At 44.0% G+C, this 144,179-nt stretch overlaps 3 protein-coding genes and 1 long non-coding RNA gene across 12 annotated transcripts; 2 read left to right on the top strand and 2 right to left on the bottom strand.

Annotated features, from left to right (window-relative positions):
- Positions 1-6,601: 6,601 nt before the first annotated feature.
- On the bottom strand, positions 6,602-46,746 carry LOC132403917 (plexin-D1-like). 4 transcript variants are annotated; one of them, XR_009515390.1, is made up of 7 exons: positions 45,432-46,746; positions 35,541-35,657; positions 29,496-29,630; positions 19,438-19,596; positions 14,002-14,057; positions 11,409-11,509; positions 8,414-8,449 (listed from the first exon to the last, which is right to left on the bottom strand). XR_009515390.1 is itself a non-coding variant. In XM_059987741.1 (5 exons), the coding sequence occupies exons 1-5, from the start codon at positions 46,404-46,406 to the stop codon at positions 8,377-8,379; spliced, it is 1,401 nt and encodes a 466-aa protein (XP_059843724.1). In that variant the 5' UTR covers positions 46,407-46,710; the 3' UTR covers positions 6,602-8,376. The 4 variants fall into 4 exon arrangements, 1 of the variants encoding a protein (XP_059843724.1); XR_009515389.1 differs by lacking the exon at positions 14,002-14,057 and having other exon boundaries at positions 8,413-8,449; XR_009515391.1 differs by lacking the exon at positions 14,002-14,057 and having other exon boundaries at positions 8,415-8,449; positions 19,362-19,596.
- Positions 46,747-59,832: 13,086 nt separating this feature from the next.
- On the bottom strand, positions 59,833-120,768 carry cradd (CASP2 and RIPK1 domain containing adaptor with death domain). Of its 6 annotated transcripts, none has more exons than XM_059987746.1 (3): positions 120,228-120,766; positions 72,334-72,430; positions 67,442-69,773 (listed from the first exon to the last, which is right to left on the bottom strand). In XM_059987746.1, exons 1-3 carry the CDS (start codon positions 120,529-120,531, stop codon positions 69,722-69,724), a joined length of 453 nt encoding a protein of 150 aa, XP_059843729.1. In that variant the 5' UTR covers positions 120,532-120,766; the 3' UTR covers positions 67,442-69,721. The 6 variants fall into 6 exon arrangements, 5 of the variants coding, with proteins under 5 accessions (XP_059843730.1, XP_059843731.1, XP_059843729.1 ...); XR_009515396.1 differs by having other exon boundaries at positions 69,723-69,773; positions 72,334-72,501; positions 120,228-120,762; XM_059987747.1 differs by lacking the exons at positions 67,442-69,773; positions 72,334-72,430 and adding an exon at positions 59,833-60,743 and having other exon boundaries at positions 120,228-120,768.
- On the top strand, positions 63,675-67,360 carry LOC132403920 (kelch repeat and BTB domain-containing protein 4-like). The gene has a single exon (XM_059987743.1). The coding sequence runs from the start codon at positions 66,113-66,115 to the stop codon at positions 67,136-67,138; it is 1,026 nt and encodes a 341-aa protein (XP_059843726.1). The 5' UTR covers positions 63,675-66,112; the 3' UTR covers positions 67,139-67,360.
- LOC132403924 (uncharacterized) lies at positions 110,458-112,631 on the top strand. Its single transcript, XR_009515397.1, has 3 exons — positions 110,458-110,621; positions 112,023-112,235; positions 112,324-112,631. It is a non-coding gene; the product is annotated as an uncharacterized LOC132403924 (long non-coding RNA).
- Positions 120,769-144,179: the final 23,411 nt, after the last annotated feature.

Genomic DNA, 144,179 nt, shown 5'->3' with positions numbered 1-144,179 from the left:
CTGCCCAGGGTTCTGTGTCTTTCCAGGGCCTCTGTGTTCCTGCCTGGGAGGCAGCCCTGGCCAGGAGTTATGTGCCTGCCCCAGGGGGCTCTTCTGCCCTACTTGAACTCTGGAATCCTCCTGCCTTGCTGGAATTCTGGGATCCTGGCCTGCCTGCATTACCCCTTGCATGCCATGGCATCCCCATCCTATCTTACTCCTAGTACTTCAGTGCCTGTGTCCTGTACTTGGGTCCATTCCATGTCTGCTTGTGACACTTCAGTGTACTTCAACATCAGTTGTGCTCCTGAAGTAATTCACTTGTGCAAACACAAGAAAATCTGCAGATGCTGGAAATTCAAACAACACAAAATGCTGGTGGAACACAGTAGGCCAGACAGCATCTATAAGGAGAAGTGCTGTTGATGTTTTGGGCCAAGACCCTTTGTCAGGACTAACTGAAAGAAAAGATAGTAAGATTTGAAAGTAGGAAGGGAGGGAAAATGTGAAATGATAGGAGAAGACTGGAGGGGGTGGAGTGAAGCTGAGAGCCAGAAAGGTGATTGGCAAAAGGGATACAGTGCTGGAGAAGGGAAAGGATCATGGGATGGAGGCCTAGGGAGAAAGAAAGGGAGAGGGGAGCACCAGAGGGAGATGGAGAGCAGGCAGAGTGATGGGCAGAGGGAAAGAGGGGGTAACTAAATATATCAGGGATGGGGTAAGAAGGGGAGGAGTGTGGCTTTATCTTGACAGTAGAGGAGGCTCAATGTTCATGCCATCAGGTTGGAAGCTACCCAGCTGGTATATAAGGTGTATAAGGTACATAAGCCACACTCAGGTTGGAGGAACAACACCTTGTATACTGGCTGGGTAGCCTCCAACCTGATGGCATGAACATTGATTTCTTTAACTTCTGTTAATGCCCCTCCTCCCCTTCTTACCCCATCCCTGATATATTTAGTTTTATCCCCCTCTTTTCTCTCTCTGCCTGTTCTCCATCTCCCTCTGGTGCTCCCCTCTCCCTTTCTTTCTCCCTAGGCCTCCAGTCCCATGATGCTTTCCCTTCTCCAGCTCTGTATCCCTTTTGCCAATCACCTTTCTGGCTCTCAGCTTCACCCCACCTCCTCTGGTCTTCTATCATTTTGCATTTTCCCCTCCTCCTCCTACTTTCAAATCTCTTACTATCTTTTCTTTCAGTTAGTCCTGACCAAGGGTTTTGGCCTGAAATGTCGACAGTGCTTCTCCTTGTAGATGCTGCCTGGCCTGCTGAGTTCCACCAGCATTTTGGATAATTCACTTGTGCACAGCTGCCTATATCTGACATATACCTCCTTTCAAGGTACAGAGGAGATGTCAGAGGCAAGTTTTTTTATGGAGAGTGTGAGTGCATGGAATGGGCTGCCAGTGACAGTAGTGGAGGTGGATACAACAGAGTCTTAAGAGACTCCCGGATAGCTACATGGAACTTAGAAACATAGAGGGCTAGGGAATTTCTAAAGTAAGCAGATGTTCAGCACAGCATTGTGAGCTGAAGGGCCTGTATTGTGCTGCAGGTTTTCTATGTTACTATATACCTCCTTTTTTCCCTGACCAGTGTTTCAATATCCTTCATCTGGGGATTCCAAATACTTTGAATGTTTCAGGCGCTGTGATCATTTGCTCATTCCCAGTCTGTCTTCCTCAGAATCTGGCTCCTGGATTTTACTAGAATTTAGATCATCTTCAGACTCTCATTACCCCAAATCAGGCCAACAGATTGCAGCCTTGTGCCTCTTATAAACCCAGATTTACGACAGAATCAGAACAGGAGGAGCCCATGTTATGCCAGCTGCTTCCAAAGAGCAATCTAATGAGTTCTATTCTGTAACCCAATTCTTTTCTCAGAGCCCTGAAATGTTAGTTATTTTATTATGTATGGAAGGCCCCTACTGTAAATATTCACTAACCCAACACTCCTCAAATGCAGAATCATATGAACTTTTACCCTCATGGTGACCGCAAAATATTCTGCCAATACTGGAAATCCATTTGGAAACCCATGGCCTAAATATGGAGCACTATCATGGGTTTGTACATGGCAGGCTGTGTCTTACCAACTTAACTGGGTTTCCTGACAAGGTGACGAGAGATTGATGAAGGTAGGATAGTGGACGTTGTCTACAAGGATTTTAGTAAGTCATTTGACAAAGTCCCTCATTGGAGGCTTAAGAAATGCTTGCTTTTATTAACATTGAAGGAATGTTGCTGAGCAGAGATCTTGGAGTCCAAGTTCATAGATCCTTGAAAGTGACTATTCGGGTCAATAAAGTGGTTAAGCAGGTTTAAGGAATGATCGTTTTTATTAATTGAAGCATTGAGTTGAAAAGTCAAGAGGTTATGTTACAACTTTATAAAACTCCAGTTACTCCACATCTGGAGTATTGCATACAGTTCTGCTGTCCCATTATAAGAAAGATGTTGAGGCTTTGGAGAGGGTGCAGAAGAGATTTATCAGAAAACTGCCTGGTTTAGAGGGCATGTGAAGCTAGCCAAATTTGGTTTGTTTTCTGTGGAGTAGCAGAGCTGAGGGAGATCTGATAGAGGTTTATAAGAATGTGAGTAGAATAGATAGACAATAGATAGAGTACTCTCCTAGCCTTCATCAGGATAGTGACCTGGGAACCTTTATACCCACTTAAGAAAACAGATGGATTCAACATTTAACATCACACTGAGTTATAGAGCACTACAGCACAGAATAGGCTCTTCTGCCCATTTAATCCATGAAAATCTATTATTCTGCCTAGTACCATTGACCCACAGCTGGACCATATCCCAAAGACTGTAGAGCAGTATATATGAATACCAACACCTTTCTTGCACTGGAATGCCAGCCTAGATTATATCATCAAGTCTCCAAAATGGGATTTGAATCTGCTGACTCAATTTCATCAATTGGTGGCTTTGTGGCCAGGTTTGTGGATAATACAAAGATGGGTGAAAAGGCAGGGCTTGGACTGATTAGCAGAATGTGTAAAAGGAGTGGCAGATGGAAGTGTATGGTCATGTATTTTTGTTGAGGGAATAATGATGTAGGTTATTTTCTAAGTGGGGTGAAAATTCAGAAAATGGATCTGTAAAGGTACTTGGGACAAGATTATATAAGCATTCACTTGCTGGTGGTAAGGAAAACAACTGCAATGTCAGCATTCATTTCCAGGGGACTGGAATATAAAAGAAAATATGTAATGCTGAGGCTTTATAAGGCATAAGTCAGACTACATTTGGGGTATTATGAGGAGTTTTGGGCTTCTCAACCAAGAAAGGATGTGATGACATTGGAGAGGGTCCAGATGAGGTTCATGAATTATTTTGGGAATGAAAGGGTTAATGTATGTGGAATGTTTAATGGCCCTGGACCTGTACTTGCTGGAGTTTAGAAGAATGAGGGGGTGATCTCATTGAAACCTATTGAATATTCAAAGACCTAGATCTTGAAGGTGTGTAGAGGTTGTGTCCTTTGGGGGAGTCTAGAACCAGAGAGCACAGTGTCAGAACACAAGGACATGCCTTTAGAACAGATGAGGAGAAACCTCTTTAGCTAGAGAGTGGTGAATCTGTGGAATTCATTGCCACATATCTCTCGGAGGGGAAGTCATTGGCTATATATAAAGCAGAGTTTGATAGTCTCCTGATTAGTAAGGGTACCAAAGGTTAATGGGAGAAGGCAGGAGAATGAGTTGAAAGAGATCATCCATAATCAAGTTGCTGGGCAGACCCAGTGGGCCAAATGAACTAACTCTGCTCCTATAACTTATGATCTAATAACGTTGATGACTGTTACCTGATTTGTATGTTGTTTACAAAATGGAGAGCACCTATGTTCCAATGCACACCAATGACAGCCAGAATTAACACATTCAGTACATCTGGTGAACAAAGGGAGAAAAGGAACCTTTTGTTATCACGCATTATGATGGAGAAGCTCAGCAGGTCAGGCGGTATCTACAGAAAGGAGTAAAGAGGGAGATGATATGCAGGGGAGGAGAAGAGAAAAGGTAAATGTGTTAAAATCTTTTCCCTGTGGAATTTTAAGGTCCGATTTAACTCAGAATTTACATGCTGTGGAATGGGCAGGAATCCCCAGGAAAGAGCACTGCCTTGGGAACTACTGCCTGTTTAACTCTGAGCTTCAATTGCAGTTCCCTGCTTGAGTCTGGTGGGAATGATGGGAGGACCAATGGGATGTGAAGGGAGCAGCCCCCACCCCACCTCTGGAGAAGTGGGGGTTTTCTTACAACCAGGGATATTTGGAGCAGGAGACAAGCACTCAGCCCACCTGGAACCCTCTGTATATCAGAGTTCTGCAATCTCGCACAAAGGAGAATAAACAGGCAGGAGACCAGAACCATTCATAGTGAAAATGGGAGTGAATACTGGAGCTGAAGTGGAGAACAAAGTATTGCTGTCTGCCTTGGTTCAGAGAGAAAGCTGGTCCAGAAGGTGACACAAGACACAGGAATGGCTGTACATAAGGAGAATCTGAGAGCAAATGATAAGGTAGTGGTGCTGGTGGGGTGTGGTGAGGTGAGTTAGTGGGTGGAGGTGTTGATCAGCTTTACTGCTTGTGGAAAGTAATTGTTTTCAAGTCTGGTGGTCCTGACGTGGATACTGTGTAGCCTCCTCCCTGATAGGAGTGGAACAAAAAGTCCATGAACAGGGTAGGTGGTCTGGACACTATTGGTCTTTATCCAGAAACAAACCATTCCTTGTTGGTGAGTAGACTGGTGCTGGTGATGCGTTGGGCAGTTTTGACCACCCATTGCAAAGCCTCTCTCTCCAGCAAGTGCAGTTTTCGTATCAGGCAGTGACGCAATGTTCAGAGTTCAAAGCAAGTTTATTATCAAAGTACATACATGTCACCATATGCAACTCTGAGACCCATTTCCCGTGGGCACATTCAGTAACTCCAAGAACCATAACAGAATCAATGAAAGACAAACAATGTGCAAATGAAAAGAAACTCTGCTAATACAAAAATGAAATAATAATAATAAAGACCTTGAAAGTGAGTCCACACATTGTGGGAACAATTCAGTGATGGGGCAAATGAAGTTGAATGAATCTGTCCCCACTGGTTCAAGAGCCTGATGGTTGAAGGATAATAACTGTTCCTGAATCTGGTGGTGTGAGTCCTGAGGCTTTGCTACATAAGAACATAAGAGCAGGAGTAGACCATCTGGCCCGTGAAGACCGACACAAAATAGTCATTCCAAGCCTCAGCCATTTCTTCATCACCCAGTATCAATTTCCCTTCTCATCCTCCAAGGGGCCTATGTTCACTTTAGCCACCCTTTTCCACTTCATATAATTATAAAAACTTTTACTATTTTGATATCTTGTCATAGTTTATTTTCATACTCTATCTTGCCTTTCTTTATTGCTCACTTTGTGGTCATTTGTTGCTTTTTATAAAGTCCTCCCAATCTTCCAGTTTCCCATTACTCTTGGTGATTTTGTATGCACGAGCTTTTAGTTTGATGCCTTCTTTTATTTCCTTAGCTATCCAAGACTGGTTCTCCCCACCCTTATTGTCCTTGCCTCGAACTGGAATTTACTTTTGTTGAGCACCGTGAAAAATCTCTGAGAGCCTTCCACTGTTCCTCAACCATCCCACCATATAGCCTGTGTTCCCAGGTGCATTCCATGAAGTCCTGAAGACTGCCTTGACCAACCTGATTCACCCAATCTACATGCAAGTTCAAGTCTGCCACGATAACTGCTGTTACATTCTTACATGCCTCAGATGTTTGTATGTACCACCTTCCTGATGGCAAGAGCGAGAAGAGAGCATGGCCTGGGTGGTGAGAGTCCCTGATGATGGCTGCTGCTTACCTACAACAATGTTCCATGCATCCACTACTTTTTGTAGGATCTTTTCTTCAAGGGTATTTGTTTCCATACCAGGCTCTGATGCAATCAGTCAATAACTCTCCACCACACATTTATAGAAGATTGGCAATGTATTTGTATATTAGGATGCTCTCTACTGCGCATCTATAGAAGGTTGGGAGTATTGATGTGCATAGTCCTGCTCTCCTCAGAAAGTAAAGGCATTGGTGAGCTGTCTTGTTTGTGTAGGATGGCTTCAGGGAGCATGAGAGGTTGTACAAGGTGTGCACGTCCAGAAGTTTGAAACTCTCACAGTTTGCAGAGGAGTGTGAGTGGTGCAAGTTCTCCTGAGATCAATAACCACCTCCTTTGTCTTGCTGATATTGAGGAAGAGCCAATTTGCTTGGTACTAAGCCTAGAATTGTTCCACTTCCTCTTTGTAGGCCACCTTATTATTATTGGTGAGAGCCCCACCACTGTATATCATCAGTGAACTTGACAATGTGATTACTCAGGTGTTTGGCTGTGTAATTGTATGGAAATATCCTGAAGTAAAACAGTACAGATGGTTTTTATCAGGAAACCGAAGGGAATGAAGGAAGTGGTGGGTGACAAAGTTTAAATGGTACCACGACCAGATAGCCCACGTGAGCCCCTTCCATTTTCTCTTCACGTCACTGTTCCTTTCTGCTTCAGATGGTCAAGTACCTTTTCTCTACACCTTATAACAAACAACAAATAACTCAGCGTATCAATCAGAAGCAAGTTTAATTTACTTGTTGCAAGGGAAGACCATCACCACAGATGAGCCAGTCATTAGCTTAAAAGAAACAGACTGCATAATCCTCTTCTATTTCCAAGTGTTAGATTCAGTTCAAGAACATTCTGTACATCTGCTTAATCAACTCTACTTAACATTCTTCCAGTAATGCATCTGCTTGTCTTTCTGCAGTTTGTCAGATATTCAAAGTCCAATACCATAATGTTGCTCAGACACTATTAGCAAGGCACTCTGGTACAATACAGGCTCCATTTTGTTATAGATAAATTGACATGTTATTATTACACATACATATCCACAACACCTTTAGTGACATTTTCCTTGAAATAATCTGTTGTTTAATTAATTTACTCCTTGTAATTGAGTGAAATACATTCTAATCTTTGGACAAAAAATGTTTCTCCCTGAATTCCTATTACATTATAAACATGCCATTTTGCACGTGCTGGAAATTCAGAGTAATGAACATAAAATGCTGGAGGAACTCAGCAGGTCAGACAACATCCATAAACAGTCAATGATTTGGATCGAAACACTTCATCGCGACTGAATCAGGACCCTATTACATTTATTATGAACCAAACTCAAAATCCTAAGGTTCTGTACTTTCCTCAAAAAGGGCTCATTTGTATCTTAACTTTTTCTTTTCCCAGGAAGATTGCCTAATTCATCTAGTCCTCTCTGATGATTGTAAATCATCCTATTTTCTGATGCTTGAGTAACCTTTAGATGAGAGTAGGACAAAATTTTCTGTGCTCTGTGGCTAGATCATATGTGGAGTGTTCTATTCAATTCTGGTTGCCTTTTTATAGGAAGGATGTAGAAGCTTCAGAAGAGGTGCAGAGGCAATTTATCAGGATACTGCCTTGATTAGAGAGCATATCTTATAAAGATAGGATGAACAAGTGAAGACTTCTGGCTCTGGAGTAAAAGAGGATGAAAAGCAACTTGATTAAGGTGTATAAGATGATAAGAGGCATAGATTGAGTGGACAGACATAGACTTTTCCCCCAGGGTGGAAATGGCTGATTAGAGGGAAGTATACAGGGGATATCAGAAGCATTTTTTTTTATATACAGTGTGTGGAACGGCCTGTCAGGGGTGGTAGTAGAGGCAGATACATTAAGGACATTTAAGCAAATTTTTAGCCACATGTATGATTTAAAAAATGGAGGGCTATGTAGCAGGAAGTATTAAATTTATCTTAGAGTAGGTTACAAATTTTGCACAATATCATGTGATGAAAGGCCTGTACTGTGGTATTCTGTTGTATGTTTTATCACCCCAGGTTACAATGAGGCTCTGTTCTTTAAGACTGTTCCTAACTCACACATATCATCAATATGAAAACAATATAAATGATGTGTGGAAGAGAATCGTAGTAACATCTGTGTGTGAGGACAAATCAGGCGCAGGAGGAGCATGTACCAACTGGAGTAAGTGAATGTGTGAGTCTACAGCACCTCCTGTTCTGCTCAGCTTGGCCAGGCCTGGACGGGGTGAGGGAGACACATGGAAATGTCCCGTTCTCATCCTGCAGCCCCACAGCAAGTCCATCCTAGCAGACTCCCAAACACTCACTCACATATCGTCTATTTATTAATGTTTGTAACCTGGAGTGGACCTGCATGCACAAAATTAACATACTGAAACAATCCATGAGGCAATTTCTAAAATTTGTGCTAATCTTGTATTACCAGCTCTTCCTTCAAAGTACGATCTATTGCCACAGGTTTAAGGGTAACTTATGGGCAGCTGTCGGCTTGTTTTGCAATGTTGATCCAATTTGCTTCTTGACATTCACTCCTAAAGGAGCACCTACATATTAGAAAAAGGGCACTTGTTACAAATTGTGTTGAGTGGTATAAGATCATTTATATATAGTTTTAATATATAAAATGTAGTCATTATCTTACACTCCTGATGATATAACATTACAGTACATAGTAATAATTTAACATTTGCACATTGCAAAAAGCTTTACTCTTTCATGGTTATTATTTGACTATGGCAGTAATACAGTCAATAGTCATATTATTAGTTACCTCTTCTCCCTAATAAAATGGCAATTGAGTGTTTGTTCATGGTTTTCTGCTACTGTAGCCCATCCACTTCAAGATCTGAGGTGGTGTGCATTCAGAGATGCTCTTCTGCACACCACTATAGTGAGTTACACCATTATTGTAAGTTACACTATTATAGTGAGTTACACCATTATTGTAAGTTATTGTCACCACCTTCTCAGCTTGAACCAGTCTGGCGATTCTCCTCTGACTTCTCTCATTCACGAGGTGTTTTCACCCACAGAATTGCCACTCACTAGATGATTTTTGTTTTTCACACCATTCTCTGTAAACTTCAGGAACTGCTGTGTATGAAAATTCCAGGAGTTTCTGAGACACTCAAACCACACTGTCAGGCTACAATAATCATTCCACAGTCAAAGTCAATTAGATCACATTTCTTCCCCATTCTGTTACTTGGTCTGAATCGTGAATGAAGCTCTTGAATATATCTGCATGCCTTTATGCATTGAATTACTGCCAAATGATTGGCTGATTAGATATTTGCACTAACAAGCAGTTGTACAGGTGTACCTAATAAAGTGGCCACTGAGTGCAAGTGACTTCACCAAAAGGCTTTACAAGATGCCAACCTTGGAACTGGTTTCTCCAGCAATGCAAGTAATTTCAAAATGGATAACACAAACATTGGCCAGGAAATCCATCTGGCTCACAAGAACAAGCACCATCCAAATCCTGACATGAGGGTCATTGAATATTGGCCCCTGGGCCTTAGCAGCAAACACATCTACATGTGTCTCAGCCAACAGTGTGACACAGGAAGTATGACAGTAAGTGAAAACAGATTTATCTGCTCAACACATTACCGGAACAATGTGATTGCACTGGAGAAGGGGCAGAGGAGATTTACTAGGACTGGAAAATGCATTCATGAGGAAAGATTGAATAAGCTGAGGTTGTTTGCTTTTGTGGTGAACTACATATACCTATCTGGACACGCCCCCCCCCCCCCCCCCCGCTGACTGCTCCTGTGGCTCCTCCCACAGACCCCTGTATAAAGGCGATTGGAGACACAGCCCCGGCCTCAGTCTCCAGGATGTTGTGCGGTGGTCAATTGCTGCTTGTTCTTTCTTCCAGCCAATAAAAGCCTATATCTTACCTCACATCTCCGAGAGTTATTGATGGTGCATCAGCTTTGAAACAGAGAAGGCTAAGGGAAACTTAATTAAGTGTATAATATTACATGGAGTAAATAGAAAGACCTTGTACACTCTCCAGAGGGGGTCAGAAACTAGACATAGACTAAAAATCATTTGTTCAAGGATTAGGGAGAGCATAGGGACATTTTCCCCACTTTGAAGACGTTCAGTGAAATACTCAGTATCTGAAAGAATCGTGAAGATAGAAATCTTAATCCATTCTTACAGTACTTTGAGCTATACTGTGACCTGAAGGCCAGAACATTCTCTGTTATTAAAGTGGGATTAAGAGACTGGGGAGTACCACTTTGACCAGCACTGACATGATAGCTAAATGACCTCCTCAGTGTTACATATTTTCTATATTCAATTATGTCAGCTTTGAGAACGAACCAACACAAAAGGAGGGTTCAACATAATTACATTATGGGAAAAATGAAACTGGATGGAAATACGCTTCAGAAAAAGGGAACTTGGTATCATGCCCAGACCATGTGTAATCATTTCCCACACTAATGGCTGATTACTAAGAAATTCGTACATCACCGACTTACCATTCAGAACACAAGTATAACTTTATTTATTTAATAATAATAATACTGCTTTATTGATCCCAAGTGGGAAATTCTTTTGTTACAGCAACAACATTTAAAAACACACTTAGCAATCTGCAGACTTAATAATAAAGTACAGAGTAACATTATACACAATAATAATTCACCAATTTGCAATAATATTGTACAGTAATAAAACAGAGGCTATTGTACTATGATGTGTGTTCTCCTGGCGCACAGAGATGAAGTGTTGTAAATGCTTTTTTGCATTCGGTAGGAAGGATTTTCTCTAATGACTCTTGTTACAGCGGAGCTGAATGAGATACTGTTTAGAGATATAGTATTGCCCTTCCAGCCCAGTGAGCCTCACCTCCCAGCACCCCACCTATTCACAGGACAATTTGCAATGACCAATTAACCTGTAATCTGGTTAGTCTTTGAATGTGGGAGGAAACCACAGCCTCCAGAGGAAACCCACACATTCACAGGGAGGACATAATAACTCCTCACAGAGGATACCAGAAACAATCTCTGGCTTGTTTCTTGGCAGAAACTCCCAAGCCCTGAGCAGTAATACTAACTGCTAACTGAACTCTAACTGCTACAGAGGCACATTGTTCACATCCGCATAATCAAAACAATTTAAAAGACAAAATAAAAGAGAGAAAGCTAATTAAAAGCAAAATATCTAAAATAAACTTTTTAAAATGTGTAGAATCTTAAAGAAAATCTGGGGTCAGAATATTTTTAAATGAAATTCACTTAATTTCAGCTGTGGATATATGCTAGCAAAATTGTTTTGAATTCGAACCAGTTGTGGCGAAATAGCACAGCTGGTAGTGCTACTGCCTCACAGCCTCAAGGTTTAGGTTCAATCCTGGTTTTCGGTCCTCTCTTTGCTCTGTCCTGATTTTGATACAGAACAGATTAATAGCAGTTCTCTCTTATGGTGTAAGTGTGAACAGTTTAGCTGCTACTCATCTGTTTTACACAAACTGACCTTCCCTTGAGAATACACCAACCACAGTACGGATCCTGTGCAGCCAAACAACATTCACACGAGCTGTACTGCATGCAGGATGCCACCTTCAGCCTTCTCACCTACAGAAACAAGAGAAAGAGACTTTAGGAATCTCGTCACACACAAAGAAGGGAATTGTAATCCACAAATGCGGAATGGTTTGGTGGGAAATTTGAAAAAAAAAACAAGAGCCTGGGCGGAAGGAGAGGTGGCCAAAGCAGAACATAGATGGACAGGGCCCAAAGATTTGTGAGTGCTTCTTTGATAGTTGAAGGGAAGATTCACTACATTTTTCTCTGGATACAGAAGATAATCAAGTTGATAATGAATGGTGTTGACTCCTCCTACTGGCATTCCGTGAAGTAGACGTGTTTCTTGAACAGCTCTGTTTTTTAAAATTACTGAATCCAATCTGCTTTGAAAACTTACTTTTGAAGTATTATGATGTCTCATGCTAAATCTTCTAAAAAAAGAGGATCCTTCTGTGATGATGGAAGCTATTGCAGAGCTAATTCTGAAAGCTCAGAGCAAAACATCTGAACAACTTTCGGATGTGTGTTTAAAAGTTACCACAGAGCTTAAATGAATGGAGATTCTGCTGCAGACTATTCAAAAAACTTTACAGGAACACACTACTCAGATTCAACAACACGAAAATGTTTTAACAAGGTTCGATGCTAAGACGGATGAGTTGGAAAAGTTTGGAGATAAACAATGGAAAATCATTGCATCTTTAAGATGAAAGATTGTTGCTTTGGAGAATAGTTCAAGAAGGAACAATATACAAATTTTGGGTCTTCCTGAGTTGGTCGAAGGAAATCGACCTTCAGAATTTTTTGCAAAGCTGTTGGCTCGTTTGTTTTCTGATGTTTTGGATACTCCACCTAGAATGGACTGGGCACACCGAGCCCCAGTGTTTAAATCCTCTTCTCAACAAAAACCTCAACCTGTAATAATTGCTTTTCATGATTTCTAAACAAATTTAATATAATTCACCAAGCTCGTGGGTTAGGTATGATTAGCTTTGAAGATTATTCACACCAGGTATTAAGTGAACGTTTTAAGTATAAAGAAGCCATAGTTGAGTTATATAACAAAGGCTATAAACCTTCACTAAATTACCCCACTCGCTTCAGGATCATTTTGAAAAATGGATCTCCTGACAGGTTTCTTTCGATTGAGGAAGTGCACGATCTTCGTCAGGCCAAATCAAGTCCAGAAAATTAATTGTTTAATACTGTATTATGTAAACTATGCTTACTTAGCTTGACCGATTCTTTGTTGTTGGAAGTTTGCAGTCTAAAGGTTTAGTACGTCTTTCTTATGAACAATTCTCTCTTCTATTCTCATATATTCTTATAATTAGTTTCTGTTCTTATCATATTTTAACATGATGTTTTGAATTCTTCTTTAGCTCTTTTGAATAATATTTAGTCTATCAACTCCAGAAGTTTAACTGTTTACTTTTGCTTTTTATAACCTTGTCCCCTCAGTTTGACTGATCAATTCATTGCATTTTTGTAGCTTATTTGTTTAGTACTTCGTTCTTTGAATAATTCTTTTTTTCGATATATTTTCATAAATAACTCTTCTTTTTCTTCTCGTTTTTTATTTTTTCTGTTTAGAAAATTAATAGACTTAACTTCAGTAAGCTTTCTTTGTAATTATTCTTTGCAGGCACTATGTTTTGAATTTTTTTCAGTTCACCTGATGGTTATTTAGTCTTTGTTGGATTTCATTTTGTACGAATCTTTTCTTCTCTTGGAGCTCTGCCAGTAGATGTTGGGGGTAGGATTTATCACTAGATTAGCTTTCTTGGGTGATTTTTTTCTTTGGGAAGGGGGTGTTTTTTTTTCTTTTCCCTTTTTATCAGCTGTTTGGTTATCCCCACCTCATCTATTGCTTGGTTAAGTATTTTAAATTTTAAGGTTTGGATTTTTGGTATATTTCAGTGGTTCATATGTTTAACCTCTGTTTTAAACATATGTAACTGGTATACAATATTAATTTACTTTGTTTAAATGTGAAAGGTTTAAACCACCCTGTGAAACAGAGTAAGGTTTTTACCTATATTAAGAAACTGAATGCCTCAATTTTTTTTTACAAGAAACACATGTTCGCAGATCCGACTGTGGATGTTTGTTTAAACGTTGGAATGGTCTAGCTTTTCATTCTTCCTTTCAAGCCAACCCAAATGTACTTCCATTTTAATTGACAATTCAGTTGCCTTTGTTCAACATGATGTAATGTCTGACCCCAATTCATTATAGTCTCAGTGAAATTAGATAACAAACTAATGGTTTTTGCTAATCTCTATGCTCTGAATATAGCCGATCCCGGCTTTTCTGAACTTTTTTTTCTTTTTTACCAAACTTAAATTTGTACTCTTTAACTTCGGGAGGTGATTTTATTTGCTGTCTTGACCCTGTTTTAAACTGTTCATCTTTAAAATGATTGAATATTAGTACATCTGCCTCCTATATTTTCTAATGAAATGTAACATTATTGATGTTTGGCATTTTTTACATCCAACAGGTAGAGAATATTCCATTTTTTCTCATATTCATCATACCTATTCCAAGATTGATTTTTTTTTGTTGATAGTCATTTGATACCCTCTGTTCAATCCTGTGAATATAAAGAAATTTCTGTTTTAGATCATGCCCCTATCTTTTTATCTGTATATCTTTCAAGTGTTTCTCAATCAAACAGATTTTGGCATTTTAATCCAATTTTACTATCAGATAAGGCTGTTTAAATATTTTTTAGAGAGTCAAATTACTTTTTACTTTGAAGAGAATATGCTAGATGGCACTTCTAGCCTTATTATTTGGGATGCTTTCGAGGCTTATATTAGAGGCCAAATTATTTCCTATACAGCAAGTATTAAGAATAAAGCTAATAAGGAGAGAACTGATTTAGCCAATCAGCTGAAACATTTAGATCAAAAATATGCTTCTGATCTGGATCCCATCTTACATAAAAGACATGTTGAAGTTAAAATGAAATATGATCTGTTCTTAACTTACCCCGTTGAAACTCAACTTCTAAAAGATAAAAGTCAATTTTATGTTCATGGTGATAAAACGGGCAAACTTTTGGCTAATCAACTTAAAACTTTAATAGTTAAACATCAAATTAAGGAAATCTCCAAAGTGAATGGTGATATAACTTCTGATCAATTAGAAATAAATGATACTTTTAGAGAATTTTACTCTAAACTGTATAGCTCCGATTCTCCTAAAGCCATTTTTTCTATGAATAATTTTCTAGATTGTTTAAATATTCCCAAACTTTCTGAGGTTAATTGAAAATGGTTAGATCAACCTTTATCTTCTGAGGAAATTACCCAGGTTGTCCATTCTCTGAGTTCAGGGAATGCTCCTGGTCCTGATCGATTTTCTGGAGAGTTCTATAACACTTTTGCTCCTTTGCTTATTCCTCATTTACTTTCTGTCATTTCTGACTCTTTTAAATTAGGCAGTTTGCCACGATCTTTTTATGACATCTCTATTTCACTTATTCTCAAAAAGAATAAAGACCCAACTGATTGCTCTTCTTACAGACCTATTTCTTTACTTAATGCTGATGCTAACATTTTATCTAAACTTTTGGCTCATAGAATGGAAAACATTCTGCCTTCTATTATCTCTGATGACCAGACTGGATTTATTAAAAATCGTTATTCTCATTTTAACATTCGTCGATAACTGAATGTTATTTACTCTCCCTCTAAAGAAATATTAGAATGCGTGATTTCTTTAGATGCTGAGAAAGCCTTTGATCGGGTTGAATGGAATTACTTATTTAAAATATCAGAAAAAAAATTAAGTTTAGGTCCAATTTCATTCAATGGATTAAATTACTTTATTTATCTCCCACTGCACAGGTTCTTATTAACTCTGAGTTCTAAACCATTTAATCTCCAATGTGGTACCAGACAAGGACGTCCTTTGAGTCCTTTGCTTTTTGATTTGGTTTTAGAGCCTTTAGCCATCACGTTTCATGAATAACATTGACATCTCGGGTATTTTAAGGAGGGGTATCACTCATAAATTGTCACTTTATGCTGATGACCTTTTGCTCTACATCTCTAAATGTGGAGTCCTCTCTACCCTCAGGACTTTCTTTACTTTCTGAATTTAGTCAGTTCTCAGGAAAGAAAACTTTATCACTCTTCCAGAATATGTTAAGAAGGTACTATCAAACTGGCCTCCCCTTTCTTTATTGCTGATTGGACGTATCAATTCAATTAAAATGAATGTTTTGCTTAAATTTTTATTCCTGTTTTCATTCCTAAATCCTTTTTTGACTCTTTAGACTCGATTATATCTTCTTATTTAAGGAAGAATAAAACCTCCCGATTAAACAAAGTTCATATTCAGGAAACTAAAGAAAATGGGGGATTAGCCCTACTCAATTTTAGGTTTTGCTATTGAGCAGTCAACATATGCTACCTTACGTTTTGGTTATATTAATCATGCTGACTGTCTGGTTTGGGTCTCTTCAGAAGTTAATTCAGTTAATAAATTTTCTATTATTTATCATCTTGGTTCTTCAATTCCTCTATCCTTAAGTAATTTAACTGATAATTATGTAGTTAAACATTCTTTGAGGATTTGGTTACAATTTAGAAAATTCTTTGGGATATTTGGTTTTTCACTCTCTAGTCCCATTTTTTCTAATTTTTTTAAACCTTCTTTGACTGATGTACAAACGTTTGTAGTTTTTAAAGAGTGGAATAGACTAGAATAAAATAGAATAGAGTAGAATAAACGTTTTCAGGATCTGTTTGTTGGAGATAGTCTTTCCTCATTTGATCAACTATCTATTAAATATAATCTTCGTAAAGCTCACTTTTTTAGATATTTACAAATTAGAGACCTCTTGCATTCTCAACCACACATTTCCTAAATGTCCAGATAAGAATTTAATTGATACAATTTTTACTCTGAAACCTTTTCATAATGGATCTATTTCTAATATTTACAGTATGTTGTTGGCAATGAGAAACATTCCGTTAGACAAAAATTAAAAATCTCTGGGAACAAAACCTACAGATTTCAATTGATGAGGATACTTGGAATGAAATTTTTAAACCTGTTCTGTGCGCGTCACTCTCTTTTACAATTTAAAGTGGTTCATAGAGCCTAAATGACTAAAGGTAAGCTCTCTCATTTTTACTTAGATTTTTCTCCCTACTGTAATAGGTGTAATGTCAAAGAGGCCTCTCTAATTCATATGTTTAGGTCCTGCTCGCAGCTTGATAAATTTTGGAAAGAAGTAGTTCAAACTTTCTCAGAGCTTTTAAAAATAAATTTTCAACCCAATCCTCTGACTGCCTTGTTTGGCAATATCAGAAGAAATTATTTTACTCTTAAGCCGAATGATCTGCATATTTTGGCTTTTATTTCTCTTTTAACCAGAAGAGTTTTGTTGCTTAAATGGAAAGATGCTGCTCTACCTACTCATGCCCATTGGTTGATTGATGTTATGTCATGTTTAAATCTAGAGAAGATTAGGTGTTCTATTTCTATACCTAGACAAGATTTTTTCACATTATGGGGACTTTTTTGGAACTACTTTCACAATCTTCGACTTGTTCAACAATGATGGCTACTATTTGTTTGAATTTATGACTATATGTCCAAGATTCTTTTCTTTTAACCAAACAGCTGTTTTTTCTCTTTTTTTTTGTTATGAGGTTTTGATTTCACTTTAAATTAGAATAGTATATACCTTTTCAAAATTATGGGAGGCCTAGGGAGAAAGGGGGAGCGGAGCACCAGAGGGAGATGGAGAGCAGGCAAGCAGTGATTATGAGAGGGGCAGAGAAAGAAAAAAAAGAGTAAAAAGAGAAAAATAAATGAATAATAAATAAAGGTTGGGGTAAGAAGGGGATCTCCCAGTGGCCACACATTTTAAATGCACATCCCATTCCCATTCTGATACGTCTATTCATGGCCTCCTCTACTGTCAAGATGAAGCCACATTCAGGTTGGAGGAACAACACCTTATATTCATTCCATCTAGGTAGCTTCCAACCTGATGGCATGAACATTGCTTTCTCTAACTTCTGTTAATGCCCCCCTCCCCTTTTTTTCTCCTTTCTTTTTTTCTCTCTCTGCACCTCTCATAATCACTCCTTCCCTGTTCTCCATCTCCCTCTGGTGCTCCCCTCCCCCTTTCTTTCTCCCTAGGCCTCCCGTCCCATGATCCTCTCCCTTCTCTAGCCTTGTATCCCTTTTGCCAATCAACTTTCCAATCCTAGCTTCATCCTTCCCCCTCCTGTCTTCTCCTATCATTTCGGATCCCCCCTCCCCTCCCACTTTAAAATCTCTTACTAATTCTTCTTTCAGTTAGTCCTGACACAAGGTCTCGTCCTGAAATGTTGACTGTGCTTCTTCCTATAGATGCTTCCTGGCCTGCTGCATTCTACCAGCATTTTGTGTGTGTTGAATGGAATTACCTATTTAAAACCTTGGAAAATTTTAATTTTGGGCATAATTTTATTCATTGGATTAAATTACTTTACTTATCTCCCTCTGCTCAGGTCCTTACTAATTTTCAGATTTCTAAACCAATTAAACTCTAACGTGGAACCAGACAAGGATCTGTTGAGTCCTTTGCTTTTCGATTTGGTATTAGAACCTTTAGCAATTACCTTTCGAGAGTCTAAAGATATCACTGGTATCTTAAGGAAAGGTACTATTCACAAAGTCTCACTTTATGCTGATGACCTATTGCTTTTTATATCTAATGTTACAACTTCTTTACCCTCTATGTTTCTTTTACTGACTAATTTTAGTCAGTTTTCAGGATATAAATTGAATTTACATAAGAGTGAATTGTTTCCTTTAAATAATTTGATACCAACCGAAATTAACCTTCCTTTTAAAATTGTTAAGAAATCAATTTACATATTTGGATGTAAGAAGTATAAAGATCTATTCAAAGAAAATTTTCTAGCCTTAATGAATTATGTGAAAAAGATACTTACTAATTGGTCGCCTCTCTCTTTATCACAGATTTGTTGAATCAATTCTATTAAAATGTATATTTTACCTAAATTTATATACCTTTTTCAAGCGTACTTGTTTTTATTCCTAAGTCTTTTTTTGATTGGGTGAAATTGGGAGGAAGAGGGGTGAAGTAAAGAGCTGGGAAGTTGATTGGTGAAAGAGATAAAGGGCTGGAGAAGGGGGAATTTGACAGCTTTTTTTATTTAGCTTTTTGTACTACTTATTTAATTATTCTGGTTTATTGGGCTATTGGTTATTCAGGGCAGCCACTTAAGACAACTCATAAAGAACAAAAACTCATTTAGAAAATAGCCAGGATTCCCTTCAAATATTTCAAACTCCACACCGTTAACTGGGGCAGAAGACTGTAGAGAAACAATTTCTAAACAGTGTCAGCTGCGTGTGCTTGTGTTCAAAATGTCACAGAATGTTGTAGAATTCAGAAAACTTGAAAGCCTGCCTTAACAAAGAAAGGCTCTATTAGACTTAATTAGAGTTAAGACAGATGAAACAGCAATGGACAATCAAATACTGGACATAAATTTCAAAACTTTAAATTAAAAATTCAGAAATTGAGAATCCAAAAGAAATTGACTCTAAATTAAAAAAAATATTTCGGAAGATGGAATTTAGTACGTGGTTCAGGATCTCACTACATGACGCTCTATTCTCATGGCACAACGATCACAAGGAGAAAGTAATTAGAATCAGAAATACAACTTTCCTCAAAGTACTTGTATGTCACTGTACACTACCTTAAGAGTAATTTTCTTATGGGCATTTACAGGAAAAATGAAAATCTATATACTACTAAAACTCTCATGCTCTGTTTGTGACCTCCAATTAGCCCGAATGGTGCATTACAGCCGCACTTTTTGGGACTAAATTGACTTAAGATGCGCTAACTCACAGAATGCAGGCAAAGTTCAGGGTTATATATTCATATAAAATTGCTCAATCGCCAAAATCAACAGTCCCACTTTCACCTGAGAGTCAAGCCGCCATCATGGAAATCGGGACACGACGCATGCGCACGGCCAGCCTCAGCAGCGACACCAACCGGAGCAAAAGGGCAGGGCAGCTCAATTTCGGGCAGTCGCGTACGCTGATCACCATCAGTACGTGCAGGACTGGGACAGATCTAACTACCACCCATCAATAAGAGATCATTAAATCTTATTGTAATTACGTACTTCTCTTTCAATATTCTTATTAGTTTCTGCATAAAGGAATACAGAGTACAAGAAGATATATATTATAAGTTAAAATATAGTATCAAATTTAGTATATATAGTATAGTATTTGTGCACTTTATGCAGTCCTGTGTAGGTCTGTAGTCTAGTGTAGCTTTCTTGGTGTTGTTTTTTATGTAGTTCAGTCTAGTTTTTGTAATGTGTCATGTAACACCATGGTCCTGAAAAACATTGTCTCATTTTTACTATGTACTGTACCAGCAGTTATGGTTGAAATGACAATAAAAGTGATGTGACTTGACTTGACAAATACATTGTATTAAAAATACAGTTATAATCACAAAACCCTGTATTCATAAAAACTAAATTAAATCATAATATTGAGATATAATAATTTGGTATACAGGAAAAATTGTAAACCCACTACCAAAGTCAGAGCTGTTAGGAAAAGCAAGAAAAAAAAGGGGGGAAAACCCTTATCACATAATAAAATATATTATTAACCACCATCTGTACTTCTACAACAAATCAAAGGTTTTGAAAATAACTCACAAATGGTCCCCACAACGTATGAAAGTCTTGACGAGATTCAAAAACTGAACATCGGATCTTCTCTAAATTTAAGCATGACATAACATCCTGTAACCCATAATGACGTACTTCGAGACACCCATTAAATCCTTTGCTGCAGTCAAAGGACAGCAGTGACTATATTGCGTCCATTTAGGAGAGCGCCAACCACATCATCAAGAATAATCAGCTTCCTTTAGTATTACTGCTTCCTATCTTCTATCCAGCATTAGGGTAAAAAAAATATGGTCAGCCTAATTATGCTGTGTGGAAAGTGAAGGGGCATGCCAAACATTGTCCGGAAACGGCAAGGAGAGAGAGAGAACAAGAATCGGATGAGGCCAGGGCTGCACGACTCCAGGATCAAAGAGTCAGGACAAAAAAGATGAGAGAAGAAGAGACAGAGGGGGAGAGGCATGCACGTCTCCAGAATGACAACAACAGGCACAGGCGGAGGAGAGAGAAAGAGACAAAGGAGCTGAGAAATGCACGTCTCCAAGATCAGAGACAAAGAACAAACAGCAGAAGAGATGAAGAGACGGCGCATGAAAGGACTGCTCGTCTCCAGAATGACAACAAGAGGCACAAGGGTGGCAGATCAACCAGAAATGTTGCCATCAGAAGTGTCCTTCGTTAAACGAGGAGGAGCTGTATTTCCCTTGCTACGCGTCTTTCTTCTTTAATAAACTGGTTTTTCTTCTTCAATTTCCAAAGCAAAGCAATACAAATAGCATTAAGGAAAATTTAATGTTCATTCTGGTCACATCAGACTGCACTACCTTTCTCCCAATGGGTCACCGCGTTGTCTAGTAGTGAAATAAAATTAAACACAAAAGACTGACAAACAACCAAAGTGTGGAAGAAGACAAACTGTGCAATTAAAATAAACTTGCACATGCAGCCAGAAACAAAAATACTGCATCAGATGATGTGTGGAGTCAGAACAGGAACAATAGCGTGGCTTACCAAGGTCAACACTACACCAAACAGAATGATTTTACTCAGACATTATTCAGAGAATAGAGGAAGCTGAATAATGATGGAATCTAGTGAAGTTTTTTTTAATCAATGAAGTAGAGAAACTCACTGGAAATCACCCAACCGCCTTCATTCTAGTGTAGTAACTATTTGAGAAGCCATTAAAAATCAAATCCTATGAAGATTTGACAATGGCAAAATATCCATTTTATGTAAGGACTTTAACCTAAAATAAACTTTTTACTTTCTTTGTTTTCTCAGTTCCGAAGAGAATCAAAATATATTTTTTTAGAAAGCTGGGATTTTTTTTCCATATTGCAAGATCCCTACCAGTTCCTCAAAGAGATTCAGGAAAGAAACCCTGCAGAGTTCCCCAACCCTTCCTGGAGTTTCTGTGACTCCAGGCCTATTATTTTAAATTTTGGAGCTCTGGCCAGCGACCAGTCAGAAGATGGAGGAAAGGGATTTCACTCGGGTCCACTGACTGAGTGGAAAAAGGCAGTGGAGCTGATAGCAGTTTACTTGGAGCTCTGACCAGCAACCCAATGGCGTTGGGATTGAACAGCAAGAGCAAATTAAAAGATGGCAGGGAAAGTGCAGCAGCCATTGTTGGAGTGGACACTATAGCTCTTTGAGACTGAAGGCAGGAAGATGATTCCCGGATGGTACGTTGCCTCTGGATGCCAGGGTCTGGGATATCTCAGATTGAATCCTCAGCATTCTTAAATAGGAGGGTGAATATCCAGAGGTCGTAGTCCATGTAGGTACCAATGACATGGAAGATAAGTGCTAAGTAAAAGGGTAGTGCCTCCAGGGTTGTGATCTCGGGACTGTGACCCATGTCACGTGCTAGTGAGGCCAGAACTAGGAGGACTATGCAGTTTAACACGTGGCTAAGGAGTTGGTGTAGGAGGGAGGGCATAAGATTTTTGGATCATTGGGCTCTCTTCCAGGAGGGACCTGTACAGAAGGGACTAGTATCTTTGCAGGAAGGTTTGTGAATGCTGCATGGTGGGGTTTAAAATAGAGTTGCAGGGGATGGGGACCAGAACAGAGTGGAGAGGTAGTGGAGAAATATGTTGGTGAGACCTCAGAGTCAGGAATTCAAAGGTTGCGCACGGTGCCACTAGTGTCCTGAGCTCTGAATATTTCAATGCAAGAACTATCGTAGGAAAGGCAGATGAGCTCAAGGCATGGATCAACACTTAAAATTATGATATTGTAGCCATTAGTGAGAGATGCAGGAGAGACAGGACTCCATTCGGGGGTTCCGTTGTTTTAGATGTGACAGAGTGGGAGGGATCAAATGAGGAGGGGTGGTGTTACTGTGGTGAACTACGTGAGCCTGTCTGGACATGCCCCCTGCTGACTGCTCCTGTGGCTTCTCCCACAGGCCCCTGTATAAAGGCGATCTGAGGCCTATGCTCGGCCTCATTCTCCAGGACGTAGTATGATGGTCACTCACTCCTGGTTCCTTCTTCCAGTCAATAAAAGCCGATATCTCGCCTTACGTCTCAGAGTGAGTTATTGATGTGCATCAATTTTATTGGCTGGAAGTTTTAAAACATGGAAACCGTTTTACGTCCGGAAAGGTTGGATTTGGACCCTCAAGACCCTGAAGCAGCTCTTGCTTTTGAACTCTGGCTTGCATGCTTCCAATCATACTTGGAGGAGGTTCGTGCAACTGAACCCGCTGTTATGCACAGAATTCTCCTCTCGAGGGTCACCCCAAAAGTTTATTCCATTATCTGGGACCTGCCGACCTACGAAGGGGCACTGGACGCCCTCAAAGGACAGTACCTGTGGCCGGTGAACACCGTCTACGCAAGACATCGTTTAGCTACCCGGCGACAGCAGCCTGGCGAATTGTGCGCTGAGTTTCTCCGAGCACTACAGACACTCGTCCGAACTTGTGACTGCAAGACGCTCACGGCAGAACAGCATGCGGAGCTGCTGGTGCAAGACGCCTTTGTGATGGGACTGAGGTCAGTGTACATGCGCCAGCGGCTGCTGGAAAACGCCGATCTGACCTTACGCTTGGCGATCGAGATGGCCAATGCTCTGGAAGCTGCTCTGCACAATGCTGATGCTGTCCAGTTGCGCGATTCCCCGCCGGTTCCGTGGACACCTCAGACCCCGCCACCGGCGGCTCCCGGGAGCGAATTCGCCAACGCCACTGCCAGTCGCGATTCCACGAGCTCCCCGAACCTGACCACGGCTGCGGCCCGTCAGAAGCCAGTGCTTTGTTATTTCTGTGGACTCAAAAAGCACTCCCGACAACACTGTCCAGCGCGAGAAGCGATCTGCTCTAGCTGCGGAAAGCGGGGCCATTTTGCCAAGGTCTGTAAGTCTAAACTACGAGCGGAGTGCAGCGCTGCGGGTGAAACGTGGGGGCCGCCATCTTGCATGCCCAGATGTGGGCGGCCATCTTTGTCGGCGTCAGCATGACCCGCCCCCGACCCTCCGATGCGTACCGGGTACCCCGGATGTGGGCGGCCATCTTTGTCGGCGTCAGCACGCCCCGCCCCCGACCCTCTGATGCTTACCGGGTACCCTGACGGCTCAACTCTGGCCACTGTAACCCTCGACCAAAGTGCCCCACACCAGCTTGCAGGGTCCATGATGGACATCCGGGTGGAGGGGCACAGGACTAGATGCCTGTTTGACACAGGCAGCACTCGCAACATGGCCGGTAAGTTGGAGGATCAATTTGGCTTCTGAGTCGCATTCCGCAGACATCCGGGCGGGTTGTGTAGCGACTTTGGTGGTGCAAGGCACAGAATATCGGAACTTTGCGCTACTGGTCATGCCTAAACTGTGCGCACCTGTGCTATTGGGGCTGGACTTCCAGAGCCATCTCGAAAGTGTGACTATGGTATATGACGGGCCCCTCCCACCACTCACTGTCCGGAATCCTCAGTTCTGTGGGTCTTCATCACTACTGACCCCACACACACACACGGGCCCACACATCCCATCCAGAACCAGGCCGACAGTTGCGCTACCGACACCACTTGCAGTCTCTCCACCCTCAAGGTCCCTCCCCCACCGCTGTTCGCCAACCTGCCCCTGACTGTAAGCCTGTGGCAACTAAAAGCAGGAGGTACAGCGCGGGGGACAGGGCCTTCATTCAGTCGGAGGTGCAGAGGCTGCTCAGGGAGGGGATCATTGAGCCAAGCACAAGCCCTTGGAGGGCCCAGGTGGTTGTTGTTCAGACTGGGCAGAAAAATAGGATGGTCGTGGACTACAGTCAAACCATCAATAGGTTTACACAGCTTGACACATAACCCCTACCCCGCATCATGGATATGGTCAACCAGATAGCTCAGTACAAGGTGTACTCGACAATAGATCTGAAATCCGCTTATCACCAGCTCCCCATCCGCCCAGAGGACCGCCCCTACACCGCCTTTGAGGCGGGCGGCAGGCTCTATCACTTCCTGCGCGAACCTTTCAGTGTCACGAATGGTGTCTCTGTCTTCCAGAGGGAAATGGACCGGATAGTGGACCAGTACCAACTGCAGGCCACATTTCCCTATCTGGATAACATCACCATCTGTGGTCACGACTGGCCAGATCACGATGCCAACCTCCAACGATTTCTCCAAGTGACCGCAGCTCTGAACCTTACTTATAACAGGGACAAGTGTGTGTTCGGAACCACCCGCCTTGCTATCCTTGGGTATGTCGTGGAAAACGGGGTTATTGGCCCTGATCCCGACCGTATGCGCCCCCTGTTAGAACTCCCTCTTCCCACCACTCTCAAAGCCCTCAGACGGTGCCTGGGTTTTTTTCCCTATTACGCCCAATGGGTCCCCCATTACGCAGACAAGGCACGCCCCCTGGTCAAGTCTACCACGTTTCCCCTCTCTGCTGAGGCCCGTGCGGCCTTCAGCTGCATTAAAGGGGACATTGCCAAAGCTACGATGCATGCGGTAGACGAGACCGTTCCCTTCCAAGTAGAGAGTGACGCCTCCGATTTCGCTCTGGCTGCTACCCTCAATCAGGAAGGCAGGCCAGTAGCATTCTTTTCTCGCACCCTCCAAGGCTCTGAAATTCAGCACTCCGCGGTGGAGAAAGAAGCCCAGGCCATAGTGGAGGCTGTTAGGCACTGGAGGCACTATCTTGCTGGCAAAAGGTTCACCTTGCTGACCGACCAGCGCTCAGTTGCGTTCATGTTCAGCAACCAACAGAGGGGCAAAATCAAAAATGATAAGATTTTGCGGTGGAGAATAGAACTCTCCACCTACAACTATGATATCCTGTACCGGCCTGGCAGCCTCAATGAGCCCCCTGATGCCCTATCCCGGGGAACATGTGCTAGCGCACAGCTCATCCAGCCATACGCCCTCCATGCACAACTTTGCCATCCGGGGGTCACCCGATTTTAACATTTCGTGAAAGCCCGGAACCTGCCGTATTCCCTGGAGGACATCAGGACGATGACCAGGGACTGCCAAATTTGCGCTGAGTGCAAACCACACTTCTACCGTCCTGACACGGCGCAACTTGTCAAGGCCACCCGCCCTTTTGAGCGACTGAGTGTTGACTTTAAGGGCCCCCTTCCCTCCGCTGACCGTAATGTCTATTTTCTCAATGTTATCGATGAGTACTCACGGTTCCCCTTAGCCATCCCCTGCCCCGACACCACTGCCACGTCCGTCATAAAAGCCCTGCGCCAGCTCTTCACTCTGTTCGGGTATCCCTGCTATATCCACAGCGATAGAGGGTCCTCCTTTATGAGTGACGAGCTGCGCCAGTACCTGCTAGCTAGGGGCATTGCTACTAGTCGGACCACGAGTTATAATCCCCGGGGTAATGGACAGGTGGAGCGGGAGAATGCCACGGTGTAGAAGGCCACACTTTTAGCCCTTAAGTCAAAAGGGTTGCCGGTCTCTCGATGGCAGGAGGTCCTCCCTAAGGCACTCCACTCTATCCGCTCTCTGTTGTATACATCCACCAATCCATCCTCACGAACGCCTATTCTCTTTTCCCAGGAAGTCTGTCACTGGGACCACCCTACCAATTTGGCTGACGTCCCCGGGGCCAGTGCTGCTCCGGAAACATGGGAGGAGTACTAAATACTCCCCGCTGGTCGAGAGGGTTCACCTTCTACATGCGAACCCCCAGTATGCCTACGTGGTCTTACCTGATGGGCGGGAGGACACGGTCTCCATCCGCGACCTGGCACCCGCAGGTGCAGCAGACCACTACCCTGAAGACTCTCCAGTAACTATGAACCCTGCACCTGAGGTGACACCGTGCTCACCAGGCCCTACACAGACTCCTCACGACACTTATATACCGGGCGTATCGTACGCATTTATACCAGGCGCCTCGCACATGCGTGAGGGATCACTGGCGCCTAGTGGGCTGGAACAAGCACAACCTCTGTCTCCTGTGCAATCACCAATGTCGCCGGCATCCGTGCAATCACAGCCGGTGCTACGTAGATCACAGCGACAGATTCGACCACCTGATAGACTTGACTTGTAAGAAACTTCGCCACATGGGGACTCTTTTAAACAAAGGTGGGGTGAATGTGGTGAACTACGTGTGCATGTCTGGACACGCCCCCTGCTGACTGCTCCTGTGGCTCCTCCCACAGGCCCCTGTATAAAGGCGATCTGAGGCCTGACGCTCGGCCTCAGTCTCCAGGACGTAGTATGATGCACTCACTTCTGGTTCCTTCTTCCAGTCAATAAAAGCCGATATCTCGCCTTACGTCTCAGAGTGAGTTATTGATGTGCATCAGTTACTAGTCAGGGAAAATGTCACGGCAGTGCCCAGTCAGGACAGACAGGAGAACTCAACTGGTGAGGTGTTACGGGTGGATCTGAGAAATAAGAAGGGTATGGCTACAACAATGGGGCTCTATTACAGACCACCGAGCAGTCCGAAGGATTTAGAGGATCAGATTTGTAAAGAGATTGCAGACTGTTGCAATCTGTTACAATAGGTGACTTTAACTTTCCACAAATTGGCTGGGAATTCCATACTGTAAAAGGACTGGATGGGATAGAGTTTGTCAAATGTGTCCTGGAGAGTTTCCTTCATCAGTATGTAGAAGCCCCACTGAAAGAGTGTGTGATACTGGATCTGCTGTTAGCGAATGAGACAGGACAGGTGCCTGAAGTTTGTGTAGGGGAATACTTTGCATCCAGTGACCCCCAATGCCATTAGTTTCAAAGTAAGTAGGCAAAGAGGTACCTCTGGTCCACGGGTTGAGATACTAAATTGGAAAAAGGCCTGCTTTAATGGTATCAGAAATGATTTGGCAAGTGTGGATGGGACAGGCTGTTTTCCGATAAAGGTGTACTTGGCAAGTGGGAGGACTTCGAAAACAAAATTTTGAGAGTACAAAACTTGTATGTGCCTGTCAGAATAAAAGGCAAAGATAACAAGTGTAGGGAACCTTGGTTTTCAAGAGATATTGAGGCTCTGGTTAAGAGATAAAAGGAGGTGTATAGGCAAGAAGGAACAAATGAGGTGCTTATGGAGTACAAGAAATGCAGGAGAACAGGCATGAAAGAAATCAAGAAGGCATGGAGTTGGTCAGCAATCCATGTGTGGAGCCGGAACAGATGGGACAGACCTTAAATGAATTCTTTGTACCGGTATTTACTCAGGAAACGACACAGAGTGGCATGAGGTTCATGGACCCTCTACAGATTACAGAGGAGGAGGTGTTTGCTACCCTGAGGCAATTCAGGGTGGATAAATCCCCAGGGCCTGACAAGGTGTTCCAGGCAAGCGCAGAATTGATGGGGCCCTAGCAGAGATTTTTAAATCACCCTTAGTGGCAGGGGAGGTACTGGAGGATTGAAGTATAGCCAATGTTGTTCTGCTGTTTTTAAAAAGTCTCTAAGCATAAACCAGGTGAGTCCAAGTATTCTAAGGGACTGGATATATAAGTGTCTGGATAGACATGGACAGATTAATGATAGTCAGCATAGCTTTGTGTGGGTCGGACATGTCCAACCAATCTTGTAGAGTTTTTCGAGGAAGATACCAGGGAAGTGGATGAAGGCAAGGCAGTGGATATTGCCTACATGGACCTTAGCAAAACATTTGACAAGAGCCTGCATGGGAGGCTGGTTAAGATGGTTCATTCACTTGGCGTTCAGCATGAGGTACTAAATTGGATTAGACAATAGCTGTGTGGGAGAAGGCAGGGAATGGTAGTAGATGGTTGCCTCTCTGACTGGAGGCCTGTGACTAGTGGTGAGCTACAGGGATCAGTGTTAGGTCCGTTGTTCTTTGTCACCTGTATCAATCATCTAGATGATAATGTGGTTAACTGCATCAGCAAATTTGCAGATGGCACCAAGACTGGGAGTGAGTTGGATGGTGAGGAAAGCTATCATGGCTTACAGAGGGATCTGCAAGAGCTGGAAAAATGGGCTGAGAAATGGCAGATGGAGTTCATTGTAGACAAGTGCAAGGTGTTGTACTATGGTAGGACCAATGAGAGTAGAGCACTGAGGAGTGTGGTAGAACAAAGACCTGGGTATAATTCGTTGGAAGTGGCATCACAGGTAGATATGGTGGTAAAGAAAGCTTTTGGCACATTGGCCTTCGTAAGTACAGAAAATGGGATGTTACGCTGAAGATGTATAAGATGTAGGTGAGGCCTAATTTGGAGTATTGTGTGCAGTTTTGGTCACCTACCTACAGGAAAGCTGTATACAAGTTTGAAAGAGTGCAGAGAAAGTTTACAAGGATGTTGCCAGGTCTGGAGGACCTGAGTTATAGAGAAAGATTGAATAGATTAGGACTGTATTCTTTAGAACATAGAAAATTGAGAGCAGACTTGCCAGAGGTGTACAAAATAATGAGGGGTATACAACCAGAGGTCATGGATTAGGGAAGAAAGATGAGAAGTTTAAGCAAAACATGAGGAGAAACATTTTCACTCAGAGGGTTGTAAGAGTGTGGATGAGCTGTCTGCAAAAATGATGCATATGAGCTTGATTTTAACTTTTAAGACAAGTTTGGATAGTAGGGGTATGGAGGGCTATTGACAGCAGATTGACAGGAGAAGGCAGTTTAAGTGCTATTGGCATGGAATAGATGGGCTGAAGGGCCTGTTTCTGTGCTGTACTTCTCTATGACTCTATAACATGGTTGTTCTTAAATGTCCTGCACATGGCTAAACTAATCACAAAGCAATAAATCGAAGAGCCAGCCAACAAGTGCCATCCCAGGGCAACTACAGGTGGTAACTAGCATCAACCATCCCTCATCGTGGGAATAAAATTAAATACACTATATAAATAGACTGTAAAGAAGTATCAGCTTACCATCCTCTCAGTTAACAGGTATAAGTAATTTGGGTCCACTTTATCAAGCAATATGCTGTGGCGTATTGGAGATTCATCTCTCAGCTCATTCAGAATACTTGGGCGAATAACTTCCATATTTTCATCCAGAACCAGCTGCAATAAAAATCATGCAGTTAATTCATCTACTTCCATAGTCTGAACTGATATCTGACTTACAATAGCATAATATCACATAAACCTGCTAATCTTCATTCACATTTCTCATTATTGGCTTGGGAGAGTATACCGTGCTCAGACTGGCTGCTGAATCCCCCAACCTTACAGAGAGTCCACTTCAAAAGGCTAAGGTTGTCAAAGACAGTGTTCAGAAACAAATCACAAGAAAATATCCCTTCTGAAGGAACTCCGTGAGTCAGACAGTATTTGTGGAGCCTGAGGGATGCCCTACACTAAGACAAACCATTGAAAAAGTATCTTCCTTTCCTTTTTGTTACGTTCTTTTCAAAGCAAAACTATGCATAAAAGTGCAATATGAACCAGAACCATCCAGACATGCCAACAATGAGGATTGTTACAAGATATCACAACTTGGAGCAGAATACCTTCAAAACTGGAGATGCATATTGACTGCATGAGAAATGTGTCTCCTCTGCCTCCATTCATTATCAACAACCCTACAGTTCACACCACTTTAGCTTTGAGGTTGCTGGGCATCTTTATTACACAGGACCTCATGTGTGGAGAACACTATCTCCATTAACAAAAAGGCTTGGCGGAGGATGTACTTTTTGTGGTGTGATGGGCAAACCGAGTCTGAAAAGGGGTCCAGAATTGACCCTATGAACTGTACTGCTATTGAGAGAGGGAGGGGGAGGCGTCCAGCGCAAATGAGAGAGAGAGACGAGATTTAACGTTATGGTTCCTTTGTTGATCATTTACCTTTCTCCAAGGACACTTTGCCTGCTTGTAAAGATTCCTGCAGAGACAGCAGGGCAGAGCCGATTGAAGGACAGCTGGTGTCCAGCATGTGGAGATAAAAAGCAGGTCCGTTGGGACACACACAGACAGACCACGGGACACTGAACGAGCTTTGTGCACCCATGTGAAGGTGGGGTTTTTGGAGGATTGATTCGGGGAATCGATCAGTGGCTCACAGTGTGAGAAGATGCAACTGGTGGGGACTGTTTGTGTGTCCTCCCTTGCCTGGGTGATAGTTCCATCACTGAAGAATGGTAAGACGGCAATGGCTTTTCTCTCTCTCTCTCTCTCACACACACACACACACACTAAGTAACTACCTCTGAATTGAACTCTTCACCATCATAAGACTCTATCCATTTACCCCTAGGTTTGAAATAGACTAGTTTTGGTTCCTATTTCCACACTTCTGCATATATCATTGCTGACATGTTTCATATATTTTTGCATTTATATTACCGTATTGCTTAGTTTACTAATAAGCACTATTAGTTACTAGTAATACCAGATTCCAAAGTGTTTTCTATTTCTGCTGGTTCTTTAACCCAGTCACGGGGTACGTGACAGTGGCATTTGGTAAAATTCCATCTTTCCCAGAACATATTGGTTCTGTACTACAATGCCATCATAGAGAGTTTCCTCACATCAACCATTACTGTCTGGTTTGGTACAGCATCCTCTCTCAGCACACTGTATGAACACCACAGTGAAATGGTCAGCAGGAAAGGTCATTAGCTGAAGTCTACCATCACTGCAGGACTTGTATGTTTCCAGGACAGAGAAATGGGCAGGAAAATCATTGCAGAAACTCCCCAAGCAGCATACTGACTTTTCTAAATGCTCCCTCTTGGTCATTAAAATAGAAATCTCGCACTATCTTAAAAGTTTCTTTCTCCCAGACAGTTAATCTGATCAACTATTCTAGTTAGCCCATCCCACCACCTATTACCTCAGTCATTGCACTGCTCTGTAAACACTTTGAACCACTTTTTATAAAGCTGTTTACATTGTAAATACATGCTGGTGTTTATGTAGTTATGTACATTTTATTCTCCATTCATACTTTAACCTCTAACTTGTTTATATAACCATATAACAATCTCAGCACGGAAACAGGCCATCTCGGCCCTCCTAGTCAGTGCTGAACTCTTAATCTCACCTAGTCCCACCTACCCGCACTCAGCCCATAACCCTCCACTCCTTTCCTGTCCATATACCTTTAAATATTCCTTACAATTATTGAATGTAAAGGGCAAACACAAGGAAATCTGCAGATGCTGGAAATTCAAACAATAACACACACAAAATGCTGGTGGAACACAGCAGGCCAGGCAGACTAGTCCTGACGAAGGACCTCGGCCCGAAACGTCGACAGCACTTCTCCCTATTGATGCTGCCTGGCCTGCTGTGTTCCACCAGCATTTTGTGTGAATTATTGAATGTTCCTGTTTTTGTTGCATGCCATGCCAACACACCCAAGCAAATTCCTCAGTGGCCACTTTACTACCTACCTCTTGAACCTAATGAAGTGACGACGGAGTGTATATTTGTCGTCTTCTGCTGTGCTCGGCCATCTGCTTCAGGGTTCAATGTGGCGTGTGCTCAGGGATGCTCACCACTGTTTTATTTGATGTGTGGTTATTTGAATTACTGATGCCTTCCTGTCAGCTTGAAGCAGTCTGACCATTCTCCTCTAACCTCTCTCATTAACATAGTGTTTTCACCCACAGAACTGCCGCAAAACTTGAGAGAGTTTCTCTCTGTAAACTCTAGAGACCGTAATCTCCTGAAAATCCCAGGAGATTTGCAGTGGCGGTGGGGTCTAGGCCCAGAACATATTGTTGGGTCTTACAGCGAATGCTTAAACAAGCTAAATGCCGGGCCATGTGGATTGAAAAGGCAGGGTGTTGGGAAGATTTGTTTTTTATCCTCACTCTATATACATTGGCTGTTTGTTGGTCTTCTTTTTATTTTTATTTTGTGTTTCTTGTTTTGTGGCTGCCTGAAAGGAGCCAAATCTCAAGGTTGTATAATGAATACGCACTTTGATAATAAATGTACTTTAAAGTTTGCTGATGACACCACTGTCATTGGCCGAGTCAAAAGGGGTGATGAATCAGCATAGAGGAAGGAGGTTGAACATCTGGCTGAGTGGTGTCACAACAACCTCTTACTCAATATGAACAAGACCTAGGAACTGATTATTGACTTCAGGAGGAGAAAGCGGAAGATCAGAGGTGGAGACGGTCAGCAACTTTAAATTCCTCTGTGTTTTTTTCATTTTTAGAATATTTTTATTAATACATAATCTTCTACAACTATAGAATAATAGAAAACTTCAACAAATTAATATGTATACAATTAATAGAGCTGAAGAAAAAAAACTATTCGTAATATATAAAAATGAAAAAAAAATTATATATAGAAAAAAGGAAAAAAAAAGAACCCCATCTAACTGAGAGAAAAAAAAATTAACTACAAAAAAAACCCATTAGGAATCAACCCCCGGAAGCAATACGTTTAACCATCATCTAGATATATAGAAAAAAGTCATCAACCGCCAATTCACATTTTTTAAAAAAAGATGATAAAATTGGAAGGAAACCATATAGAATAATTCAAATTAAATGGTAATATTTGGCAAAAGAACCCCATCTTCTCTCAAAATCAAATCGTGGTTCAAAAGTTCTACTTCCAATTTTTTCCAAGCTGAGACATAACATTACTTGAGAAAACCATTCAATTAATGTCGGGGAAGAGATATCTTTCCATTTTAATAAAATAGCCCTTCTTGCCAACAATGTAACAAATGCAATTACATGTTGATCTGAAGATGAAATACCCTGAATATGATGCAGAACTATTCCAAATAGAACAGTCAATGTATTAGGTTGTAAATTAATTTTCAAAGCTTTAGAGATTGTAGAAAATAAAGATTTCCAAAACAGTTTTAATGAAGAACATGACCAGAACTTATGTGACAAAGTAGCTACTTCAGTTTTACATCAATCACAGTAATTATCTACATCAGGAAATATTTTAGATAGTTTCTCCTTTGTTAAATAATAACGATGGACAATTTTAAATTGAATTAAACAGTGATTGGTAGGAGAAAGCGGAGGATCAGAGGTGGAGAGGGTCAGCAACTTTAAATTCCTCGGTGTTATCATTTTGGTGGACCGATCCTGGAACCAGCACGTAAGTGCAATTTTGAAGAAAGCCCAGCATCATCTCTACTTCCTTAGGATTTTGTGAAAATTCAGCACGTTATTGAAAACTTTGACAACCTTCTATGGATGTGTAGTGAAGAGTGTATTGGCTGGCTGTATCATAGCCTGGTATGGAAACACTAATGCCTTTGAATAGAAAATCCTATAAAAAGTAGTGGAGAAGGACCAGTCCACTACATGTACTGCCATTCCCATTACACAGAGTGTTGTCGCAGGAAAGCAGCATCCATCATCATCCCTCACCACACAGGACATGCTCTCTTCTCACTGCTGCCATCGGGAAGATGGTACAGTGCCTCAGGACTCACACCCTAAGGTTCAGGAACGGTTATTCACCCTCAACCATCAGGCTCTTGAACCAAAGTCACTCAACTTCACTTGTACCATCATTGAAAAGTTCCGACAAACTATGGACACTTTTTCAAGGACTCTTCATTTCCTGTTCTCGATACTTATTGTTTATTAATTAATTTATTATTTCTTTCATTTTGTCTTTGGAGTTCATTGTCCTTTACGCACTGTTTGAATGCCCAAGTTGTGTGGTATTTCATTGATTCTATAATGGTTATTAATGTATTCTATAATGGATGTATTGAGTATGCCCACAAGAAAATGAATCTCAGGGTTATATATGTTGACATACTGTATATGTACTTTGATAATAAATTTACTTTGAACTTTAAAAGTGCAGACCTCTCTCATTCTGGCACCTCAGATCTCATGATCAGGTTTCTGGAGTGCAGCACGAACTCAAACGCCTGTAACAACGGTCAGTGGAATCCATTGTGCACTAAAATTGGACCCTCAGCCTGCAGCTCGTGAACTGCCATCTAGTAAAATTGTTAGAAAACTATGGACCATATGGCTGTGCGTGCAACAAGTTCTGCTCCTATACTTCGGACCGTTGCCTATCCCGGTCCTGATGGAGGTTTGTGACCCAAAATGTTGACTCACACTTGTTGCCAGCACAGACGCTGCTTGACACACGGAGTTCTTCCAGCATCTTGCCAACTCAGGCCACTGCCAAATAAAGCATGAAACTGGCCCAAGGCAAGTGTGCAACAGAGTACGGGTGTGCAACACCCAGAAGGAGTTGTCAAACTACAAGTCAGACATGGCCAGCTGCCTTATGGTGGGACCAAGCTAAGTTCAGCGCCATTCCCAAAACCTTGCTGTAGAGCAATCAGGAATTGGCACTGGTCCTTAAACACACACTCCCTGTGACAGCCTGGCAGGATTGTCTCAGTGAAGAGAAATGGCAAAACATTAGATCCATAGGAAGTGGTTAAATTCACACCGCTGAGTGTAAGGAGTTTCTACGATCTTCCTGGGACCACGTGAACTTCCTCTGGGTCCTCTGGTTTCCCCCATATTCCAAAGATGTATGGGAGAGTGGTAATTGGTTACGTAGCTGTGATTGGGTGACATGGGCTCATTAGGTCAGAGGAGCTGGTATCCTGTTGTATCTCTCAATAAATAACAAAAAAATAGAAGTCTACCAAACCACAGATTGGCAATATTCTCCCTATGGAATGTTCCCTGAAATGGCAAAACCAGCAGACTGTACTCTAGCAATAAGTCAATCCCAGCAAAATCTTCTGACAGAAATCCCAACACACAGCTGTACCACTGACAACACTAACCCAGATAACAATAGACAGTGAATATTTGCATATCTGGAGCCTCAGATCGGCTCATTATTTCTAAATAAAATTTACACATTGTGTTTTGACCTAAAGTACTTAAGCTATCCTCATTAGAAATAAAAGTGTACAGCTCCAGCAAAACAGTATGATGCCATTTTAGGAAGGGTTTTGTAAAGCTATATAGTTAACCTGTAAATAATGGTCCTGACCTTAATTAATTGTCCATCTTCTGTCCCAAGGAACAGTACAGTCCAGTTCTGCACCAATGTTGCTGACACTGAGAGCAATCCAGGGTAATTAAACAGTGGTGTTCTGTCTAATTGATTCTAAAAGGGAAACAAAATTAAGGACAAACTGTAAAAAGACAATGAAACTATTAGTAGTAACATTACCACTTTAATTAACGCAGGTATAATTTTCTTAAGTCACATCAAGTCAAATCACTTTTTATTGTCATGTCGACCATAACTGCTGGTACAGTACACAGTAAAAACGAGATGTTTTTCAGGACCATGGTGCTACATGAAACTATACAAAAACTACACTGAACTATGTAAAAACAACACAGGAAAAAACTACACTAGACCACAGACCTACCCAGGATTGCATAAAGTGCACAAAACAGTGCAAGCATTACAATAAATAATAAACAAGACAACAGGCACAGTTGAGGGAAGTAAGTTGGTGTCAGTCCAGGCTCTGGGTATTGAGGAGTCTGATGGCTTGGGGGAAGAAACTGTTACATAGTCTGGTCGTGAGAGCCCAAATGCCTTTTCCCAGATGGCAGGAAGGAGAAGAGTTTGTATGAGGGGTGTGTGGGGTCCTTCATAATGCTGTTTGCTTTGCGGATACAGCGTGCAGTATAAATGTCTGTAATGGCGGGCAGAGAGACCCCAGTGATCTTCTCAGCTGACCTCACTATCCATTGCAGGGTCTTGCGATCCAAGATGGTGTGATTTCCGAACCAGGCAGTGATGCAGCTGCTCAGGATGCTCTCAATACTGCTCCTGTAGAATGTGATGAGGATGGGGGGTGGGAGATGGACTTTTCTCAGCCTTAGCAGAAAGTAGAGATGCTGCTGGGCTTTCTTTGCAATGGAGCTGGTGTTGAGGGACCAGGTGAGATTCTCCATCAGGTGAACACCAAGAAATTTGGTGCTCTTTATGATCTCTACCGAGGAGCCGTCAATGTTCAGTGGGGAGTGGTCGCTCCGTGCCCTCTTGAAGTCAACAACCATCTCTTTTATTTTGTTCACATTCAGAGGCAGGTTGTTGGCTCTGCACCAGTCCGTTAGCCACTGCACCTCCTGACTTGTCGTTCTTGCTGATGAGACCCACCGCGGTCATGTCATCGGCGAACTTGATGATGTGGTTCGAGCTGTGTGTTGCAGCACAGTCGTGGGTCAGCAGAGTGAACAGCAGTGGACTGAGCACACAACCCTGGGGAGCCCCTGTACTCAGTGTGATGGTGCTGGAGATGCTGCTCCTGATCCGGACTGACTGAGATCTCCCAGTCGGGAAGTCTAGGATCCAGTTGCAGAGGGAGGTGATCAGGCCCAGTAGGCTCAGCTTTCCAATCAGTTTCTGAGGGATGATTGTGTTGAATGCTGAACTGAAGTCTATGAACAGCATCCGAACTTACGTATCTTTTTTGTCCAGGTGGGTTAGGGCCAGGTGGAGGGTGATGGCAATGGGATCGTCTGTTGAGCGGTTGGGGCGGTACGCGAACTGCAGGGGGTCCAGTGAGGGGGGCAGCAGGGTCTTGATATGCCTCATGACGAGCCTCTCGAAACACTTCATGATGATGGATGTGAGTGCAACGGGATGGTAGTCATTGAGGCAGGACACTGAAGACTTTCAGCACGGGGACGATGATGGTGGCCTTGAAGCATGTTGGAACGGTGGCGCTGCTCAGTGAGATGTTGAAGATGTCAGTGAGAACATCTGCTAGCTGGTCTGCACATCCTCTGAGCACTCTACCAGGAATATTGTCTGGTCCAGCAGCATTCTGTGGGCTGACCCTGCACAGAGCTCTTCTCACATCGGCCACGGTGAGACACAGCACCTGGTCATTTGGAGAAGGGGTGGACTTCCTCACCACCATGTCAACATCATGTTCTTTTGTTCTCTCTCTCCCTTCCCCTTTCTCCCCACACCACCCCCCACCACCAGTGTCCTTCCTTCTTTATCCTCCTGAGTCTCTCTCTCCCTCATATCCCAAAGTATCTTCCTGAATATGACTCTGATTCTAATTGATGTAGCAGATATTAATTCAAGCGAGATCCATTCTTCATTTCTTATTGTAGATTGCAAGCGGTGATCAGTTTGAGTTTAACAGGACACCTTTGCAAACAAACCGTATTATTTAACAGACCACTGACTGCAGGCCCACACCACAGGTTGGCTGCTAAGAGGTAGTTCTCATAAGCTTCAACCAAACGTTAGACAATGGGGTTATGTTAATTGACTTGTAACAAACCAGGCAACTATGGGCTAAGTTATTTGTACCAATGTATCCAAATTCAAGGAAGCTTGCAAAGCAGTCTGATACGATCACCTAGCACATCAAACATGGCATAGCTTATCTATCAATAGTTTGGATATTTTTGTGCTCGGGTAGTCAGCTCTCACATCAGGAATCTCGGGCATCAGAGAATCTCGGGTTCTCTGTCCTTAGAAGCTTTTAAACAATCTACATGAATCAGTTTGCCCAGAAAAGACATTTGAATCTTCAAGGCATCTTATCAACCACATTGTGCTTCTACTGCAAATGTGTACTTCAAAGGACTCACTTGTCAGACAGAGAATATTGAAGTAAGCAAGTCATTGTAGCTTTTGAAATTGCATTGCATTTTTTACTATTAGCAATCTCCTCAAGAATATAAAGTCTTGATGTACTTTGAGTTTAGGAAACTCTACCGAGAGGATCTCCAAGCAAGTGCCTGTTTGTCATGATGAATAAACACTTCCATATTTATCAACTTCTCCTGTTTCTCCAGTCACAACATGGTCCAAATGATCCAAGATTCCCATCCAAGCTAGTCCCATTTGACAGTGTTTGGTCCATATCCCTCTAAACCTTTCCTATCCACGTACCTGTCCAAGTACCCTTAAATGTTGTCAGCCACTTCCTGGCATGAGCAGATACATTAGGGGCATATAAGAAATTCTGATAGGCACGTAGATGATAGAAAAATGGAAGACAATGTAGAAGGGAAGGGGTATTTTTAACTTTTATTTAGTGACATGGTAACAGGCCCTTCTGATCCAATGGGCCTGTGCTGCCCAATTACACCCATGTGACCAATTATCCTACTAATTTGCACACTTTGGTTTGTGGGAGGAAACCCATACAGTTATTGGGGTGGAACATACAAACTTCTCACAGATGTTGGCAGGAATTGAACCTGGGTTGCTGGCACTATGATTATGTTACATAAACAACCAGGCTATCATGATGCCCCAAAGGAATTCCTCTAGAAACAAACAAATGTCCGATATACAACCTGTCATGTCTGTGCAGTTTGTGACTACAATGCAACCAAGAGCATTGTATGGGCATTGTCCATTATTTCAAAGTTCAAAGGTCCAAAGTCTGTACACATCACAATACACTACTGAGAATCATTTTCTTGCAGCAGAACAAAGAAATACAATAGAATCAATGAAAAAACACAGACTGACAACCACTGTGCAAAAGAAAACAAAAGTTGAAAATACAAAAAAAAAGAGGTAATAAATAAATAATAGAGAGAACATGAGTTGTTGAGTCCTTGACAGTGGTTGTGGAATCAGTTCAGTGGTGGGGTAGGTGAAGTTATCCACGCTGGTTCAGGAGTTCAGCAGCTGAACGGCAACAACTGTTCCAAAACTGGGTGGGGAGGGACCCGAGCTCCTGCAGCTCCCTCCCGATGGTAGCAGCAAGATGAGAGCATGATGGGGTTGGTGGGGTGGGGGTCCCTGATGATGGGTACTGCCCTCCTGTGGCAGCATTCCCAGCAGACATTTATTTGAGCACCTTTGGGCATTCCCAGTTCCTGAAGATGTCAATACTTTGAGTGAAATATTGAAAGGTGAAAACCAGCTGGGTGATGCTGGTCACTGTGTAGGGAATAAGACAGCAGTAGAGCATAAAACAATGTTGTGCCAATCATGTAACCTAGTCCAGAAGTGCCTAGGATTTCCTTACTGCATAGCCCTCTATTTTTCTAAGCTCCATGTACCTATCTAAGAGTCTCTTAAAAGACCCCATCGTATCCTTCTTTACCACCTTCGCTGGTAATGTATTCCACCCACCCAACCACCATTCTCTGTAAAAAACATAGCTGTGACAACGCCCTTGTACCTACTTACAAGCACCTTAAAACCATGCATCCACGTCCTTCCTGTAATGGGGTGACCAGAACTGAACACAGTACTCTGAGTGGGGTCTGTCTAAGGGTTTATATAGTTGTAACATTACCTCATGGCTCTTGGACTCAATCCCATGGTTGATGAATGCCAACAGACCGTACTTCTTCTTAGCAACACTGTCAACCTGTGCAGCAGTTTTGAGTGTCATATGGAGACAAGATCTCACTGATCCTCCACATTGCCAAGAGTCTTACCATTAATTCTGTCTCGTCAGCCCAGTTCTACATCCTATCAATGTCCCACTCTAACCTCTGACAAACCTCATCACCCACAACTTTTGTATCATCCACAAACTAACTAACCCATCCTTCTACTTCCTCATCCAGGTCATTTTTAAAAATTGCAAAGAGCAGGGGTTCCAGAACAGATCCCTGCAGAACACCACTGGTCACTGTCCTCCATGAAGAATATAAACCACCCACAACCACCCTTTGCCTTCTGATCCATGAAACAAGGTCTCCTTGGATCCCATACCATAAAGCTCCCATAAAGCTGCGAGTGGTGAAGCACCCGATAAACAGTTGCCATTTCTGCTGTCTCTCCCATTTCAGCCACTGAATCTTGTAACTCCGCCAGAGTTGTCATAGGTCTCTTGGTGGCCTCCCTCACTAGTCCTCTACTTGCACAGGGGGGTCACTCAGATTTTGAGGACGGCCTGCTCCAGGCAGATTTACGGCTGTGCCATATTCTTTCCACTTCTTGATGATTGACTTAACTGCAAGGGATATTCAGTGACTTGGAAGCTTCCTTGTATCTATCTCCTGACTTGTGCTTTTCAATAACCTTTTGCAGAGTTTCTTGGAGTGTTCTTTTATCTCCATGATGTACATTTTGCCATGATACTGACTCACCAGCAGTTGGACCTTCCAGATACAGGTGTATTTTTACTACAATCCAATGAAACACCTTGACTGCACACAGGTCTGCAAAAACAGATCTCCATTTATCTAATCATGTGACTTCTAAGACCAATTGGCTGCACAAGTGATGATTTATTGTCATATTAAAGGGGGTGGGGGAGGAGGTGAATACTTGTACAATCAATTATCTGATGTTTCATTTCTCTACCCATATTGTCCACGTTAGCACAGCAGAGAGCATGGTGCTATTACAGATCAGGGTATCGGAGTTCAGAGTTCAATTCCAGTGTCCCCGTAAGAACGTTTGTACCTTCATCCCTTGTACACGTGGGTTTTCTCCAGCTCTCCAGTTTCCTCCCACAGCTCAAAGACGTCCCAGGTCACTAGGGTAATTGGTCACTGTAAACTGTTCCATGATCAGGCTAGGGTTAATCAGTAGGTAGTTGGGCATTGTGGCTCATTGGGTCAGAAAGGCCTATTCTGCACTGTATCTCTAAATAAATAAATAAATAGACAACTGATCTTTAAAGCACTGCATTCTTTTTTAGTCTTCCCTGCTACCCACAACACCACCAATCTGTGCATGATCTGTAAACTTACCAACACAGGCATCTACATTTTCAACCAGGTCATTGATATAGATCACATACAGCTGAGGTCTCAGTGTGGATTGCTGTTGAACATCACTAGTCACTGGCCTCCAGCTAGAATGAGTCCTATCAACCAGTACCTCAGACTTCTATGGCAGGCCAGTTCTAAATCCAGATGGACAATTCACCAACAATCCCAGGACTCTTAATCTTCTGGACACCTCCCATGAGGGATCTTGTCTAACATCCATGTAGACAACATTCACAGCTCTAACTTCATCAATCACCTTCATTACCTCCTCAAAACAGTTATAAAACACAACTTGCTCTGCACAAAACCACACAGGATCTCCCTAATTACACAGTGGTTTTCCAAATACTCATTATGTCTATCCTTAGAATTCTCTCCAGTATCTTTCCAAACACTGACATGAGACTCAGCAGTCTATAGTTCCCAGGGTTATCCCTCTTTCCCTTATTGAATACTGGAACAGCACGAGGTACTTGCAAGTCCTCTAGGACCTTCTCTGTGGCTATAGAGGACACAGAGATGTTGGTCAAGGCCCCAGCAATCTCATCTCTTGCCTTTCTCAATAACCTGGGGTTTATTGCGTCAGGACCTGGGTACTTATCCACCTCAATGCTCTTAAAACAATCCAACACTATTTCTTTCTTGATCTCAAAGTTCCCTGTCAAATTAGCACACTCTACACTGATCCCCCAACCCTCCATGCCCTTTCCTTGGTAAATACTGATGCAACACACTTATCCTCACTCACATGCCAAGCACGTGCCCCCCCCCCCCCATTTTATTCCTCAGGTGGCCTTATCTGCTCCCTACTTGCTATCCTGCTCTTGATGTATGTACAGAATGCTTTGGGATTGTCTTTAATCCAACTTGCCAAGGACTTCGCATTGCCCTTCCTGGCTTTCCTAATTCATCTTCTTCAGTTATTTTCTGGCTTCTTAATCTTCAACGCTCTGGTTGATTTTAGCATCCTAAACCTGACATACCTCTTCTATTTCTTCTTGATTAATTTCACAACCTCAACATTCAATGTCCTTGTCCTTTCTTCTTACTGTAACATACCTCTCCTGTCCTGTCCCCTATTTTGTGTAGTTAGTTATTAAACACTTTCTACACGTCAAGTGTGATCTTACCAAAAACCAGCTATTCCCAATTAACTTTCCTGAGTTCCTGCCTAATGCTCTATCAATTTGCCCTGCTCCAATTTAATACTCTCCTACAAGGTCCATGTTTATCCTTATTTACAGCTATCTTAAAACTTAAAGAGTTATGGTCACTGTTCCCCAACTGTTTCCATTCTCAGTCACCTGGCCAGGCTCTTTACCCAACACCAGGTCTGATATGGCCCCTCCTTTTGTTGGCCTATAAAGGTTGATTTAAGAAACCCTCCTAGATGCACCTAGCAAATTCTATCCCATCTAAAGTACTGGCACTAAGGAGGTCCCAGTCTTTATTAGGGAAGTTAGTCACCCATTAGAAAGACACTGTTGTTTTTGCACCTTTTCCTAATCTGTCTGTTTCTCAGTTTCCTGGTGGCCATTAGGGGGTTTGTGGTATAATGCCAGAGTTATTGCTTCTTTATTATTTTTGAACTCTACTCATATAGACTGAGTACCATTAAGATATTGTCCCTGATTAACAGCAAAACTCCTCTCCTCACCAATCCCAGTCCTTTTATCTGCTTCTCTGTCTTTTCTAAAATATTGGGAGGGGGAGGGGGCAGGCGAAGGTAAGGGGACAAGATGGATGTATTTAAAAGTAGCAACACACACAAAATGCTGATGGAACACAGCAGGCCAGGCAGCATCTATAAGGAGAAGCACTGTCGACGTTTCGGGCCGAGACCCTTCATCAGGACTAACTGAAAGGAAAGATAGTAAGAGATTTGAAAGTGGGGGGGGTGGAATGCGAAATGATAGGAGCAGACCGGAGGGGGGTGGGATGAAGCTGAGACCTGGAAAGTTGATTGGCAAAAGGGATACAGAGCTGGAAACGGGAAAAAATCATGGGACGGGAGGCCTAGGAAGAAAGAAAGGGGGAGTGGAGCACCAGAGGGAGATGGAGAACAGGCAGAGTGATGGGCAGAGAGAGAAAAAAAGGGGGGAAAAACTAAATATATCAGGGATGGGGTAAGAAGGGGAGGAGGGGCATTATTGGAAGTTAGAGAAGTCATTGTTCATGGAGGCTACCCAGCCGGTATATAAGGTGTTGTTCCTCCAACCTGAGTGTGGCTTCATCTTGATAGTAGAGGAGGCCATGGATAGACATATCAGAATGGGAATGGGACGTGGAATTAAAATGTGTGGCCACTGGGAGATCCTGCTTTCTCTGGCGGACAGAGCATAGGTGTTCAGTGAAACGGTCTCCCAGTCTGCATCGGGTCTCACCAATATATAAAAGACCACACCGGGAGCACCAGACGCAGTATACCACACCAGCCAACTCACAGGTGAAGTGTCGCCTCACCTGGAAGGAGTAGCTGGTGTATATCACGTCTGGTTATGTGACGACTGACAACGGGCTTGCAATCTCTGAAGAGTATTGATAATGGTTACAGTCTCCCAGTGTATAAAGACACTGCCCAGAAGGTGGCAATGGCAAACCGCTTCTATATAAAAGTTTGCCAAGAACAATCAGGGTCATGGAAAGATTATGTTTGTACATCATATGACATGGACATAATGAACAAATGAACCTTTCCTATCCTTCTTAAACACACCTATGCACCCTCTCCTACACACTGTTCCTAAGTGTGGGCCTCTTCTTAGCGTTAAAATTAAAACCCAGTTTCTGGACCTTACTCCGAATTTTCAGTGGAGGGGTGAGGTGGCACCTCTGGGGTGGTTGGGAACAACTTACACCAATTAATTTAGTTTGATGGCTCCTTTGATCGACCTCCCTGCTGAGGGAACTCGGCCCCTCCTGTACATACTGTCTGGACCTCTCATAATATTACAAACCTTTGGAAGATCTCCCCTCAGTAGCTGTGTCTGAAGACAAACTGTCTCAGTTTAATTGTCTGTTTCTGCCAAACCAGCGTTCATCAACCTCAGCAAAATTCTGACAAACTGTCTCCTGTGGTGCTTTCAGTCCTTCCTGAATTTTAGTGACCAGAACTGTACAGGAGATTCTAGCTTTGTCCTAATGAATTTTATAAAGTTTTAGTTTGACCTCCCTGTAAATCAAATCTTCTGCTTCTATTAAACAATATGAAACTGTTAGCTTTCCCAGTTACAGGAAAAAGATTGTGTGAGTGCATTCCCTCATTTTGGTTTCAACCAGCACCATTCCTCTGATCCTCTCTCCTTCCAAGGCCTGTCAGTCTCTAATATTTTTTCTTGCACCCTCATTGCCTTCCTAATCTCTTTTTTCATGTCACTCCAGCCCCTTCCTCCAGGTTTTCTGCTGCCTTGCAGTCTTGGTTCTGTAAAATACTTCCCCATTTTGCCTGTAAGTTTCACAATCTCCACAGGGCCCAGAACTAAAAGTTCCCCTTTTCTGCCTTCTGATTAAATCAGTGAAATCACAGTGCCACCGTGGGTCCAAATAATGAGCAAGTATTTCCCTTTCTGTTGATAGTCCTGATTTAATTAAATAAAGTTAAATTGCTCAGCTTCCAACCGGATTTGAATTCATTGCCACAGACGGCAGCGGAGGCTGTCATTGGGTCTATTTAAAACAGGTTGGCAGGTTCTTGATTAGTCAGAGTATCAAAGGGATGGGGGGAGGCAGGAGAATGAGGTTGATAGAGGAAATAAATCAGTCACGATGGAATGGCAAAGCAGACTCGATGGGACGATGGGATTCTGCACTCTGTCGCATGGTCTAGTGGCCGTAATGTGGGTCGGTAATGTGGGTCCCTGCAGGAGTTAGTGAGCTGATTTTATCCCAAAGCGCTGCCTGCTAATCTGTTGTCCAAATATTCACCCTTGGCCGGTCCGCCAGGTCTCACTGCTCAAATGAGCAGAGTGCTCTTGGGATTCAGTAAGCTTATTTGACAAATGTTGGTGTACGCTAGGAAAATACTCCGCTTTAGTGATGTCTCCCTATAGATGCTGCCTGGCCTGCTGTGTTCCACCAGCATTTTGTGTGTGTTGTTGTTTGAATTTCCAGCATCTGCAGATTTCCTCGTGTTTACTCTGCTTTAGTGATTTATTTGCCCTTAATTCGACGTGGAACCTGGTGAAATTATGACCAAGAGCAAACTTACCTGATCTGTGCTTTTATATCGGTCAAGCTGCTCCAAGTTGTAAACGCAGAGGGCATTGTGCTGGGGTTGTTTCTGTCGAGAGAAGACTACAGCCATGAAGGACTGGGAGAGAGGGGTCCGGATGTGGGCGGATGATAGAACCTGAAGATTTCCATTCCCGGTCAGTCGGCAGGATACATTGACCAGAGCGTCGGACCGAAACAGCTCGTCGTTCCCTAACAGAGGACCTTCCACGGAGAAAATCTGGGGGCCGCCGATGTTGGTATTGAGTGAGATGTAGAAACGGTTGCTCCAAAAGAAACCCTGGACAAATTGGTGCTCCGCGGAATTCGGAAACTTGACAACCGGTTCTTTAAAAGCGGAGTCATAATGAAGAAAGGTGTCCGATCCCTCCAGTAATCTCAGAAAGACCTGCGCTTCCTCTATCGCGTAGTAACTGCTATTGCCCACGCAGCTTTGGGGGACAAACCTGCTATTTTCGCCGGTGGCCGTGACGGCCGTCAGCATGTAAGACTTTCGATTGAATTCGACTGGGAAAGCGACGGTGGAGGCGCGGGGATCTTGCGCGGCCACTCGGCCCAAACTGTCCTCCTTGAAGTCGCTGATGTTGCTCAGTTGACGCACCTCACAGGCGCCCGTTCTTACCGTGCCACAGGTGAGCAGATGCTGGTTCTTCTCGTCCACCACCAGGATCCTGTTCACATTATCGGTGTTCTTCCAGGGAACGCAGCAACCACCTCTCTGCGTGCACGGCCCGTCCACCCGCGGCCCGGTGCTCACCCTCATCTCCAGCGCCAGGCTCCGGTTGAACTGGTACAGAGAGTTGTCGGTGGCCACATACACCCTGCCGCCGTCGCGGGCGCTCATTGCGATGTTATTGGTGCGAGAGTCAAACTGGTAGCTGGGCTCCGTAGATATAGCATGGAGACCGGTAAGGAGCAGGAGGCAGAGGTGAAACCCCTTTGGAGGATACATGGACGACGGATTTAACGCACAGCCGCGCAGAGGCAGACTAGTAGTGCACAAGACCTTCCATTGGACTGCGCTCCCAACTCGCTCGGTGGCACAACTTACAGAGAGAGACAGTGGTACTCGCTTCCTTTTCCGTTTGAATTTCCTGCCGCTACTTCAGTTTTACACACTGAAGCGCAGCCTGTCGGTGCGGCTGGGAGAAATGCTCTCCACTTCGCACTCGGTCCGGAACCTGGCTCCGCGTTGTTCCCCGAACCCGCTTAAACGAATCCACAGTCTCTGGCAGTCAGCTCCTGCCGACTGATGATATTTCCTCCTGACCGACTTCCTCGCATTTATGCGACTAGTTTGTGCCCCTCTCTGTGGGAAATAGACCCTTTCTATTTACACCACCGAGGCTTACCATCTCATACACTTCATTTGCGACGCCTTTCAGATTGGCTTTTAAATCTTAGCAGAATTCCGAACTTGCTCCCTGTAATGGTCTGGAATTATTTCATCTGAGTTCGGTAATTTATACATATAATGAAAAGAGTTCTTGTGCTTTTTCTATCCAATATTTCACAAACCTCCTCGTTACCTCGAACACGGACACCTCTTCCCCTTCTTCCTGCACTCCTCCCTCTCCTTTCCTTTCCTCCACCCTGTCCCTCATCTTTCTCAAGCGCCACCTCATCCTTCATCTCCCTCGCCTCTTTCTCACCCTCCAGTCCACCTCATCCCTCATCTCCCACATCCCTGTCACCCTCCACCTTATCCCTCATCTGCAACCTCTCCCTTACCCTCCACCCCATCTTTCATCTCTCACAACTTTCCCTCACCCTCCACCTCATTCCTCTCCGTCACCCTCTATCTCATTCCTTATCTCTCACATCCCTCCCTCACTGTCCATCCCATTCCTCATCGTCCACACCCTTCCCTCATCTTCCACCCCATATCCTGTCACTTCTCCCTCACCCTCCACTCATCCTACTACCTCTTCCCCTCTACCTGATTCCTAATCTCTCACACCCCTTCCTCACCCTCCATCCCATCTCCCCTGTCACTTCTCCCTCACCCTACAGCTCATTCTTTACACCTCTTCACTCTTCACTCCATCCCTCATCTCTCACACCTCTCCTTCACCCTCCACTGCATCCTTCATCCTATGCTGTACAAAGAATGCAGAAAATCTAGTTAAAAGTAAAGAAAGGCTTATGAAAGGCTCAAGAAACTAGGCTCTGGAGCTCTAAAAAAATTACAAGGGTGCCAGGAGCTCAAGAATGAAATTAGGAGAGCGAGAAGGGGCCATGAGAAGGCCTTGGTGAGCAGGATTAAGGAAACCCCAAGGCATTCTACAAGTATGTGAAGAGCAAGAGGATGAGCCATGTAAGAATAGGACAAATCAGGAGTGAGAGTGGAAATGTTCATGGAGCCAGAGGAGGTAGAGGAGGTACTTAAAGAACACTTTGCTACAATGTTCACCAGGAAAAAGGACCTTGGGAATTTTGGTGATGACTTGCAGCGGACTGAAATACTTGAGTGTATAGACATTAAGAAAGAGGATGTACTGGAGCTTTTGAAAGGTATTAAGTTAGATAAGTCACTGGGACCAGATGAGATAAACACCAGCTACCATGGGAAGTGAGGAAGGAGATTACTGAGCCTCTGGCGATGATCTTTGCATCATCAATAGGGTTGAGTGATAGGGAAGTTCCACAGCATTGGTAGGTTGCAAATGTTGTTCCCTTATTCTAGAAAAGGGAGTAGAGATAACCCAGGAAGTTATAGACGAGTGAGTCTTATTTCAATGATATTGGAGAAGATCCTGAGTGGTGGGATTTCTGAGCATTTGGAAAGACATAATCTGATTAGGGGATAGTCAGAATGGCTTTGTCAAGGGCAGGTCATGCCTTACATGACCATTGAATTCTTTGAGGATGTAACAAAATGTATTGATGAAGGTAGAGCAGTGGATGTAGTGTATATGGATTTCAGTAAGGCATTTGATAAGGTTCCCCATGTGAGGCTCATTCAGAAAGTAAGGAGGCATGGGATCCAAGGAGACTTTGCTATGTGGATCCAGAATTGGCTTGACCACAGAAGGCAATGGATCGTTGTGGATGTTTTGTATTCTGCATGGAGGATGGTGACAATGGTGTTCTGCAGGGATCTGTTCTGGGATGCCGCTCTTTGTTATTTTTATAAATAACCTGGATGAGGGTGGGTTGGTAGGTTTGCTGATGACACAGAAGTTGAGGTGTTGTTGGTAGTCTGGAGAGTTGTCAGTGTCAGTGTCGGTTCCCCTTTAAATTTAGTTAGGTTGCAATCTGGACCATTGACTCCTTGTTCCCGTCTAATTCCATTCCTTGAGCTTGGCAATCAGGTAATCTACCCTCGACCCGAACCAGCAGCTTATAAGCCCCTGGCTTTAGCCATTCGGGGTGAGAGTGTTAAGAAGCCTTCGCATGTCACTGCCACTATGACAAGCCAGAATGATCCAGCCCACATCGGAATACCAGCAATTTGCCTTCCTTCGCCAGAGTGGGTCTGGTCAAGGTCACCCTACTAGGGGTGAGCTGAAGGTGGAGTCCTGACTCAATGTTTATGCCCCTTCTCCGTGTCTACCCTTCGAAGAGTCCCGGCTCGGTGCCTAATCTGGAGGTGGAGTCCAGGTTCAAGATTCCTTGTCCTGTGTTTTGGTGTCCACATTTCTGGCTGCAGTGATCCATGGTATCCAAGTGTATGGCAGCAGTGAATCAAGGTCCCAGTCTCCAAGTCCAAGGGCCGTGGTGGTCCCAGTCCCCAGGGTCCACGTCCAAGGTCCGCGGCTGTCCATGTTCCCCCCGTCCGAGTACAAGGTCCACGGCTGTCCATGTTCCCCCCGTCCGAGTCCGAGGTCAGCGGCTGTCCATGTTCCCCCCGTCCAAGTCCAAGGTCCACAGCTGTCCACGTTCTCACTGTCCAAGTCCAAGGTCCACGGCTGTCCATGTTCCCCCCGTCCGAGTCCAAGGTCCACGGCTGTCCACGTTCCCACTGTCCGAGTCCAAGGTCCACGGCTGTCCATGTTCCCCCCGTCCGAGTCCGAGGTCAGCGGCTGTCCATGTTCCCCCCGTCCAAGTCCAAGGTCCACAGCTGTCCACGTTCTCACTGTCCAAGTCCAAGGTCCACGGCTGTCCATGTTCCCCCCGTCCGAGTCCAAGGTCCGCGGCTGTCCATGTTCTCACTGTCCAAGTCCAAGGTCCGCGGCTGTCCATGTTCCCCCCGTCCAAGTCCAAGGTCCACAGCTGTCCACGTTCCCACTGTCCGAGTCCAAGGTCCACGGCTGTCCATGTTCCCACAGTCCAAGTCCAAGGTCCGCGGCTGTCCATGTTCCCCCTGTCTGAGTCCAAGGTCCACGGCTGTACATGTTCCCACTGTCCAAGTCCAAGGTCCGCGGCTGTCCATGTTCCCCCCGTCCGAGTCCAAGGTCCGCGGCTGTCCATGTTCCCCCGTCCGAGTCCAAGGTCCGCGGCTGTCCATGTTCCCCCCGTCCGAGTCCAAGGTCCGCGGCTGTCCATGTTCCCCCCGTCCAAGTCCAAGGTCCGCGGCTGTCCATGTTCCCCCCGTCCGAGTCCAAGGTCCGCGGCTGTCCATGTTCCTACTGTCCAAGTCCAAGGTCCGCGGCTGTCCATGTTCCCCCCGTCCGAGTCCAAGGTCCACGGCTGTCCATGTTCCCCCCGTCCGAGTCCAAGGTCCGCGGCTGTCCATGTTCCCCCTGTCCAAGTCCAAGGTCCGCGGCTGTCCATGTTCCCACTGTCCAAGTCCAAGGTCCACGGCTGTCCACGTTCCCACTGTCCAAGTCCAAGGTCCACGGCTGTCCACATTCCCACTGTCCAAGTCCAAGGTCCGCGGCTGTCCATGTTCCCCCTGTCCAAGTCCAAGGGCTGCGGCTGTCCATGTTCCCACTGTCCAAGTCCAAGGTCCACAGCTGTCCATGTTCCCCCCGTCCGAGTCCAAGGTCCGCGGCTGTCCACATTCCCACTGTCCAAGTCCAAGGTCCACGGCTGTCCATGTTCCCCCCGTCCGAGTCCAAGGTCCGCGGCTGTCCATGTTCCCCCCGTCCAAGTCCGAGGTCCGCGGCTGTCCATGTTCTCACTGTCCAAGTCCAAAGTCCACAGCTGTCCATGTTCCCCCCGTCCAAGTCCAAGGTCAGCGGCTGTCCATGTTCCCCCCGTCCAAGTCCAAGGTCCGCGGCTGTCCATGTTCCCCCGTCCAAGTCCAAGGTCCACGGCTGTCCACGTTCCCACTGTCCAAGTCCAAGGTCTGCAGCTGTCCATGGACCCCCCGGCCAAGTCCAAGGTCCACAGCTGTCCACGTTCCCACTGTCCAAGTCCAAGGTCCGCGGCTGTCCATGTTCCCCCTGTCCAAGTCCAAGGTCCGCGGCTGTCCATGTTCTCACTGTCCAAGTCCAAGGTCCGCGGCTGTCCATGGACCCCCCGGCCAAGTCCAAGGTCCGCGGCTGTCCACGTTCCCACTGTCCAAGTCCAAGGTCCACGGCTGTCCATGTTCCCCCCGTCCAAGTCCAAGGTCCGCGGCTGTCCATGTTCCCCCCGTCCAAGTCCAAGGTCCACGGCTGTCCATGTTCCCCCCGTCCAAGTCCAAGGTCCGCGGCTGTCCATGTTCTCACTGTCCAAGTCCAAAGTCCACAGCTGTCCATGTTCCCCCGTCCAAGTCCAAGGTCAGCGGCTGTCCATGTTCCCCCCGTCCAAGTCCAAGGTCCGCGGCTGTCCATGTTCTCACTGTCCAAGTCCAAGGTCCGCGGCTGTCCATGTTCCCACTGTCCAAGTCCAAAGTCCACGGCTGTCCATGTTCCCCCTGTCCAAGTCCAAGGTCCACGGCTGTCCATGGACCCCCCGGCCAAGTCCAAGGTCCACGGCTGTCCACGTTCCCACTGTCCAAGTCCAAGGTCCGCGGCTGTCCATGTTCCCCCCGTCCGAGTCCAAGGTCCGCGGCTGTCCATGTTCCCCCCTGTCCAAGTCCAAGGTCCACGGCTGTCCATGTTCCCCCCGTCCGAGTCCAAGGTCCACGGCTGTCCATGTTCCCCCCGTCCAAGTCCATGGACCGCGGCTGTCCGTGTTCTCACTGTCCAAGTCCAAGGTCCGCGGCTGTCCACGTTCCCACTGTCCGAGTCCAAGGTCCGTGGCTGTCCATGTTCCCCCTGTCCAAGTCCAAGGTCCGCGGCTGTCCATGTTCCCACTGTCCAAGTCCAAGGTCCACGGCTGTCCATGCTCCCCCCGTCCAAGTCCAAGGTCCGTGGCTGTCCACGTTCCCACTGTCCAAGTCCAAGGGCCACGGCTGTCCATGTTCCCCCTGTCCGAGTCCAAGGTCCGCGGCTGTCCATGGTCCCCTCCCCCCTGTCCAAGTCCAAGGTCCGCGGCTGTCCATGGTCCCCTCCCCCCTGTCCAAGTCCAAGGTCCACGGCTGTCCATGTTCCCCCTGTCCGAGTCCAAGGTCCGCGGCTGTCCATGTTCCCACTGTCCAAGTCCAAGGTCCGCGGCTGTCCATGGTCCCCTCCCTCCTGTCCAAGTCCAAGGTCCACGGCTGTCCATGTTCCCACTGTCCAAGTCCAAGGTCCGCGGCTGTCCATGGTCCCCTCCCCCCTGTCCAAGTCCAAGGTCCGCGGCTGTCCATGGTCCCCTCCCCCCTGTCCAAGTCCAAGGTCCACGGCTGTCCATGCTCCCCCCGTCCAAGTCCAAGGTCCGCGGCTGTCCATGTTCCCACTGTCCAAGTCCAAGGTCCGCGGCTGTCCATGTTCCCACTGTCCAAGTCCAAGGTCCGCGGCTGTCCATGTTCCCACTGTCCAAGTCCAAGGTCCGCGGCTGTCCATGTTCCCCCCGTCCGAGTCCAAGGTCCACGGCTGTCCATGCTCCCCCCGTCCGAGTCCAAGGTCCACGGCTGTCCACGTTCCCACTGTCCAAGTCCAAGGTCCGCGGCTGTCCATGCTCCCCCTGTCCAAGTCCAAGGTCCGCGGCTGTCCATGTTCCCACTGTCCAAGTCCAAGGTCCGCGGCTGTCCACGTTCCCACTGTCCAAGTCCAAGGTCCACGGCTGTCCATGTTCCCCCTGTCCAAGTCCAAGGTCCACGGCTGTCCACGTTCCCACTGTCCAAGTCCAAGGTCCGCGGCTGTCCATGTTCCCACTGTCCAAGTCCAAGGTCCGCGGCTGTCCATGTTCTCACTGTCCAAGTCCAAGGTCCACGGCTGTCCATGTTCCCACTGTCCAAGTCCAAGGTCCGCGGCTGTCCATGTTCCCACTGTCCAAGTCCAAGGTCCACGGCTGTCCATGTTCCCCCTGTCCAAGTCCAAGGTCCACGGCTGTCCACGTTCCCACTGTCCAAGTCCAAGGTCCGCGGCTGTCCATGTTCCCCCCGTCCAAGTCCAAGGTCCGCGGCTGTCCATGTTCCCCCCGTCCGAGTCCAAGGTCAGCGGCTGTCCATGTTCCCCTGGTCCAAGTCCAAGGTCCGCGGCTGTCCATGTTCCCACTGTCCAAGTCCAAGGTCCGCGGCTGTCCATGGTCCCCCCCCCCCCTGTCCAAGTCCAAGGTCCACGGCTGTCCATGTTCCCACTGTCCAAGTCCAAGGTCCACGGCTGTCCATGTTCCCACTGTCCAAGTCCAAGGTCCGCGGCTGTCCATGTTCCCCCTGTCCAAGTCCAAGGTCAGCGGCTGTCCATGTTCCCACTGTCCAAGTCCAAGGTCCGCGGCTGTCCATGTTCCCACTGTCCAAGTCCAAGGTCCGCAGCTGTCCATGTTCCCACTGTCCAAGTCCAAGGTCAGCGGCTGTCCATGTTCCCCCTGTCCAAGTCCAAGGTCAGCGGCTGTCCATGTTCCCACTGTCCAAGTCCAAGGTCCGCGGCTGTCCATGTTCCCCCCGTCCAAGTCCAAGGTCCACGGCTGTCCATGTTCCCACTGTCCAAGTCCAAGGTCCGCGGCTGTCCATGTTCCCCCCATCCTAGTCCAAGGTCCACGGCTGTCCATGTTCCCCCCGTCCAAGTCCAAGGTCCGCGGCTGTCCATGTTCCCCCCATCCGAGTCCAAGGTCAGCGGCTGTCCATGTTCCCCCTGTCCAAGTCCAAGGTCAGCGGCTGTCCATGTTCCCACTGTCCAAGTCCAAGGTCCGCGGCTGTCCATGTTCCCCCCGTCCTAGTCCAAGGTCCGCGGCTGTCCATGTTCCCCCCGTCCGAGTCCAAGGTCAGCGGCTGTCCATGTTCCCCCTGTCCAAGTCCCAGGTTCACGGCTGTCCATGTTCCCCCTGTCCAAGTCCAAGGTCCGCGGCTGTCCATGGTCCCCCCCCCTGTCCAAGTCAAAGGTCCGCGGCTGTCCATGGTCCCCCCACCCCTGTCCAAGTCAAAGGTCCACGGCTGTCCATGTTGCCCCTGTCCAAGTCCAAGGTCCGCGGCTGTCCATGTTCCCCCTGTCCAAGTCCAAGGTCCACGGCTGTCCATGTTCCCCCTGTCCAAGTCCAAGGTCCACGGCTGTCCATGTTCCCACTGTCCAAGTCCAAGGTCCACAGCTGTCCATGTTCCCACTGTCCGAGTCCAAGGTCCGCGGCTGTCCATGTTCTCACTGTCCGAGTCCAAGGTCCGCGGCTGTCCATATTCCCACTGTCCAAGTCCAAGGTCCGCGGCTGTCCATGGTCCCCCCCCCCCCCCGTCCAAGTCCAAGGTCCACGGCTGTCCATGCTCCCCCCGTCCAAGTCCAAGGTCCGCGGCTGTCCATGTTCCCACTGTCCAAGTCCAAGGTCCGCGGCTGTCCATGTTCCCACTGTCCAAGTCCAAGGTCCGCGGCTGTCCATGCTCCCCCCGTCCAAGTCCAAGGTCCGCGGCTGTCCACGTTCCCCCTGTCCACGTCCAAGGTCCGCGGCTGTCCATGTTCCCCCTGTCCAAGTCCAAGGTCCACGGCTGTCCATGGTCCCCCCGGCCAAGTCAAAGGTCCGCGGCTGTCCATGTTCCCGCTGTCCAAGTCATGGCCGCAGTGATCCTAGCTCCCCGTTTCCAAGTCCCAGGTCCGTGGCGATCCTAGTCCCTAGTCCCCTAGTCCTAGGCTCGTGTTCCTCTTTGTCCTCCTTGATTTCCTGATCTTCTGTACAGCAAGTAATAAATGCTATGTTATTGTACCTAAGAAAGAAGTGTTTGTGTCCTGCTTGTGGGTCCTCTCCCAGCATCCTTGTCCCTACCTCGTGAAAGTCAGAGATTACAGCGTGACATCAATAGGATGTAGAACTAGGCTGAGAAGAGGTAGATGGAGTTCAACCCGCAAAGTGTAAAGTGCTTCATTTCAGAAGGTCACATTTGAAGGCAGAATATAATATTAATGGTAAGTCTCTTGGCAGTGTGGAGGATCAGTGAGATCTTGGGGTCTATGTCCATAGGGCACTCAAAGCTACTGTGCAGGTTGACAGTGTTGTTGAGAAGGCATATGGTGAGTTGGCCTTCATCAACCATGGGATTGAGTTCAAGAGCCGTGAAGTAATGTTACAGCTGTATAAGGCCTTGGTCAGACCCTCCTTGGAGTACTGTGTTCAGTTCTGGTCGCCTCACTACAGGAAGGATGTGGAAACTATAGAAAGGGTGCAGAGGAGATTTACAAGAACGTTGCCTGGATTGGAGAGCATACCTTATGAGAATAGGTTGAGTGAACTTGGTCTTTCCCCCTTGGAGCGACGGAGAATGAAAGGAGATCTGATAGAGGTGTATAAGATAATGAGAGGCATTGATTGGACAGCCAGAAGCTTTTTCAGGGCTGAAATGGCCAACAGGAAGGGGCAGAGTTTTAAGGTGCTTGGAAGCAGGTGCAAGGGAGATGTTAGAGGTAAGTTTTTCACACAAAGAGTGGTGGGTGCATGACTGCATTTGCTAGTAATGTTGGTAGAAGCAGATATAATAGGGTCTCTTAATAGACTCTCTGATAGGTATATTGAGCTCAGAAAAATACAGGGCTATGTGGTAGGGAAATTCTAGGGCCTGCAATGTGCTGTGGATTCCTATGCTTCTATGACTCTGTATCTCCCTTACCTCTCCCTCACCCTCTACCCCATCCCTCATTGCTCATACCACTCCCTCATTTTCCACCTTATTACTCATCTCCCAAATTTCTCCCTCTCCTTCCACCACATCCCTTATCTCTCATACCTCTCCCTCATCCCTCATCTCCCATATCTTTCCCACACTCCCCCAACCCTATTGTGAAGACAAATGCAAAGTATTTTAAGAATTTCACTCATATCCATCACCTCCAGACACATTTTATCCTTTATTAATCCAAATAAGCTCTCTTGTTTCCTCGGTTATTCTCTTGTTCTTTGGTTTTACATGGTACCCCTTTGCTTTCCCAGTTTTGCCTTTAATTTCACTCCTGAACTTCTGTACTTTCAATGCCATTTCTAAAAATAAGTAGGTTTCTTTTCCTAGATAGAATAGGACTAAGTGACATGGAATGCACCCCACAGCTGGGTCATTTGGTCCAGCTGGTCATTGTCAGTGTGTATTTTTCAAACAACACCCCCTCTCCCCCCCACACTGTGCCATGATTCCTATCTGTTCTTTTATTGATAGACCAAAGCTACCCTAAAACTTAACAATGTCACCACCTTCATATGGTAGCAAGTTCTATATTCTCATCACCATCTGTGAAACATGGGGAAATAGTGGGTATGATTCTCAGATACAGAAGTGAGATGGATTGGCTGGTTGATTTGGGTCACAACAACTTTGCATGCAACATCAGTAAGACCAAAGAATTGATTGTAGACTTCAGGAAGTGTTCAAGAGAACACACACTAGTCCTCATTGTAGGAACAGCAGTGGAAAGAGTGAGCAGTTTCATGTTCCTGTGTCACCATCTCCAAAGATCTATCCTGAGCTCAATATACATTGTTGCAATTGTGAAGAAAGCACACCAACAGCAGGGGATTCCACACACCCACCACTCTCTGTGTAAACAACACACCTCTGCTTAGGTCCCCTGACCCGAAAAGAAGATGATGCTGAGGTAAATCCTCAGCCATGATTTGATGAGTGATGGAGTAGACTCCTTGTCTTCCTGTCAACACACACAAAACTTAGTAGGCCAGACTGCATCAATGGGGGGAGAAAAGTACAGTCGACGTTTCAGGTCAAGACCTTTTGGCAGGAGTCGTGAAACGTCGACTGCACTTTTTTTCCATCGATGCTCCCTGGCCTGCTGCGTTCCTCCAGCATCTTGTGTGTTACTTGGATTTCCAGCATCTGCAGATTTTTTCTTGTTCATGTTCCTGCATTGGGGTTGTTAGTGAGTACGTCATACCATTCTGTGGGAATCAAGGTAACTCTTACCCTTTGTATTTAATGCAACAATTCTACATTATTTTGACAGACAGACAGACATACTTTATTGATCCCAAGGGAAATTGGGTTTTGTTACAGTCGCTCCAACCAAGAATAGTTTAGAAATATAGCAATATAAAACCATAAATAATTAAATAGTGCCAAGTGGAAATAAGTCCAGGACCAGCCTATTGGCTCAGCCTATTGGCTCAGGGTGACTAACACTCCAAGGGAGGAATTGTAAAGTTTGATGGCCACAGACAGGAATGACTTCCTATGATGCTCAGTGTTGCATCTCAGTGGAATGAGTCTCTGGCTGAATGTACTCCTGTGCCTAACCAGTACATTGTCCAAGATGGCATGCAACTTGGACAGCATCCTCTTTTCAGACACCACCGTCAGAGAGTCCAGTTCCACCCCCACAACATCACTGGCCTTACGAAAGTAAGTGAAAGTGAAATCCCATTTTCCCATTTTCTTTTAAGGATTGCAGGACACAGGAAACTGGGTAACCGTCAGGAGAGAGAAAGGGGATAAGCAATCCGTGTAGCAATTTAAGGGACTGGACATATAAGTTTTTTGAGGAGATTACTCGGAAAGTTGTGCTGGAGGATCCATCACAAACTCACACAGCCCCCAGTGATCCTGTGAATTCAGTATCTGAGGCCAACGTACAAGCAATCATTAGGAGGGTGACCCCATGAAAAGCATCTGGCCCAGTCTGGGTTCCTGACCAAGTACTAAAGAACTGTGCTGATCACTGGCTGGTGTGTTCTCTGAGCTCTTTAACCTCTTGCTTTGGCAGTCTAAAGTATCTGTCTTCTTCAGGCAGGTTTCACTTATACTGGTGCCAAAGGAGAACATGGTAACCTGCCACCATGACTATCGTTCAGTAGCCCCAAGATCCACACTTACATCAAGTGTTTTGAGAGGTTGGTGATGAAACATATCAAGCTGCTGCCCCCACCCCCCCAAGAAGCGTCTTGGATCTGCTCCAATTTGCCTACTGGAGCAACAGGTCCATGGCAGATGCAATCTCATCGGCTCTTCACTCAACCCTGGAACATCTGGACAGCAAAATGCATAGATCAGGATGCTCTTTATTGACTACATCTTTGCATTCGATAGTGCCATTGCCTCAAAACATATCACTAAGCTTCTAGACTTTGGCTTCTACACCTCCTTATGCAATTGAATCTTTGATTTCCTTACTTGCAGACCTCAGTCAGCTCAGTTTTGCAATATCTCCACCACAATCTCCATCAGCGCAAGTGTACCACAAGGTTGTGTGCATAGCCCCAGGCTCTACTCACTTTACATTTGTGACTGTGCAGCTAAGCTCAGCTCCGATGCCATGTTCAAGTTTGCTGATGACACCACTGTCGTCATCAAAGGTGGTGATGAGTCAGGAAGGAGATAAAAAATCTGGCTGAGCTGTACCATAATAAAAACATCTTACTCAATGCTTGCAAGACCAAGGAGCTGATTAATGACTAGGAAACTGGAGGTCCCCAAGCCAGTCCTCATTGGAAGATCAGTGGTGGAGAAGGTCAGAAACTTTAAATTCCTTGGTGTTATCATTTCAGAGGACCTGTTCCAGACCCAGCCTGTGACTGTAATTATGAGAAAGTATGACAGCACCTCTACTTCCTTAGGAGTTTGTGAAGATTCAGCATGTCATCTCAAACTTTGACAAACTTCTATAGATGTGCAGCGGAGAGTGTATTGACTGGCTGCATCACTGCCTGGTATGGAAACACTAATGCCCTTGAATGGAAAATCCTACAAAAGGTAGTGGATGTAGCCCAGCCCATCACAGGTAAAGCCCTGCCTACCACTGAGCACATCTACACAGAGCCTTGTCACAGGAACACACCATCCATAATCAAGAACTTCAACCACCACATTCAGGAATAGTTATTACCCATCAACCATTAGGGTTTTGAACCGCAAGGGGATAATTTCGTTTAACTTCACTTGCCTCATTACTGAAATTTTCTCACACCAATGGACTCATTTTAAAGGACTCTTCATCTCATTTTCTCAATATTTATTGCTTATTTGTTTATCATTATTATTATTATTTCTTTTTGTATTTGCACAGTTTATTGTCTTTTGCACATGGTTGAATGCCCAGTTACATCATGTCCATATCCCTCCATCTTCCTCATATTCATGTGCTCAGCTAATTATGTCTTAAAAGCTTTGAATGTATTTGCCTCTGCCACCATACTAGGCAGCACACTCCAGGCATGCACCTCTCTCTGAGTATAAACTTACCCCTCATATCCCTTGTGAACCTACTTTCTCTCACCTTCAATGCATACACTCTGGTATTAGGCATCTCCACCATAGGAAACATACCCCTTGTCTACTCTATCTATGTCCCTCATAATTGTGTAAACCTCTATCAGATCTCCCCTCAGCCTTCGCCTCTCCAGAGAAGTTTATCCAGCCTCTCATGATAGCACCTACCCTCTAAACCAGGAGGCATCCTGGTAAACTTCATCTGCACCCTTTCCAGAGCCTCAACATCCTTCCTATTGTGGGCAATGGAACTGGGGCAATATTCAACTTGAGGCCTAACCAGAGTTCTACAAAGTTGCAACGTAACCTAATGACTTTTGAACTCAATGCCTCGACTAATAAAAGCAAGCATTCCATAAGTCTTCTTAACCGCCCTATCAACCTATGTAGCCACTTTCAAGGAGCAGTGAACTTGGACCCGAAGATCTCTCTGCTCAGCAACATTGTTCTTGCCCTTAACAGTGTACTGTCTCTTGTATTTGCCCTACTGAGGTGCAACAGCTCACATTTATCTGGGTTAAGTTGCATCTGCCATTTCTCAGCCCAGATCTGCAGCTGGTCTATATTGCGCAGTATTCTTTACCAGTCTTCAACACTACCCACAACTCCACCAAGCATGGTATCATCTACAAATTTACTAATCCACCCATCTACATTTTCATCTGGGTCACTTATATACATCACGAACAGCAGAGGTCCCAGCATTCATCTCTCCGGAACTCAACTAATTACAGACTTACAGCTCGAATAAATCCCTTTGATCGCTGCCCGCTGTCTTCTATATGCAAGCCAGTTCTGAATGATACTGACAATCCACTGTGGACCCTATGCATCTTAATTTTCTGGATGAGCCTTTGATGAGGGACTTTGTCAAATGCTTCACTACAATTCACGTAGACAACATCCACAGCTCTACCTTTATCAATCTCTCTCATCATCTTGTCAGGAAACTCAGTCAAGGTGGTAAGACATGATTTGCCCAGCACAAAGCCATGGTCCAAGTGTGGGTGAATGGGACAAGGCAGAATTACAGTTTGGCCAGACTAGATGGACCAAAGGACCTGTTTGGGCACAGTAGTGCTCGATGACTCTATTAGTGTTGTTGTGGGGAGAAGGCATGTTTGCTGGATCTTAACCTCCAGCCATGTATTTTCCACGTGATTAACTTGTTTGGGTTTGGTGTCTCCTCCATACGATGTATCACTTTGTAGCAGGGCAGTGCAGGACAAGTAAACATACAAGATACAGAGGAGTTAAGGCAAAAAGCAGAAGGAGTTTTACTATTCTGAGCCATGTGAGAATGAAGAATTCACTTCCAGATGTGAGGACTGAAATTAAGCTTGTGAATATCTAAGGATTTGTTGGATAGTTGAAGGAAAGGGACATGGAGAAAGATGGGTAAATGGGACAAGGATGCTTCAGGTGTGTTTGAGAAATAACTACCAATATGGCCTGTCTGAGATTGCTGTATTGTCACCTCTACATAGTTTAAAGCTTTAGTTATTTCCTGCTTGCAGACATGACAGTTCATTTGATGTTTTTTCCCATCTTGGGCAAACTCAAGATAACTTGTATTTACTCCAGTTCTCAGTTTCTAAGGTGCCAGAAGAACTCTGCAAGGAGAGTAGACTTGACAAGGTAGGTGGTGGACGGGCTGTTGGAGATGTGCACCTCTTCTGCTGATATGCTTGGTGTCTGTTCTGCTCAGAGGGGCTGGAAGTGTTCAAAATAAAGTTATTATCAAATACATATACAGTGCCTATAAAAAGTATTCACCCCCACCCCTTGGAAGTTTTCATGTTTTATTGTTTTACAACATTGAATCACACTAGATATAGTTTGGCTTTTTTAACACTGATCAACAGAAAAATACTTTCTCATGAGAAAGTGAAAACAGATCTCTACAAAGTGATCTAAATTAATTACAAATATAAAACACAAAATAATTGATTGCTTCAGTATTCACCTCCTTTATTGTCATTAAGGAAGAAATAGCGAAACATTTAGAAAGGAGTGGTTCCATTAGACAGACGCAGCATGGATTCAGAAAGGGCAGGTCCTGTTTGACAAACTTACTGGAGTTCTTTGAAGACTTAGTGGATAGAGGGGAACAGGTGGATGCCATTCACTTGGTTTTCCGGGTGTTCGATAAGGTGCTGCACAAGAGACTTATAAATAAGATGGATGCATGGAGTCGGAGTAAGTGTATTGGCATGGGTACTGGATTGGTTAACCCACAGAAGGCAGAGAGCTGGTATAATTGGCAGACAGTGGTGAGTGGGGTGCCACAGGGGTCGGTGCTGGGCCCGCAGCTGTTTACCATTTACATTGATGATTTGGAAGAGGAGACTGAGTGTAGCATAGCAAAATTTGCTGGTGACACTAAACTGAGTGGAAAAGCAAATTGCACAGAGGATGTGGAGAGTCTGCAGAGAGACATAGATAGGTTAAGAGAATGAGCCAAGGTCTGGCAGATGGAATACAACGTTGGTAAATGCGAGATCATCCACTTTGGAAGGAAGAATAGAAGAGCAGATTATTATTTAAATGGTGAAAGATTGTGGCATGCCGTTGTGCAGAGGGACTTGGGAGTGTTTGTTCATGAATTGCAAAAAGTTGGCTTGCAGGTACAACAAGTTATTAAGAAGGCAAATGAAATGTTGGCCTTCATTGCTAGAGGGATTGAATTCAAGAGCAAGGAGATCATGCTGCAACTATACAGGGTACTGGTGAGGCCACACCTCTGTGTGCAGTTCTGGTCTCCATACTAGAGGAAGCGTATACTGGATTTGGAGGCAGTGCAGAGGAGGTTCACCAAGTTGATTCCAGAGATGAAGGGGTTAACCTATGAGGAGAGATTGAGTCGCCTGGGACTATACTCTCTGGAATTCAGAAGAATGAGAGGGGATCTTGTAGAAACATACAAAATTTTGAAAAGGATAGATAAGATAGAAGTAGGAAAGTTGTTTCCATTGGTAGGTGAGACTGAAGGGGACATTGCCTCAAGATTCAGGGGAGAAGATTTAGGATGGAGATGAGGAGAAACTGTTTTTCCCAGAGAGTGTTGTATCTGTGGAATTCTCTGCCCAGGGAAGCAGTTGAGGCTTCATCACTAAATATATTTAAGATACAGTTAGACAGATTTTTACATAACAGGGGAATTAAGAGTTATGGGGAAAAGGCAGGTAGATGGAGCTGAGTTTACGGACAGATCAGCCATGATATTGAATGGCAAGGCAGGCTCGATGTGCCGGATGGCCTACTCTTGCTCTTATTTCTTATGTTCTTTAAGTCAGTATTTAGTTGGTACATCCTTGGCAGCAATTACAGCCTTGAGACTGTGTGGATAGGTGTCTATAAACTTTGCACTGCAATTTTTCCCTATTCTTCTTTACAAAACTGCCCTAGCTCTGCCAGATTGCATGAGTGAACAGCCCTTTTAAACTCCTGCCACATATTCTCAGTTGGATTGAGGTCTGGACTATGACTTGGCCTCTCCAGGACACTAATTTTGTTTCACCTCCTTGTGGGCATACTCAGTAAATTCATAGAATAGTATGAATCAATGAAAAACCAAACCAACTTGGGCCTTCAACGTGTATGCAAAAGGCAATAAACTGAGTCACGAGGCTCCTGTATCTTCTTCCTGATGGCAGCACTGAGAAAAGAGCACGTCCTGGGTGGTGGGAGTACCCGATGATGGATGCTGCTTTCCTGTGACTGTGTTTCATGTAGACTCTGAATGATTTTATGGGTACATGTTCACCTACAATTGTTTTAACAAAGACCGTGACAACCATTAGTACACTCATTTAGATCCACAGATGAGTCCTTGAACATAGGCCAGTCCACTGACTAAAAACAATCCTGTAGCCTCTCCTCTACTTCCTGTGACCGCCTCTTTGTTATCCTTATCCTTATCGGTAGCCTCTGCCTGGACACTTGTTGGAGGTTAGCCAAGTGATCCGATTTACTGAAATGCAGTCTGGGCATGGAACGGTAGGCATTCCTTACCCTAGAAACAGTAGTTTCGTGTGTTGGAATCTCTGGTGCTACAGGTTGTACGCTGATGGTAACTGGGCAGGCTTTTAATCAGACAAGCCTGGTTGAAGTCCCCAACAATGGCTTGAAATGTGTTGAGATGGACTGTTCCTTGTTTGGAGAAGGCTTCATGTAGTATTGCGATTGCTTGATTACAGTCGGTGCTGGTGGTATGTAAATTGTGGTCAGGATTATGGAGGAGAACTCTCTAGCTAAGTAGAATGGGCAGCATTTAACTGTTAGATGTTCAAAGTCAGGGGAACACGAGTTTAACAAAACCACCAACCACATTGGAGCACCTCCGAGAGGTGAAACACACACTCCACCTTTTTTCCTTTCTAAATTAACAGTTCAGTCCATATGGGAAACTGAAAAGCCTTCGGGTCTGATTGCGGAATCTGGTGTGCTGGAAGACATCCAAGTCTCACTCAAGCATAGAATACAACAGTCTCTTATTTCCCTCCGATACAGAGATCTTGCCCTCAGGTCCTCAATTTTGTTCTCCAGTGACTGTACATTTGCTAATGATGCTGGGTAGAGGGGTCCTCATCCCTCTGTGTTTCAGATTGGCTTGTGTTCCCACCCACCCACCCCGTCCTGCTTCGCTTTAGTCTGTGGCGATGAACGTTCGTCTGCTTAAAGTTGCCGTACCCGTCTGGTCTGCCTGGACATTCAGACGATCATAAACTCTGTAGATCATTTAGTGCTTGGGGGGAAATTACATGCTACAGATCACAGTGATTAATTCGAAAGAGGTATACTTAAAAGTATTGTCTGCAGCCCACGGAACATCTCTGTGGTTAACTGGCACCATAGTTATCCAACATGGAAGTGTTCAATGCATATTCAGAGCTCCTTCATTTTGAGCAGCTGTGGGCAGCAGGTCACGTTGAGTCGGTGTGGTTGTTACTTTTATAGAACATAGAACACTACGCCACAGTTCAGGCCCTTTAGCAAACAATGTTGTGCTGAACTTTAAACCTACTTTAAGATCAATATAACCCTCTCCTCTTACATAGCCCTCCATTTTTCTATCTTCAAGTTTCTTCAAAGAAATCTTTTGTAGCATTTTCTGTCTTCTGGAAATATGTTCTCATGGTGGTGTTTGATAGAGTGCTTGATACATGTCACTGGTGACAGGAGCTGGTTCAGTGAATTCACAGCCACGATACTGATGATGCTGACTGGGAGAGGTTTCCAAACCTGTCAATAGATTTAGAGGATTCTGCAAAGACACTCGGGCTACTTCTTCGATGATTTGGATGTTGCCTGTGCTTCCCAAGAACACAATTTTAAGGCTAAGGAGATGGTGCAGGAGGGAGGGCTTCATGTTTCTGGACAATTGGGCTTTGTTCCAGGGAAGGTGGGACCTGTTCCGACAGGACAGGTTGCACCTGAACTGGAGGGAGACTAACACCCTTGTGGGTAGTTTCGCTAGTGCTGCTCCGGGGGGTTTAAACTAGATTTTCAGGGGGAGGGAAACCAGAGTGTTAGAGCAGATAGTGAGGTGGAGGAGGATAAAGGTGAAGCATGTATAGACAGAAATCAAAGGTTTGTATGTGATAGAAATGTTCTCAGGTGCATCTATTTCAATGTAAGGTGTATTGTAGGTGAGGCAGATGAGCTTGGGGTGTGGATTGGCACGTGGGATTACAACATTATTGCTATTAGTGAGACTTGGTTGCAGGAGGGGCAGGACTGGCAGCTTAATGTTCCAGGGTTCTGTTGTTTCAGACATGATGGGGGAGGGATGAAAGGGGGAGGATTGGCACTGCTAGTCAGGGAAAATATCACAGCTGTGCGTAGACAGGACAGCCCAGAGGGCTTGTCTACAGAGGCCATATGGGTGGAGCTGAGGAATGGGAAAGGTGTGACCACACTAATAGGTTTGAAATATAGACTGCCCAATAGTCAGAATTGGAGGAGCAAATCTGTAGAGAGATAGCAGACTGATGTAAGAAACAGAAAGTTGTAATAGTAGGGGATTTTAACTTCCCACATATTGACTGGGACTCCCACACTGTGAAAGGGCTAGATGGCTTGGAGTTTGTCAAATGCGTTCAGGAAACTTTTCTAAATCAATATATCCATTTCGAACAATTTTGACATCAATAAACCCGTCTCAGTGCATAAAACCAAAATCTCCTCAACCAACAATGACCCCAGCAAGAATTGTCCATCGCACAACAAACCCCACCCCCTCAAAAAATACAGAATGTTTAGAAACAGACCCTTTGATGAAAGAAAGGCCCTTCTCAAGGAAAAAAGAAAATGTTTTAAGTGCTACTCCTCTACCTCCCACCTCGCTAAAGAGTGTACGTTCCCGTAAAGTGCTTGGAATGCAACAGCACTAATCACGACGGGGCCATGCACCCCGGCCCGTCACCACAAATTGGCAAGACTTCTTCACCCTCACAAGAGGACGGCAGGGAGGGAGAGGATCACCCCAGTACAACTGTTGACAGCTCGAGCTGCAAAGAAGTTTGCGGTCCAGGTTAGTCAAGCCATTCGTGCTCAGAGATCTGCCTCACTAAGATGTACACTAAGGGAGCCAAAGACAAGGCCATCAAAGTCTATGTAATTCTGGACGACCAGAGCAGCCACTCACTAGTCAGACCAAGTTGTTCAGCGTAGAGAGTAATCCATTCCCATACTACCTCAGAACTTGCTCTGGCATCGCAGAAACATCTGGCAGGAAGGCAGAAGGCTTCCAGCTTGAGTCACTGGATGGTAAAGTTGTCTCCCTCCACTCTTGGAGTGCAACAAGATCTTGAATAACCACACCGAGATTCTGATGCCAAGTGCAGTGCTACACCAGCTGCATCTCCACCATATTGCCCAGCACATCCCAGAACTGGATCCAAAAGCAGAAATACTCCTGCTACTTGGAAGAGACATTCTCCAGGTGCACAAAGTCAGGCAGCAGGTCAATGGACCACACAACGCCCCCTTCGCCCAACATCTGGATCTGGTCTGGGTGGTGATAGGGGAGGTGTGCCTTGGCAACGTACACAAACCGACAGTTAACACGCTCGACTAACATGCAAGAGAGTGGCTGCCATTCAATTTTTCACCCCTCCACAAGCATTATGTGTATCAAAGAAGCACAACAAAGGCACGAGCATAGTCAAATAACTGAGAAGACACTGAGACAGTCAGTCTTCGCCCAAACTGAGCACGACGATAACCTTGCTCCAACAGTGGAAGGCACTCGGACACACTCACTGGCAGTGTCTTTGCACTGTGATGATGACGCTATCAGTGTCAGTGGGCAAAATCGATTGCGCCAGCAGATTACTGCCGCGTGCAAGCGCGGAAGTGACCCGTATGTTGTAGGTGGCCCCATCCCACAACGGATGTGGAAGTGCAACACGGAGACAATGGACTGGGAACAATGCGCATCATTGCCGAGATATCGGCTTCAGGACACGCTTGTATCTATCCCAAGTGAAGATGCCATTTATTCATTGGGTGGGAAAACCCTTCAGGATACACCTTCCAGTGCTGTCATTATTATGTGGTCTGTGATAATGTGCGGGTTGAAACTAATCATCTGGAGACTGCAGTGTCTTGTGCTGCTGGTGTTGACCTTAATGGAACTATCTATCTACTGGGTGGGGAATAGAGTGACCTGGACTTCTTTACCAAACCATCTCATCTCATTCAGTGTTTTTGACATGCGTTCCAGGACGTGTCAGTTAAAGTCATATCACCTTCCCTTTACAGGCCATATACATGATGCTATTCACAAGGACCTGATTTTTATAGCAGCTGAGAGAGATTCTCTGGTATGTTACAATCCACTGCTTGACAGCTTCACCAGACTGCGCTTCACAGAGGTTTGGAGTCGTGTGCCCTCCCTGTGGAAGACTGCCAGCTGCAACGGGTGTATCTATGTTTTCAGAAATAAGTGTAAAAAGGGTGATGCCAAAACATTAAAATGGAACCCAGCTGCATCTGTAGTATCGGTGATAAATGAAATTGAGATATTGGCAACTTCTTTTGGCATGATTCTAACCAAGTACAGTAAACTGCAGTTTTTAGGATTTAATTTGTTGAGTGCATGAAGTTATTTTGTTTTAAACTTCTGCAGATGACAACAAAATTTCAGTACTATGTTTGTTTTCTATGACATGAATTGACCTAAACAATGTCAAACTATTGTCATGTTCTATTCCAGACTGAGACCATTTGCAGAGCTAGCTTGACTTCTACCTAAAGACTGATTTAGAGTTTAAAGTTCTGTACCATCTTCATAGTGACCTTACAAAGGTCAGGCGGGGAGTGTGTTGCCCTTAAGGTATTTATTTAACTTTATTAAATTTCCACTTTAAATAAATTGTTTGTAATTATTTTTAGTTAGAGTTAAAGGTTGATAACTACGTTACAGTTTAAAGAATGTAAAATTCATTATCTGTGATGTATTGTGGCATGTGATGATGTCACCCCCAGTTTCACCGCGTCTTGTGGGTAAGTTCCGGTTCGGAGAAACAGGAAGGTGGGGGCCTACAGGTGTAGGACCAATGCAAAAAGCTCCATTTCTACTCACAAAGAAACATCATAGAAGCAATGCCCTAAGTTCGTACGACAGTTGATGTGTTGAAGTAAAAATGTTAACGCTGATTCTGTTAAAAGAAATGACAGTTGATGAGGTTTATTTTCTTGTGCCTTTGAAAGCATTGCTGGAAAAATTGTGTTGGAGTCTACCTAAAACTGTTGATGGCTTAAGCAGATTCTGCCTGTATGTTGTACTTTAATGTAATACAGTTTGTTATAGTTTTATTTTTACAAATATTTATGATGCAAATGTGATGTCAAGAAAGAAACAGACACTGTATATGTTTTGTATTAGTTATCAACAGTTTTCACCATACATTAACGTGGAAGAGTGAACAGTGAACGGTTAATCTTACTGTGATCCTGTCCTCATTGGCTCCAGTTTAACTTGGTGTTTAGTCAGAGTTTCAACACACTGCACAAGAACACTACACCTATAAAGCACCCAGGACATCTTCAGGGAGAGGTGTCTCAGGAAGGCAGCATCCATTATGAAAGACCTTCAGCACCCAGGGCATGCCTTTTTCTCACTGTTACTATCAGGTAGGAGGTACAGAAGCCTGAAGGTACACACTCAGCGATTCAGGAACAGCTTCTTCCCCTCTGCCATCTGATTCCTAAATGGACTTTGCTGTGGACACTACCTCGCTTTCTTCAATATACAGTATTTCTAGTTTTGCACATTCTTAAAAAAGTAATCTATTCAATATATGTAATTGATTTGCTTGTTTATTTTTTTCTCTCTCTCTCTGCTAGATTATGTATTGCATTGAACTGCTGCTGCTAAGTTAACAAATTTCACGTCAATGCCAGTGATAATAAACCTGATTCTGATTCTGAATTGTTAAGGACAAGATGATGGAGTACTTGGTGACACAGGACAAGATAAGGCAAAGTCAGCATGGTTTCATTAAGGGAAAATTTAGCCTGACGATCCTGTTGGAATTCTTTGAGGAGATTACAAGTAGGATTGATAAAGGAAATACAGTGGATGTTGCATATTTGGATTTTCAGAATGCCTTTGCCATGAGGCTGCTTGCCAAGTTAAGAGCCCATGTATTACAGGAAGGTTATTGGCATGGTTCGAGCATTGGCTGATTGGTAGGAGGCAAGTGGGAATAAAAGATCCTTTTCTGGTTGGCTGCCACTGACTAGTGGTGTTCCACAGGGGTTGGTGTTGGGCCTGCTTTGTATTATGCTGTATGTCAATGATTTAGATGATATACCCTGCCAATGGTGGCGGGCGAGGAAGATGATTGCAGGCATTTTGGAAACCCTTAGACATATGGCTGATAGAAAAATGGTGAATATATAGAAGGGAAAGTTTAGATCGATCTTAGAGTAAGTCAGAAGGCCTGCCAAAATCATGGCTGAAGGGCCTGTAAGGTTCTGTTCTATTTTCTGTTTCTCCTATGTTGAGTTAATGAGACTGACCACATGATGGAGCTAAAAGAACATGTGCTTTTATACCCAGAAACAGACAGCATATCTTCATTAACTCATTAATTCGGCTGCTCTATGCCCCCAGCCCCACAATAAAAATTTATCTGATTTTGCAGGGGCTCATTCAACACGTCTGTCCTGACTGGAGAGAGGGCAAATCCATGCTGACATCAAATGCCCTACCTCGCAGAAAATCTCCCAAGCTAACCGTACCCTGCAGTGGTGACGTGTCATCATCTTACACCTGCTCCACTGTTGGGGTCTTGGTTGGATCTCTCTTTGTCTGGAACCTCCTCCTTGACCTTTCTGCCATCGGGAACTAAGCTCCAGGCGGTATCATTCTCAGAATCTCAGGATCTCACAAGTCTTTCCACGCATAAGATGGCCATATATACATAAGATTAGCTTAAACATGTAAGACTAATTATAGGTATTTTTTATATATTTTTTAATTATTTCAGTTTTTTTTTTACTTTCTCACCAGCAACCAAACCAGATTTGGTTACTCTTTCATATCACTCAGAAAGTTCCCAAAAAGTACGTAAAAATCTGTGAGAATATGTTAAAAGCAAAAATCCCCAGGCCAGTCAGAAGCAATGGTCTCTTCACACAGACATCCGATACTTTTCTCAGAAGGTTATTGCCAAGTCTTAGTGAGTTTCTCTTCTGTAAGTGCTGTGGTCAAACAACTGGTGGTAAGTGCTGAAAGAGCAATAAAGGAAAAAGACTTAATATTCCATAGCTCCATTCTGCGCATAGTGACTCCTTACAAGATGGCTTCCATTACCAAAACTGGATCTTTATCAACCATCTGGATGATAATGTGGTAAACTGGATCAGCAAGTTTGCTGATGACACTAAAATTGGGGACACAGTGGACTGTCAAAGCTTGCAGTGGGATCTGGACCAGCTGGGAATAAGGTTTGAAAAATGGCAGATGGAATTTAATGCAGATAACTGTGTGATGTTGCACTTTAGGGGGACACACCAGGGTAGGACTTACACAGTGAACAGTAGGGCACTCGGGAGTACAGTACAACAAAGAAAAGCATGTAGACTTCAGGAAGTGCAGACAAACCGCCCCCTCTGTGAATACGTGGCTTCTCCATATCGAGGATTAAGTGAAACCATTTTCTGGAAGTTCACATCACAGATGACCTCACGTGGTCCCTTACTATCACCTCCCTGAACAAGAAGGCACAGCAATGCCTCCACTTCCTAAGAAGATTGAGGCAAGCAAGGCTTTACCTCCCCCCCCCCCCCATTAATTGTGTTTTACAGGAGCACCATTGACAGCGTCTTGGCAAATTGTATCTCCATCTGGTGTGGGAGTTGGCATTGAACCTGAAGTCCATACAAAGGACTGTGAGAACAGCTGAGAGAATCATGGGGCTGTCCCCACCAATCCATCGGTGACAATTATCAGAAGCACTGCGTATGCAGGGCCCTTAGTATTATTAAGGATCCCACCCATCCATCCAGCATCCTCTTTGACTTTTTACCATCATGCAGGACACTGCGATGCATCAAAACAAGAACGGTCAAGATGGTAAACAGTTTCCTCCCCCAGGCTATCAGGCTTCTGGACTCACTGTGGTCTCATATTTGAAGGGTCACTGGTTAATCTGTTCCAGTACAATACTTAATATTAACACGTTATTTATGTGTGATTCATCTGTAGATTTTATTCTAAACATCATAAGTTATTGTGTGTTATTGTGGTACTACTGTGTTTTACACCCTGGATCAGAGAAACATTGTCTTATTTCTATATCGATTATATGGTTATATACGTTGTCTACATGTATATAGTTAAACGAAATTACACTTGATTGACTTGACTTGATTCCCTAGAGCCTACGAGAATGAAGGGAGATCTGATAGCTTCCCAAGGACCTTTTCCTTTATAATGCAATACCAGTCACTTTTACTGCACTGGCTCTCTCACATTTCTCGCATTCTGCTATTCTCTTCCACAGTGAAGACCGACACAAGTCACTTAGAGTTTCTCCGCCATTACTCTGTCCCTCATTACTGCCTCTCTAGTGTCATTTTCCAGCAATCTGATGTGCACTCTCCTATCTCCTTTACTCTTTATATATCTGAAAAACCCTTTTGTATCTTTTTTTATATATTGGCTAATTTATCTTCATATTTCATCTTTACTCTCCTTATAGCTTTTTTAGTAGCTTTCTGTTGGTTTTTAAAAGCTTTCCAATCCTCCACCTTCCCACTGATTTTTGCTATACAGTATTATAATGCCCTCTCCTTTGCTTTTATGCTGTCGTTGACTTCCCTTATCAGCCACGGTTCTGTTATCCTCCCTTTAAAATAATTATTCATCTTTGGGATGTCTTTTTCCTGCACCTTCCGAATTTCCCTCAAACACTAGACATCATCCCTACTAGTGTCCCTTTCCAATCAACTTTGGCCAGCAAATCTCTCTTGCATCTGTCATTTCCTTTACTCTACTATAATACTGATACATCTGATTTTAACTTGTCTTTCTCAAACTGCTGGGTGAATTCTATCATATGATGATCACTTGTTCCTGAAGGTTCCTTTACCTTAAGCTCCCTAAACAAATCTGTGTCATTCCATAACACCCAATCCAGAACTGCAGTTCCTCTAGTGGGCTAAACTATGAGCTGCTCTAAAAAGCCATCTCATAGGCATTCTACAAGTTCCCTCTCTTGGGATCCAGCACCAAGCAGATTTTCTCAATCTACATGCATATTGAAATCTCCCATAATTATTGTAACATTGCCCTTTTTACATGTTTGTTGTATATCCCATTGTAATTTGTAGCTCGCATCCTGGCTTTTGTTAAGACGCCTGTACGTACAGTGCCTTGTAAAAGTATTCAGCCTCCAACCCTTTGTTCACGTAAATGAGTATTACAAACAGAGATCTTGATCAATTTAACTGAGAGTTTTTATTTATGAATCACATGCTCTTTTTTCACTGTAGAGTGAAAGAACAGGGAAATCAGTAAAGCATGAAAAACTGAAACTTCAAAAGCTAAAATGTCAGCAGTTCAAATGTATTCATCCCCTTTTGCTCAGTATTTAGTTGAACCACCTCTCACAGCTATTACAGCCAATAGTATTTTGGTACCTCCTGCCTGTGTCACCACAATCGAATTCCTGGCCCACCTGGAGGCTTTTGGAGGAGGCCACTAAATGGGTTACTCTTTTCTGCCCAACCTGCAGACTTCCAGTCCCCCACCCCCAGTACGCAGCTGAACAGGTTTCAAGCTTACCAGCAAAAGGGCTCAGCCCTTCTGAGGCTCTCGGCAACAGGAGGATGAGGGGTCGCATCACATTCAGCAGTTCCCAGAGGGTAATGATCATGGCAGGCTGCATTGGAATGAGACAGGCATCTGAATAACTTCACGCTGCTGAAAATCTTTGGGTTTCTATAATGATATCTACATCAGACAAGGAGAGAAATCGGAAGACTGACATCAAGCTAATGCAATGCCATTCAAGGAAGTTGGACATCAAAGTATCCTGAAACACTCATCACTCTTCGTAGGTGACCTAGTACAATCATTGACTGATTCTGAGGCTTTCCGTGTCATCACCTGAGGGTCTAAAGAGGAGATAGCCTGGAATAACCTCTCCCACCAACCCCCATCCCTCTCCATGGTGAAGCATCTCCTATTGGACCTGTTACTGTGATGATTCATCTACTTTTCCACCCTGAACAAGATCTCCTCGTGGATTTCATCAATCACGGCTCAATTCCCGCCTCTGCCTGTAAGGAGTTTATACATTCTTCTGACCTTCGACTTACACAGGAGAATGAGGAGATGACCAGGTAGTCAACCCTGGGTTGCAAGAGACTGGTAAATTAGTGACGGTCAGGAGAAGAAGGGAAATGTCAGCAAGTGCAGAGTACACCTGTGGTCTTTCGCCTCGATAATAAGTATATAACTTTAGAAACTATTGAAAATGACCTACCAGGGAGAGCCACAGTGACCAGGTCTCTGGCTCTGAGTCTGGTGCTGTGGCTCTGAAGAGAAGAGAGGTGAAGAGGACTGCTGTAATGATAGGAGATTCCTTAGTCATAGGCAAGGTTCTGTGGGTGTAATAGAGACACTCAGATGGGATATTGCCTCCCTGGTGCCAGGATCAGGGATGTCTTGGATCATGTCCATGGCATTCTCAAGGGTGAGAATGAGCAGTCAAAAGTCTTGGTACATATTAAGCACCAATGATTTGGTCGACAAGGTGAGAAGGTCCAGAAGAGAGATTTTTGGGAGCTAGGTAGAAAGCTGAGAAACAGGACCTCCAGGGCAGTAATCTCTAGTTTAATATCTGTGCCACATGCCAGTGAGGGCAAGAATAGGATGATTTGGCAGGTAAATGCGTGGCTAAGGAACTGGTGCAGGTTTATGGATCATTGGGATCTCTTCTGGGGAAGGTACAACCTGCACAAAAGAGATGGGCTACACCTGTACCTGAGGGGGTCCAGTATCCTTGTGGGCAGGTTGGCTAGAGTTGGATTTAAACTAACTTGGCAGGGGGAGGGAAACCAGAGTGATAGTGCTGAGGATGAAGTAGTTGGGTTACAAACAGAGGCAGTGTGTAGTGAGATTGCTAGCAAGGAGAGGCTGACGATGGGGCAAAATTGCAGTCAACATGATGAGTTGCAACGTAAAAGGTGAACAAAAACAAAATGGGTGAATCCAGGACTGAAGGTGTTATAGTTCAATGCCCTGGGTATGCGGAATGAGGTAGATGAATTTATAGCACAGTTACAAATTGGCAAGTATGATGTTGTAGGCATCATTGAATCATGGCTGAAAGAAATTTATAGCTGGGAGCTTAATGTCCAAGGATACACATTGTATCAAATGGATAGGCAGGAAGGCAGAGACGGTGGTGTGGCTCTGATGGTAAAAAAAAATTAAATTAAATCATTAGGAAGAGGTGACAGGTTTGGAAGGTTTGAATCATTGTGAAATGAGCTAAGGAACTGCAAGGGTGAAAAGACCCTGATGGGAGTTGTATACAGACCTCCAAACAGCAGTAAGGATGTGGTTTACAAATTACAATGGGAGATAGAAAATGCATATCAGAAGTGCAATGTTACAATAGTTATGGGGGATTTCAATATGCAGGTTGATTGGGGAAACCAGGTTTTTTCAGGATTCCAAAGGGGGAAATTTCTAGAATGCCTACAAGATGGCTTTTTAGAGCAGCTCGTGGTTGAGCTTGCTAGGGGATCAGCTATTCTGGATTGGGTATTGTGCAATGAAACAGAAATAATTGGAGAGCTTAAAGTAAAAGAACCATTAGGGGAAAGTGATCATAATATGATCAGGTTCACCATGAATTCTGAGAAAGAGAAGCTAAAGTCAGATGTATCAGTATTACAGTAGAATAAAGGAATTACAGAGGCTTGAGGGAGGAGTTGGCCAGAACTGATTGGAATAGAACACTGGCAGGGATGATGGCAGAGCAGCAATGGCTGGAATTTCTGGAAACAATTCAGAAGGCACAGAATATACACATCCCAAAAGGGTAGAAATATTCTTTTGACAAGATGACACAAACATGGCTAACAAGGGAAGCCAAAGAGAGGACATATAATAGAGGAAAAATTAGTGGGATTTAGAGGATTGGGAAGCTTTTAAATACCAACAGAAGGAAACTAAAAGAGTCATTAAGAAGGTAAAGATGGATTATGAAAGTAAGCTAGCCAATAATGTCAAAGAAGATACCAAAAGTTTCTTCAAATACATAGAGTATAAAAGAGAAGTGAGAGTGGGTATCGGACTACTGGAAAACAATGCTGGAGAGTTAGTAAAGGGGGACTAGGAAACGGCAGATGAACTAAATAAGTATTTTGCAACCATCTTCACTGTGGAAGACACTAGCAGTGTGGTGGCAGTTTCAGGTGTCAGGGGTCATGAAGTGTGTGAAGGTACTATTACTAGGGAGAAGGTTGAAAAAAATGAAAGGTAGATGTGTCATCTGGACCAGATGGTGTACATCCCAGGGTTCTGAAAAAGGAGAATGAAGAATTGTGGGGGCATAGGTAATGATATTTCAAGAATCATTTGATTCTGGAATGGTTGCAGAAGACTGGAAAATTGCAAATGTCACTCCACTGTTCAAGAAGGGAGAGAGGCAGAAGAAAGGAAATTATAGGCCATTTAGTCGGACCTCAGTGGTTGGGAAGATGTTGGAGTTGATTGTTAAGGATGTGGTTTGGGGTACTTGGAGGAACATGATAAAATAGGCCGTAGTCAGCATGGTTTCCTCAAGGGAAAACCTTGCCTGACAAATCTGTTTGAATTCTTTGAAGAGATAACAAGCAGGATAGACAAAAGATATTCAGTTGATATTGCATACTTGGATGTTCAGAAGGCCTTTGAGAAGGTGCCACACATGAGGCTGCTTAACAAGCTATGAGCCTATGGTATTACAGGAAAGATTCTAGCATGGATAAAGCAGTGTCTGATTGGCAGGAGGCAAAGGGTAGGAATAAAGGAAGTCTTTTCTGACTGGCAGCCAGTAACTAGTATTGTTCCACAGGGGTTGTGTTGGGATCGTTTCTTTTTATGTTATATGTCAATAACTTGGATGATGGGATTGATGGCTTTGTTACAAAGTGTGCAAATGATATGAAGATTGGTGGAGGGGCAGGTAGTTTTGACGAAGTAGAGAGACTACAGAAGGACTTAGACAGATTATGAGAATGGTTAAAGAGATGGCAGATGGAATACAGTGTCAGGAAGTCGTGGCCATGCACTTTGGTAGAAGAAATGAAAGGTTTAACTATTTTCTAAATGGAGAGAAAATACAAAAAGCTGAGGTACAAAGGGATTTGGGATTCTTGTGCAGGATTCCCTAAAGTTAATTTGTAAGTTGAGTCTGAGGTGAGGAAGGCAAATGCAATGTTTGCGTTCATTTCAAGAAGGCTAGAATATAAAATGTAATGTTGAGACTTTATAAAATACTGGTGAGCCCTCACTTGGAGTATTGTGAACAGTTTTGGGCCACTTATCTTAGAAAAGATGTGCTGAACCTGGAGAGGGTTCAAAGGAGGTTCACAAAAAGGATTCCATTTTGAATGACTTGTCATATGAAGAGCATTTGACGGCTCTGGGCCTGTATTCACTAGAATTCAGAAGATTCAGGGATGACATCATTGAAACCTATCAAATGGTGAAAGGCCTCGATAGAGTGGATGTGGAGAGGTTGTTTCCTTTGGTGGGAGATCTAAGACCAGAGAACAGTCTCAGAATAGAGGGGTGTCCTTTTAGAAAGGAGATGAGGAGGTATTCCTTTAGCCAAGGAGTGGTGAATCTGTGGAATTCTTTGCCTCAGGCAGCTGTGGAGGCCAAGTCATTATGTATATTTAAGGCGGAGGTTAATAGATTCTTGACTTGGTCAGGGCATGAAGGGATATAGGGTGGGAGAAGACAGGTGTTTGGGATTGAGAGGAAAAATGGATCAGTCATGATGAAATAGAAAAGCAGACTTGATGGGCCAAATGGCCTAACTTTCCTCTATAGCTTATGGTCTTCTGGTTCTCTCCATGACTGTGTCGGTTACCTCCAGGCCTCCGATTTCCTCACACACTCTAAAAACATACAGTTAGGATTAATAATGTGGGCATGTTCTGTTTCCTCACACACTCTAAAGACGTACAGTTAGGGTTAATAATGTGGGCATGTTCTGTTTCCTCACACACTCTAAAGACGTACAGTTAGGCTTAATAATGTGGGCATGCTCTATTTCCTCACACACTCTAAAGACATACAGTTAGGATTAATAATGTGGGCATGTTCTGTTTCCTCACACACTCTAAAGACGTACAGTTAGGGTTAATAATGTGGGCATGCTCTGTTGGTGCTGGAAGTGTGGTGACACTTGAAGGCTAACCCCAGCTCACTGATTTGATTTGACACAAGTGACATGTTCCACTGTCTGTTCCAATGTACATGTGACAAATAAAGCTAATCTTTTAAAAAAATAATGGAGACGAGTGGATTCTCTAGTCACATCTGCCCACATCCTCTCAATCATTTACTGTCAGTCAGCTTCTTAAGCTGTCCTTCAGGATGGGGGTAACTTGCTTTCATTCCAGCTCCATGGGTTCTTGGTTGACTAATGAGGCCAATGTGGGACCTGCAGACTCTGCAACACTTGAGGCAGGATGTGCTGAACAGGGTATGTGAATAGTTTGGGAATAGCATACTCCTTTAGCTGTTCATGATGAGGAAGTATGCCACTCCAAAAACTGGACTCTAAATTCTCAGTGAACTTGGACTTCAAGTGAACACTTACATTTATCAAACACTGTATTGTGAAATATCGTACATTGAAATTACATGGAAACAACTTCGCCCTTCCTGTAGCTGCCATTTACCACAAGCCATTAAACTACCTACTAATGGAAAATGGTTTCTTTATGCTTCACTTACCCGATCCCTTTATAGACAACACAAAGGAGCAGAATTAGGCCATTTGGCCCATTGAGTCTGCTCTGTCATCCCATCATGGCTGATTTATTATTCCTCTCCTCTCCATTCTCCTGCCTTTGACACTCTTACTATTCAAGAACCTATCAACCTCCGCTTTCCGCTTTAAATATACCCAATGACCTGGCCTCCACAGTCACCTTTGGCAATGAATTCACAGAGATTCACCACCATCTGGCTAAAGAAATTCCTCCTCATTCTGCTCTAAATGGATGTCCTTCTATTCAGAGGCTGTGCCCTCTGGTCTAGACTTCCCCACTACAGGAAACATCCTCTCCACGTCCACTCTAACCAAGCCTTCCAATATTTAATTGGTTTCAATTTGATTCTGCCTCATTCTTCTAAACTTCAGCGAGTAAAGGCCATCAAATGTTCCTCATGTGTTAACCCTTTCATTCCTGGGATCAATCCCATGAACCTCCTCTGGACCCTTTTTAATTGTGGAGATTTCCATAAAACTTCCATTTGATGCCCTTTGTAGCAGTGAATATCAAACTTTCCATGTAGATTTGGTGCCCTTACCCTGACATCATGCTAAGGAATGTCTTGTAACTTCTGGAGGAATTCAGCTCCTAAAGCTTGTTCAAGCACTCAATGAGATGATGATCCATACCTTAACGAAGTTTGCCCATCTTTCTTCCTCTTCCCTTAATGCACTGAACTAACAAAATCTGCATTTCACAGCCTCAACATTTCCACATTGATCTACAGATTAATGAAGAGGTCTTCTCAAGAACCTCATCAACAATTTTCCCCCAGACATTTCAACATTTTATCATTACTGATGTTTTGTTACTTAAGTTGTCCCTGATTAGATCCTGAGCTTGATTCCTTCCCAGCTGCGACAAAGGCAGAGGTAGATAAGGTAATATTGTTTAATGAAAAGTGGAATAGATGGATGTATTTTTCTTTTTTTAAGAGCTACACCACGGGAATAGGCCCTTCTGGCCACCAGTTACAGAGGGGTGTTCTGTGAGCTAACCTAGTCCATAGTGCACAGTGAAATATAATTCAATTCAATCCATGCCTCGAGGTCTTTGGAGAGAAGCCAGCCCTGTCCTGACTTCCAAGAAAGCAGCTGATAGGCTTGTCAACAGTCTTCCTGGAAACATTCAACAAGTCATTTGCTACAGTAACAATTTTTGTTTTGCACAGCCACTATAAGCATGAAATCTATGAACTGACAGGTTTGCTTTCTGCTATCATGAGCAAATTCATATCTTAGCGGTGACTTAGGTGGAGCCAACAGCAAAGCTGCAGAGCACGCAAAACACTATCTTACAGAGTCACAGGTACTATAAAGGCACTATAGTGCAGAAACAGACCTTTCAGCCTATCTAGTCTGTGACAAGCTATTATCCTATCTAGTACGTGGAACATAGCCCTCCATACCCCTCACATATTTGTATCTATCCAAATTTCTCTTAAATGTTGAAATTGAACCCATATCCACCACTTCTTTGGCAGATCGTTCCAGACTCTCACCACTCTCTGCGTGAAGAAGATACCTCTCAGATTCCTCTTCAATATTTCACCTTTCACCCTTAACCTATGACCTTTAGAGTTTCCGGAACAACAACCCATGCAAAATCAATCTTCTGGTCATGCCACTCAAGGACTTGTGCTAATGTTTTTTTGGGACTGTATGTGCAATCATAACGTGTGTGTCTGTATGTATTGTGTTTTGCACCTTGGTCCCAGAGAAATACTGAATCATTTAGCTGCATATATGTATGTGTTTGACAATTAAATTTGTACTTGAACTTGACCTCTAGTTCTAATCCCACCAAATCTCACTGGAAAAAGCTTGCTTGCATTTACCCTATCTATGCCACTCAATTTTCTATACCTCTCTAAGATCACTCCTCATTCTTCTATACACCAGCAAAAAAAGGACCACTCTGTTAACAGTTTCCTATAACTTAGGCCCTTAATTCCAAGCACTATCGTTGTAAATTCTCTCTGTATTCTCTCACTTATTGATATCTTCCCTGCATCTTTCTGTATCTTCCAAAAGGTCATTAGCTCCTGATAATATTTGCAGCTAATGCTATATGTCTATCCACAAGAAAAATACTTCCCTTTCTGTGAAATAAAATTGTATGCAACAGTTTAATAACTCTGTGTATGTAGATGGGAGAGAGATCATAAAATCAGGATTAGAGGAACTGGCCGACAGTGGAAATATTCAGATTCCAACTGCGTCCTTTCTCCACTGAGAAACAGCCTTTGTTAGACTTCTGGCAAAGACTCAAAGTTATCTGTCCAGCCTGGCTGACTTATTGCAATGTTCTTTGCTTCCCTTTGTGATCCTGAAGTGCTTGAATCAACACAAAGTCCTGTGTCTGGTTTATTGAGGCAGGATTATTCAAATACGCAGACAACTCTCCTCCTGCTTCTCCAAGCCAGCAGTCTTCACTCAGCAGTTCTTACTCTCCCACCCTCTGGGCTGTTTAGGAAATCCCACGAAGAACAGGTTGTCATTGGGATGGTCAGATCTTTACCATTACAGCCTGCTTTATATATTATCACTAGTTATGCATGGAAAGACAAAAAGAACGTGGTCCAATGGCAGGAGCCCCATGTCCGTGAACCTCTGCAAGACCACTGAGGATGTCTGCAACTCCACTAGTCTGCTGTAGGATGTAGGCCAAAGAAAACTGTCCTGGGGTGATGGGAATGTCTGTGAGAGTAGGTCGGTGGGATGGAAGAGCAGGGTTTGTTTTGCTGCTGTTGTTTTGTCATTTGGGATGGTTTAGTTTCTTTTGTATTCTGTATTGTTCTGGCAATATTGGTGTGGTGATACTTACAGGCTGCCCCCAGCACATCCTTAGGTGTGTTGTTTGTTAACGCACACAATGCATTTCATGGTATGGTTCGATATATGTACATGTGATAAATAAATCTGAATCAAATGAGCAAGAATAAAAGAACAAGTGATTTAGAGGGATGTTGTGAGGGGTTGGGGGGAGAAATTGCTTGGATAAAACTACATTGTCTTATTGCTGATTCTCTAGGACAGGTGAAGTTTACGGTGCGAGGAAAATATTGAATTGCTGGGAAAAGAGACAGGTCACTGGGCACAAGATAAGAGGTGTGGAATTGTAAGGCTGGTGAAGAGAATTTTTACACACAACTAACACAACTTAGGGATATGCCAGGAGCAGCCACAAGTGTGGCCACACATTCTGGCTGCAACATAGCATGCCGACAATATTTGGCAGAACAACACAGAACACAAGTAAGAAAAGAACACCACCAGCTCAAGCTCATAATAAATCAATAAGCAGGTAACCTGGGCAAAGTATAGAGTTGATTTTGTTGGATTTGCTCTGGGATAAGAAGCAACTCGGGTGATCCAAACTGTTAAACCATTAAGTCAAGAAGATATCTCAGGAGAGTAGTTGGGTCAACCATATGGCCTGAATGAAAAATATTCCCAATTCACACACTAGTGATATCATGCAAAACCATCATCAATGGACTGAGATCAAGAATTCCCAAACTTACTTCATGTAGGAATTCCTTTACCAAGGGCAGAATGAGTTCAATTCATCCTTGGGTCCAGGAGTGAAACAACCAAACCACAAGTTGGTAATTTTAAAACAAAAAAATGTGGAAAATATCAAGTTCAATTTTAATTGTCGTTCAACCATACACATCCATGCAGCTAAACGATACAGTGCTCCTCTGGGGTCAAGGTGCAAAACACAGTAAAAACAGTCACATATGGCACATATAGTAATGATAGCACATACAGTCACTAAATAATATGTCCCTGAGTGGCATGGCCTGAAGATTGATGGTGCATGGGATATTATCCTGGAGCCACATTTCTGTAAGAACGAGTATGCAGCAGTACCTCAACTTGCAGTGGATCAGCAACAGATGAAGACAAATCAGCTCATTTTGTGCTGGGTCAGCTAAGCATGATATAAATCAAGCTCGTCTTCTGGGGAGCAAACACTGGAGAGCAGCACCAATAGAGGGGCCGGATTGCAGGGGCCAGCCCCCAACCCAGTACACCCACCATGCCTCTGTTCTCTCCAATCCCGTCTCCAGAAGCTCCTCTGCAAGAAGTAACGCAGAGGCACAAGGGCCTGGTCCACGGAACAACCAAGACCACGCAGCTCCCCACCATCAGTCTTTCCAGTGAACCAGACTTGGAGTATTTTACATTAACAATACCCAACAGGGTCTTGCAATCACAAGAAAAACACTTAAGACACATATTTGTACCATTTGTAGGACCCGGAGAGGTCACTGTGACAACACCTCTTATCGGAAATATAAATAACTTAAGAGATTCTACCACTTATGCTGAGGCCATGTGGATGTAACCCTCAGGCTCGCCCAGCTCGTGCTCCTCCAGGGGAATCAGCCTTCGGCCCCGCCAAACGTTTGTGTGGATGCTGTGTAATGTACCCCCAGTCACAAACCCACAATCAGACAGTACACCATATGCAATTAAATGATAGACTTTATGAATCTTAATCCGAATATAAGTTAGTAATGAAAATAAACAAAACAAAAAAAGGGCCCAAGTCAAAATCAAAAGTCCCCATTGGAGCTCACTCAGTAGTCATTCTTCCACTATTGATCTCCTCCGAACATCACCGACCTCAGATCCCAGTCCACTCTGTCCGGTGGTCTACCAGCTCTCTCCACACGCATCCTCCCTCTTCATCTCTCCTTGACAAAAGACCACGAGAAACCCAGCTCCCAGACACAAGAAAGAACAACATTTCTCCCATTGGACAGCCACTGAATTCAGAAGTCCCATTATCTCTAGTCATAACCTAAACATTGCTGCCACAGAGAAACCATTACCTTAACAGTGGAACATTACATAGAAGCCATTACATTAGCCTTAGGAGTGAAACCTTACAGCGTGTTACACTCTCCTCACCGAATTTAGTCACGTCCTCATGACATTGAGATAATTCGCCAACCCTTCCTGCAAACACAAACCCCAACCCAGGTGTGAAAGACAGTGACATTGCTCCCCAAAACAGTAGAGATCATGTTCTGTTCCCCAGGCACTACATAGGCCAACCTATCCGGTGGTTTCCTAATTCTCTGAGACCTCCATACCTCCTCACCTAACTCCTCAGGCTCAGACACTACTGAGGATATTTCAGGTCTACTTGGTGAATCCCCCCCCCCCACCCCGATCTATCACTCAGGCCCCCTGTCCCATGTCCAGGCCCCGCTTCCTCTCCTTCAAGGTCCTGCTGTAACCCAGGCTGCCCACAGATACCCTCCCTCCCCCCTTCACCTGACTCAATGGGAGAAGGGCCAGGAGTCTCTTCCTCAACCAATGGGGAGTTAGCAAAAGGCAGCATGTACCACACCTCCAGATCATGATCCTCTGAATCAGTATCCCCCTCACGGGTGGGGCCCAACCCAGCCTCTTCCACTGTGGGCCCTGCAGTCTCCCCGCATTATCGCAGAGTCCTCTTACTAGGTGTAGGCTCCATCGGGGTCTGGGTCTACCTGTACCTCTTGACCCAGGGGCAACAAGTGGTTCCAATGGAGAATCTTGACAGACCCATTCCCCTTCTCTGGTTTCACCCGGAGGTTTGGCATCTGACTCTCCACCACACAGGGTGCGACCACCCAGTGGTTAGCCAACTTATGCTTTCCAGGTAGCCCCAAATTCCTTATGAGGACCGGTCTCCCAGCAGGAATTGGGAGAACCTCACCTTCTGATTGTACCTCCTCTTATTTCTATGATTCTGCTTGGTGGCCGCAACCCCAGCCAATTCATAGGCCCTTGTCAGCTCTCTCCTCATGTCAGTCACATACTTCTGATAATGCTTTAGCTGTAAGTCACCCTCGCCAGTCCCAAAACAAAGGTCAATTGGCAACCTCACCTCGCGCCCAAACATCAGATAGTATGGCAAGTACCCAGTAGCTTCATTGTGTGTACAGTTGTAACAGTGAACCAGAGGCCCAGTATGTTGACTCCACCTGCTCTTCTTGCTGATCTCCAGAGTCCTGAGCATGTCTAGCAAGGTCCGATTAAACCTCTCAGGCTGGGGATCACACAGCGGGTGATAGGGCATGGTCCTCGACTTCTCAACTCCAAGCATGCCCAGCAACTCATGGATGAATCTGCTCTTGAAGTCCCATCGCTGCTCACTACGTATCTGCCTGGGAAGGCTATAATAAACCAAATACTTCTCCCATAACACTTTTGCCACCGTAGTCACCCTCTGGTCCTTGGTAGGAAAAGCCTGAGCATATCTGATGTTGTGGTCCATGATGAGTAAGACATACACCATATTGCTGGCATCGGGGTCTATGGACAGGAAATCCATACACACCAGGTCCAGGGGCCCTGCCCTCTGCAAGTGGGACAAGGGAGCTGCTTGTGTAGGCAGTGTCTTCCGCCGTATGCATCGAATGCATGACTTGCAGTATTCTTCGACCTCTGACTTCATTCGGGACCAGTAAAACCGGTCCCGAATATCCAGAATCATCATGAAGTGACTTCAACGCAATCCTCCGATACTTCTCAGGCAGACCCAGCTGGCAACGCAGAAGTCAGTCTGGGGTGATGTGACCCGGCATAAGATCTGGTTCTTCAACTCTAACCGAGGCCATTCTTTCAGTAATGGAGGCACCGAAGCGTGTTTCGTCTTCTCCGCCTGAGCCGTATCTCCCTTTTCAACCGTGGACCAGATAATGCCAATGCCCAGGGCATCTCGCTGAGCAGCTGCCACTTCCCCAGAACTCAAATCTGGCAGCTGATTTGTCTTCAGAGCAGTCAGGTTACAGTAAACTTGTGGTATGACATCATCAGAAGCCCCCAGTTGATCCACCGCTCATTCCGGCCTCTCCTTTCCCTCTGCCTTCACGGTGATGGCAAACTGACACATGGCCTTCACCCCAGGGGCAGGAACGCTCTCCCACTCCTTGTCCCTGACCAGTCCCTCATGCACCCGTCGGGACAAAGCATCCGCATCAATGTTCCGGCTCCCCAGCCGGTACTTCAGGCTGAAATCATAGGCAGACAATGCTGCCAAGCACCTGATGGCCAGTGGCAGCCAGTTTCACCGAGGTCAGGATATAAGTTAGGGGTTGTTGTCCGTCAGCACCTCAAACTTGGCCCCGTAGAGATAGTCACTCAGTTTATCCACCACCGCCCATTTCAACGCCAGAAACTCCAACTTGTGCATGGGATAATTTCTCTCAGAGGGCGAAAAACTCCGCTGACAAACGCCACAGGCCTCAACCCGGTGCCCTGATCCTGATACAGGATGCCTCCTAACCCCTCTCGGCTGGCATCTGTGTGCAGTACATACGGCAATCGGGGGTCCGCAAAGGCCAGCACCGGCGCCTGGGTCAGCAGCTCCTTCAGCGACTGAAAAGCCTCCTCACATATTACATCCCACCTCTGTCCAAAGGGCTCCAATGGGTTAAGATACTCTCCACTTTCCTGTCCTTTTCTCCCCCTCCCTTTCTTCCCCAAGGGAGGGTAATCACACAGAAGCTGATTCAAGGGGTGACTCACTTTGGCATAGCCTTTCACAAATCTCTGATAATAACCACAGAACCCAAGGAACGAGCACAAAGCGCTCACAGTCTGGGACCTCGGCCACGTGGTCACCACCTGTATCTTAGCTGGGTCTGTAGCTACTCCATACCATGAGATTATGTGTCCCACATAGCTAACAGATGTTTTGCAGAACTGGCACATGTCCAGGGAAAGTTTTAACCCTGCAGCTTTCAGGCGGCTGGTGGATCCAAATACTATGAGGTCATCCAAATATACCAACACCTCAAGCAGGTTCATATCTCCCACTGTCTTCTCCATGACCCACTGAAAAGCTGCAGGGGCTCCCGGTATGCCCTGGGACATCCTTTTGAACTGGATGAATCCCCAAGGGACATATAAATGCCGTCTTCTCTTTGTCAGCCTCACTCATCGGAACTGGTAATATCCACTCCTCAAATCCAGCACGCTAAACTGACAGGCCAGCGCGTCCTCGACCCTCAGGACCATATACTGGGCAGGGACAGTGTGCCTGTTAAGAGTCCTATAGCTCACACACATGCTTACCTTCCTGTTCTTTTTCTGGGCCACTACTATAGGGGCTTCGGGACTCAGTGATGATCTCTGTTTCCTTCAACTTACACAAATGCTGCCACATGTCTTCTACGTCTGCAGGAGCCAGTCGCTGTGACATCTCTCTGAACGGAGTGTCCTTGGTCACCCGGATAGTGTGACGAGTGCTCTTGGAACAACCCACATCAAACTTGCCAATAGAAAAGACACCTTCCAGCTTCAACATCTTCTCTACCAACGTCCTTTTCCAACCCAGCGGCACCGGGGAGTCCCTGAAGTTGAATGACTCAGTAGTCAACTTTCCCCCCTTTTTCAATAGTTTCTACCCTGCTTGTCTCACAGGGGCACTAGACATTACCATCACCGGGAACAAATGCACCAGGTGTTCCTGATGATCACTGCCATCCTGCTCACCTGTACAACCGAGGGCTTCTGCAATTCGGGCCTCATCAGTACCCCAGCCGGAAATTCTGACTCCCCCTCGGGATCTTCCGGAGCATCCACTAAGAGGGCTTTGCCCTCAGACACTCCGGGAAACTTGAGGGTCCCCCTCACTCTCACTACTTCTCCAGGCTGTACTACTATTGGCTTCAACTGGGTGAACCACACAGTCCCTTGTTTAAATTCAGTATCCAGCCCAATGCTGCACGCACTTCCTCAAAAGCAGCTCAAAACACTGGGTGCACGGACAATGTCCACAGAAAGCTCTCAGCCGCCTTCTCCTTGCAGGCCCCCAAGAGCCTCCTCACAAACGGGGTGTTGGTCCCCATCAGAATTGAAACGCCGCCCGTCTCGACAGGGTCCGGACAAACCAGCACTAATGTGTCAAGAGCCTGAGACACTCCCACCTCGGCCTCCGAGAACTCAAATTTCACTGACAAATAACCATCGTACGGATAATCACCAGCTCTGAGACCCCAGATCTCCAGTGCACTGAATGGCGTCAAGGGTAAATGCTTCAGATACTGGTTGTAAATCAAACGGTGCAGTAACGTGACCTGTGACCCGGTGTTGAGTATGGCTTTAGCATAGATTCCCTCTATCCGTAGTGACACACTGGAGCGTGGTCCCATTAGGCCTTCAGGAATAGGGTCTTTTGCTTTCGGGAGTTCTTTGGTACGTTGCTGGGAACGTGTTCCTGCAGAGACACCAGGCCATTTCCTCACTGTGTCTCCTCTAAGTTTCCCAACACCTCTCCCTGCTTAGATACCCAGGCGCTCACTCTCTGAGGGACCTCCTGCTGCTCACACTCCTGCCAGAAGTGCCCCTCTTCCCCAGTTATACCACATGCTACTGGCCACCCCTCTTCTTGCGGAACCCCGGCTACCGCAGCCCTCTGCGTAGTCCATCCCCTTAGGCGGGGGCCCTCTCTACCAGTCCTTTCATACGGAGGGTCCACACCCACTGTCAACACCTGGGACATCTCAGTTCTCAGCTCTGCCACCATCTCCTTTACCATCTCCCGGGTTGGGCTGGCCCCGGACACTTCACCACAAGGGTCTACTACTGAGGACTGTACCCTGTTGACGGAGTCCTCTCGCCGCACCAACGCATTCTCCTCCTCCCGCACCTCTCTGATCAGTTGAACAAATGAAGGAGGGGGGTGCGTTTTATGGGACTGCCGGAGATGCCAAGCAAACATGTCCGGGGACTGGGCACCCTTGGCTATCTGGTCTGTCCTATCTTATCCACCTCAGCTGTCTGAATGACCCCCCGGGGCCGCAAACAATTTAGCTCTCTGGCCGGAAAAGATAAGCGGAAAGCTCTCCCCCTTGCCCCGATGCGTGTTTTGAAAACCACCCCCCCCCCCCCCCCCCCGGGAGCTCCAGTGGGCTCCCTGTCATACCGAAAGCGCTCTCTAATGTGTCTAGATACTCAGCAAGGGAAGCAAAGGGCAGGTTAACTGTCACGCCTCTTACTACATCAGCCGCTAACCCCCTCAAACTTTCAGCCAATCTCTGTCGCTTATCGTCATCAGAACACTGCCACTCATCTAACAACTGAGAGGTCTGCTCCACCCACGTCTCATACTCCTTTTCCCCCTCGGAGGTGGGCGTTATTCCAGAGAAAATTCTTAGCTTCTGGCAGGGACCCACTACCTGTGCACTGGGCCACTTATTCACCAGAGAGGTCAGGGCCGATGCCAACTCAGAACCCTCACTCTTCACAGGGAGATGGGGACCAATTAGGCATTCCAAATCTGACCACTCTTTCCCCTCATTCCTCAGAAATGATAGAACCCTGTCTCTGAAATCTCTGCCCCCAACTGCGGGCAACTTAGCTTGTGACCCAGCCTGCTGGACTCCATTCTCATCATCCCTGACAGTCTGTACAGGCCATGGCCCTGCCTCACCTGGGGCACCGATAGACGCTGGCAGTCCCACCGCCGTTACGTCAGTGCTAGTCTGAACTAAAACAAGGTCTGAGCCTGCCATTTTATCAAATTTACGCGTTACGATTTCAACCTTGCCAACAGTTTTAACCATACTCAAAAATCGAATTAACAATTCATCCAGGGTGCGAATATCCACCCCACTCAACATGCACACATTGATTACCAGCAATCCCACAGAAGCACACCACTGCTGTTCCCTAGAAGCATCAATACCAGCACAGATTTATAGATTTAAACAGGGTAATCACACAGCAACCAACGGAATCAATCCCGGGCAAGCCCCCACAATTGTAACCCTCAGGCTTGCCCAGCTTGCATTCATCTAGGGAAATCAGCCTTCAGCCCTGCCAAACTGGGTAAACACATTTGTGTGGATGCTGTGTAATGTACCCCCAGTCACAAACCCACAATGCAAAATATCAGACAGTACACCATATGCAATTAAATGATACTTTATGAATCTTAATCAGAATATAGGGGTAGTAATGAAAATAAACAAAACAGAAAGAGCCCAAGTCAAAATCAGAAGTCCCCATTGGAGCTCACTCAGTTGCCATTCTTCCACCATCAATCTCCTCCGAACGTCGGACCCTCAGATCCCAGTCCACTCCATCCAGTGGTCTACCAGCTCTCTCCACATGTGTCCTCCCACTTCATCTCTCCTCAACAAAGACCATGAAAACCTGGGCCTCCAGACACACAAGAAAGAACAACGTTTCTCCCATTGGACAGCCACTGAATTCCAAAGTCCCATTATCTCTAGCCATAACCCAAACATTGCTGCCACAGAGAAACCATTACCTTAACCGTTGGACATTACATGGAAGCCATTACATTAGTCTTAGCAGTGAAACCTTACAGTGTGTTACAGAGTTTTACAGAGCAGTGTTTAAGCGCCATATGAGCATGCTCCCATTCCTCTTCATCTAACCTGGTTAATGCAGTATAGTCTTCTAATCATTTCTGCCTCCTGCACTTATCTAGTTACCCCTTGAAGGATATGGGATTTCATAAAATGCTGCTTCATTAAACACGCTTTGGTACACAGCTTGTTAAATGATGATTCAGGCTCTGACTCAATGTATTTCATGAAATTAAACAACACTTCCAAATTGGAATAAAATAGATCTTTATTACCAGTTCTTTCAGTTGCAAATCAGAAAAATGCTTAAAACAGCACTTAAATACACCATATAGAGACCATCCATATCCTGTAACATTTCTTTCTCAGAATAACACCCTTTCTAGGATTTTTTGACAAGACATAGAGCTGCACTGTATTGAACAAATACAAAAAGGTGTTTAAGTATTTCACACAGCTCACAGGTTATGAAGGGTGACCAAGTTTAGATGATATTGAAGGTCAATGGGCCAATGAGGCTATGTCATATGAAACCAATGGCATTTTGCCACTTCTGGTTAAATTCTTCATTCACTCATGCAAACTCAATGGGAGTCCAAAGCCCATCATTACACAGAGAAATCCATCTTCCTTATTCTAACATTTAAAAACTATAATCTTACATTTCTGTAAGTTTCTGAATATCAAGAGATGAATTGGCGGAAGGCAATAATCTTATCGATTATCCATGTGATCAGCTTGACTGGTTCTTCACTTCTTGCCCAGGTAAGTGCAGGAGGGCAAGTCCTGTAGAAGATGACACTAGAGACTGCAGAAGCTGGAATCTTGAGCAAAGGACGAGCTGCTGGAGGGACACATGGAGGAAACGGAGAGTCGATATTTTGGGGCAAGACCCTTCTCAACCCAAAATGTCAATTGTTTATTTCCCTCCACAGATGTAGGCTGATCCAGAGTGCCTTCAGCATTTTATTTTTGGTAGATGGTGAGCCTGTAAAGTGAGTCAAACCCAGCCCTTTTGTTTTTCACTGAAATGCACTGCTTATCACTATTCGATCAACCTCTGCTGAAATAAGGCTGCTGCACAGGTTGCGCACAGTGGCACGTTTTCCTAACCTCTGTTTCCACAGGAGAAATGCTGACAAGATCTGTGCCTGCACATTATATTGGTGGTTCATTTTACATCTATAGATGTCTGAACTTTTCAGTCCAAGATCCACCACAGCTCTCTCCCATTCTGCTCCCAGCTGGCTGGACAGCCGATTTAATTGCTTGTCGGTAGGCACACTATTCAAGATGTCTTCTGAAATGGTTGACTGTACATCATCTGGAAGAGAGAAAAAAAGGCTACTGACTGAATTCCTAGTTTCACAGTGCAACTTCAGAACTAAACCATCATTGGCAGAGGAGACTCTCAGTAGAGTGGAAAAAAATACAGCCCTGCATTAATTTTTACATTGAGTATTTGCTTAGTGACACCCTACAGATCAAACTAAGACCACACAGAGTTGCTGGAAACACCCAAAGCATTATCTCACAGGAATGAAGGAAGCCATTTACTGCCTTGAAGCAACTCAATGGTCTGATTAGACTGTGTCTAAGCTCCTTTCACCTGCCTAGGTTCCATAATCTTTAATACTCAATACCTTTCAATTGCAGTACAAATATTGTCGACCAGCTTGTCAGAGAGAGTTGTAGACTTCCAGTAAGTGTGTGTGAAGAACTGCTTCCTGACATCACCCTGACTTTAACTGTGTTCATCCTCCGACACGGGTGTAAATTGGGATGATGTTTTTGCAGGGAAATGTACTATGCACATGTGGTCGATGTTTAAGGATCTCTTGCAGGATGTTAGGGATAAATTTGTCCCGGTGAGGAAGATAAAGAATGGTAGGGTGAAGGAACCATGGGTGACAAGTGAAGTGGAAAATCTAGTCAGGTGGAAGAAGGCAGCATACATGAGATTTAGGAAGCAAGGATCAGATGGGTCTATTGAGGAATATAGGGTAACAAGAAAGGAGCTTAAGAAGGGGCTGAGAAGAGCAAGAAGGGGGCATGAGAAGGCCTTGGCAAGTAGGGAAAAGGAAAACCCCAAGGCATTCTTCAATTATGTGAAGAACAAAAGGATGGCAGGAGTGAAGGTAGGACCGATTAGAGATAAAAGTGGGAAGATGTGCCTGGAGGCTGAGGAAATGAGCGAGGTCCTCAATGAATATTTCTCTTCAGTATTCATCACTGAGAGGGAACTTGATGACGGTGAGGACAATATGAGTGAGGTTGATGTTCTGGAACATGTCGATATAGTTACCAACTCGTGACACATGACAGTGGTGCCCTTGTCATGTGACTGGGGTTGAAGCTGTACTGGACGAGGTGATGGTCTTGTGATGGTGGAATGACGTCAATTTCCCGCCAGTAGAGATCATGTGACGGTTTTTTTTTTACAGGTTATAAAAGGTAGACCCCACCCTGAGAGGAGGGGCAGTTCGTGGCTGGATTTGCCAGGTTGACTTCATGCCACTGCGTGTTTTAAGTGATGACGCAGTTTAGTTGAAGGATGAAGTTTTTATTTAATGCCTAAAGTTTAAAAGGTCATTGCCAGCAGGTTCTTTACGATTCTGTTAGTTCGAGACAGTGGAGAGTGAAGATTGGAAGTTCGGAAGTTAAAGATCGAGGAGAATCGCTTTCTACGGTGAAACGGGGGCGACCTTTGTTTGATCCTTATTTGGAAGGATTTCGTTGACTACCTTCGTGTTAATCCCTGGGTTTACCAGAAAGGATTGAGGATAGTGAGGAAGGAAAGGTCAGTGCCTTTAAGTCGTTCTGTTTTGTGAACTCTTCATGGGAAGTTCGACGTCGGGGATCGAAGCAAGCGACGTGAAAGAGAATTTAGATCGTCCTATAAAGTCTCTCCTTTTAAAATGGACCGTGAGCATATCGAACTTTTGGCAATACCACTTTAAAGAACTGTTTTTGGCAATGCCACTTTTAAGAACTGTTTTTGCAATATCACTTTAAGAACTATTTGGGCTGCCGCTCAGCAGCTGTTTCCTGTTGCGTTAGTGTTTGTTTACTTTTGGGGGGTTTGTTTTCTGTGTTTAATAAATTTGTTTGTTATAAAAAACCCTTGCCGAACTCATATATTTATTGTTGCCTGAATACGTAACAATATTAAGGGAGAGGAGGTGTTGGAGTTGTTAAAATACATTAGAATGGATAAGTCCCCGAGGCCTAATGGAACATTCCCCAGGCTGCTCCACGAGGTGAGGGAAGAGATTGCTGAACCTCTGGCTAGGATCTATATGTCCTCGTTGTCCACAGGAATGGTACCGGAGGACTGGAGGGAGGTGAATGTTGTCTCCTTGTTCAAGAAAGGTAGTAGGGTTAGTCCGGGTAATTATAGTCCAGTGAGCCTTACGTCTGTGATGGGAAAGCTGTTGGAAAAGATTCTTAGGATCTATGGGCATTGAGAGAATCATGGTCCGATCAGGGACAGTCAGCATGGCTTTATGAAGGGCAGATCGTGCCTAACAAGCCTGATAGAGCTCTTTGAGGAGGTGACCAGGCATATAGATGAGGGTAGTGCAGTGGATGTGATCTACATGGATTTTAGTAAGGCATCTGACAAGGTTCCACATGGTAGGCTTATTCAAAAAGTCAGAAGGCATGGGATCCAGGGAAGTTTGGCCAGGTGGATTCAGAATTGGCTTGCCTGCAGAAGGCAGAGGGTTGTGGTGGAGAGAGTACATTCAGATTGGAAGGTTGTGACTAGTGGTGTCCCACAAGGATCTGTTCTGGGACCTCTACTTTTTGTGATTTTTATTAACAACCTAGATGTGGAGGTGGAAGGGTGGGTTGGCAAATCTGCAGATGACACAAAGGTTGGTGGTGTTGTAGATAGTGTAGAGGATTGTCGAAGATTGCAGAGAGACATTGATAGGATGCAGAAGTGGGCTGAGAAGTGGCAGATGGAGTTCAACCCAGAGAAGTGTGAGATGGTACACTTTGGAAGGACAAACTCCAAGGCAGAGTACAAGGTAAATGGCAGGATACTTGGTAGTGTGGAGCAGCAGAGGGATCTGGGGGTACTTGTCTACAGATCCCTGAAAGTTGCCTCATAGGTAGATAGGTTAGTTAAGAAAGCTTATGGGCTGCTAGCTTTCATAAGTCGAGGGATAGAGTTTAAGAGACACGATGTAATGATGCAGCTCTATAAAACTCTAGACAGGCCACACTTGGAGTACTGTGTCCAGTTCTGGTCGCCTCACTATAGGAAGGATGTGGAAGCATTGGAAAGGGTACAGAGGAGACTTACCAGGATGCTGCCTGGTTTAGAGAGTATGGATTATGATCAGAGATTAAGGGAGCTAGGGCTTTACTCTTTGGAGAGAAGGAGGATGAGAGGAGACATGATAAAGGTGTACAAGATATTAAGAGGAATAGACAGAGTGGACAGCCAGTGCGTCTTCCCCGGGGCACCATTGCTCAGTACAAGAGGACATGCCTTTAAGCTAAGGGGAGGGAAGTTCAAGGGGGATATTACAGGAAGGTTTTTCACTCAGAGAGTGGTTGGTGCATGGAATGCACTGCCTGAGTCAGTGTTGGAGGCAGATACACTAGTGAAGTTTAAGAGACTATTAGATAGGTATATGGAGGAATTTAGGGTGGGGGGTCATATGGGAGGCAGGGTTTGAAGGTCAGCACAATATTGTGGGCTGAAGGGCCTGTAATATGCTGTACTATTTTATGTTCTATGTTCAACATGCCCAAGAATCCCAGTGTCCCCATTACTGAACATTTTAATTCAGGCAAAAGTTTACTGCATTCCTCAAACGTCAACAGATGCATCCAGTGGTTCTGAGTACAGATCTGAACTAACTATTCCAAATGGTTCCACCAGAGTTTCATGTACCTGTTGCAGAGTTTCAAGTACCTGTTGCAGAGTTTGATGCACCTGTGCAGAGTTTCATGTACCTGCTGCAGAGTTCCATGTACCTGTTGCAGAGTTCCATGTACCTGTTGCAGAGTTCCATGTACCTCTCTGCACTGCACCTCTTTATTCTCTACCATTATGGAAAATGAAAAAATAAACCCAAAATTTACTTTATGGATTGGAAACACTTACTACTCCCCAGTCCACATAAATGTCTAGGAATGCAGGAACAATTAACAATGTGCCTTATTTTTACTGTTCAACTTGCCAAGACAGAGTGAGTTTTCCAAACCATACAATGGTGAATCGAGGCTCATATCAGTAAGACATCCAGATGAATTTCATTATGATCTTAGGGATATGTACTCTTTTTTTTAAACTGGAAGGAGATGATTGGGCTTTAAGCAGAATTACAAAGTTACTTCAGTTCTGCTTTTACTTGCAAGTCCAGACAGAATAGATCATTGTGTGCCATGCTGATCATAACCCTCATGATTACTCTTCCTTTCTTGTACTTGTATAATTCTCCCAAGAATTAGCTCATACAAGAAGCATCTTGTACTTGCTTTGAAACCACACTCTGACATATTTCACAAATATGCAAACCCAATTGCATTAGAGTGCTAGAGCTGCAGCTACTGATATCAAGGGCAATTTGTTTGCTCCAACCAAAACCCCAATATGGACTCACCATCTGAGCATTTTGTCTCTCATTTCAAGAAAAGTCATGTGGCAGGAATAAATGGTGAACAAGTTAACCCAGCTTAGAAGTAGGCATGGCTAAGAGGACGGCATGTATTTCCCATTTTGAGTGACTCTCGTAGTGGTGGTGAGCCACTTATTGAACCTCTGCAAGACCCAAGGGTGGAAATCACATCAGTGATTTCACCTACTAACATCTCCTCCCTCACCTCCATTCAGGGCTCCAAACAGTCCTTCCAGGTGAGGCAACACTTCACCCTCCAATCTGTTGGGGTCATCCATTGTGTCCGGTGCTCCTGATATGGCCTCCTCTGCATTGCTGGGACCCTTCGTAAAAAGGGGGAATGCTTTATCAAGCACCTCCACTACATCCGCCAAAACAGGAACTTCCCTGTGGCCAAGCATTTTAATTCCTATTCCCATTCCAACATGTTGATCCATGACCTCCTCTTGTGCCAAGATGATGAGGCCACCCTTATGGTAACCTCCAACCTAATGGCACAAATATCGATTTCTCCTGCTGGTAAAAAAAATTCCCTCCACTTTCCCTCTTTTTCTATTCCCCACTCTGGTCTCTTCTCACCTCCCTGTCATCTCCCTGGTGCCCCTCTTCTTTCCCTTTCTGCTATGGTCCACTCTCCTCTCCTATCAGATTCCTTCTTCCACAGCCCTTCAACTTTCCTAACCAGCTGGCTTCACTACCACCTTCTAGTTATCCTCCTTTCCCTCCCCCCACCTTTTTATTCTGGCATCTTCCCCTTTCCTTGTCAGTCCTGAAGAAGGGTCCCAGCCCAAAACATTGACTATTTATTCAATTTCCATGATGCTGCCTAATCTAGAGCTCCTCCAGCATTTTGTGCTTTGGATTTTCAACATCTGCAGAGTTTCTCAAGTTTAAAATCACGTAGGCTGCTCTATTCTGGTCAGCATTGAGCTTCTTTCATAGCCAATCCCTTCCTGATAAATATTTCATCATGCCCCTGCCTTAAGTCATTTGCTTGTAATTGATATGTTGTAAGGCATGATGAGGCATCCAGTTGCTGCCCTAATTTCATAAGCGTGGTGTAAATGAGAATGGTACAGTTACGTTTCAGAGCCCAGAGGAGATGCTGCCAATGACAGCCATGGTGGAATGGAGGAAGCTGGCCCTTCCTTAGTTATAGAGTCAGAGCACCACAGTACAGAAAGACCCTTCAGCTCATCTAGTCTGTGCTAGCCCAGTCTTCTGCTAGTTGCACCTTCCTGCACCTGGACCTGGACCACAAGCCACCATCTCCCTCTTCCACGTACCTATTCCAACTTTTCTTAAATGTTACAACCGAATTTGTATGCAGCACTCCCACCGGCAGCTCGTTCCACACTTGCATCACCCTCTGAGTAATAAAGTCCCCCCTCAGATTCCCATTAAATGTTTCACCTTTCACCCCAAACCTATTACCTCTACTTCCAGTCAATTTCACCAATGGCTCAAGGTGTAAAAGCCGGGGGTGGTAATGGGGACAAGCTCCTACTGCCTATCAAATGCTCCCAATGGCATGCATCTCAAATTGCCTCTGACAACCAAATCCAAGACCTGGTCTTCAAGTGTAGCTTAGCTACTAAGCCTGCCAGAACCGTTTCTACTGAAAGAAGGGGCAAAAACAGATTACTGGCATCTTAAAACTAGTTGCTTCGGGCAGGTGGAGCTTGTCAGCCACGGTTGGCAGCTCATCTAGGAGGAGGAAAACTCTGATCTCAAACTTCCACTGCTTTGAGGCTATACCCACTCATGGGATAGGCTTCGGGAGTAACCCCCGAGGAAAAAATCTGGAACTGGAGCCCCTAAGGTGGTCTTGCTGCTGGTACCAAACTGTATGGCTCTCTGCTGTTCCTTTACGTTCATCTGATGCATGGAGGGAGGGAGCTTGCTCTTCATATCATACCGCCCGGGTTTACATATCTAGACAGCTGGAATGCAACATCCATTGTCGACCCTGACTGACTCACTCACTCTCACCAAACCAGGTGAGTAATGGCCTGCAAGTGTCTATACCCCACATTGTGTGGCTGGATGAACATGAACATTGCCCATCTCATGTCACCAACAGAGGTAGACAATCTGACAACTAACAGATCAAAGCTTTGCAGTTCCAATATATCCACTGAGCATGGCAGTGGCCAACTGAAGTGTTAATAGGAGGGATCTGTATGCACCTCCCACCCTCAGTTACGATGGGTTCTAAACACTGCAGCGTTTGCAGCAACGTTCAACTGGTGGAAGATTCACCTTGGCTGAGATTTCCAACTTCACAGACACTAGTCCCCAGCAATTCTGCTCACTCTAGGGAATCTGAAGAAAGAGCCGAGGGCACTGGATACAGCAATGGCTGTAACACTAAACACCACCACTCTAGTGTTGAAGGCCTGAACCCCAGATTTAGTTGTGCCTCTGTCCAAATCCATCACATATAATTACAACAATGGCATCTACCCAACAATGTGCAAAATTGCCCAACTAAGGTGTGTTCACATAAAGCAGAACAAATCCAATCCAGCTAATGACTGCCCAAAGAATATACTTACAGTTATAGGCAAAGTGATGAAAGGTGCATCATTGACAGTGCTAGTGAACAGTAATTCACTTTGCTTTTGCCAGAGTCATTCAGCCCCACACCCAATCACAGCCTTGGCACTAACATGGACCAAAGAGATGAAGTCTAGAGGTGAGGTGCTTTTAAAATCAGGGCAACAGGAACATGGCATCAAGGCACATTGGTAAAATTGAAGTCAGTGAACCTCGAGGGAAAAATGCTCAAAAAACATTAAAATGAAGGCAGTCATAGCTATTGAAGGTCAATCACCCCACCGAAGGCTAGAGTAGGGTCCTCAGCCAACCATCACCCTTCCATAGAAAGGTCCGAAGAAGGGATGTCCACTACCAAATGAAGAATATTCAAATCCATTCACAACTTCTGAACAAATGAAGGAGTCCATTACTACATCCAACAAGTCCTACACAACAGTCAGGCATGAGCTGGTAAGTGGCATGTAACATTCATGATACAAAAATACCAAGCACAGCCATCTCCAACAAAAAAAAATTCAATCACTGACCCTTGGCACTCAATTACATTATTTTGATAGACATCCTTGGAGACAGCTTTTCAAATGTGACAGCAGCATAAAGAGAGACTCCAAGAACAGAGCAATCAGTAACTGGGCATCCTGTGGCAACTGACTCACTTTCCTCGGCATAATGAACACATCGGAAGTGTAATGGAATAATATCCACTTACTTACACGGGTTCAGCTGCAATCAAGTCAAAGTAAATTTATTATCAAAGAATACGTAAGTCACTACATACTATCTTGAGATTCATTTGTTGCAGGCATTTACAAGAAAATGAAGAAATACAATTGAATTTATGAAAGACTATACATAAACAAAGACTGACAAATAACCAATTTGCAAAAGAAGATGCTGTGAAAACAGAAAAAAATAATACTGAGAGCATGAGTTGTAGAGCCCTTGAAAGTGAGGCTGTAGGTTGTGGAATCACTTCAGAGTTCTGGTGAGTGAAGTTATCCACACCGGTTTAGGAACCTGATAGTTATAGGGTAATAACTGTTCCTAAACCTGGTGGTATGGGACCTAAACATCCTTAACCTCCTGCCTAATAGTAGTAGCAAGAAGAGAGCATGGTCTGGATGATGAGGCATTTAAGAGATTCTTAGATAGGCATATAGGCATAAACAGCTATGTAGGAGAGAAGGGTTAGATTGATATTAGAGTAGGTTATAAAGTTGCCACAACATCATGGGCTAAAGGGCATGTACTGTACTTTAGCTTTCTATGTTCTAATGCTGGAGATGTTGGACCGGGGAAGGACAGTGGCATTGGTTTGCTTGTCCTGCCAGTAGATGAGTTAATTTTGTGGAGAGAGCAATGATGGCTCTCCAGTTCCTTGGGGTGCCTATGTAGGTAGTCTATGACTCTAGAGTAGACAGAACAATGGCAATTACTGCTGCCCAACAGAGGGTGAACTTTGTGTTGGGTTTGAGGTCCTGATCTCCACACACACTACCTTGATGTTGCAGAAGATTATGATGGAAAGCACAGGATTTGGTGATGATTTTTATCAACAATGTAGAGATATGGGGAGTGGGCCATATTTTGCAGAGTTTAATTTTGTCAGTGTTGCACAGTGGGAACTGGTTGCTGATGAACCTTGACTTATAGATAATTTGCAGGACACCCAATTTCCTGTAGGCTTTGGTCAATGATTTCGCAATAACACAGAGCACCATCTTCATACTGCAATCTAAAAATTTAGATGACAGCAATTTAAGTTGAATAGTTTCTCATTTATCCCGTGCCTTAGCTGCATCTCAGTAGGAGTTTACTGGAGCCAACAATACAGTGAGAAAGATTAAGGCTATCAGGCAGCCTTGCTAGATGCTGGACACAGAGCTGCAGTGAAATTGGAGCTGCTGGCTGAGACCATGATTTGCATGTCACCGTGAAGCAAATGTCGGAAGGAGATGAATTCCTGAGTGCAACTAAATCTGAGGGGACTATTTCAATACCCCTCTCAAATGACAATCAAGATCCTCTGCTAGGTCAAAAAGGCTATGTACAATAGCTGGTGCTGCTTCCTGCATGCTTAGGGTTATGTCCACGATGTAAAACAATGAACAGAATCCATCTTCCGATTCAATGACCAGCTCTTCAGCCATTGGGAGGAGGTATATGAGATTATAGACACATCCCCCTGTGGCAGACCCTTATCTCTTATGTAAATCCATCACACTACAATTATCAGTGCCCAGAGCATGAGCACTAAGGAAGTACTCTGCCCTTGGCAAAAGCAAAGGCTTGCATCTCTGAGAGAAAAATAGATCCTTCTGAGCCCAGTCTTAATGCCACGGCTGTAAAGAATACTGTCATCTGGAAAGGGATGATTGGCAGGAGGGTATTGGGGAAGTTCTTCATGCCTGGAGCATGGTCTTAATCCTAACCAATACTGTTTCTTCAGAGAGACAAGTTGCAAAACCTCAAGGCAATATTCTCAATCAAATGCTTGGGCTCCTATTAGGTGATAGCATTATTTGAGAGGCCACAAGGATATTCACCTCACCTACACTACGAGTGATGTTTTGACCACCAATTAATCCATTCTGTTATCAATGATAACTTGTCCCCAAAACAACAGCAGCAACAGAAAAGCTACCAGAACAAAGGTGTTTTCAATGATCTTAGAGGCCAGACTTGGTCAGCACTTCACAGGCAACTTGGGAATCACAATCAATAATCCCCATAGTGTATCAGTCTTTGGGCTGGCCTCAGGTCCAAAGCAGCCACCAAAAGACATTCTGCCCTCTCAACTAGAAAACACCAGACAGCTTTGATAAGGATGATGAGCAGATCTAGGATCTAACTAGGTTGGTAGGAGAAAAGAAATGGTCCTATAGATATCTGAAAGCTAACAGAAAACTCAATGAACTCAAGTACAGATGGGGAGTGGAAAAAGTTCAGAAGATCTGACTGCTGGTTGATAACCAGGATGTGCTCAGACTTTCAGTACTACTGAGGTCCGAACAACTGAGTGATCATCCCAGTGGAACTAAAAACAGAGGACAGAGAGGCAGGCTGTGTCTGCTGAAGACCTCCTTAACCCATTGACAATCCATCTCTGTTGCTGCCTCTATTGGAAAGGTAACAGAACATAGAATACAGAACACCACAACCACAGCACAGTACAGGCCCTTTGTCCCATGATTATAGCATTTGAGGATAACCAACACATCCTATTCTTCACAGGTATGCAGAATGAGGTTGTGAGTTATGTTCTTCTACTTTAAAGCTTGATAATTTTATTTAGAGATATAGTGCAGGAACAGATTCTTCCGGCCCATTGAGTCCACAATCCCCAATTACACCCATGTGACCAATTGACCTACTAACCTGTACAATTTTGGGATGTGGGGGGAAACTGGAGCACCCAGTGGAAACCCATGCAGTCATGGGGAGAATTTACAAACTCCTTCCAGACAGTGGCAGGAATTGAACCCAGGTTACTGATGCTGTAATAGCATTACGCTGACCACTACGCTACTGTACACCCCATGAATTCACTCATTTTCTTCATGTTCAGATTCACATTTAATTTTCTCATGTACATTGAAATATACAAAGTTCAAAGTATAAATATTATCAGAGTATATGCATGTCACCACATTCAACCCTGAGATTCTTTCTCTGTGGGCAGACTTGGCAAATATGTAGAACAGTAAACATCAGGATCTATAAACTGTAAACAAACTGTGCAAATGCAAATATGAATAAATAGCAATAAATAACAATATAAGAGTCCTTAATTGAGTGTAACTAACCCCTTTTGTTCAGGAGCCTAAAGGTTGAGGGGTAGTAACTGTTCTTGAACCTGGTGGTCCGAGTCCTGAGGCACCTGTATATTCTACCTGATGGCAGCAATGAGATAAGAGTATGGCCAGGGTGGTGAGGATCTTTGATGATAGATGCTGCTTTCCTACAGCATCGTTTCATGGTGTTCCCAATGCAGCCAATCAGCACACTTTCCACCACACATCTATAGAAGTTTGACAAGGTTTTCGATTACATGCCAAATCTCCACAGATTCCTGAGAAAGTAGAGGCACTATTATGCTTTCCTCACAATAATATTTATATGATGAGTCCAAGACAGGTCCTCAGAGATAGTGACACACAGGAATTTGAAGTTACTGACCCTCCCCATCTCTGATCCTCCGAGAATTACTGGTTCATGGACCTCTGGTTTGCCTCTCCTGAAATTTACAATCAGTTCCCTGGTCTTATTGACATTGAGTAAGAAGTTGTTGTTACGACACCACTCAGACAAGTTTTCAATCTCCATCCTGTATGCTGATTCATCACCCCCTTTGATACAGCCCACAACAGTGGGGTCATCAGCAAACTTGTATCTGGTGTTGGAGCTGTATTTAGCCACATAGTCGTAGGTGTAAAGCGATTAGAGCAGGGGGCCAAGTACACATCCTTGCAATGCTTCTGTGCTGATGGAGATTGCAGAGGAGATATTTTTTCCCCAATTCGAACTGACTGAGGTCTACAAGTGAGGAAACCCAGGATGCAACTGCACAAGGAGGTACTGAGGGCCAGGTCTTGGAGCTTACTGATTAGTTTTGAAGGGATGATGGTGTTAAATCCTGAGCTGTAATCGACAAAGAGCATCTTGATGTGTGCATCTTTGCTGTCCAAATGTTCCAGAATTGCATGAAGAACCAGCAAGAGAGCACCTGCTGTAGACCTGTTGCTTCAGTAGACAAACTGGAGCAGATCTGAGTCACCATTCAGACAGGAGCTGATATGCTTCAACACCAGCCTCTCAAAACAGTTCATCACTGTGGATGTAAGTGTCACTGGGTAATAGTCATTGAGACAGGTTACCACACTCTTCTTGGGCACTGGTACGATTGAAGTCTGCTTGAAGCAGGTGGGTACCACACACTGCCAAAGTGAGAGGTTGAAGATATCTGTGAATACGATAGCCAGTTGGTCAGCACAGGTCTTCAGTACTCAGCCAGGTACTCCATCCGGACCAGATGGTTTCCCTGGATTCACTCTCTTGAAGGCAGCCTGTACATCATCAAAGGATCATCGGGAGATGGGGGGGGGTGCGCGATGGTTCCTCCCTGTTCTGGTGGTCAAAGCGGATATAGCAGGTGTTGAGCTCATCTGGAAGCAAAGTGAAGCTGTCCCCCATACTGCAAGATTTAGCTTTGCCGGAGGTTATGGCAATCAATCCCTGCCACAGCTGTTGAGCATCCCTCGTTGATCCCTGTTCAGTCCGGAATCTCCACTTCGCCCAAGAGACGGCTTCCAGAGATCATCCCTACACCTCATAGCATTCTTGATCTCCAGATTTGAATGCCTCTGCTCTTAGCAAATTCCAAATTTCATTGATCATCCGGGGCTTCTGATTGGGAAAAACTCTGAATGATTTTTTGGGGACACTTTCATCTACAGCTGTTTTATTAAAGTCTGTACCAACCTTGATATAGTCATTGAGATCCTCAGATGAGTTCTTGAACACAGCCCAGTCCACTGACTCAAGACAACCCTGTAACCATTCCTCAACCTCTCGTGACCAACACTTAGTTGCCTTGATCTCTGCAGCCTTGCTCTTTAGGCTCTGTCTGAATGCAGGTACAGTCGGCCCTCTTTATCCAGGAGGGATTAGTTCCAGGACCCCTCGCAGATACCAAACTTCACGGATGTTCAAGTCCCTTATTCATCCTGTCTCAATGTGGTGGACCTTAGGACCCAGCAGTAGAGCTCTGTTTCTGTTCACGAAAATAATCATGATCACGATTGAAAATAAAGTGGAAATAACAAAGCGATCGGAAAGAGGTGAAACGCCAACGGTCATTGGAAAAGCGTTAGGATACAGTCGGTCAACGATCAGAACAATTTGAAAGGATAAAATGAGAAAGGCTCTGCCCCGATGAAAGCTACAATTATTACTAAGCAATGCAGTGATTTAATTATTGGGTTTTGGGTTTTTGATCCTCCACATCAACCCAACACGATGGAGAGCACACTTGGGAGCAGGCTGTCACTGGATCAAACTCGGGAAATTCCGTTCCCGAGCCCGGTGCTAAAACATACGTTCTTAAGTGTTTTGTATGCATAGAAAGGTAAAATATATACTATATACTAAGACAAACATTTGACTGACGCTAAATAATACCGATTGTACCTGTTCCAACTTACCTAAGAGAACTTCTGATTTTTTTCAATCTTGATCCACGATAACCCATGCACATCCTCCCGTATACTTTAAGTCATCTCAAGATTACTTATAATACCTAATACAATGTAAATGCTATGCAAAATAGTTGCTATACTGCATTGTTTAGGGAATAATGACAGGAAAAATAAGTCTGTACATGCTCGAACAACAAGTGCTGGAAGAGCACTTCCGCGTTTTCGCAATTCGTGGTTGGTTGAATTCGCGCATGCGGAATTCGCGGATAAGGAGGGCCGACTGTAGTAGGAGTACAGACAAATGATCCAACTTGCCAAAATATGGTCTTGGGAAGGATTGGTAGGCATTCTTTATCATAGTGTAGCAGTGGTCTAGTGTGTTGGGCCTTTTGGTGCAACAGGTTATGTGCAGGTGATAACTGGGCAGGGGTTTCCTCAAACAGACCTCGCTAAAGTTGCCGACTATAATTTGAAATGCATCTGGTGAGCTGTTTCTGTGCAGTTGCTTATAATCCACCACTGGTGGTGTATAAACTCTGGTCAGGATCACAGACTAGGACTGCTGAAGCAATAGAATGGATGCATTTAATTGTTAGCTGTTCTCAGTCAGAGCAACAAGAAATCAACATAACCCCAATGTCCATGCACCAATGAGAATTGACTAGAAAGCATACACCACCATCTCTTTTCTTAGCAGAATTCGAGACGATCCATTCTGAAGATTGTAAATCCTTCTTGTCGGATAGCTGTGTGTTCACTGTTAAGCAAGTCCCAATGCAACAAACAGTGGAGACCTGCCACATCTGCCTCTGACACAGCAGCCTTGCCCTGAGATCGTCAGTCTTATTTTCCAGTGACTTCACAGAGTAATGTGGCATTTGCATTAACAAGTGAAGTGGGCAGCCCACAAGTGTCGGCACAGTTATTTTTTCCGTTAATAATGGAAGTTCATCAACAGAAAATGCTGAATATATTCTTCACTCCATAGGGCTGCCTGATCCGACAACTAATTCCAGGATTCTCCTGTTTATTCAGATCTCCTGCATCTCCAGTAATTTGCTTTTGCCCTGGACTTACCCGACAGTTTGTTACAAGGTTAAACTATCAAGCTAAAAAAAAATGCTTAATCCTGGCAGCATTGACTTGTAATCAGATGATTTTCTCTTGAAATGTTTCTGTAAATACCCAAAGAATCAGTGCTCCTCAGCACAGAAGGTCCTTAACCAGAATTCCAGGTCCATGGACCAAGCTGGGCCACATTATGAACACACTTTCTCTCATACAGACTCATTGATAAAATGGTGTTACATTTCCCATCTACGAACCTGGTTCTTCAGCCTGTACAAAAAAGCAGCAGCTCTGTTCAATACATTCTGGTTGCCTCACTACAGAAAGGATGTGGAAGCCATAGAAAGGGTGTAGGGGAGATTTACAAGGATGTTGCCAGGATTGGGGAGCATGCATTATGAGAACAGGTTCAGTGAACTCGGCCTTTTCTTCTTGGAGCGACGGAGGATGAGAGGTGACCTGATAGAGGTGTATAAGATGATGAGAGGCATTGATCGTGTGGATAGTCAGAGGCTTTTTCCCAGGGCTGAAATGGTTGCCACAAGAGGACACAGGTTTAAGGTGCTGGAGAGTAGGTGTTGGGGAGATGTCAGGGGTAAGTTTTTTTTTTACTCAGAGAGTGGTGAATGCATGGAATGGGCTGCCGGCAATGGTGGTGGAGGCTGATACAATAGGGTCTTTTAAGAGGCTTTTAGATAGGTACATGGAGTTTAGTAAAATAGAGGGCTATGGGTAAGCCTAGTAATTTCTAAGGTAGGGATGTGTTTGGCACAACTTTGTGGGCTGAAGGGCCTGTATTGGGCTGTAGGTTTTCTATGTTTCTATGCTGTATGCCAAGTTGGAGGTCATCCATAGCAACCACTCCTTGAAAGCATAAAATACTGAGAGCCAACACTGCATCATCCCATTTAAAACAAAGCACATGCAGAGGGCTTGCCAGTGTTTCCATCCTCAGACCAACCACTACATTCCCCAGGCATTAGTCCTCTAATGCTTAGCTATTGCACTGCTGATATTTACACTAGGCCTAATATAAAGAGCACTGGTTTAGTTATTGCAGCTTTTGCTTACATCTACTCACACTTCCAGTTCTGATCCCTAACTCTAGGCATGTTTCTTTGATGATGCACTTCTTACACAGTTCCAAAGATCTCAGCTCTCAAGGATTCTGAAGTGAGGAAGATGTGACCTGTCCTCTTGTCCTCAAAATGGTAATCACAGATGGAACTCATTCCTCCTTCTGTCGCAGTCAGCCGAACATCCCGGCTCTGACTTCAAGGGAAGCCCAATGTAATCCCCAAAATGCCAGTTATCACTGGATGCCAAGCTGGTATGGGAGGTGTGGCTGGGTGAATCGGGGGGAGGCTGGGAGGGAGAAATGGGGCTTGTTTTGTTCTTTGTTGTCTAGCTGAGCATTGCGGGCAGGCTATGTTGGCACTGAAATGTGTGGCGACATTTGCGAGTTGCCTGGTATGTCCCTAGGTTATGTTGATTATTAATACAAATGACGCACTTCACTGTATGTTTTGATGTACAAATGATAAATAAATCTGAATCTGAAAGTCCCCGTGACTAAGTCCCAGACTTGATAGCTTACCATTTGCACAGTAGTCCATAATAGTGGAAAGTTAGACAAACCAAATGGAAGATGTATTACTTAGAGTAATTCAAAATGTCTAACAGAGATCTGATTGATGCATGGGCTTCAAAATCTACTATTATATCTTCAGTACAATCTGTCTGAAATACTTCAGGGCCTTAGTTCAGATTTGAGGCTTCACACTATGTAATTAAATGCAACACACACAAAATGCAGGGAGAACTCAGGTCAAGTAGCATCACCCATGGAGAGGAATAAACAATCAACGTTTCAGGCCAAGATCAGTCCTGATAAAGGGTCACATCCGTATATGCCATCTGTTTACTCCTCTCCACAGATGCTGCCTGACCTGCTGAGTTCCTCCAACATTCTGTGTTTGTTGCACTGGATTTCCAGCATCTGCAGAATCTCTTGTGTCTGTGAAATTAAATATCACTAAAGGGGTCAATATGTCACTGTCTGGAGTGTAAGCTGGGAACTAAATGAAACAGGAGGAAGAATTTCATTGAATCTACCATCAATATACAATAGGTCGCCTCAAGTCAAGAGATGTGGTGCTCATCCAAAATTGGGCCTAGAGCCACATTAAAAGATCCTAGAGAGCTGGCAGGTCCTGCAACGACTCCACAGGAGGTTCACCTAGCTTCAAGATGATGAATAATATGTCCTGTCTGATGGCTGTATCTGCCAAGCAATAGGTAATTGTTTGGCACGTATAGCACGTAGGGTCTGGAACAAGGTAACAGGTTTAACTAAGGTGACTGGATACTGTGCCTTTTGCAGACTGTCCTGTTTGAGCAGTCTCTCACTGCTACCCTGGAGCTCCAGCTCAGATTCAGCTTCTTGAATGGGATTGAATTCATGAAGCTGACCTTGCGTTCAACCTATTGAATAGTGGCACATGCTTGAGGGGCCAAGGTCTGCTCTCCATTTGTGTCAACATGCTGATGTAAATACAATGCCCTGTGAATGACAAGCATTGAATAGACCATCATATACATACATTGTTACGAAAAGAGGTTAAAATTAAAACATACACACAAGAGACTGCAGACACTGGAGGCTGAGTTGGTAGTAAGGAAGGCAAATGCAGCGTCAGCACCCATTTCCAGAGGGCAAGAGTACAAGAGCAAAGAAGTAATGCTGAGGCTTTATAAGGCATTGGTCAGAACAGAATTGGAGTATTGTGAGCAGTGTCTAAGAAAGAATATGTTAGCATTGGAGAGGGTCACGAGAATAATCCTGGGAATGAAAGTATTAATGTATGAGGAGCTGTATTGGGCCTGTACTCGCCGGAGAAAATCTTATTAAAACCTACCAAGTATTGAGAGGCCTAGAAAGAACGGACATTGAGAGCATGTTCCAATAGTGGGAGTGTTCAGGACTAGAGGGCACAGACTCAGAATAGAAGGATGTCTCTCTAAAACAGAGATGAAAAGGAATTTCTTTAGCCAGACAGTGGTGTATCTGCAGAATTCATTGCCACAGATGGTTTTGGAGGCTAAGTCAATAGGTATATTTAAAGCAGGGGTTGAAATAATTAAGGTGTAGATGAAATGAGTTATGAAGGCTAGAGACACCTGCTGGAGGAGATGAGCAGCAATACAAAGGGCTTCCATCTCGACTTTATGAAGTAAAGGAGGTGAGAGCAGGAACTATTGGGGATGAGGTGAAAGGCAAATGGAACCAGGACCAGAAGTTAAGAGTTTTGTCATGGTTTTTATGGTAGTTTATGGGCCTCGGCTGGTGCAGGAAGCACCAAGGGTAAACAAGAAAGGCTTCTCACCTGACACTGCTTTGTGCTATTTTCTGGCATCCCTGGAGGGTGTCTAGAATTGGCATTACGCTCTACACAAATGCATGTAGCTTTGTAGCTTTCAGCTGGTTGAAACAGTTGAACTGAGGCGGGCCACGTAAGTTGCAGCTGCTCCCAAGGCGAGGTACTGCAGAATGTGATTACTCTTCTGGTTCTGGTTCCATTTGCCTTTCACCTCGCCCCCAGTAGTTCCCATTCTCACCTCCTTTACTTCATAAAGTTCAGCTGGAAGCCCTTTGCATTGCTGCTCATCTCCTCCAGCAGGTGTTTCCAACCTTCATAGTCATAGCTTGGTGATTATGGCGTCTCCATTGAAAATTTGGTTCTTTCAATTTGCAGTGACATAGCTGAAAAGGGAGCTTAAAACTACATTCATTATTTGTGAAGAGAGATAGGAGACATTTGAATAAATTCTCCACGGATTGGGGGACTGATCTTCCTAAATCAAAGTACTGCGTACAGGAGGTGGGGATGTTATGTTGAAGCTGTATCTTGACATTGGTGAGGTCTAATTTAGAGTATTGTGTGCAGTTCAGGACACCTACAGGAAATATATCAATAAGTTTGAGGGAGTACATAGAAAATTTACAAGGATGTTGCTGGGACTCGAGGACAAGTTACAGAAAGTGGTTGAACAGGTTAGGACTTTATTCCTTGGAGGGCAGGAAAATGACGAGAGATTTGATAGAGGTATACAAAATTATGAGGAGCATAGATGGGGTAAATGCAAATAGGCTTTTTCCACTGGGGTTGGGTGAGGTTTGAAACACAAACCGCGTGTTTCCAAGGCCTTACTCCAGAACTAAGCTCCAGAATAGCGAATATCAGTATCAGAATAGCAAAGCTTACCCATGAGCTTATAAAAACCCAAGAATGATTTAGAAAGGGTGCTTAGACAAAGGGAATTTTTTTTAAAAAATAACTTTTTGCCTCTGACAAACAAAATTAATTGCTCAGAGGTACCTGCCAAATTCTTTAAAAACTACCACGCCAGTAGTAATCATAAAGGACCAACTGAACTGAGAGAATTAAGCTTTCAAGGAATAGGTAGAGAAAATAAATAACTTACCATAAAATAGCCTCAGATCTGATGATATGAATGTTCCTTTCTCCTTCTGGTTAAAAAAAATTCCATACACCCTCCCTCTGTTCCCCACTCTGGCTCCTTACCCTTCTCACCTACCTATCACCTCCCCCTTCCCTTTCTCCTCTCTGATTAGATTCCTTCACCTCCAGCCCTTTACCTCTCCTACCCATCTGGTTTCACCATCACCTTCCAGCTACCCTTCTTCTCTCCTCCCCCCCCCCCACCCCCATTTTATTCTGGTGGCTTCACCCTTCCTTTCCAGTTGTGAAGAAGGGTCTCAACCATTTGTTCATTTCAATGGACACTGCCTGACCTGCTGAGTTCCTCCAGCATTTTGTATGTGTAACTTATCATGAGTTGCTACTTGATTCTAATTAATATTTTGGCTCCAAAACTAAGTGATGCTCAGTTTCACCAACAAGTTAATAGACTTTTTTTTTGAAGGTTGCAGTATTATCAGAGAATGGTTGAACCTTCCAACTTGTCCTTGGTATGATCCTACAAGCAGAACCTCTTTCACATGCTCCAGTATTTGCCCACACTGCCTAATAGTTATCCAAATGAGCAGGCCTAGAGATTACAATCGGCCCTCCTTATCCGTGAGTTCCACATCTGCAAATTCAACCAACCAGAATAGCGAAAACCTGGAAGTGCTCTTCCAGCACTTGTTGTTTGAGTATGTACAAACTTTTTTTTCTTGTCATTATTCCCTAAGCAATGCAGTATAACAACTATTTTACATAGCATTTACATTGTATTAGGTATTATAAGTAATCTAGAGATGATTTAAAGTATACGAGAGGACATGCATGGGTTATCGTGAATTGGGATCGATAAAAATTAGGAATTCTCTTACTAAATAAGTCGGAGCAGGTACATCCGGTATTATTTAACGTCAGTTAGTCAAACATTTATCTTAGTATATAGTATTTATTTTACCTTTCTATGCATATAAAATGCTTAAGAACGTATGTTTCAGCGCCGGGAACATGCTGGGTTGATGTGGAGGATCAAAAACCCAATAATTAAACCACTGCATTGCTTAGTAATAATCGTAGCTTTCATCAGGGCAGGGCCTTTCTCACTTTATCCTTTAAAATTGTTCCGACCGTTGACCAATGTAGCCTAATGCTTTTCCAATGACCGATGGCATTTCACCTCTTTCTGATCGCTTTATTTCCACTTTATTTTCAATCGTGATCACGATTATTTTCATGAACAGAAACAGAGTTCTAATGTCCTAATGTCCACCGCACTGAGACAGGTTAAATAAGGTCTGGGGTTCTGCTGGGTCCTAAGGTCCACTGCATTGAAACAGGTTGAATAAGGGACTTGAGCATCCGCGTTTTTGGGTATCCGTGAGGGGTCCCGGAACCAATCCCTCGCGGATAAGGAGGGCCAACTCTATTTAATTTTATTTAGACATACAGTGTGGAAGGAGTCTCACCGCCCAGCAACCTACCTATTTAATTATAACCTAATCACAGGAAATTTACAATGACGAATTAACCACTCTCCACAGTTGCTGCCTGACCTGCATAAGTGTTTCCAGCATTCTGTTGTTATTCCTCTCAGAATGAGTACACTACTCATTTGCATTACCCTAACCCTCCAGTAGATGGAACTGTTTAACATCTAAGGACAGGATCGACCAAATTCGAGGCCTTCCATTTCTTTCATTTTTCGATTGTCTGTTTCCCTCCCCCTTTTGTTATGTGTTCAGCAAAATCAAATATTCTTGGCTATAAAAAAGGTAAGGAATTACATCAGTTGCTTGCAAATGCAGTTAAATTAGTTGACATTTAATTTTGAAAATGATTAATAATCACTGATCAAATCATCATGTTCATATTAATGATCAACCAATGGTCAGTTGTCAGACTGAGCATTCAGAAAGCCACATGTAGTATTCTCCAAACTCTGCATAATGGCTGCTTAATTGCAGGGCAGAGTTTTATAGATAGAACAAAATAAAGATTTTTCTGTGCTGTTGTTCAGTCATTGAGTCGAGTCCGAGTCTCTATTAGTGTCTCAGTTAGGTCTCTATTCATTGGAGCGTAGAAGGTTGAGGGGGGATTTGATCGAGGTATTTAAAATTTTGAGAGGGATAGATAGAGTTGACGTGAATAGGCTGTTTCCATTGAGAGTAGGGGAGATTCAAACTAGAGGACATGATTTGAGAGTTAGGGGGCAGAAGTTTAAGGGAAACACGAGGGGGTATTTCTTTACTCAAAGAGTGATAGCTGTGTGGAATGAGCTTCCTGTAGAAGTAGTAGAGGCCAGTTCAGTTGTGTCATTTAAGGTAAAATTGGATAGGTATATGGACAGAAAAGGAGTGGAGGGTTATGGGCTGAGTGCGGGTAGGTGGGACTAGGTGAGATTAAGGGATCGGCACGGACTAGGAGGGCCAAGATGGCCTGTTTCCATGCTGTGATTGTTATATGGTTATATATGGTTATATGGACACCCAGCCTTCTTATTGGAAACTCTCCAAGATTCCCCAAGGTGATACACATTGTCTGAGTAATATTATCTATCCATCGTAGCCTCTGTTGTCCTCTCCTTCTTTTACCTTCTCTTTCACCTAACATGAGAGTCTTCTCCAAAGAATCCTGTCTTCTCACCATGTGGCCAAAATATTTGAGCTTTTGTTTCATAATCAAGCCTCCTAGTGAGCAGTCTGGCTGTATTTCCAGTATCGAAGTTCAAAGGTATCAATTCTTTTGTATTCAGCCTCATTAACAGGCCAGCTCTCACAGCCATACATCACAACTGGAAACACCATAGACTGTGCGACTCTTCTGAAAAAGTCAAGTTCTGCAGAAGGAAACATCTCCTCTAACAATGCCTGTTATCTTCTTTTGTGCATTCCAGGGTAATGACTTCTCATCCTCTACCAGACTAGCACCCACTGCAATAAGACTGGTTACAACATACTTGCTGATCTACACCTAAACCAACAGTTTTAATCAAACACCTTTCATAGGTGCCAGTTTGCTGTTGTGTGAAGTCCTGTCGGTCAGAGAATGTTCTCATTTGTCCATCTGTGAAACACATTTTCACTAAGATTGGTTGACTAACTCCTATTCTCAGGGTGAATAACATTCTGGAAATGCTATGAACGATTATTTGCTGTAACCTTTCTCTGTTACAGTCTCCTGCAGTGTGATCAAAGCATTGATATTACTGGAGAAAATAAAATAGTGTATTGGCATTTGGAGAGGTTTTCCTGCACAAACGCGTATTCAAAACAGACATCTGTAATGGAAAAATGTCTCGGCACCTTGCAACATTATCGAACATCTGTTCTGTGGCTCATCTGGAGGGACGGCTGACTAAATGCATGAGCATTTGAAGGCAGAGAGAGGTATGATGAGGTTACAGTGCAAAGTTCAAAGGAAATTTATTTTAAAAGTATATATGTATATGTTACCCTGAGATTCATTTTCTTGCAGGCATTCACAGTAAATACTACAAAACAACAAAAGAATCGAAGAAATACAAAGAGGAATAAACAATTAATGTGCAAAAGACTATGCAATTACAAACAAGAGAAAAAAGTAATAATAATAACAATAAAAGCCACATTCTAAGCACCACTAGAAAAGTCCAAAAGTTCCTAGCAATTGACAAATGAGTGTGCCTGGCTACGCAGTACCTCAGGTTTTACCAGATTGAGCTCAGAGAAAATAAAAATACAACAATAGAAATAATAATCAATAAATAAGCAATAAATATCAAGAACACAAGTTGTAGAGCTCTTAAGAGTGAGTTCATAGTCTGTGGAATCAGTTTAGTGTTGAGATGAATCAATGAACCCCTCTGGTTCAAGAGTCCGATGGGTGAGAGGTAATAACTTCCTGTCACTCTTTCCTGATGGCAGCAGCAAGAAGGGAGCAGGGCCTGGATGGTGGGAGGTCATTGATGGATGCTGCTTTCTTGCGATAGCACTCCATGTAAATGTGCACAATGGCGGGGAGAATTTTGATGAAGTGACCTTTATTCACCAGACTCTTCCATTCCTGGGCACTGGTGTCTCCGTATCAGGCAGTGATGCAACCAGTCAGGATTCGCTCCACTCTGCATCTTTAGAAGTTTGTCAATGTTTTAGTTTACATGCTGAATCAAGGCAAACTTAAATAAAAGTGCCACCATGCCTTCTTTTGCATGGCACTTATGTACTCGTCCCAGAAAAGATCCTCTGATACGATAATGCCCAGGAATTTAATGGTGGGAAGGGTAAAAATTGGGACTGAGCACAGGCCAGACTTAAGAGGAAAGCAGAAATGCAGGAATGTTAGAGTAGAGGGGTGTAGTCACTGGAGATTTTACAAACGAGTCTTATAGGTGAGCCAGAGTAGTCCATCTGCATAGGGGCAAGAGGAACAGGGCAAGTTACTTCCTTCACAGGTTAGGAAGAGCTCTAGTTTGTTTACAGTGGAAGGAACAGCGTCAGTCAGGGGATTGCTGGAATGGTAAAGTCCTGAGGACACAAAGATGCTGCTGTGAGGTTCAACACTCAATGACCTGAACTTCAGAAAGGTTGAAACTGGTGGCATGGATGATCAAAATCTTTGTGATAAATGTCCGTTCACAACCTGAGTCAGTTTGAGGAAGTGACCAGCGAGAGGAACTGAGTCTCTGGGAAACTGAAAACAAAGTCTTCAGACTTTTATACATTTAGCTGTTGGATCAACAAGCATCAAATAATCAAAATGACAATTCAGAGGGTAGACGGAAGGGGAAAATAAAGCTTGTCAAAACTGATGTCACACATTCCACCAGCATCACTTCTCAACTCTGACCACCTTGGGGACAGCCTAATCCATCTCCAATATTCAACAAATGATGCTTAAAAAGGAAATTTGGGAAGCACAGACAGGTCATGAAATAGCAACTGCTGTCGGAAGCAAGGTAAACCCAAAGACATTTTGTAAGAATTTGATGTTGGGGAGTTTGCCGAGCTTGGTCATCCTCAGTGCACAGTTGTTGGTGTTTCTCTCTGGGAGTGCTTGTGTTTATATAGGCCCCCGTCACTTGCCTCAGTCCTGATTGGTTACCCCTTCAGTTGATGTTTGAATTCTATTGGCTCACATTTCTTAGGCTCTTAGGGATTCATATTTCAATATTTTTTGTTTATGGAGTTTACTGAAGGGATAGCCAATCAGGACTGAGGCAAGTGACGGGGGCCTATATAAACACAAGCACTCCCAGAGAGAAACACCAACAACTACACACTGAACATGTCACCTCGACTGGTGAGGAAACGTCTGCAAGCTGATTGCCAAGCTCGGCAAACTCCCCAACATCACACACCTCAACCCGAGCTACCAATATTCACCACCATCTTGTACATATATCATGTACAATAGAATAACCAGGGAAAAGATAGGAGGCCCATTAGGGACAACAGGGGCAATCTGTGTGTGGAGCCAGAAAGTATTGATGAAGTCATAAATGAATTATTTTTCATCAGAATTCAGGAAAAAAATACATATTTTGTATTTGGAATAGGGATGGTGAAAGTCCAAGTCTCCAAAATAAAAGGGAGATTCTCTCTTCCTGATAGATTGAAACAGTGAAAAAGGCCCTCCTCTACCCCAAAGGAGCAGGCCCTCTGTCTGGCCACAGCTGATGTAAGGAAGATCCTAATCAGGGTCAACCCATGCAAAGCTTTGCGGGGACAGGATACCTGATTGGGTACTGAGAGACTGTTCGGCCCAGCTCACTTTCATGGGCATCTTTAGCATCTCTCTGAAGCAGTCCCTGGCATTCTCATTGACCCTGCAGGCTTCAAAGCTGCCACCATCATCCCAGTGCCTAAGAGGCTGACAGTAGCCACTTAACAACTACCATCCGGTGGCACTGAACTCAATAGTACTGAAGTGCTGGTCATGAACTGTTAATTCGGCATTGGACCCCTGCCAGTTTGCAGATCTCTCGAATCAGTCCACTGATGATGCAATAGCCTTTACCCTCTACTCAGTCTTGTCCCACCTAGAGAACGGCGTCTCCCATGTCAGAATGCTGTTCACCGACTTCAGTTTGGCATTCAATATGATCATTCCTCAGAAGCTGATAGTTAAAACTGTCCTTGTTGGATCTCAAGACCTCCTTCTGTAACTGGATCTTGGACTTCTTGACAGAGAGACCTCAGTCCAAATGGTTAGCAACATCTCTGGCTCTGCCCACTGCTGTTCACGTTGCTGATGCATGACTGTACTACTAAGTCCAGTTCTAACCACATCTTTAAGCTCGCTGATGGCCTCAGCCATCAACAGGGTCTCAGGGTTGTATACTACATACATACTTGATAATAGTATGTATCTTTGAATCATCGGCAACAACTATTGCATTTCTGGCTGATTTTTTTAATTTTTGCTTGCCACAAATGACTGGAGGATAGCAAATGTGGTCTCCCTTTTCAAGAAACACCTCTATTGACATCAATGGTTCTGTGGTTTGAGAGGGTGAACAGCTTTAAGTTCCTCAGCATACACATCACCGAAAATCTCACACGGTCCGTACATACTGGCTGTGTGGTGAAAAAAGCACAACAGTACCTCTTTCACCTCAGACAGTTGAAGAAGTTTGGTATGGGCCCCTAAATTCTAAGAACTTTCTATAGGGACACAATTGAGAGCATCACTGCTTGGTATGGGAACTGTACTTTCCTCAATTGCAGGACTCTGCAGAGTGGTGTGGACAGCCCAGCGCACCTGCAGATGTGAACTTCCCACTATTCAGGACATTTACAAAGACAGGTGTGTAAAAAGTGTCCAAAGGACCATTGGGGACCCAAGTCACCCCAACCACAAACTGTTCCAGCTGATACCATCCAGGAAATGGTACCGCAGCATAAAAACCAGGACCAACAGGTTCCAGGACAGCTTCTTCCACCAGGCCATCAGACTGATTAATTCATACTGACAACTGTATTTCTATGTTAAATGGACTGTCATGTTGTATATACTATTTATTATAAATTACTATAAATTGCACATTCAGACAGACAGACTTTTACTCCTCATGTATAAAAAGGATGTAAGTAATAAAGTCAATTCAAGAAAGGCAGCTGGGGAAGGGCTGTCAGACATCAGTAGTAGGAGTTATTCTGCAGGATAGAATTAGGGATCACTTAGAAAAACAAGGTATAATCAGAGATAGCTTGCATGGCTTTATCAAGGACAGATCTTGACTGATCAATGGGATTGGAATTTTTGACGAGGTAACAAAATCTATTGATGTGTTCAGCACAGTAGGTGTGGTTTATAGGACTTCAACAAAGTCCCACATTGAAGGTTCATTAGATCCAGAACAAGTTGTGAATTTAGAACCAATAATGGCTTAACATAGAGGAGAGGGTGATGATAAAGAGCTCTCTGTGATTCAATGCCATTGACTAACCATGTCCCACAGGGATCACTGCTGGGACCCTTGTAGTTTGTAAAATATATGAATAATTTAGTTGTGGAAGGAGGAGGCAAGGTCAAAGGCCAGTGGAATTGTTGGAAGCTGATGTATTAATGGCAGATGGAGTTAAATGCAAGGCAATGCAGTTTGGGAAAATACCTGAGCTTAGGACATACACCATGAATCAGGAGGTCTTTAAGATTACTGAGAAACAGAGGATCTTGGTGTCCACATCCAAAGACCTTTGAAGGTGGGCGTGCACATAATGTGGTTAAGGTATATAGGATGCTGGCCTCCTTTCATCAGGACATTGAATACAAGAGCAGGGAAATTGCACTGTAACTATAAAACATTGTTAGACCTCAGCTAGAGTCCTGCCACCACACTAGAGGAAGGATGTGATAGCCATGGAAAGGGTGCAGAGGAGATTCACCAACATATTGCCTGACATAGAGCATTTCAGTCTTAAGGAGAAACTGAAACCAAGTCTGTTTTCTCTGGTGTGAAGGAAGTCAAGAGGGAACATGATCAAGGTATCTAAAATTATCTGCATAGATACTATATCATTAAAAGGAGCCCTTACAGGACTGCTTTACGTCTGTGAACTGGACAGTATTCAGGGATTCATTTTCTAGTCTGAATGAATACACCCAGTTGTCACCAACTCCATCAAGACCCACGAGGATGAGTGTGTGCCTTCAAGAACATAGCAGGCAGACACAAACCAAAAATTGTGGATGAACCAGGAGATTCGTAGTCTGCTGAGGACTAGATCTGTGGCATTCAAGACTGGTGATCTGGAACTGTACAAGAAGTCCAGGTACAACCTGTGGAAGGCTATTGTAAGGGTGAAAAAAAAGAATCCTGATTGAGGTGAGAGACAGAATCAGCTCTGGCAGGGTTTGCAGGCCATTACTTTCTACAAGGCAAAACCTAACATCACGGATGGTTGTAATGCTTCACTCCCAGAGCTCAATGCCTTTATACTGTGACTTCTGATTCAGACGCTGACGTCAGAACATCTTTCAAGGTAACCCTCAGAAGGCATCAGGTGTACCTGGTAGAGAACTGAAAACCTGTGCCAACCAACTGGTAGGAGTGTTTGAGGACATCTTCAATCTCTCACAGCTGCACTCGGAGGTTCCCACCTGTTTCAAAAGGGTGGCAATGCCAAGAAGAGCAGGGTGGCCATCCTCACTGACTGTCACCCAGTGGCATTCACATCTACCATGATAAGGCTGGTGATGCTTTGAATGTAGCTGGAATCAGCTCCTGCCTAGCAAGAATCTGAACCTGCTGCAATTTGCTTTTCACCACAATAGATCTAAAGCAGATGCAGTCTCACTGGCCCTCCACTTAGATCATCTGGACAATAGTAATACCCATGTCAGGCTGATCCCGTGCTGTAGCCCCTCCATACCAGATGGCAATGCAACTAGTTAGAATGCTCTCCACAGCCATCTACTCCATCATCCAATTCACTGACATTTAACATGAAAAGCAATCCCAGTACCGAGCCTCACAGCAGCCAATCAGAATAGGTGCCCTTTTTCCCTCTCTTTGCTTCCTGCCAATCAGTCATTCTTTCACTCATGCTAGTACCTTTCCTGTAATACCATGGGCTCTTATCTTGTTAAGCAGCCTCATGTGCAGCTTGTCAAAGGATTCTGGGGATCTAAGTAAACAACATTCACTGACTCTTCTTTGTCTATCCTGCCTGTTATTTCCTCAAAGAATTCCAACAGATTTGTCGGGCAAGATTTCCTTGAAGGAAACCATGCTGACTTTGATCTTCTTTATCACACACCTCCAAGTACTCCGAAGCCTGACCTTTTAATAAAGGACTTCAACATCTTCCCAAACACTGAAGTTAGGCTATTGGCCTATAATTTCCTTTCTTCTGCCTCCCTCCCTTCTTAAAGAATGGAATGGCATTTGTAATTTTCCAGTCCTCTGGAACCAATGCAGAACCTAGTGATTCTTGAAAGACCATTTACTGATGCCTCCACAATCTCTTCAGCCACCTCTTCCAGAACCCTGGGGTGTAGTGCAGTTAATTTCTGAATGAACAACACACGCAAGAACACTACCTCAATACACACACTTATTATAATTTATAGTTTGTTTTTTTATGTGCTGCATTGTACTGCTGCCGCAAAACAACAAATTTCATGACATTTGCCAGTGATATTAAACCTGATTCTGATTATGAGGGTCAATTGCTGAAAGCCTATCCCCTTCATTGAGGTAAATGAAACTAAAGCATAATTTTAGAGTAAAGAGTAAGAGATTGATGGGATCTGAGGGGGACTGTTCCCAACTAGAGTGGGGAGTACCTGGACCACATTGCTAGATGGAGTGCTGGAGGCACAATCAATGGGATCATTTAAATATCCAGAGGAGCACTTGAATCAGTGATGAATGGAGACCTGCTGGCCAATGCTGGAAAGCAGGATTAATGCAGATGAGTGTCCATTAGTCAACGTGAACACGACAGGGCAAATGGTGGGGAAGGCTGGGGAACAACAGAGTGCGTGGGGATGAGGATGGTGGTATGATGGTGGAGTTTGGATGGGGCCACTGGGTTCTCCTGAGATGCAGCTGTTGTCGGAGAGCAGTAAAGACAAAGACGGAGGCAGCTGCAATACTATGCTGCCATCACAGAGAACATCCTCACATCCTACTGGTTTGGTGCAGCTTCTTCACAATATATAAACATTACAGCAAACTGTCAGGACAGCAGATGACTGCCATCTATTGTCACCTTAGGACTTGTAATGTGTCCAGGACAAAGAAACAAGCAGGAAAAAAATCATGCAGCTCCACCCATCCAGAAACTGTCTTTTCCAAAAGCTCCCCCCTGGAAACGCGCTATAAGGCTACTAAAACTAAAACTTCACACCATCTTAAAAATCTCTTCACCCAGCCGGTTAATCTGATTGATCATTCTAGTTACCTTCCCACCACTTTTACTCAAATTTTTGTACAGTACTGCAAACATTGTAAACCACTTATTACTACAGTACAAATGCATGCTGGTATTTTTGTACATAGAACATTACAACACAGAAACAGGCCTTTTGGCCCTTCTTGGCTGTGCCGAACCATTTTTCTGCCTAGTCCCACTGACCTGCACCTGGTCCATAACCCTCCATACACCTCTCACCCATGTCCAAGTTTTTCTTAAATGTTTAAAGTGAGCCCACATTTACCACTTCATCTGGCAGCTCATTCCACACTCCCACCACTCTCTGTGTGAAGAAGCCCCCCCCATGTTCTCTTTAAACTTTTTACCCTTAACCCATGTCCTCATGTTTTTTTTCTTCCCTAGCCTCAAAGAAAAAAACCTGCTTGCATTTACTCTATTTATACCCATCATAATTTTATATACCTCTATCAAGTCTCCCCTCATTCTTCTACGCTCCAGGGAATAAAGTCCTAATCTACTCAACCTTTCTCTGTAACTCAATTTCTCAAGTCCCAGCGACATCCTTGTAAACCTTCTCTGCACTCTTTCAACCTTATTAATATCCTTCCTGTAATTCGGTGACCAAAACTGCACACAAAACATTTATTCCACATCTCTATATTCTACATTATTTTTATACAATTCTTTATAAATATAGATTTTTGTTACGTGTAGCACCAACACAACAAATTCCTAAAACGTGTAAATGTATTAGGACGAATAAAGTTGACCCTTACAAGAGGTACCAGAACTCTACACTGTGTTGGGGCTGGGGGAGGAAGCCGGATTCCGAGTTGGTGGGTGGGCCGTGGCGGTGTGTAATAGTGAGGGGGTGAGTTGAGAATGGGATCCTCGGTGGTTTGGGTGAGGGTCGGGACGGTGCGCAGTTGTGGAGCTGAGAAAGATTTTGATGGAGGGTTTTGGAGTGGAGGTTGGAGAATGGGTGGGGAGACGGTGGGCCTATGCTGGAACACTCACCCTCCGGCGGCTCGGGCTCATCCTCCGCCCTCTCCTCCTCCTCCTCCAGTCGGCGGCACAGCCACGGAAACTCGTCCCTCAAAGACTCGATGAAGGCGGCGAAAGCCCGAGGCCCGCGGCCCGGCAAGTAGTCGAGCAGCTTCAGGGTCCGGCGGACGCTGACCGGCTCGGCCTCCAGCTCTTCCAGGAAATTTTGGCTGACCACCCGCTCCTGGTACAAATACTGCACCAGCTGCTCCACTCGCAGCTGGTCGGCCAGCTCCAGCCGCAACCTCCGCAGGATGCGACGCTGCTTCGGCTCCATGGCCCGGCCCGGCCCGGCCCGAGGCTGTGCCGCTCGCTGGTTCCACCTGACCTGAGATACTGTGACTCTGATCACCGCAGGCAGGCAGAGTCTGCCCTCATCTGCGATCAAACTCTGAGCACTGTTCTTTCCTAATGCCGACAACTCTCCCTTTCTCTACCACCGCCTCCAGCACCGTCTTTTATTTCCCTCATTGTATTTCACTCCCTCTTCCCCCCCCCACTATTCCCATCCTCCCTCCCCCCACTATTCCCATCCTCCCTCTACCCCTCACCTCCCTATCCCCTCGCTTCATCCTCTCCCCACCTATACCCCACCCCATCCCACCCCCCATCCTCTCCCCACATACCCCTACCCATCCCACTTCCCCCTCACCGTCTCTCCACCCACTCCCCACCCTCCCTCATTCCCCTCCATTCTCTTCCTCATCTCACTCCTCCCCTCATCCTCTCCCCACTTATACCCCTCCCCATCCCACATGCCCCTCCCCATCCCACCCCCCATCCTCTCCCCACCCCCATCCTCTCCCCACATACCCCTCCCCATCCCACTTCCCCCTCCGTCTCTCCACCCACTCCCCACCCTCCCTCATTCCCCTCCATTCTCTTCCTCATCTCACTCCTCCCCTCATCCTCTCCCCACTTATACCCCTCCCCATCCCACTTCCCCCTCACCATCTGTTCTCCCACACCCCTCCCTCCCCATCCTCCCTCATTCCCCTCCATTCTCTTCCTCATCTCACTCCTCCCCTCCTAATCCCTCTCCCCTTCTCCCCATCCCCTCTCATGCTGATTATCTGGTTTATTGAATATTACAGAAACCTACTGGGTCTTACGTTATTGTCTTTTAAAATCTGTGAAGTGTCGAAGTTTTAGTAGAGTAACATTTAGTGAGTTTCTGAGGAGTGACCAACAGAAGGAGTGAGCTGTAAAGGAATGGAAGGATCCAGGTCTCGGCTGGAACCTGAGTGCCAATGTGTCACCAGGGAGCACAGGAGAAGCAGCCACAGGATCCTGGAGACTGCTGGAACCAGGGAGCCAGGTGAGTGAAAACTTTAACCATCATGTCGCGTGTCAGATGCCAAACCTTTCAAAACCTTTCTCTTTTTTCAAAATTAAACTTTATTCATAAAAATATATACAGAAAATACAAAATAAAAAATCAAAGATTTTTTTGGCAATATGCACAAATACAGATACTGATACAATGAAAAATGTATTTGCAGCAGCATCACAGGCACATACCATCAGATACACACATTCTCAAGAAAAAATCATTAATTAAACATAACTTATGCAATTTTATTGGGGGCTTTGCTATGGCATGCTTGGTGGGTGATGGTTTTTGCAGAAGTGAGGGAGAGGGAGGATTGTTGCTTTGCTGCTGCTTGTGCATAGTGAGGGGGAGTGGGGGGCTTTGGGGTTCTAACGTTTTAACTCACTCATACTTTGGGGCACTCTTCTGTTTTGTGGATGGTTGTGAAGAACAAGAATTTCAGGATGTATCTTCGTACATTTCTCCGATGTTAAATGGAACATTGAACTATTTTTACAAAAACACAATTGGAACAGTAAGCATTTTTGAGCAAAGTGTTGCTAAACTGTGGTGATTAGGGTTGTGTCAGTTAGTTCAAGAACCAAATGGTTGAAGGGAAGTAGCTGTTTTTGAACGTGGTGGTGTTGGATTTCAGGTTTTTGTACTTTCTGCCTGACAGTAGCTACAAGAAGGTGTCATGACCCAGATGATAGGGATCTTTGATGATGAATGTAGCCTTTTTGAAACAGCGCCTCCTATAGGTACTATACTACCAATGGACCGATGGTGGGGATGATGTGCCTGTGACATATTGAGCTGAATCTTCTATATTCCTGCACATTTGAATGATCATACCATAATCTTAATCTCTCTTTCTTTTTCCAATACTCTTATTAAATTTCATATACACAAATACAGAATTCATGAGGATACTTATCAATCAAAATAAGATAGCACAAAATGCACTATATATAAATCACACTGATACAATCATGATATCCCATATTCATGATCAATCAAATAAAATAAATTGAATTATGAAGTACAATAATATGGTTAATTATAAAAAAATCTACCCCCACTGCCAAGACAAAGCTGGTTGGTTTAAAAAAAGAAAAAAAAAAGGAATTTTCTTTACAGAGTTTTACATAGATTTGGTTTCCAAGACACAATTATTAAAACTATACAGACACTATATGACAATCCTGCTGCTAGGATTAAAATCAATGGGTATTTATCAAATAGTCTTACCCTAGAAAGGGGCACAAGATAGGGTTGTGCATGGTCACCACTACTCTTGGCGTTATATCTGGAACCATTAGCTCAATACATCAGGCAAAATGAAGATATCGGGAATTACTATTAAAGGGACAGAGCATAAATTGGCTTGTTATACAGATGACGTTTTGATCTATCTAGGGCAACCAACATACTCTTTACCTAAATTGATGCAATCCTTTGAACAATATGGTCAATTATCAGGATACAAGATCAACATATATAAAACCCATTTACTTTCATATTACTACAGCCCACCAAGAGAAATTGAAAGTCAATACCCCTGGGCATGGCATACAGATTCTTTCAAATATTTGGGCATCATTATGCCAAAAGATCTGGCAAAATTATCAGAATGCAATTATCAGCCTTTATATAAAAAATTAAGGAAGATGTGGCAGGATGGAACCTGATTCCTTTTCTCAGTCTCAGTTCAAGGATTGAGTCTATTAAAATGAATATACTGCCCAGACTGTTATATCTCTTTCAGACCCTACCAATAGAGATTAATCAAAATCAATTCAATGAATGGAACAAGATGCTATCAAAGTATATATGGCAAGGTAAAAGGCCTAGAGTTCATCTCAAAACTTTGCAATTAGCAAAGGAAAAGGGGGAAGGGGCCTATCTTCTCTTAGAGATCATTATTTTGCAGCACAGTTGAGAGCTGTGATATGTTGGTGCAACCCATCATATGACGCTCAATGGAAAAACATTGAGGAGCGGGTACTTCCCATCCCCATACAAGCAATTTTGGCTGATAACAACCTGCAAAGGTACATAAATGCTATTGATAACCCATGGGTGAAATTGACTCTTAAGATATGGAAAACTACTATAAAAGAATATAATCTAGAGGGAGATACTGCAATTCTTAAATGGTTTGCATATGACTAGGCTTTTACACCAAACAAATTGGATGCTAGATTTAAGGACTGGACAGCTAAAGGAATAACAGTTCTTTGCAACGTATTGAAAGAAGGAACACTGTTCAGTTTTGAAATGCTTAAAGAGAAACACTTATTAGAAAAACAAGATTTTTATCAGTATTTACAGATGCGACAATATGTTAATAAGACGCTTAAAAATGTAACCAAGGCAAATACATGCTTGATAGAGCTCTTTAGAAAAGCATATAATTCAAATAATGGTAGTAGAATCATTTCAAGCATGTATACGGGGTTGTCAAATCTTAAAACACATTGGACTTCATACATTAAAACAAAATGGGAGAAGGAAGGAGGGATAATTATATCTGAGGAAGAATGGACAACAATATGGACATATCAATGGAAGTGTACCAGTTCACAGAAATGGAGGGAGTTTGGATGGAAAAACTTGATAAGTTATTTTATTACACCCTCTCAGAAATCCCATTATGATAGTAACCTCCCTGTTTGCTAGAGAAATTGTGGAAATCAAAATGCAAATCATTATCATATTTTTTGGGACTGCCCTGTTATCAAAAACTATTGGAGGGGGATACACAATGCCCTACAAGACATCTTTAAATGTGAAATACCCTTAGGGAGTAAGACCATATATTTTGGATATATACCTCAAGATTGGTTGAAAAAATAAATATTTAATGAATATACTATTGGTGGCTGGTAAAAAGACTCTTACTAGGAAATGGTTATCAGAGGAGAGCCCAACTTTAAATACGTGGATGGAAATTACAATGGACATTTACAGAATGGAGAAGATAACAGCATCTATTAATCATAAGCTGGAACAATTTGATTCATACCAGGAAAAATGGATTAACTACATAATTCCTCATAAGCCTGATTTTATTCTCACAAATTAATGAATCTGTTGTAAAAAAAAAGATCACTCCCTACTTGTACGTAGTTCTTTCCTTTTGCTTGTTCTTTCTTTCCACTCTTTTCTGTAAGTGTATATCTCAGATAAATACTTTATGGAGATTTGTGATATATATGATAATATGATATATATGTACAATGTCTGAAATACATCTTACGGAAATGTTTGATGATGAACTTCAATAAAAAAATAAATTACAAAAAAGAAAAAAAAGAGTACTTTGCCATATAGTGTTTTATGATAATAGCCCAGATCTATATTTTAGTAACAATAACAATTCAAAGATTTTTAAAATAGTTCAAAAAGGGTCCCCTTGGCGTTTGAAAATCTTGGTTAGAATCAGAAATTGAACAGCGAATCTTCTCTAAATTTAAACATGACATAACATCGCAAGATCACCCTTGCGAGAAATAAAAGCTAGTACCCACAAATGAGAAGGCTACAAAATTATAGCTCTTTCCTCAACAATACCAAATAAGGCAGTCAAATGATTTGGCTTAAAATTAACTTTAAAAGGTACAGAAAAAGTTTGGAATACATCGTTCCAATATTTTTCAAGGCCCTAACATGACCAAAACATATGAATTAATGAAATCTCTCCATTATTACATCTGTCACAATAAGGAGATATATCTGCAAAAGAAATGAGTGAGCTTGTCTTTAGACATATGAGCCATAAGTACCACTTTAAATTGTAGGAGGGAATGATGAGCACATGATGATGAAGAATTCACCATTTTGAAAATAGCCCTCCAGGTCTCATCAGATAATGAAGTCTGTAAATCCTTTTCCCATTCCTTTTTAATTTTGTCTAAAGGAGCCATTCTCAATCCCAACAACAGACCATAAATATAAGATATTGAGCAATTATCAAAAGGTTTCAAATTTAAAATTACATCTATTATGTTCTTATCTGGGCTGGTAGGAAATATATGTAGTTTAGATCTTAAAAAATCTCTAATCTGTAGATATCAAAAAAGTGGGTATTTGATAGGTTATATTTCACTGAGAGCTGCTCAAATGAAGAGAGATTCCCTCCAACAAACAGATCCTGAAATCGTTTAATGCCTAATCTCTAAAAAAACAGATTGGTCATAGATGGTTTTTAAAAAATTAGAAAACAAGGGACTAGAAAGGGAATATCTCATTAAACCGCAATGTTTTCTAAACTGTAGCCAGATCCTCAAAATGTGTTTAACCACCAAACTGTCAGTTAATTTATTTAAAGATAAAGGAAGAGAGGATCCAGGAAGAGAAATAATAGAAAATTTAGTAAGAGAATTGGCTTCCAAAAAGACCCATATTGGACAATCCTCACAGTTAATATAACCAGAACGTAAGATTTCGTATGTTAATTGCCCAATAATATAACCTAAAATTGGGTAGAACAAGGCCTCCATTCTTTTTAATTTTTTGAAAGTAGACTTTATTTAATCGAGGTTTTCTGTTCTTCCATATATAGGAAGAAAGAATCGAATCTAAAGAATCAAAAAAAGATAGGAATAAAAACAGGTAATGCTTGAAAAGATATATAAATTTAGGTAAAATATTCATTTTAATAGAATTGATTCGACCAATCAATGATAAAGAGGCGACCAATTAGAAACTGTCTTTCACATAATTCATTAAAGTTAGAAAATTTTCTTTGAATAGATCTTTATAATTCTTAGTGATTGTTACACCCAAGTATGTAAATTGCTTTATTACAATTTTCAAAGGAAGGTCAATATCGTTTGGTATCAAATTATTTAAAGGAAACAATTCACTCTTATGTAAATTCAATTTATATCCTGAAAACTACTAAGCTTAGTCATTAAAAGAAACATAGAGGGTAAAGAAGTTATAACATCAGATATAAAAAGCAATAGGTCATCAGCATAAAGTGAGACTTTATGAATAGTACCTTTCCTTAAGATATCAGTGATATCTTTAGACTCTCGAAAGGCAATTGCTAAAGGTTCTAATACCAAATCAAAAAACAAAGGACTCAACAGATCCTTGTCTGGTTCCACGTTAGAGTTTAATTGGTTTGGAAATCTGAAAATGAGTAAGGACCGGAGCAGAGGGAGATAAGTAAAGTAAATTAATCCAATGAATAAAATTGGGCCCAAAATTAAATTTTTCTTAAGTTTTAAATAGGTAATTCTGTTCAACTCAATCAAAAGCCTTCTCCACATCCAGAGAAATCGCACGTTCCAATATTTCCTTGGATGGAGAATGCATAACATTCAGCAGTCACCGTATATTAAAATGGGAATATTGATTTTTAATAAATCCTGTCTGTTCATCAGAAAATATAGAAAGTTTAATATTTTTGAGTATGAGCCAAAACTTTAGATAGGATCTAAGCATCAACATTGAGTAAAGAGATTGGTCTATATGAAGAGCATTCAGTGGGATTTTTATTCTTTTTAAGAACATGTGAAATGGAAGCTTCATAAAAAGACTGTGGCAACCTACCCACCTTGAAGGAATCAGTAAGGGTAGACCATAAATAAGGTATAAGCAATGAAGAAAAAGCCTTATAAAATTCTCCAGAGAATCTGTCAGGTCCTGGAGATTTCCCAGAATGCAATGAACATATAGCCTCAGTGATTTCCTCCTGAGAAATATGTTGCTCCAACTGCTTTTGATTATCACCCGGAAGTCCAGGAATATTTACTTGGTCTAAAAAATTGTTCATTGCAGTATTATGTTTAACAGAATCAGAACTATACAATTTAGAATAAAGTTCTCTAGAAGTATCATTTATTTCAAAATGGTCAGTTGTCATATCACCACTGGTTTTGCAAATTTCTTTAATTTGCCATTTAGCTATAGAGGTCTTTAATTGATTAGCCAGTAGTTTACCAGTTTTTTCTCCATGTATATAGAATTGGCTTCTGTCTTTTAAATTGGCTTTCAATTGGATACATTATAAGATCATATTAAGTTTTAATTTCAATACGTCTTTTGTATAGTTCAGGATCTGGTGCCAAAGCATATTTCTGGTCTAATTGTTTTAATTGATTAACTAAATCAGTTCTCTCTTTATTAGCTTTTTTCTTAGTTTATGCAGTATAGGAGATAATTTGTCCTCTAATATATGCCTTAAAAGTGTCCCAAATGATAAGACTAGAAATCTCTTCCAATGCATTTTCTTAAAAAAAAGAGTAATTTGATTTTCCAGAAATTTTGGGAAGTCCTTATCAGATAACAAAGTTAAATTAAAATGCCAGTATCCGTTCATATGAGTGAAACCAGGAAGATATAAAGATAGAAATACAGGAGAATGGTTGGATACAGCTATAAATGGTTTGATCAAACTAATGGAATCTTTTGACTATCAAAAAAAAAATCAATCCTGGTGTAGGAATGATGGACATGAGAGAAGAATGAATACTTCCTTTCTGCTGGGTGAAAAAAATGCCAGATGCTAACAATATCACGCTTCATTAGAAAGGATTGAATAAATAAAGCTGATTTATTAGGTGTGGCTGACTTAAGAGAAGAACGATCTAATACTGGATCTAGACAACAATTAAAATTTCCTCCCATCACGAAAGAATACAAACTCAAAGCTGGCAGGAATGAAACGAAATGCTCAAAAACTTCTGGGTCATCCACATTGGTACACATTAGCAAATACAATTAATTTATTATCTAGTTTCCCTGACACTATGACAAATCACCCATTAGGGTCAGAGACAACTTTACGTTGAATAAAAGAAATAGTATTATCTATAAAAATCGAGACCCTCGAGATTTTGCTCTGGATGAGGAATGAAATTATAGACCCCTCCACCAATTAAAAAAGAGTGCATTGTCACAACTACATACATACGTTTCTTGTAAATAATTTTAATCTTAACTGCCAGGAATACTTTATGACCCCTCTTTACTCTCCTAATCTCTTAACTCCCCTTCTTCCCACATGGTATTCCTGAAGGGCCTTCCATTTTCAGTGTCCATTCCTTCTGTACTCTTTCTTATCTTTTTAATCAAGCCCTCCCTTGACATCCAGGGTTCTCTAAATGTACCAGATTTACTGTTCATCCTTATGGAAATCTCTGCGGGCCCACTGGGGAAATCAAAGGCCAAACATCTGCAGCTCCAAGGCAGAAGTCACCTGTCCAAGGGTTGGAAGACTCTGTGGACGTGGATGGGTGGGAAGAAAGAATGGGGTTTGTTTTGCTTTTGTTACTTTGTCACTTGGTAAGTTCTGTTCTTTTGTGTTTTGTGTTGTTCTGCAAGCATTATGGCCATGCTTGTTGGCTCCAGAATGTGTGGCAACCCTTGTAGGCTGGCCCCCAGAACAACCCTGGGTGTGTTGGTTGTTAACGCAAATGACACATTTCACTGTATGTTTTGATGTAATAGTGGAAACATGTTGGCCCTGAATTCTCATCATTTCACTTTTAAAAGATTGCCACCTTGGCTGTAGATTTACTCAAAAGTTTTTCCCACTATACATTTGCCAGGCTGTGTTTAATAATTTTGAAACCAACCTTCCTCCACCCCCCCCCCCCCCCCCACTCCACTTCAGGGCCTTAATTTCCTGATCATCCTTACACCTTTCCATAATTTCCATGGAACTGTGGTCACTCTTGCCAAAGTGTGGTAGAGAAGATTTGAGGATGTTCCCAGGTCAAGTCACAGAGCAATACCACACAGATACAGGCCTGTCAGCCCATTGTAGTCAACGCTGTCCTTGGCACCCACCCAGCTAGTCTCAATTTTCTGCCTTCAGCCCACCCTTTCCCTACATGCTTCTGAAATGATGCTATTGTACCTGCCTCAACCACGTCTTCTGGAAGCTCATTCCATGCACTCACCACTCTCTGGCTGAAAAGTCCGCTTGGGCTCTTTTTAGATCTTTCCCTTCTCACCCTAAACCTTAAGTTGTGGACTCCCATACCTTGGGAAAAAGACTGTTACCATCAACTTTATCTATGTCTGCCATGATTTTAAACACCTGTAAAGTTGCTCCTCATTCTCCTCTATGCTCCATGAGCAAATGGCAGAGTAGATTCAACCGGCTGAATGGCCTAATTTTGCTCCGATGTCTTGTAGACATTCCACGCTGATTGCTGCTCAACACTTGTGGTCAAAGGTTTCATTCTGCAGAAATTCACCTTTGCTGAGATTCAACCAGTCTTCAGAATTACAAAAGATAGGGCTGGCCTCAATACTGCACAGTATTCCATACAGTTGGAAACTATCATATTACCTGTGCACCAGGATTTCCAAATGTCCAAGTCTGGTCAAAAATGCACAGCAGACTTGGCCCATAGGCAGAGTAACAGAGACAATTCAGTAGTTCTAGACAGGGAAAGTGAAAGTTTGGAGCAACTGTTTGAGGTTGGCTGGTCTGATGAGTGAACAAAGACTGGATGAGAATTGTAGTTGAACAGGCTCTAGGCGATGAGTGGAGCAAGCGATATGGGTGTCCTTTTAGCTGGGTGGAGACTGGGAGGGGTCTGCAGGAGCAGGCCTGAAAAGTCTGTGTGTTTATTTTAGGATGGAGAGAACCTGGCGCACTTCTAACTGCACACTAGCAGGTTACGGGAGTCAGGAATGTTGGTGGAGAATCTACTCCAGTGGAACAGATGGAAGTCAGTTCAACAGATCCAAAATGATGCCGTATCTATCACCTATGTTCAACAGATTTATTTTTCTTAAACTAGTTTGCACAAAAATTATTCCCAATTCTCTGGGATAAAAGCAGAAGTTGTCATGGCTCTTTGACATAGATAGTTAAACCAAGATCTGTCTGCTCTCTAAGATGAGTGTAAAATAACCAATAGACTTTTCTAAGAAAGGTTCTTCCTGTAGCCTGCCCAGTATTCCCACTATCTACCTAAGGATCTTTAAGTGTTTTTGACTTGAAGCGTAAACTCTGTTTTCTCTCCACATGCTTCTTGACTCACTGAGTGTTTTAGCACTTGCTGTTTTCCTTTCTGTCAAATAAGGTCATTATCGTGTCTGATTATCACCTCATTGCCGTTTGCTGGATCATGCTTTCCAGCAAATGGCAAGTCGGCCCCCAGGGTCACTTGTATATGCGAAGTACGCTGGGTTTAAATTGGAATGCTGTATTTTAAACGTCCATTCTGTTCAAAATTCACCATTCCAACTTAAAATGTGCATTCCTCAACACTGGCCTGAAATAACACAACACCCCACAAGGGGCAGTATCTTCAGTGGCAGGTTAGCTGATGCCGTTGAGGAGGGTTTAAGCCAGGCATGGGAAAACTACGGCTTTTTAAGCTTTTTAATCCCGCCCGCAGAACTTGATGAAATTATATTAATAAACCTTCTGGCGTTTTCCCAATAGATGATGCACTCTATATACATTTGTGGTGACCCATTTCCTGGCACATCCGAACCGGCTCACAATTAGCCAGCGTTCCGTCTAAGGGAGATAGCCTGCGGGGATTTGCGAGCACAGAGCTTTGGAGCCTCTGCGCCACGGGGGGGCAGGTTGAGGGAGGCTTAAAAGTGAGGCTGGGGATTTCGAATAAAGTTTTTTTCTTCGACTGCAGTTACCAACTCCTTGTCGTAATTTTAGTGCTGCATGTAGCACACCGCTACACATTGACCTTTGTTGAGGTGCAGCGTATTACTCCACATTTGCGCTTTACTCTTTGTTCGGCTCGACCTATTTGTGTGAACAGGCGTTCAACGTCATGAACATCAACAAAGCCAGCCACAGATCCAAGTTAACTGACCAACACCTCAGATCCATGCTGAGAATCGCCACAACAAAACTAAATCCAGACTTTGATGCGCTGGCTAAAAAGGGAGACCAACAACACTGTTCCCACTGAAATTAAAAATAAATTTCTTCATTGTGTTATGTAAAAAATGCACTTGAAAATATTTTTTTCAATAAGCCTTGCATGTTACATGTCATTTCTGTTAAGTGATGGACATGAGTAGTGCGCAGGTGCACGTATGTTCTCAAAATAAAAAATGCGCTCCAGATCAAATAACGCGCTCCGCATACTGGCGCGCTGTCACTGTTCTGTCTTTGTGCTGGTCGTTGTTGAGTTTTGGCACAGGGGACAATTGAATAAGAAGGAGCAGGACAAGTAGACCTGCATCTCCTACCGTTTTTGAAATAAAGACAGTCAGGAGGAGAGTGATGATGATAATATCTTGAAGGATAACAGAATTTTCAGTGCTTTAAAATAATAACTGTTACTATTAAAAAAGCTGTATTTTATTCATTTAATTTTCAGTGTTTTAAAAGTCATTTCAATAAATAGCTAAATACCATGGGACTTCAAAGACAGAAATTTTGTTGTAATGCATTTGTTCATTTTCAATTGAAATTAAAGCACATGTTTTCGACATATCTCATGATATTTTATTTTCTCTTATGAGGTGTATTACCAAAACACTCCGTCCATCTGCTCCTGGTCCGGCCGCCCTGTCAAATTTTAGAACCCTTTGTGGCCCACAAGTCAAAAAGTTTGCCCACCCCTGGTTTAAGCTGACCTGCCGGAGGTGCTGGAGGCTAAGCAAACATTCCTAAGGGAGGAGAACAGAGCTGGAAAATAATGGCAGAAAATAAGTAAAATCACGTTAGCAACTTTGGATAGGTCCAATAGGTGCTTGACATTTAAAACCACAGATAGCAAGATTGGAAAGGTGGGGCAGTCTTTTAGTTGTTCCACATAATGTGAACCAGTATAAGGATTGGAGGGTTAATATTTTTCACGTACATCGTCCCTTCTCTAACCCATCAAAGCATTCAAATGTCAGGAGTCATATCAGCATTTTATTTATACATTTTGCACAATCTCAGGATGTCCAGTGCTGGAAATGTGGCAGTGAATTTGTGTATAGATAATAGGTCCGAAGGCAGCATTGTGACACTAAACAGATGCTACTGGTCATGTTAGTTGAAGGGTAAACATTGGCCAGCACTCCTGAGAAAATTCCTCCGCTCTTTAAATAGTGTTGCAGCATTACTTACATCCATGTGAGGACAAGCCACAGTTTAAGCAGTCAAAGCAGTTGAGTGGGATCTGAATCAACAGCCCTCTAACTGAGATGAAGTGAACCATGGCTATTGAAAAATAAAGCTGCTGTGTCTGGAAGGACTAACTTCCAATCCAAGACAAATTGGTAGACCATTGTGTGTGCACTCAGTCCACCACGTAAAATATGAAAAGTCTCCTTCAATCTCTGAATGAAAGTACATCAAAGCGATGATATGAATGGATGTACTACTTGTACTCAGGAGCGGTGTCAGGGTCCGGTCCGGAATCCGCGTTCCGGGTTTTGATCCGGTCCGAGGACTCCGGGTCCTGCAGTTGTCCCTCCCGTCACCCGTGAACTAGTTAGGACCCTCCTGGGTCATTGAGCTGCAACTGTTTATAAGGGGCCTTGGAACTGGGACCAGGCGGGTGGTCGTTTTGTTCTGTTTCCCCACCGGCTCTGAACTCTTCTCTGCATTCTGTTATCCTGTCCGGGCTCATATCTACTCTTCATCATGCTTCTCTGTCCCATACCAGTACTGCCAGGTTGGTCCGCTCCCCCACCTTTCTTCCCATGCGCTGGTCCCGCTTCTCCGTTCGTTTGTTCGCGCAGTCACGCTGTCTGCCGGCCATTTCCAATTTTCCCGTTATCATGACTGTTGTGTTGGGCACCCTGGACCTATGCCCGTTCCTACCCCTTGCCTCCGTCGGGCTGGTCCGGCTGGTCTGCTTCTGCCCCGTCCTCCTCTTCCTCCCAAACCCTGGGATTGTGCCCCACACTCGCCTAGGGGTCTGCGTCATGCCCAGGCCCTGGGAGGCGGACCTATCCAGGACATATGCAGCCTGCCCGGGGAGGGCTCTCCGCCAGCCTATCTAGCCACCTAGACCTGTCTGCCAGAACCCCGGGGGCCTGTCTACCTGAACTTGAACTCAGGGAGCCCGCTCCGCTCTGCCTGCCTGAACTTCGGGAGCCCACTCTGCTCTGCCTGCCTGAATTCTATCTACCTGAACCCCAGCTACCCTTAAGTGCCATGGCATCCCCATCCTGTCCACCCATAGTACCTCAGTGTCTGCGTCCTGCATTTGGGTCCATCCGGCCGCAAATACTTGGAAATGATGAAAGCAAATTCACTACAGTCATCATTAAACACATCCGAACTGGAAATCTGCTGCTGCATTGCAAACATTATAGCTTTTATTTCTGGTGAGTGCAGTGATTCTAGTTCATTGGGCCATCAGTTAATCAGGGTAGCTGCTTATTTGGGACAAATCTTAAAGAACAAAAACAAATTGAGAAAATAGCCGGGATTCCCTTTGTTTATTTGGGACACTATGCCGTTTAATTGGGGCAGGACACACTCACGTCCACGTGTCTGGCCATTAGACACTATAATTTACTTAGAGTGAAGAGTCATGTCAGTTGTGTGTGTTTGTGTATGTTATCCATTTGGGCTTATGGATGCCGATTTGAAAAGTTGTGATTTTTGATATATTTTTCTAATTGTGACTTTTAAAGAGAATTTGATACCTTTGCCAACTTGCTTCAAAAAGATTTGACATGAGCCAAATTAAAAGCCAACCACCTAACAACACTCATCATCAGCTGGCAGAGTGCCGAAATCTACATTGCACACTTGATAGATCTGCAAGATAAACTGTGAGAAGAATGGGCATTCCAAGAGGGACAAAAGGAACATCCCAAATCAAAAGTGTGAAGGAAATGATCCAGATGTTGAAAAGGCCCTCAATCGATAGTTTTCCATTGTAACTGGACGGTGTGTGTTTTAGTGGACCAGTGTTTAAAAACAAGTCAGAGGGTCTAGCTATGAAGCTGGGTCACAAAGATTTTAAAGCAACAGGTGGTTGGTTGTTTCAATGGAAATGTCAGCACCACATTAAATTCAAGTAAGCAAACAGCGAGGAAGGCGCTGATGTGCTAGTGCGGAAACATGGAAATCTACAAAACTTCCTGACTTGCTTCACAATTTTTGTGCAGATGATATCTACAATGCCAATGAAATTATTAAGTGTATATGCATGTGTATATGTATGTTTTCATGTAATAAAAACATTTATAATATAAAAAAGTGAGCTAGTGTTCATGGGTTCAATGTCCAATCAGAAATTGGATGCCAGAGGGAAAGAAGCTGTTCCTGAATCTTTGTGTGCTTTCAGGCTCCTGTATGTCCTTCCTGATGTTAGCATTGAGATAGGAGCATGTCCTGGGTGATTTGGGGTGGAGGTGGGAGTCCTTAATGATGAACACCACCTTTTTGTGGCTTCTCTCCAAGAAGATGTTCTTGCATGCTACAGAGGCTAGTGACCTTGATGGAGCTGACTAAGTTTACAACTCTGCAGCTTACTTCAGTGCTGGAGAAGCTAGGTATGGCTGGGAGTGAAAATAAAACAATTTCACTACTTCAACAAGTTAGGAACTATGTCATTCTGCATATTGACAATCATTTTGAATGTTACAATGAAATGAAGATTTGGGAGATGACGTTGTCGAAAGCTTTGTATCAGAACACTAAAGCAGGAAATATGAAGATGAGGAAAGTGATGAGGATGACACCACTAAACCTGAGCTAGTGACTACACAGGATGCCAATAAATTTATTGTTGGATTGCGACATGACTTTGTGTAGGAGGGCAATGAAGGCAGTCCATTATCTGCACTGGGTGTCTGTGTTAATTCTGTTCATTTACAGTCGATTAAACTATCACCCTAGCGTACATTTGATAAATTCCTCCATTGCGAGCTATTATGAACTAATACAGTTTAGTAGTACTGTAGTAGAATTTAGTAGTGTTCTAACTTGTTCTGTTTTTCATTTAAATACACAATTTGTTACTCTGATAAATGGTTTGTCTTTTGTATACCTTTTTAACTATTTCCATGAAACTTTAGAAAATAGGGGAAGCCACTGAACTGGACCAAAACGTACTGGTCCTAATGTGTCCCAATTGACTGAAATCCACTGTATTACATTCTTGCATAAAACCTGCAGCCAAATCCCATTGTACATCCAAAATCAAATCCTGGAAATTGGAAGTGAATCAAGTTACTATACTGCATTGTTTGAAAGAAAATAATATTTTTGATGCATGTAAAAATCGATGAGTTATCAAAATTCAAAAAAACAGTTGAGCTGCAAGGCTTACATGTACAGCACTAACAGAAGAGGACAAATAGTTCTCTGCTAAAGAACTTGAGTGCAGGAGTCAAAAGATGGTATTGCAGTAATCTGGTGCCCTGATGCAACTGGAGTGCCTGGTGCAGTTTTGATCTCTTTACCCATTAAAAGGATATTCTTGGCACAGAAGAGGCATAACAAAAACTGCTAATGATCTCAATCCCCATCTCACGGCTTATTCCATCCCTTATCTGTCCAACCTCAACCTGTTTCACAACTATCTCATCTAAAACACTTTTAAAGTCAAAGGTTAGTAGCAATCAGAAAGGATTCAAAGCAGATGTTTGTACAAGTTACTGCTGCCAGTCTGATTAAATTGTGATTAGCACAAGTAGCATTTATTTAATATACTTCTCCTGTTATATCAGACTTTCTAAATGAGATGTTGGACTAAAATATTAACTCTTAACAGATGCCAAGTATGTGTAGTGTTTTCTGATTTTATTTCAATGCCACACTTCTTACCATTAGTTTTATATTTGCCACAGACAGTCCATGAGGAGACTTGAGATGAACCAGGAACCACATTGAATAGAGCAGTGTGAGCTCCTGCTTTGTGCATGGCACAATGCATATTGTATCAGAACCAACACTAAACAGGCAAAAGAACTGCACAGATGGAAACAGTAGTTGTAAAATTACCATTTTAATGCAAAAAACTATGAACATCCACGTAAGTCTCAATACATGTTCCTATACATCAAAGGTTCTGAAACTGGGGCCCATGGTGCTTATGATATTGGTCCATGGTAGAAAAAAGATTGATATCACAATGCTTCAAGTTCCTACAACTTTTCGGCTGACTGTCTCACAGATTTAATTTGAAATTCCCTGAAAGTTGCTTCAGAATGTAGGCCACTTTAAAAAAGATCTCAGGCTAAATTGGACAGCTTCCACACAGACAATGATTGCAATAATCAACACATGCCATTAATTGACATGAAGACAACTCGGGGCAACTAATGTCGCCTGCTTGTTACAACATATTCTGATTATAGTTGCATAGCTGTAGCTAAATTGCTACACCGGCTATAACCAGTTGCATCACTTAAGGGAAGGAGTCACTGAAGGAGTTATACTGAACCTACTGCGGGATTTATCCTGGGGAATGTGAGACAGCAGGCTTCTTCACAGACTTGGTGCCGTTGGGGAACATACTGTACTCAGAAATCCTCTGGATACGTGTACTAAAGGCTGTGGGAGCAAATAGTTGTGGAGTTCGATGCAGGACGCACGTGGGATTGGATGCGGTGCTACACTCATTCATAGATGTAGCCTGATCTGCTGAGTACCTGCAAAACTATTTCAGGTTTCCAGCATTTGCAGTAGTTTGCCTTTGTGTACAATATGGTGAAGGCGTGAAGGATTAATCATGTCGTTTGCAGTGTGGTCGCTTGAGCAGAATTGCTTCTTTACACTATTCCAAAATATATTCCTGAACACATGTTGAATCATGAGTGTGGCAGTCCAACGAGCCGATAGGAGCTTGGGCATGGCAATGAAGTGGGCAGCCTTGGAAAATTGATCCGCAGCGACCAGAATGGTGGTGTTTCCATTAGACGGGGGCAGACCAGTGATGAAATTTGCTGAGAGGTGGGGCACAGGCAGTGTATATAACAGACCCGCAGGACGGTGATGTGATGTCTTGTTCCGAGCTCAGGTGGGACAGGCAGATGCGAAGTCGTGGACATCCTGGGTCATAGATGGCCACCAAAACTGCCTGTTTTGGTCTCTTGGGTCTGTTGAATTCCTGGATGTCCAGCTAGAAGGGAGGAGTAACCCTATTCAAACACCTTGGCACGCTCCGCAGCGGGGAGAAACAGTCGACTGGGAGGGTCCCACTGCTGGGCGGCCCTCTCCTCTGATCTACTCCCTAGATCACTGGAGCAGCAATACACAGGCGACGAATGGCCTCTGGATCGACATTGTCCTCAGATCTGCCGAACTGCCGGGAGAGGGCGTCGGCCGTTGTTTTCTTGCTGTCAGGACGATAGGTGAGGATTAAATTGAACCGTGTGAAGAAGAGAGCCCACCGCTCTTGATGAGAGTAGAGTCTCTTAGCATCCTGAATGTAGGAGAGACGCTTGTGATCTGTCCAGACCAGGAATGGATGTTCTGCCCCCTCCGGCCAGTGTTGCCATTCCGCCAGGGGCTCATTGACAGCTGGAAGTTCCCAGTTCCCAACATCGTAATTCCCCTCGGCCGGAGTCAAGCGACGGGAAAGGCACAGGGGCGCAGCCGGCTATCCACAGACGAGCGCTGAGAGAGGACAGCTCCAATGCCGACATCGGATGCACCCACCTCGACAGTGAATGGCCGAGATGGGTCTGGGTGTTGCAGCAGCGGGGCAGCGGTGAAACGTCGCTTTAGCTCAGAAAATGCTCGGTTGGCATCTCCGTTCAATGGAACCCTGCCGCGGTCGTCTCGGTGAGCGCATTTACTGGAGTCGCGATAGAGCCGAAATTCTGGATGAAGCAGCGATAAAAGTTCGCAGACCCCATGGAGCACCGTACCTGTTTGACTGTAGACAGCTTGGGCCACTCTGCAACTAGGGTCCATTTGAACACTGGGTGGGGTAAGTATATAGCCCAGAAACGACACCCGGTCTTTATGGAATTCACATTTTTTCAGGCTTGGCGTACCGGTTATTTTCAAGAAGGCGTCTGAGTCCTCCCCAGACGTGCTGGCCGTGGTCCTGATGAGAGCGGGAATAGATCAGGATGTCATCTAGATACACAAACTGGTTCCACATGTCCCTGAGCACATAGTTAGCCCGGAATACAGCGGGGACGTTGGCCAGTCTAAAAGGCATCACCAGATACGCAGTGGCCATTAAAGGTGTTGAAAGCCGTCTTCCACTCACCCCCTTCTCTTATGCGAAACAGATTATAAGCATCGCGCAGATCAATTTTGAAAACAAAACATGGTTGCTCCCTGGAGGAGTTCTGTGGTGAACTATGTGCCTGTCGGGACACGCCCCCTGCTGACTGCTCCTGTGGCTCCTCCCACAGGCCCCTGTATAAAGGAGACCTGCGGCCTGACGCTCGGCCTCAGTCTCCAGGACATAGTATGATAGACACTCACTCCTGGTTCCTTCTTCCAGTCAATAAAAGCCGATATCTCGCCTACGTCTCAGTGTGAGTTATTGATGGTGCATCAAGTTCAAAGGCAGACGCCAGCAAGGGAGGAGGGCAGCGGTTCTTCACAGTTCGGGAGCCGATAATCGATGCAGGGACGGAGCTTGGCTTCTTTCTTGCTCACAAAAAGGAAGCCCGCTCCTGTCAGCGAGGTTGCTGGACGGATAAACCCCATTCTCAATGCCTCCTTGATGTATTCCTCCATGGCCACCGTTTCAGAGGGAGAAGGGCCGGCCCCGAGGAGGACTCGTGCTAGGTAGGAGGTCAATGTGTAGGCGTGTGGCCGGTGTGGGGACAGGGTGGTGGCCTTTCTTTTACTGCAAACCTCAAGGAGATCCGCATATTCAGCCGGCATCCCAGACAGGTCCACATCCGTAGCTGACACAGGAGGGGATTCATGGAATGGAGCTTGAGCTGGACCCAGACAGGTAGACAGGCATGCCCGTCCCCACTCTTGGAGTACCTTCAGAGACCGATCGATCCCTGGATTACATCGGGATAACCAGGGGAGACCAAGTACCAGTGGCAGTTCAGGTGATTGAACCAGACAGAAAGATAGTTCTTCTTGATGCTTGCCTTCAGGCATTGTGAAGGAGATGGGTGGAAAGGTGGATCTGGCCGGTTCCCAGAGGTCGACCGTCCAGCGCCTTGATGTTGATCTTTTCTCTTAACTCCAGAGTTGGAACTCCCCACCTTTGAACGAGAGAGCTGTCCATAAGATATCCGGCTGCACCGGAGTCGATAAACGCCTTAAGTGCATGGGTCTGAGACCTCCACAACTAGGAAGCCGCGAGCATTACAGAACCAGGGGAAGCTGACCGAAGAGGGAACTGACCCTCAGGATTCCCCTCCCTGCTGACGGGTATCCTCTTTTACTGGACGCTTGGAACATGCCGCCCGGAAGTGTCCTTAGAAGCAGGAACCGGTTCTCCGGCGTCGCTCTCGTTCCTCCTGAGACAGGCGCATGCGCCCCACTTGCATAGGCTCCTCCGTGGGCTGGGTGCTGGGTGGTGAGGGAGGGGGAGAGGGGGAGAAAGATGGTGATTAAAACATTCTTTCCCTGCGCCACTCAGTCACCCGGTCGTCAACTCGAATAGCCAGATTAATCAGATCATCCTGCTCGTCCCGAACAGCAATCTCATGCAGGACTCCTTGCACTCAGTCCAGGTTTGAAAGCAATGATGAGAGATCTCTCATTCCAACCCACCTCTACTGCAAGCGTGAGGAATTTGACTGCATAGGATCTCACCTGTCTTCGTGCAGGTCCAAGAGTTGGTGAGCAGCCTCCTGACCCCGTACTGGAAGGTCAAAAACCCTCCTTGACTCTGCCACGAAACGTCAGAACGACTCGACAGCGGGGTATCCTTGCTCCCATATAGCGTTGAACAGACTGAGTGGAGGTCTGTCTAGAAGATTGACCATGTACGCCAGTTTTCTTGCATCATCACCAAAACGATCAGGCTTGGCTTGGAATGTCAGCTCGCATTGGGTAATAGAATTCCTGCAGCCATCGGGATCACCAGAATATCCGCCTGGTGGTGGAATACTTGGTTCCTATACGGACACGGGTATCCGTGGGAGTCCAAAGGCGGGAGTCAGTTCTGGTCCGGGCGCGGGAGCAGGAGCGGGAGCATTAGTCACAGCGATTGTCGGGGCAGCAGAAAAGGAGGACCTGCGAGATACTGGGAGTGGGACTGAGGCGGCCTGAAACTGCTGAATTGCGTTGGTGAAAATGTTAATGGCAGTAAGCTGACGCTGGCTGTCCACAGTAAGTTTGTGACAGCGGCGGTGAGTGCGGAAATCGCAGACACTTGATTCCGATTGTCTGCGGTGAGCTGTTCAACCGTTGCGGCTATGGATGATACCTGTTCCTCCATATGAGACTGGGCTCGTCTGCATGAAATTATCTCCCTCATTGCTTCCATAACTTCGCTCAAAACAGATTCCGTTGCCCGCAGCTTGTCCCTTACTTAACCAATGAATCTCAGGGCCAAAGTCAGCTGCTTAGAGATACTGAAACTGGAGCGGGTCGGTAGTTCACGGACTTTAATGCGAACAGAGTTAGAGAGAAAAGGAAACAATAAATGTTTGGCCAAACAGGGCTGTTAACTAAAATTCCCAAGCGGAAAATGAAGCCAGCAATGCAGCTGAAAGGAATTACTAAATATTAAAAAAAAGCCTCTAGCCTTGACTCGACAGTCCAATTTCTCAAGCAAGGTCAATGCAAGTAGGCAGCGAAGCGTTACTGTGCTTTACCTTGCTCAAGTCTTGACAAGCACTCTGACGAAAAGAATGGAGTTAAATACTGTCCCAATGAAATAATAGTTATCTGATACGTCCATATTCACAAGCTCAATTACTGCGCTGCCGAATCCGTGGCTGTAACACTCCCTGGACTGGATAAAGCTAAAGCACAAGCAGTAGATTACTGTGGTTGCCCTGGTGATGCCCAGTTATGTGGCACTGGCTCTCATGGGCATGGTCCTGCCATCCTCTCTGCGGGAGAAGACACTGGCCCTGGTTTTGTGGTTCTCTGGAGAATAAGAATTTCAGAGTTGTACATTTTGATAATAAATGAACCTTTGAAGGTCAATCACTCAGAATATGTGCATTTTCCATTGGGTGGAATCAGCTACCCACCATGGTAACTAGGCCAGGACTGTGTGGGTGTATGAGGAACTAAATGGACATATGGAAGAAAGACAATGAGAAATGTAGAATTTGCTTTTACTTTTGCACATAAAATTGCACAATTTTATTTATAAATCTGGTTTAGGATATTTATTTTTAATGACATTTAATTTACATTTTGTGATGGAGTGAGTGCTGAGATCAGTGGCAAGGGGAAGATGTTGTACAGCAGTTTGGGGTTGCAATTACTTACATTTTACTTGAATTAGTTCTTTCCATTGAGGCCAGGCAGCAAGTGATTATGTAGGTTGTCCACTCCATAGTCCTTCTTTCCTCTTCTCCTGTCTGGCTTCTCAGTTTCTTGTCAAGAGCTACCCACTGATGTTATGAGGTTCTGTGGCATTCAAATTGATGTTCAGATTCAGATTTACTTATCACAGGTACATTGAAAGAGCCAGTGAAATGAGTCATTTGCATAAACAACCAATTAAAGATACACTGGGGGGCAGACCACAAGTATCACCACACATTCTGGCACCAACATAGCTTGCCCACAATGCTCAGCAGAACAGTAGAGTACACAGAAAAACAGAACATGCCAAGCGACAACAGCAAAACAAGCCCCATTCTTCCCTCTGTCCACACACGTTCATAGTCCTCTAACCCCAGGACAGGCCATCTTCAGCCCCAACAGATACTGAGCCCCAACGTTTCCAGCAGATTCACAGAGATTTGTAGACTTGGGGCTCAATTACTGTTCTTCCAATTGACTTTCGGGCTTTGATCCAGACCTCTGATTGACCTTTGGGCTTCAGTCTTGGTTTCGACCCAGGACTTGTACATAATGATGAATGAGGAACCTGGATGAGAACCTGATCACTAGAATCGCCGATGACAGGACCCTGAACATGAGACCTCAAGCTCCAGCATCTAGTAGACCACAGTGGGTGTTGGTACCCTCTGTACTGTACTGTGGATTGACTGTCATAGCTTGTACTGCGGCATGATTGTCACTGCATGGTGGTGGCCATATTATGCAAGGCTTGCAGGCAGGAATCTTGATCCCTGAGCTCCTGTCATTCAGCAGGCATCTTCTGGATTACTCAAATGCAAATGGAAACCCGACAGTCGTCAGAATACTGTGCACTACACTGCCTTTGACTACATTCCAGTTGGATGTTCATTAGTGTGGAATCTTCTGAGGTTCCCATGCCTTGGCAAGGATGACGTGTGCCTACAATGTCCAGTCAGTGGCACTTCACATCACAGGACAGCATGCAACCTTGGCTGCTCTCTGGTAATGGAAAATAAAATGTAGTTGGCTGTGTTTGACTATTAGGTGTCAGTGACACATAATCTCAGAAGATTCTGCAGATGCTGGAAATCCAGGGCAACACACACAAAATGTGGAAGAACTCAGCAGGTAAAGCAGCATTTATGAGGGGGAATAAACACTTGAGGTTTTGGGCCAAGACCATTCATCAAGACTGATCACCATAGGTAGCAGTGAGTTCCTTTACACAGCAACAAACAGCAAACTGTGAAATATTCTCCAGCTCCAATCTAGAATGAGCCAGATGCCATGAAATTCACTTTTACAATCACTGTGGCAGCCATTACCCTGCTTAGAGGTTGTTGCTGTGGCTGTGGTGGGTAGTAAACTTCACTGAGGAATTCTTTATTGCTTATGCTTATTCCTAAGAATGGCTATCTCACTCATTATTTGACTGTAGAGTCTAGATACTCACTACCATTCAGGGCCCCAAACAGTCTGTCCAGAAGTGAGGTGATACTTAAGCTGTGACCCTGGTGGGGTCATCTGTTGTATCCAATGTGGCCTCCAGTATATCAGTGAGACCTGACATAGATTGGGAGACCGGATTGCAGAGCACTTATTCTCCATTCACAAGAAAAAGTGGGATCTCCCAGTGGCCACCCATTTCAATTATACTTCCCATTTCTATTCCATCATGTCAGTCCTTGGACTCCTCTACTGCTGTGATGAGACCACACTCTGATTGGAGGAGGAACACCTTATATTCTATCTGGGTAGCCTCCAACCTTTTGGCATGAAAATTGATTTCTCAACCTTCCAGTAATTGCATCTCCCCCCTCCACTTCACCATTCCACACTCCCATTTCCCTCACTATCTTATCTGCCCATCACCTCCCTCTGCTGCTCCCATTCCTCTTCTTCTATTGCCTTCTGTCCTTTCCTATCATATTCTCCCTTCTCCTACCCTTTATCACATTCACCAACCGACTTCCCAACCCTTTACTTCACTCCTTCCCCTTCCAGTTTCGCCGATCACCTACTACCTTGCACTTCTTCCTCTTCTCTCCCCACTTTCTTACTCTGACTTCTAATCTCTTTTTTCCAAGTCCTGATGAAGGGTCTCAGCCCAAAATGTTGACTGTTTATTTTTTTCCATAGATGCTGCCTGGCCTGCTGAGTTCCTCCAGCATTCTGTGTGTGTTGCTTTGATTTCCAGCATCTGCAGATTTTTTCTTGTTTGTCCCTCAAATAGTTCCCTGGTTTTTTTAAAATTCTGCTTCCTAATAGTTTTCACATTAGGGTA

This window comes from Hypanus sabinus, chromosome 13, assembly GCF_030144855.1.
Source record: "Hypanus sabinus isolate sHypSab1 chromosome 13, sHypSab1.hap1, whole genome shotgun sequence".
NCBI lineage: Eukaryota > Metazoa > Chordata > Chondrichthyes > Myliobatiformes > Dasyatidae > Hypanus > Hypanus sabinus.
The sequence above is the reverse complement of the archived record's forward strand: the minus strand, read 5'-3'. Positions and strand labels throughout refer to the sequence as shown.

Excerpts from the sequence above, each read along its gene's own strand:
- LOC132403917 (XM_059987741.1), bottom strand. The coding sequence starts at position 46,406 with ATGTATCCTCCAAAGGGGTTTCACCTCTGCCTCCTGCTCCTTACCGGT. Across the intron at positions 35,658-45,431 it reads GATATAAAAGCACAGATCAG|AATCAATTAGACAGAACACC; the intron begins GTAAGTTTGCTC and ends TTTCCCTTTTAG. Across the intron at positions 11,510-29,495 it reads ACCTGTTAACTGAGAGGATG|GTGAGAAGGCTGAAGGTGGC; the intron begins GTAAGCTGATAC and ends TTGTTTCTGTAG.
- cradd (XM_059987745.1), bottom strand. The coding sequence starts at position 120,531 with ATGGAGCCGAAGCAGCGTCGCATCCTGCGGAGGTTGCGGCTGGAGCTG. Across the intron at positions 90,227-120,227 it reads TGAGCCCGAGCCGCCGGAGG|ATGATGTACAGTCAACCATT; the intron begins GTGAGTGTTCCA and ends TCTCTCTTCCAG.
- LOC132403920 (XM_059987743.1), top strand. The coding sequence starts at position 66,113 with ATGCAAGAGAGTGGCTGCCATTCAATTTTTCACCCCTCCACAAGCATT.